We start from the raw sequence: 137,462 nt of genomic DNA on the forward strand, positions 1-137,462 counted from the left end.
GGGCATGGTGGATCTAATTGTGGAGTCTGCTCTGCCGTTCGTGAAATCATGGGAGGATAGAATCCAAAGTGAGGGAGGTGTCGCGGATATTAAAATTGATGAGGACATGGAAAAATTATCCGCTGATGCGATCTCAAGAGCTTGTTTTGGGAGCACTTATGCTCAAGGTGAAACGATATTTTTGAAGTTGCTAGAACTTCATCGATTGATTGTTTCTAGTGGTTTCACCACTGAGATTCCAGGATGGAGGTATCGATTTTTTTTTTTCAATTTTAAGTTTCTGATGATATCTGTTAGGTAAATGGTGTCTCCCCTTTGCTTTTTTGTGTAGCCCTAAATGGAAGTCAGTTGCTCATCTTCGGCTATTGCCTTACCTTTAAGTTAAGCTTATTATCTTAGATCATTTTCCATATTTTTTAGCTATCTCCCAACCAAGAGGAACATAGGCATCTGGAGGCTAGAGAAAGAGATTGAGTCACTGATAAAGAAGGTAGTTGAGGACCGTAGAAAGCATCCAATGCCAGAAACAGACTTCTTGCAAAGCGTTCTTGATGCAGCAAGTGATTTCCATAGTGAACTGAAGCCAAGAACTAGTTTTATTGTGGACAGCTGCAAAACCATCTACCTTGCAGGTCACTACACAGCCATGGTTGTCACCAAATGGACCTTGTTTTTGTTGGCCTTGAACCAAGATTGGCAAGCTCGATGTCGTGCAGAGGTCTTAGAAGTTTACGGTGGTCGTTATCCTGATGCTAATTCAATCAACAAGTTGAAAACGGTATGATTTGTTGTATTTGGAGTTAATATAAGTGTTGAAGCCTAAGTATCTTATACTCTCAATTTGCCCATGCAGTTGACAATGGTGATCCATGAGACCTTCAGGCTATATAGTCCCTCCACACACCTTGTGAGGGAGGCTGTTGACGATCTAAATTTGGCAGGTTTCTTTATACCAAAGGGTCTCACCATCTTGATTCCAATTCTAATGTTGCACCTTGACCCTAATATTTGGGGACCAGATGCTGACGAGTTCAAGCCAGAGAGGTTTACAAATGGGGTCATGGCTGCCTGTAAGTACCCACATGCATTCCTGCCCTTCGGTTTGGGATCACGAGTATGTGTGGGTCAGCACTTTGCCATGGCTGAATTGAAGGTTATCCTTTCACTCTTTCTCTCCAAGTTCTCCATGACGGTTTCTCCAACCTACCGACATTCAGTGAAAACTCGATACTGGATGTTGATTCCAGAGCATGGTATGAATATCGTGATGAAGAGATTGTAACTATAGCCTATTGATGCACCATGGCAGATGTTTTTTGAAGTTTTTTTGCTTGGGGTCTTATGCTTTTAGTCGTATGTTATGTTGATATTGTTGCTTGGTATTAGCCAAGCTACTAGATAACTTGTTATTTTAGGTTCTTTATGTATGGACAAAGACAAACACTGCAATAATGTTTGTAAAGAAGTGTAAAATTTGTATATGCTACTTCATGCCATGAGATCTAGTATTGACAAAGGTGGCCTACCATACTTGACTTGAATCCCTTTGATTGAGGGTTTAAATCCTCTCTTAAAGTGATGGAATTATTGCAAAATGAAAAAAATCCACCAATAGAATAAAATAATTTGTTATGTTTCGATCAACGTGATCATATTATACAATTATTGATTTATTTATAAAAAAATCAATTTTTATGATGTTTATTAATTTTAAAAGGTTATTAGGTTTTTTTGAAATGCTATGGAATGGTGTCTATGTGGCAAGAAGTTTTTCCATCGTAAAATTGGGACAATATAATGTGACCATCGATGTATTTTTTCAAATGCTATATGTGTTATTGTGTATAATGTCTATTTTTAAAGATGTTTTTAATGTTTACATTTATGTAAATTTTGAATTGATGATTTTTTTGAAAAAAAAAAATGTTACCCTTCAAACTTCATGCACCTATACGCCTCAAAAAAATGGTATCGTTGAACGTAAGACTAGAAACCTATAAGACGTGGCATGAGCTCTTTTATTTTCATGAATGTTCCCCACTATTACTGGCCCTATGCAGTACTCACAACCTATTTTCTAATCAATCGTATGCCTTCTTCAGTTTTGATAACACATCCCCTTTCTCTAAACTTTTTCCCAGTTTGGATCATTTTACACTTCCTCTAAAAAATTTAGATGTGTTTTTTTTGTTCATGCTTCTTCAGTTTATTGATCGCAACAAACTTGATCCCAAAGTATTAAAAAAAAATATCCTTTGATATTCGAAAAGTTAGAAAAGTCATGTATGTTATCATTCAAGCCTACATCAAACTTTTGTCTCTATAGATGTCACTTTTTTTAAGATCAACCATTCTATCCTTGGACTAGTAGCTCTCCTCTAGGATTCACTCCATTTGTAGCATGGCCAACCAGTCACCTGAACTAATTCTAGTTCACTTTAAAATCAAGTCATTAATGACTATTTTGAAAAACTTTTTGTGCTATTGGGTTTCTTTGTGTGTTGAAAAAACAAATCCCAAATTTACATTGGGCCTATATTTTTTAATCAAGTCATTAATGACTATTTTGAGCTGCCTACATTTTCGAATAAAGTCATTAAGAACTACAATGAGTTGTCTATATTTCAAATCAATTCATTAAGGACTATTTTTAGTTATTTATTACATTGAGTAGGTACTTAGGATTGTTGTACTTATTTCTTTGAGCTTGGATTGTTAAATCAACCTATTGTGAGCAAGTAATCATTCCAATTTGGGCCAAGCTTTGAGTAGGTAAGATCGTCCTTACCCCATTGTTTGAGAGAAATTGTTGTGGTTGAGGCGTAGAAATTGATAAGTTGTTTTCTATGTTGCATGAGCCATAAGACCTTATGTAGGCAGGTGGTATTGAAAATCTCTTTGTGGACCTAGTCTGGTGTTTCTATTGAGCTACTGAAAATCTCTTTTCTGAGTCTACTTGTGTAGTAGAAAATTCCTTCATGAGTCTAGGGTATAGTTCCTAGTAAGCTATTGTAAATCTAAGTGAGGGTGTGATATTGGAAGTTGACTTATATGGTCAATTGAGTGGAGCAAGTCTTTGTGTAATGGCCTAGAGGTGATTTGTTGTAGATGGTGTGGGACAACCCAAGCTTAGTGGAGTCTCAAGGTGCTAAAACATCTTGAGGAGGGGGAAGTGAACTCACAATCCATAATAGTATTGTGAACTAACTAAAAATCTTATGTGTGTCTTGTATGTAATTGCTTATGGTTTACCTTGATCACTATGCATGAGCATAAACTATAAAATTGATCTTGCACTTTGAATTAATTAAAATGACTAATACACACATAAAGTAAAAGGAGTTAAAATTAAAAAAACTATTCACACTCCTCTAGGTTTGTTCCCCATGGAACCTAATAGAGAACCTCAAATTTTTTTGTTTAGGAACTTGAATCCCCTTGATACACTTTGGCCCTAAGGATCCCAAAGGTGATTGGCAACTCCTCTAAGAATCCCAGAACCACTTCACAAAGCTCTAAGGTACAACCTAACGGTGCAAAAAGTTCTGGGACAAAATAAGGATTGCTCTTAGGAAGATGCTTTGATGATTTTACAATCTAGTTCAAAGTGTAAGGCACTCAAATGATAAAGGGAACAAAAAATTAGCTCGGATGAATATGAAAGCGGAATTTATAAAACTAGCACAAATGCATTTAGTACAAAAAGGCCGAGTATAAATGAGATTAATAGACTAGAACAATGTACTTGATGATTTTTTAAACCATAGGAGAATGAGCCTTTAAATCTCTATGAAAATTGCCAAGATTGATTTGACAAGCTTTGGGCACTTCGAAATTATCAAAAGCTTCTTTAGTGATTGTATTATTACAATGGCTGAAATCCCTAATAGACAAAATAACAGTGTTAAAAATTAGTCGTTGACAGTAAAAGGAACCTTTGTGTACTCTTATGTAAACTTATAAAATTGTGCATGAGAAAATGAAATATATACTTCAAATTTGTGGCTTGAGCTCCTTAATACAATGGCAGGTTACTTAGAAGATTTCTTGACCTCTGGATTTTGATTTGAAGCTCAAAAGATCTCCTCCACATGTTTTAGGTTTGAGTTGAATGATCAGCCTGAACATGATCGATCAAGATCATCTTGTTAGATCAACCATCTTACAGTAGATCTATGCCACTTCAACTTGGTTAACTAATCTTCAACTTGGTCGATCATGGTGATTTCAGTACCTTCCATACTTATTCTTATGTTGCAAATTGATTGATCATTTTTTTGTCTTGATTGATCAACGTGAATACAATAGCTTTAGGAGTTTCTTTTTTTCTTCCTTTCGCAGTTTGATTGATCATCATTTACATTGGTTGATCAATATGGCTTAGGTATGATATGCTAAATTGAACCACACCTTTGCATTGATTAAGGGTGTTATTTATACAATTTAGAATAGAAAGGATAAAAATAGTCATGAGTTTTTTTTTTTTTCGATTCTCTGCTTGCTTCTTCTTATGGGGAAAGGGAAGCAAGCAAGGCAAAATTGGGGAGAAGGTTGTTGATGTGAAGACACGAGCTACCGAGCAAGAGGTTACTGAAGCGCATGTGCACGACTCACACGAAGCATAGCCGGTGGTTCCACTTGAATTGTTGGAGGGCATTGCAGATAGGGAGTGCCGGGCGGAGAGGATTTTGAAGAAAAAAAATTGAAAGACGATAAATGCAGAGGATTAATCGATCTACTCTTATACCATATGATATGTTGAACTGAACCACGCCTTTGAATTGATTAAGGTTGGTATTTATACTATTTAAGATAGAAAAGATAAATACAATCATGTAGATCTTATCTCCTGAACCAAAGGGAAGATAATCCCTTATCATTAGGACCATATTTCTAGTCTAAATTTACAACATGTCTTGTTAGACCAACCTTTCTTAAGCTTTTGTTCTACCAAATTCTTTGATTGATCAACTGCATTTGTTCAATTAATGCTTGAGGACCATTTTTATAAATTTAACACTCTTTACTGAAGTGCTTGGTTAACATTCTTTTGTTTATTATCATTAAAGATAAAATGAAGTATAAATCACAATCCGACTTGGCAGATATTTGCATTTCCACTCTGGTTCTATCAATGTTAGTAGTTAAAAACCTAATTTCTTCAATGGGGTTGCTATATTCAGAAAATTAATCTATTCTCTTACCTGTCCTTGGACCCATTATAAAGGGGATCTGAAACTGTTGGAAGCTCCAAATCAATGAGACGTAGCAAATGACTTCAGAGTTAGTTTACCCATCTTTTCTAATTAGACTATTAGTCTTTTATATAACTACTTGCAACATATTAGTTTTCAATTGCAAACCCTGGAGTATTTTATTCATTATTCTATTAACAGGCAACTCATCTACAAGGAAGAAATGTGATTAATTAACTCAATAATCTCTGTCTCTGTCATATCGGTTGACTTCAGATTGGGTCTCTATATGTATAAATTTATTAAAATTAAAATGTGTCACTCCTGTGAACCTTGTGATTTTCCTGCAATTTTTCTTTGTCATTTGACAAATGCCCGAAGCCAAACAGTTTAATCAACACCTGTATCTTTTTCTGCTTGTTGCTAGTCTCCTATAAGAACTGATCAAATCCATCAGACCCAAATCCGAGAGAGAGCAATCCAAAACACTGAGAAGAGAATGGAAGCTTTAGTGGAGATCTGCTTGTCCTTCTTCCTGTTGCTCACTTGTAGCTTTGCTTTCATTTTCTACAATGTGATGATTTTAAAGCCACAAAGGATGAGAGAGAAGCTGAGGAGACAAGGAATAAAAGGGCCCCAACCCTCATTCTTCTATGGGAACTTGTTGGTAGTAAAAGGACTGTCAAGAAAAAGAGACAAAGCTGCAAAGAAAGATGGAGAGATATCACACAATCGTCTTTATGATATTTACCCTGGCATTGCAACCTGGACAAAGCGATATGGTATGTTTTCACATCCAAAGTGAGTGAGTTTGCTTTAGTGTTTCCATGAAAAGAAAAAACAATCATCTCTATTCAGTTGATCTGCATAATAAACTAGTTGTTTCGACAGGTAAAATTTTTACATACACGTTAGGGAAGATGGTGGTAGTAAACGTAGCCCATCCTGATCTACTCAAGGCGATGAACACACACACAGGGCTAGACCTTGGCAAGTCTGAACAACAGAGAAAAGAATGGAAAGCACTACTTGGTGATAGTCTTGTTTGGACAAATGGATCGGCTTGGCATTATCAAAGAAAAATCATCCAACCAACCCTTGCACCTGAAAAAGTCAAGGTAGTTCTTGTCACCCTTTATTTCTTTGTTTCTAAATTAACTTTTCCTTTTTGTTTTCTCTCTCTTAATTAATCTTGCCCTTTAAAATAATAAAAAAAAAATTGCTTCTTCCTCTGGTTGAATGGAGATGATAAAGAATCTTCACCTCTGTGAAGGAGGTAGTTGGAGGGGAGGGCCTTCCTGCAACTGGGGGTCAGTGATGGGAAGATGACACGAGGAGGGCCCAAGTGCCAAAAGGGATTTTTGTTGGGAGATGTGAAGAGGCAGGCAGAAGGGCCATCCCTTGACCCTTCCTTTAATTCAATTGAATGTTAACGACTTTAATACATTATTTGTATTGCATATTTTCAGGGCATGGTGGATCTAATTGTCGAGTCTACTCTCCCATTTCTGAAATCATGGGAGGATAGAATCCAAAGTGAGGGAGGTGTTGCTGATATAAAAATTGATGAGGATTTGGAAAATTTAACAGCTGATGTGATCTCAAGGGCATGTTTTGGGAGCACTTATGCTCAAGGTGAAAAAATATTTTTGAAGTTAAAAGAACTTCATAAGTTGATTTATTCTAGGGGTCTCACCACTGGGGTTCCAGGATCAAGGTACCCTTAATATCTTTTACTTATTTATTGATTTTATGTTTAAGTTTTTTATTTTTTTTCTTAAATGGAATTCGTTTTTGCATCATTTATATTCATTTTAAAGTTATTTATTTATAAGCATCACTAAAACTACTTATTTATCATAGAATTTCTTACAAGAAAATGCATGAAAAATTACTATAATGGTTCTTATCATATGTTGAAGATACTGTTAAAGATATGTCGCCTTCAATCGATGTGTTGTTGTTTCCTTTCTTCTCCCATTAGGACTTGGAAGAACCGAGGGGAAGGGTGGTGACCCTGGTCTGCCTCCCCGTCTTTATTTTTATGTAAAATTAAAGAAATGCCCTTTTTTATTTAAAATCAAATAGGACCCCCTTTGTATTTTTATATAAAATCAAATATGAATGTCCCTCCCCCCTTTTCCTTGGAGCAATGGGGTGGGGAACCCCTATCCCAGCCCCTCCCCCATCATTTTGAAACACAAGAGAGAGAGGGGACCCCTCTTCCCATCTTTTCATTGGTAGGGAAATTATTGACCCTTACCTTCCAACTAGAAGGTGAGATGGGAGTGGTAGCACTACACTCCCCTCCTTCCTTTAGGTAAGGGTAGAAGCTCTCCTTCAATTTCTAAAGTTTTTAATTTTTATTTTTTTTAAAAATAATAATGTCATTATGAAGCTATTACATCTCAACTGACAGCTAAAACCTGCTTGTGTTGCATTCAACTAGAAGTGGCCACTTCACTAGGTTGGAATTTATAACATGATTGATATTCACATAGCCCAAAATTAGCTCTTAGGGTGTGTTTGTGCTAAAAAAGAGTGGAAAATTCCCATTATACTAAAAATTTTAGGTGTTTTGTGTCAGCTTGAGGAGATGGAAAATTTTCAATTCCCATTTCTTTTATCCCTCAAAATGTTAAAGGGGATAAAATAAATAAATTTATTGAGTTTTCACATAAGCAAGTAAATTGGTGGAAGAAATTCTATTTCCTATCCTTTTATTCTTTTTTCTTGTCCTTTTTTTAAAGCTATCTCCCAACCAAGAGAAATTTAGGTATCTGGAGGCTGGAGAAAGAGATTGAGTCATTGATACTGAAGGTAGTTGAGGACCGCAAAAAGCATCCAAGTCAAGAAAAAGACTTCTTGCAGAGCGTTGTTGATGCAACAAGTGTTTCTCAGACTGAATTGAAGTCAAGCCCTGGTTTCATTGTGGACAACTGCAAGACCATCTACCTTGCTGGCCATTCCACAACAATGGTTGCCACCAGATGGACCTTGTTGCTGTTGGCCATGAACCAAGATTGGCAAGCTAGATGTCGCAGGGAAGTGTTAGAAGTTCATGGTGGTTGCTATCCTGATGCTAATTCAATCAACAAGTTGAAAACGGTATCATTTGTTGTATTTCATTTGATTTTGTGAAAGATAGAAAAAAAGTAACTTTCAAAATCAATCCAAAAGTGTCTTATACTCTCAAATTTTCCAATGCAGTTGACAATGGTGATCAATGAGAGCTTAAGGCTATACCCTCCCCCAACACACGTCGTGAGGGAGGCTATTGATGATCTGAACTTGGCAGGTATTTTTCTTCCAAAGGGTCTCACCATGTTGATTCCAGTGTCAATGGTGCACCATGACCCTGACATCTGGGGACCTGATGCCGACGAATTCAAGCCAGAAAGGTTTGAAAATGGGGTGATGGCTGCATGCAAGTACCCACACGCATTCCTGCCCTTTGGTTTGGGACCTCGAGTATGTGTGGGTCAACACTTAGCCATGGCTGAATTGAAGGTTATCCTTTCACTCTTTCTCTCCAAGTTCTCCGTGATGGTTTCACCAAAATACCGTCATTCGCCAAAAACTCGGTATTGGATGTTGGTTCCGGAGTATGGTATGAATATTCTGATGAAGAGATTGTAACAAGGGTTGATTGAACAATGAGCCTTACTTGGAGATGGCTCTCTTGCTTTTATTTGATGTTTAGTGAAGCAATTGGTAACTTGTGCTTTTGAGTTATTTATGTATGAGTAAAGACATAAACATGACAATAATGTTTGTAATGAAGTGACACACGTTGCCTACCATACAGGAATCGGATCCCTTTGGTTGAGGGTTTGAATCCTTTCTCAAAGTGATAAAACTTACATTACAAACAAGACAAAACCCATGAAAAAAATAAAACATACCTTCTTTGTTCATATAGAATTGATTGAAGGTGATGATCCTTTCAGCTGAATAAGGCCAACCAAAGACATGAATTAGCATCTGGTACTGAATGGAGGAAGAAAGGGTTGGCTAGTAATCAGTTTCGAGGATTGTAGTAAGAGAGGGTTGAATAGACGGTCTGCCAAATTGTGAGACCAATGAGGAGAGTCGCTGCAAACAATGAGAGCACAGTCCAAGGGCTCCTGAAGTATGAGTGCTTGAGGTTCAAGCTCCATTCCCGGATTCGTCTCTTCCATTTCTTTGTGCTTCTAGTGTGGTAATTGTTCAGCTCCATTATCACATAAAGATTATCACCACGCACTCGGAAGTCGATGCAGTTATAGAGTGACTTGAACAGTTCTACAATCTCCTGACTTTCGCCGAAGGTTGTGACGCTGATCAACCCAGTCGAGTGGAGTATTTCAACGTCGTCAGTTGACCGGAGGAGGCGGGCCATGATACAGATGTAGGTGGTTATGTCTTGCGTTAAGCCAGAATGAAGGCACTCGAAAGCCCAGACATTGAACCAGATGATTTCAGAGAATGTACAGAGCTCAAACACTGGGAGGCGAAGGATGTTGTCGTGAAGCTTCATGTCACTCAGGAAATTGGTTTTACTTGGTGCAAACACAATTCCTGCCTTTCTGTATTCGGTTGCACTTTCAATCCCAATCGTATCAATTTCTGGCAAATCCCTCTTACGGAGCTTTCCAATGATTCTGCTCCTGATAAAGTCTACTATATGCAGCTTGGAGACTGCTGGATTGTCTTCGGTGCAGATGTCCTCTCCAACAACTGACAGAAGCCTGTTTAAGTATTTGCCCTGCTTGTCATTATAAAAGATGCTCAAGTTTTTCACAAAATCGTCATTATAAAAGGAATTTGACTGTTCTACTACTTAAACCTGCTGTGTCATTATAAAAGATGCTCAAATTTTTCGAGAAAGGCTTACCGAATCCATGTTTATCTTATTTTCAACAGCAAGCAGTTTCTCAAACACCAAGAAAGGTAGCTGGTTTTCCAACATTAGGGTTTCCTGCACCAAAATGTTAATGATTGTGGATGTCCCACGATCACCAAAGATGGGATCGTTCCGAGTGTAACCAAGGGACTTGTCAAAGGTGAAGACTCTCAGTATCTCCAGCACAAAGCAGCCATCAAGTATCATCAGCTCCAAGAATTTATCCTCATTCATCCATTCTTCATCCAACTTCTCATATGATTCCATCAGCTGATGCACACAGTCCTTCATCGACACCTTGAAGTCATCCAATGTTTTCTTTGATCTCTTCAGGAACTGGCTTAGTGCTCTGTACTTGTGCTCTTCCATGGGGTTCAAGTATGCTTCCCCATGGTGATATGGGCCAATTGAGACCAGCTTTGGCTTGTAAGCCTTCTCATTTCGCTGGAGAAGATGGGAAGGTACTCTGTATATTGAGCATTTATCCCATCTGTTTGCATCCTCACTCGTATCCAGCAATCTTTGCAGTTGATCAATGTCGATGAAGACGGAGTTGGGGTCCGTCGGTGTTGCTGCAGCAGTCTGATGGCTGTTTTCTAGGGGCATGCTGGCTTTCAAGATTGAAGAGGAAGCAGAATATGGTATGTTCTTGTTTCTTCTTCATCTTCTCCTTCTATGATCTCCATATATATCGAGCTTTCAAGGAGGAAGGTTACTCGGGCCGGCAAATGATGTGGGAACATTGCTGTGATATTCTGTTTCTACTAAGGCGGCACGGAGAGTTCAAGATAAGGGTGAGTTTCAAAGAGCTTTCCTGGTTTGTCATACCTGGAGTCAGTCCCAGAACAAGACACATCATTCAGACAAATTTAGCATTACTTCAGTTTTGTTTAGACGTGGGTATGAAATGACCTCGAAATTTACATGCATAATTTTACAATATTGAGGCTATGGAAGTGCCCTTAGTTGGTGTGCATTCACAAGAAAACACGAACATATGTTTCTAACATATCTTTTTGTTGATATCGTATTGATACAAACTTATTTTTTCCTACAATTAATTAGTACAATTTGTAATAAAATAATACAAATATTATAATGTGTATCACTAAGTTGATTTGGATTTGGACTTGGTTGGTACATATTACATGACCGACTTAGTTAGGCCACATATTGTGCAAAAGAGAGCTCAACTCGATGATTCGAGCACACTTGATCTTACTCAATCGTACCATGTCGTGTTTCTGGCTCATTAAAATGGTAAGGAAAAGTCTCTCCCTCTACACTTTTGATGAATGCAATGGAGAAAGGGGAAGGAGGCCTTTTTTCGCGGCTTCTCTATTGCCCAAAGAAAGGGAAGCAAAGAATAGCCTCCTCCCTTTCCCCTTGACCTCCATTTATGATTGGAAATGGAAGCTAGGAGGAGGCTCTTTCCACCACCTATCTTTCTTGGAGCAACCAAGAGGCCTAGGCCCAAAATCGATCAAGAATAAGGGTGTCAATTTTACCTATTCACCTTATTTTTATTTTTATTTATTAAAATGAACAAAAAATAAAAATTCTTACCAATGTAGGTATTTTGGTATATATTACTCAGTCACCCATTTAGCATATATTAACCCAAACGAAAATGCATAAAGATTACTGTTAGAAAGAATTATCCTACATGAAAAATTGAATAGAAATATCTTAGGATTTTTATGTGGAAAAGAGGATTTATAACTTGATTAGTCATTTTGAGATAGACCTTGGACCTAACTTCTAACATGGTATCAGAGCAGATTCTTAGGCATAGGCTTCCCCCAAATTGTCCACGTGTAATAGGAGCCAAAAAAAGGGCTCACACATAAGGGTGAGTGTTGAAAAAATTTGTCCTACTTGAAAAAATAAGTAAAAAGATCTTGGGTTTATTATTGAAAAATAGTATTATTCCTTACCCAATTACCCAATAACCTACTTATACATAATGACAATCAGTAATTTTTATTTAATATATGAATGTTTGAGATATTTAAGCTTCTTGTCACTTGTTAAGAATTTTAATTTTTTAATGATTCTTTTATAAATTAGGGCATCATTTTTCTAGGTTTTTGCTTATATGATCGAGTGAATTTTTATCTCTTATAATTTCACATATTTTAATATTAAATTTTGTTATTATCCATTTATTGTTCAATAAGTAAGTAAATACACATTATACATAATAAGGTATGAATAATTAGATAAAATAGTAAATAGAATAAGTTGTGCATAATCGAAACAATATACGTACGGAATAGTTAATCATGTTCCATTATGTAATGTTTACAACCCGAATTGGTAACGGAATTTGGAGGTGTTGATGAGAACTTCCCCACCCCTTTGATTCTTATTATGTTTAGTATTATTTTATTAGTACGATTATTAGTAAATATCAAAAGATGAAAACACATTTCAATTAATGGTTTCGAATAAATTTAAGAGGGAATCTTCTTATCTTATATGTTCCATAAATGATGACACCAAGCTGACTTATAGAGCCACCAAAAAGGGGATTGGGATAGGGAAAATAATAGACGCTATGATCAAAAGAATAGTTTGAAAATAAAATATTGTACATATGGTAGTCATGAAGTGTTTAAAGCCAGGAGTGGGGCTCTATCTTTCATACCATATGGTAGTGGGATGACAACCCCCATTTAAATTTATGGATAGGATGTGGGGTCGACATTTGAATGACCATTTTTTGTGGGAATGGGCATGTAGGAAAGTGAACCTCCTTCCACTCTCTCTACAATAAGCAAAGAGTTCCTACTAAGCAAAGCGAGGTAGGAAAGGGAAGGGATGACTTAGCATATGTGTTCACATAAGGGGAGTTCTCCATCTGCCTGTTTTGCTCTCCTCTATTTGCTTGTTCCAATTAGGGTTTTATGGCTTGGACTCTGGACCCAATTAGTTTCAGCTTCTTGTTTATTGTCTTTTGCTAATTCTTGTGACTTGTGTGTAGATTGCCTTTTCTTCCTAGTAGTAGAGATGTTAAACGTCCCCTAGAAATAATTCTTGGTGCTGTGTGGCTTCCGAATGAATATTCTTGATATACATGGCTATATCCCTTAGAAAAATCTGATGTCTATCCTGCATTTATGCCCTTTAAAAATATGGTAGAACTTCAAGCAATTTAGTTTTAAGGTTAAAACTTCACAGTGTGATAATGGAGAGGAGTTTATATCTCATGTAGAGTGGCATTGAATCCGAATAGGTTGAGCTCAGATCGGAGCCAGCTCGGTCCGATTTGAGATCAGGTTTCTGATTCGTTTAAGTAAATGAGCTGAACTCGAATGAGCGATGGTTCGGTTCGCAAGCTCACGAGTCAGATCTCTGAAATATGCCAATACAAACGTCGTGTTTCGAACCTAGGACTTGAGCTAAGACTTGAGAATCTATCATCATAGTCTCAGACTAAAGATTAACGATTAGAAGAACTCTTATTCTTCTAAGCTAGCTTCACCAACTTGGTTTGAACAAGTATATTTTTTTATGTATACATTTGGTTTCAAGCTAACAATAGATCCATCTTTATTCACTGGCTACTCTATTTGCTTGTTTGTGTGGATGATATAATATTTGCATTCATGAAAAAACGGCCTGTCATCCACACAAACAAGCAAATAGAGTAGCCAGTGAATAAAGATGGATCTATTGTTAGCTTGAAAACCAAATGTATACATAAAAAAATATACTTGTTCAAACCAAGTTGGTGAAGCTAGCTTAAGACCATAGAGAGGCTTTCATGAAGAGATCCATAGAAAAAACGGCCTACCATCACCACAACAGCTTGAAGACGTGTTTACTAAACCTCTTCCTCAAAAATGGTTTTTGGATTTATGATTCAAGTTTGATCTTCAATCTCTATCTTAGCTCAGTTAAGATAACCATGATTCAAGGGAATTCACAATCTCTCTATAAAACTGCCCCAAACACTTCTCTTTCTAATCTTGTCATATTTCCTTTACAAGATTCGGTTCCTTAGTTTTGCCCGAACTTGTAGATCATTTATTTACCTCTTTTTGTAAACTGAATCTTCTCTTTTCACAAAGAGATCAATCAAGATTGGAATTCATTCGATGGATCTTCAACCTTTTAATTATATCGATAAGTCAAAAAGAGTGATGAGCGCCAGACACTATGCCAAATAGGGAAGAATCATCAAATCATGGCACGAGACTCGATTGGATTGGTTTCTTCCAAAAAAAAAAAGCTATTGTGGGTTGGGTGGATTTGATTATTACTAATTTAGTTGTTCTGAACTGCTGATGGCGAAGATCAGTGGCTTCCACCTGTTTCGGAATCACATCATTGAGGCGAAGCTAGCCCTATCTCGTCCTAAGAAAGGGCTCTCGCCGGATATTGCTACCTTGTCTACTCCGGCTGTCAAGATCGAACAGGCGAGATTAAAAAAATTTACTCTTCAACTACAACCCGAGATCTCCCCGTGTTCAGATGGTGCTTATATTTGCAGCAGATCATCAAACAGAATATAATATCGGGAGAGCAGTGGGATCTAAGAGATATTCAAATATTTAACCTTACCTGACGAAGCTCCTCCTGCTCCTTCTCTCCTCCTCAGTTCTTACCTGACGAAGCTCCGTCGTCTGTTACCTCCTGCTCCTTCTAAACGCCGTTCCTTGGTTCATCCCAATATTCTTGACCATCTCTTGTACAGATACGTCATTTCTTTTACAAGTCCGCGCACTTAGGTAGATCACTGCTATCCACAGAAAGCAGAAGTGGTGGGTCTTCTCTTTGCCGTGCGAAAAGAAAAGAAGCCTTTCATTATTACCTGCTCGTGACAAATTTAGGACGGCGGAGGCTAATTGGACACCACTCATTATTGGCTGCTCCTTAACGAATTTAGTGCGGCAGCGAATTGGATCACTCTCACACTCAATCACCATTCGAGTCGGACAAACCACTGTCATTTCAAGATAGAGACATGTCTAAAAAGCATTTTTGAAATTCAACTAGTGGATCTTCCTCTGTTGTCAGTGGAAAGATTTATTTTTAACTCACCGTCCTCCTGCATTTTACTTCCTCAACTTGGATCTACGACAGGGAGAGAGGAGTGCAACAGTTTGCGCATTTGTTCTGCTTATGATGAGACCAGGAGAATGGGAAAGCAAAGATCAACCCTGTGTAACAAAAGTTGTCTACGACTTCGCCATTCACGTGGGTAGGAGAGCAAGTTCTTGAAATGAATAAGGGAATGTTATTTGATAATACTCAGCACGTGGGATTCAAATGGAACGTGAATGAAAGATGAATTACGTTTCGAATCTGATAAATAGGATGCTCCCATGATAAGTTTGCGAAAGTGAGCTCGCTAGAAGCAGTGGAAGATGGAACTTTCTCTGAAAATGTGGCTTTCGTTTCTGGTGATGGGTTTCTGCAGCCTGTGCTTGTTTCTCTACAATGATTTCTGGTTGAAGCCTCAGAGGATCCGGAGGAAGCAAGAGAAGCAGGGGATCTATGGTCCTCGGCCTTCCTTCTTCCTGGGAAACATCCCCGACATCAAGAAAATTCAAGCCAAGACTGTTCGAGCTCGGCCGGAGCCTGGTGGTCAGTTGTCCCACGACTACTATAGAACCATGTTTCCTCACTTGGAAGAGTGGAAGAGAATTTACGGTGAGCATCCCTGACTGCCATTTGATGAAGGGAAATGTCATCGAATTGATTACTGTGTTTTTGTATTTAACTCGTTGGATATATCCTGCTTCCAGGTCCTGTATTTACATTCTCAATCGGTGTCGTTCCTATACTGCACATTGCGGACACTGAACTGGCAAAAGATTTGATTCAGATGAAAACAATCGATCTGGGGAAGACTCCTTACCTAAGGAAGAACAGAGGAGCCATGTTGGGCAATGGTGTCATGGCATCGAGTGGTGATATCTGGCTGCACCAGCGGAAAATTATTGCTCCGGAGTTCTTTATGGATAAGATCAAGGTAGCTCCATCCGCTGCTACCCATTTGCCATTGTGTGCCTCATCTCCAAATTCGTTTGTGTAAAATACTGAACCGATGATCGTTTTTGTCAGGGAATGACAGACATGATGTTGGAGAGTCTGAAGACCTTGACAGACGGTTGGGAGAAGAGAGTGGACTCGGCTAGTGGAGTTGTAGACATGAACGTAGATTCAGATTTGAGAACCTACACTGCAGATGTAATCTCAAAAGCCTGTTTTGGGAGCTCCTTCAACGAAGGCAAAGAGATTTTCTCACAGCTGAAGACTCTTCAAATTGCCCTGAGCAAGCAGACTGGAGATATCGGTATCCCTGGATTGAGGTAAGTTTTTTAATTCTTTGTTGCTGTTATTTGATCGGTTCTCAGAGGCAGTAAGCGTACACGGAATCACGCCGCAGGTACATCCCCAACAAGAGCAACAGGGAAGCATGGAGACTGGACAGGGAGATCAGATTATCGATCATGAAGGTAATAAAGGAGAGGGAAAAGCGTAAGGTGGCTGTGGCTAGGGACCTTCTGCAAATCATCCTTAACAGTGTCCGAGACGGACACATCTCCAAGAGGATAGCCAGAAGCTTCATCATCGACAACTGCAAGACTGTCTACTTCGCCGGTCATGAAACCAGCGCCACCACCGTCGCCTGGGTCCTCCTCCTCCTCGCCAAGCACCCCGAGTGGCAAGACCGCGTCCGCGCCGAGATTCGAGAAGTCTGCAAGGGCCTGGCACCCGATGCAGACATGATCTCCAAGCTGAAAGTGGTAAGCTTATCTGTATTTTGGTAAATTGTCCCTATCTGTTATTTAAGTGTTTCTTCTAATGGCAGATTCTTGAATAAAGGGAAAGGCAGTAGCTCTTCAAAAATAAAAAAATTTAAAAATTAAAAAGGAAAAGGTCTCGGCGACAGAGTAGGGGCAGGGGGGCCTTCCCTCCTCCCCTTTTGTCACCAGAAGGGACCCCCCATTGTTCTCCGGCGGCAGAAGATTCCTTTACGTACAGAGAAGAGGGGTCCCATTTCCATCCGCATGGCTTCTACAGCAAGGTGGGAGCTCCTACATAAAGGAGGGGGGACCCTCCCTTTTTCTGTTCGCATGGGACCGAAACTCCTTGTCCTAGAAAAAAGAGAAGGCTTTCAGCTCACGATGGTTAATTCTGGTTCTTTCAGCTCACGATGATACTCCAGGAGACGATGCGGCTGTACCCAGTAGCGCTCCTAACACAGAGGGAAGCCCGCCGCGACATGAAAGTCGGCAACCTGGAGATTCCGAAAGGCCTGAACATCTGGATCCCCACCATGGATCTGCATCAGAACCCGAAGCTCTGGGGACCAGACGCCCTGGAATTCAATCCGGAGAGGTTCGCCAACGGCGTTTCCGGCGCATGCAAGCTCCCCCTTGCCTACATTCCTTTCGGCGTCGGCCCTCGCATATGCCTCGGCCAGCACTTCGCCATGGTTCAACTAAAGATCGTCCTCTCCGTCGTCCTCTCCAAGTTCGCCTTCTACCCGTCGCCGACCTACCGCCACGCGGTCGCTTACAGGTTGGTTCTAGGACCCGAAGACACGGTTAATCTCATCGTGAAGAGGATTTGATCTGTAACTCTCACCTGGGGCATGCGAATCTTTGACTATTATGTTAGTTTCTCGTGTTGGGATGCCAAAGGATTGTCATGTTGGCTCTGCCATTACTACACGTACGTAGGAAAGCAGAGAAAAAAAATAAAAAATTCTGGGTTTTCAGTTATGACTGATCAGATTATTTAAACTCGATAAAGAGGAGGGAATCGAGGCAGTAGATGCAGTCAGGACGTTTGCTGCAAAGTTTTAGTTTGATGTTCACGTGCAATTTTATCCTTACAAGAATCCAATCTCTTCGATGACAACGAATTCTGATTTTCTTTATTGTAAAGCTGATCTAGTTCTTCTCGGGGGAAGAAGAGGTCAAGCAAAAAACCCATAATAAACAGTACTGAAAGTTGACGGAAGCTATCCACTGAAATAGTGGAAGATTGGACCCACTCAATAATGCTTCAATTTCGAGTTTTCTAATTTTGGAGAGGGGGAGAGGCTTACCCCATCCCCTTTCTTCCCGGAAGTGGAGGAGGAGCCTCCACCCTCCCCGCCCATGTGTGGAGCACCGCATGACTGTAACGACGGGCTAGTCGGATACCTGCGGGACATTGGAAGATGGTAGATGCCAATCCTATTAAAATTTCTGTATTGATAATAAAATACAAATCAGATTTACATATTTATAAAGGAGTTTATTCCATTTAAATTCAAATTACCTCTGTTCCGTCACTTCTGTCGGCCAGGAAGAAATAGGAGAGGAAAAACGAAGAATAAGAAGACGAAATTGAATAAAAAACCAAAACTTACCTCAAGGAGCATATTACATTCTGATTTCTTCCGATCTTTTTGGACCCCAAATCCTCATTTCCTCTCGCTGTCAAATCCCGACTAATCCAAAGAATGAAACACAAAGAGTTGAAGAAGCATAACTCGTCGCTCGGGCCCTCATTAAGTTAACGAGCCAGCTCGCGAGCTTCTGAACTGAACCATGGTTTGCTCGAGCTTATCTTGTTAATTTAAATGATTGAGATCGAGATAAACCGAGCCACTCGTGAACTGGCTTGGTTCGATGCCAACCCTATACACAAGCCTGGCTTTCCTATAAGAGGATGACAAGACATCTTTGCATGATGAATGAGAGGTATTAAACTAATAAATAATGAGAATAGATTAACATAACAACTCTTTCATGAAAGATATGTAATCTAAAATTAATAAAAGAATCTTATCATGGTCTCAAATTGGAATCAAGTAACAGGACCAAGTATGGATTTACATCATGAAGTATGTGAACGTAATCTGAGAGGGAAACTTTCTAAATGTCACATAGTTGTTGGCTAGCGAATGGGAATCGTTTGGACAGGAAAAGAGAGCAAACATCTCTGAGCTAGAAACAAAACACATAAAATTATAGACAGAAATGGTGGGGGTGGGGGGGTTACCAAAAGACTGTTGGAAGGGAAGTCACAATCCACTGCAATTTTTAGCAGCAAGAGAAAACTTATAAATGAGCAAACAACTCTCAACAGCGAGGCATCAGGAGAAGATAATGGAGCTTCTCTTCAAGATGCTGTTTTCCTTGTTTTTGGTGAGCTTCCTAAGTTCAGTTTTCTACTTTTACTTTCTGCTATGGCTGAGGCCTGAGAGGATGAGAGAGAAACTGAGAAGACAAGGAATTACGGGCCCCCAACCTGCTTTCTTCTACGGAAATGCTCTTGACGTGAAAAGAATCCTTGCAATGGCTGCCAAGCAAGACAGAGTCGAAGGATGCAGCCCGCATGACATAGAATATTACGTCTTTCCTCACCTGCATACTTGGACAGACAAATATGGTAATCGCCCCATACGATTTTTATTTCTCATACACCCTGCATCGGATCTGGTAAAAATACATCTCTAAGGACCATTAGTGTCTGATGTTTCTTGGAAACTCTTTTTTAGTTGAAAATTTTTCATTACCAGAAAAATTTGGTGATAAAGATATTTTTGTTAAAACAAATTATTTTCTAAAACTATAAGGCCTTGTTAGTACCTTTTTTCAGGAAATGTTGGAAAAATATTTCTGGTAAAAACAAGTCTCGAGGGACCATTAGTGCCTCATCTTTCTTGGAAACAAGTTTTTATCTGAAAATTCTTACCAGGAAAATTTTGTAATAAGGTAATTTTTGCAGAAACAAATTAGTTTCTACAATTATTTCCAAATATGGTAACAGACTAATTCACTGCTTGTGTTACCTTGTGATGGCCACAGGTCCTGTATTCTTGTACTCAAGAGGTAACATGTCTGTGCTGGAAGTGGCTAAGCCTGAACTGGCTAGGGATATACTACTTCACCAATCACTGGATATAGGAAGACCTAATTACATCAGAACATACAGAGGGGCTTTGCTAGGAAGAAGTATCATTACTGCCAATGGTGAGGAGTGGGTGCAGCATAGAAAGATCATCGGTCCACAATTCTATGCTGAAAAAGTTAAGGTAAATTCAACTCCCAAAGGTTTCAGAAAAGAAATTTTAGAGATTTTCACCCGTTTCTCTTCTGAACAGTTTTTCATCTTAGTGTTCTCACTGACACAATAGTTGAGTTCACCCATCCACAGAGCATGGTTGACCTGATGGAGGAGTCTGTTCTGCCATTATTGAAATCATGGGAATCCAGAGTTGAAAGTGGAGGCAGTGCGAATATAAGAGTTGATCAAGAGTTCAAAGACATGTCTGCAGATATAATAAGCAGAGTGTCCTTTGGGAGCTGCTTTGCAGAAGGAAAAGACATTTTCTCAAAACTGAAACTTCTTCACAAGTTCATTTCTCAGCAAATGATACTATCTGGAATACCTGGAGTCAGGTATGCATCGAAACTTAACAAAAAGAAAAAAAATCATGCCAATTAAGAGCTGATAGGCCGGTGTATATCTGGGTTTGTAGACATCTTCCTACACGGAGTAACAGAGAGGTCTGGAGACTTGACGAAGAAATAAAGACAATGATTGTGAAAGTGGTAGAAAAACGCAAAGGAATGATGGCAGGGAATGAGATAGACCTTCTACAAGCTCTCCTTGATAGCGTCACAAGGGGTGATATTTCGCCAGACATGACCCACAAAATCCTGGTCGAGAACAGCAAAGCTATATACTTCGCTGGACATGAAACTGTCTCCACTTCTGCTTCGTGGGCAATGCTGCTTCTTGCTCTGTACCCAGAATGGCAGATACGGGTTCGTAACGAGGTTGAAGAAATCTTCAAGTCCCGGTTACCCACAGCAGAAATGCTGGAGAAGATGAAAGTGGTATGCTTACTTGATCATACTGTACATGTTGACGAAGTTTTGTTTGATCACGTTGAACATTTTGACTAAGTTGATCTCTGAGTAATGAAACAAACATTTGATGCTTATCATGCAGGTGAAAATGGTGATTCTGGAGACATTACGTCTCTATCCTACTACTTCTTTCATAGAAAGGGAGCCCTTCAAGGATATGAAATTTGGAGATTTTTCACTTCCAAAGGGAATCATCATTTCAATTCCAGTATATAGCCTTCATCGAAGTGTAGAACTTTGGGGACCAGATGCCCTTGAATTCAATCCAGAAAGGTTTGCCAATGGCATCCGAGATGCTTGCAAGTTTCCAGAACTGTTCATGCCCTTCGGGCTCGGGCCTCGGATGTGCCTGGGACAGAACTTCGCTATAACTGAACTAAAGATAGTCATCTCCCTTATCCTGTCAAGATTTAAGCTGTCTCTCCCTCCTAACTATGTCCATTCAGCGGCTTACAGAATGATTCTAGAGCCTGAAAATGAAGTCATAGTCAACATGAAGACTGTTTGATCTCCAAATGATGTAGGTAGGAACAGGGAGGTTTTGAAATTTGCCCAATGTTGTGCATCAAGCTCTGGAAGATTATGCAAGGCTATTGGTGATAGAGAACACGTATCCTACTATAATACCAATGCTCAAGGATAACTCTTATCCTCACTGTAATGTTTATCTTCTCTTCCGTTTCATCTCTCTGTAATCTATAAATTGAACTTGTTTCCATCAATGTAAATATGAAAAAAAAAACTTCTCTATATAGTATTGGAGCAGGCACGGGACGTCAGCGACATCCTCATCTTCTCCCTCTGATCGATCCTTTCTCCATACTCTAATTGCCGACAATTCCTCTTCTCGTCGATGAAGACCAAGAGCCGCAACCTCCTCTTGTCTGTTCTTCATCTGACACACTCTCTAATTGGTGCTCCTCTGTGTCATTCCTTTCAGTTTTTGGCACATCAACCACAACTTCGACCCATGCGACCTCTACAAGTTGCGTACAAGACATCCCACCTAATCCCTCTCCACTACCTCACGACCACCACACTCCAACACCTCCCTCATTGACTGACCCACACCTACCTTCCCTACCTACTTCCAACGCCTCTCCTTCCTCTCCTTGTGTTATTGTTACAAGATCCAAAAATAATATTTACAAACCCCTCAACAAATTAAACCTTAGAACTCAGCTCTCTCCATTTGCCAACCGTGAACCCATAATTGTGACTTAAGCTCTCACCAATCCCAAGTGGCGTCAGGCTATGTCTGATAAGTTTGAGGCTCTTGTTTGGAACGGGACATGGGAACTTGTTCCCTTAGATACCTCTCAAAATCTGGTTGGTTGCAAATGGATTCTTTGTACTAAATATCTATTTGATCGATCTATTGATAAGTACAAGACTCACTTAGTTGCCAAGGGGTTTCATCAGCGCCCTGGGGTTGATTATCATGACACATTTAGTCTAGTTATCATTCTTACCATTATTCGCATTGTTATTAACCTTGTTGTAAGTCATGGTTGCTCACTTTGGCAACTTGATGTAAATAATATGTTTCTCTAAGGTACCCTGTCTGAGGATGTTTTTATGGTACAACCACCAAGTTTCATTGATCATGATCATCCCCACCATGTCTGCAAACTTCGCATGGCTATTTATGATCTCAAGCAAGCTCTGCATGCTTAGTAGTATGAGTTACGCTAGTTTTTTATTACCTCTAGCTTCACCAACTCTCATGCAAACTCCTCTCTATTTATCTCTCACACAATTACTTTTCTATTGTATATTCTGGTCTATGTGGATGACATCACTATCATAGGAGACAATGATCAAGTTATTGTCTCCACAGGTGCATGTTTTGTTTACCTAGGTCGCAATCCTATCTCTTGGAGTTCTAAGAAGCAAAAAACTATGGCTCGCTCCTCTACTGAGGTGAAATATCTCTCTGTTACAACCACTACAGTTGGGATCCATTGGTGTTTTATTATGACAATGTTGGTGCTATAAATTTGTGTTCCAATCCAGTATTGCACTATTGCGTAAAACATATTGCTTTGGATTACCACTTCATTCACGAACAAGTTCAAAGTGGCGTTCTTTGGGTTACTCATGTCTCTTATGTTGATCAGTTTGTTGATGCTCTCACCAAACCACTTCCGCGAACATGCTTCCTCTTCTTGAAGACCAAGATTGGACTCTCCTCTTGGAGCTCCATCTTGAGGGGGCATGCTAGAGATAAAAGATAGAATGTAACCTTAAAGCATATGTATCCTACTATAATACCAATGCTCAAGGATAACTCTTATCCTCACTCTAATGTTTATCTTCTCTTCGGTTTAATCTCTCTGTAATCTGTAAATTGAGCTTGTCTCCATCAATGTAAATATGAAAAGATTTTCTTCTCTATAATGGATGCTTGAATAGGTACCTGATTCAAAGTATGAAGTTTGGTCCAAGGCCCATCCAAAAATAATTAGCCAAGTTAAGAATTTCATTTCCCAACTAAGAAATCCAACATCTTTGTACTTATTCATGCATGTAAGGACTATTCTTTAACACTCTCTCTCACATGTACGCCCTCTTTTGTGGTTTGTACACATGGACAATTTTGGTGGAGGCCCACATATGAGTACCTATTCTGATACTATATGAAATTAGATCTCTTAACTTACAAATTCAAGATTTATATACTATTTAATCCATATGAGACTATTCTTTAACCCAATGTAGGCCTAAAGAATTAAGCTGACCAACTTAAAGTTAGTATGCAAATGATGCAAGTCTACTTGGTTATTAGGAATTTTTTATTGAAACCACATCACTATGTAAGCTTAGACTAGAAAAATGAAATTAATAGAATCATGCATATTGTCAAATAAATAACTATAGAATTAACCTTAAGTATATTTGAAAAATGGGTTAATTGAGTACAGAAAAAAAAAAAAGGTAACTATTCTTGTTCTATTTAATAATGATGAATGGATAATTGGGTAAAATTACATGAATACTTATTTTGACAAAGATTGTTTTCCTATTTTCATTTTATTTAATTATTAGTAAATGGAAAATCATATAAATAGGTTTCATTTCCATACATGATTTGGATATGCATGATCCTATAACATGTTTTCGCCAAGCTATGCCACTGTATTTTATGTATGTAGGCAAGATATATAATTAAATATACCATGTTGTGCTAAATAATCATGAAATAAAGAGGACATATACTCCTCTCCACCATTAGAATGAAATATTTTTTTCTTACAAGAAAATTGAGTTTCTACCATATTTCAAAATTTAAGAAAAAAAAAAAACCAAAAGACTTCTTTTTATATTATAAAGGATAGAGCCAAACAGATCTGTTGTAATCATCCACTAAAATTATATCATAACAAAAACCAAATTTAGAAAGTACAGGAGTTGGTCCCCATAAATCAGAGTAAAATATTTTTGTAGCCTAGATACCTAATAAACTACTCAATCAAAAAGAAGTTTAGATTGTTTAGCAACATAGAAACTAAAACGAGTGTCTAGACATGAAATCCTAAAATGTGGAAGCAAACGATGATAAACTAGAGTAGAGAGTGTGGAAAACTTCTTTTTTAAATGCTTCATATAAACCATTAGACATGATCCCGCTAGCTCGAGTTACTATACTCTGATTGTCCAAGACAGAAGCCATTATGGTGAAATTCCATAAAACAGCTATTATCTTTTAAAAATCTTTAGACTGAAAGAAGGTCCTTGATTTGAGGAACTAGTAAAGCTTTGTTAAGATAAAAAGAATATGTAGAAGATGGTAACTTAAGATGTCCTTTGGCTGCAATACCTGGATCGCTGGTCATGTGAGCAGTAGCGCCTATATGTAGAAACCATTGGAGATCTTTTTTCTATTCAAAAAATGGAGAGAACAACTAAAGAAGTGGAAGTATTTTTTTACTAGTAGTTATGGTTAAATCAGTGTCAACACTAAACTTGACTATTGTCTCTTGTGACCAAATGGAGGTGTGGTGGACACACTTTGAGTGTTTTGATTGAAATTCAATCTTTTAGAAGAGAACATATCCAAAAATAGAGAAAGTAAGTAATCAACCATTGCACTTAGAATTTTTTTAAGTGGTTCACAATCAATTTTCAGCCTGGGCCCCTTGATCTGGAATTAAAGTTTCCACTATGATTAGCCAAACAACATCTACATCGAGGAGCCTCAAGAGACTCAATTACAGCACCTACCCAAATACTTTGAATCTTATGGTCAACAACTCTTACGTACATACACCTAGACTTAATTAAGGAATTTTTCACAACCTCCAACCAGTTTATACGAGTCTTGATTGGTTTACATACAAGGGGGGATTGCTTTTCTAATTGAAGTACAAATGAGCCTCTTGTTAAGCAAATATGACAATCAAGATTATGAAAATGATTATACTAAATCCTAAAGTGAATCTACCAGCAATTCAATAGCTCCACAAATTTAAATTTTAAAATGCCATAGAGAACTTTGCTCAAGCTGGCTATATGTGAAGTTTTTCAAATTTGATAATTGATGTAAAAAATCCTATAAATATGTGAAAATTTAAGACCAAACTTCCGTAATCTAGAAACCAAGTATCATAAACTGATTATAATATCAATGCTCATAAATACAAATTTGAATAGGAAACTTTTCCAAAAGTGCTTCTCTTAATCTCTTAATGGCTAGCACTTCAGTTTGGGTCTAATTTGATATATATAACATATTTCCCAGCATTCTTAAAATTAGTTGTTATGATCATTAGATAAGGTTATTTTTGTTATTTTGTAAAAAAAAAGGTGAAAAAAGGCTCCAAAAATTATGAGAAAATAGTTAATAATCCTATTTTTGTTTTTTAACATGTTGGTAGGTTACTTATAATATTTGAAGACTTATAGCCTCTGAAAAGTTGAATTTATATTGATCTAGGTTCAAGTCCTATTTCTTGCTTCCAACAGCTCTTTCTATGGTCGAATTCTTGTCTATACTCGACTCCACTAGCTTCTACTCCTTATAAAAGTCAACTCCTTATTTTATTCCAAAACTTATTGTTAGCTAGATTTGACTTCATTGTGTTGCTTTCTTCTTAGATGGGGTCAACTTCTTCCTTTGTAGTCGACACTTAATACGCACTCTTCCCCATAGGGATTCACTACTTATTTTAATCTACAACTTATTATTAGTAGGATTCAACTCTCTTTTTTTTTTCTTTTTACTTGTCTATAGGCGTCGACTTCTTTATGTGATCAACTCCTATTGCAACTTCAGTATAGGGTTGACTATTCCCTTATGTATTCAACTCATTCTTTTTTTTTTTTTGCAAGATTTTGATACCTTTTTCTTCATAGAAGTGGTCTTTTGCATAGAAGTCGTCTTCTCTTTCTGTATAGTAGTTGGTGTCTTCACACTCTTACGTTTGGCTTCTAATTGAGTTATATGCAGGTCGGAACCCCCTATGTCGTGTTGTTGTCAAAATAAACTTTGAATAGGTCAAATTCAAATTCAAATTTGAACCCCTTTGAAAAAAGGATGAACATGTTCAAATGACCAAAAACGAGTTCATATTAGTCTAATCTAGGCCTATTGTCAAGTTTACTCATGTTGTTGTAGCTGCCATTGGTCATGGCATGGAAAATAAACAATTGAATTTTTGCCCCTTTTTCATTATTCACTCAGTTCATAGCTCCCTACATTGAATATTCATCTTCAACATGAAGAACAAAAAAATCGAAAAAAATGAAGAGTTATTTTAGGAACAAATCTACTAATGATGGATCACTTCCTTGTTTTTAGACCTAAGAGAGAGGAAAAAAGTATTTGGCCTAGTCTCAAATGAGATCACTTGAGTGTGGTCCATGTTCAATCATGCAGGGCCTACACCAATGAATGGTTCTTATGGCTGGACCCGTTTTACATCTTGCCATTGTCACAAAAAATCTCTCTATGTAAGTGATAATTTGGGGAAATGGTGGCTTTGAAGATACTTTAGCTCTATTGTTTGTCAAATTCAATGATCCAAGCTTTGTATTTGGGAAAGTAATCTAAAATCTTAAACCTAATATGTGGCACACTTGGATGATGCAAAATTGATGAACAAAAGGTGATGCCTTAGGCTACTAGAATTTTTTATGATATTTAATTGTAGCATCCGTTTAGAAGTGGATGTAGAAAGAAAATTTTACTTGTATAAGGGATAGTCATAGTCTCTAGTATAAAGGTTTTTACATAGTTATTATTTGGACAAAACTACTTCTAACCTTCTTAGATGTGCATCTCAGAAGAAATTCTTTAGGCCGTAAATGAAACAATGATATGTAACTCTTCACATATTTAGTACATGATGAGAACATATGCAAACACTACAAGAAAATCTACCTTTGGTGATGTATTCTTTTGAGAGGAAACAACATATGTCACTAAATGGTACATATAAAGAGGAACAAATAGTCGATCATTAAATATCAAAATTCTTCGACACTAAAAAGAGTGATAATTTGCAAGTGAATTTATATATAGTCACTAAAATATTCCTCTTCCCGCTAAAATATATATATATATATATATATATAGGTGTTATGGCTCGAAGGCTCATTAAATGAATTAAAGATGAAAGTCCATGTATTGTTGCTAAAAAATATCATTAGTCACATAATGTGCTTTATGTTGCTAAAATGTTCCACCTAAAGAGTTTCTAACTACAAATTTGCAATTTATGTTGCTAAAATTATAAGTGTTTAGTTATGACTTCTTATTTTTTGTGAGTATAATTTAAAATTTAAAATATAAAATTATGAAGTAAATGATTAAGAATTTATTTTCTCTAAATCAAATTTTAACCATGAAAACATTGTTCTTAAATATTTCAACCATCATTGAAAATTTTTTAACAACAAAATGGTTCATCGCTAAATGTCCATTTTTAATAACAAAATTGCTCTTTGTAAAAGTCATCTTTAAAGACAAAAGCCAGTTTTCATTGTTAAATATATTTTTAAAGAGTAAGCTAACTTTGATCTTTGGGAGGGACTTTTAGTGACGAACATTGAGGCTCTGTTTGGAACACAGAAAGTGGAGAAAAAGGAGAAAAGAAAAGAAAAGAAAATTGTTTTTTTCTCTTGTTTTGAAGTCTATGGAAAATGAGAGAGAAAAATGTAGTTTTTCTTGTTTGGATACATCTGGAAAATAAAAAATAAAAGAAAATTAGTAATATTTTAAATTTTTTATGATTAAAAATTTCTCTCAAATTTCTATTTCTTTTCTTTTCTCCCCAAATTCCATCATTTTGTGAGAGAGAAATTATTAACTATGAGATAAAGTGATTTTTTCTCTTGTTTTCTTTTCTCTCAATGATCCTCTGCTACCAAACAACAAAAAATAACTTTCTCTCCCCTTTTATTTTCTCGTAGGTTCTAAACACACCCTAAGACGGAAATTCAATAACGCCTTTTGATGATCAAAATGTTTGTCGTTTTTATTAAATTTTTACAATGATCAGGTCACCAATTATCCATGAAAGTGTGGATAACTCGAGTTTTAAAATTTTCTCTAAAAAATCCACGAAACTGTCCACCTTTCATCTTCAGGGAGAAAACTATTTTAACCCTAAGATTTATTGTTGCTTTGATACCATATTAACAATAAGCAAAGACGCGAACAAGAAACTAAATTACACACAAATGAGTACTCAGACCAACCCTAGTTCACCTGTGTACATAACCTCCAAATGACCTTTTACAATGAGCAATGGCTGCACTAACAGAGCTATCTCTCTCATCAACACTCGTTTTTCCTCTAATGGACAATGCTTTACATGCAGTTGAGCTGCTCTTAGCACCCAAAATCCTGTGATTACCGCGTAATTTTCTACCACCTAAACCTCCTTTACTACTATCGTCTGTAATCGCCTTCGCCTTCACATTCTCCCTGCCCGTTGGATCGTCGATGTCGTCGAGATAAGTTGAGTTCATTAGTGCAAACCATTTCTGAAATGGGTTTGATAATCGCGGGTGTTTCCAAATTGTTTCCTGGTTTTTCTGTGTTTTTCCTCTGAAGAATTGGCGTGGGAGGATGTTGTCGGGTTTTAGCACTGACATGAGAGTAGAGATGAACTTCCCTGAACGGAATTTTATAAGAAATTTCATCATTCCATCGTTGAACGTCGCTGTAATCTTGAATGGTCTCCTGAAACATCGTAATAGAAGAAACAGTACAATTGGTTTCACGATTTTCTCTTAACCAAGAGCAACAAGCATTACTTGACCTTCCTCCCTGCAATTGGAAGTGACAAGCTCTAATGCCAGTGGGTTGTTTGATTTTACCTGCTTGCCAGCAGTTGTGGCCTGTTTCCTTCTTCCACGAGCTGCCGATTCTCGACTGGACTGTCGCTGTCGCCGCCGGTATTGGGTGACTCCATCACTGGAGAGATTTTGACTTTGCCCTTGAGCGCCGAGAGCTTACCCTTCACAATTTTCAGGCCAGTTGGATTGATGGGCTTTGAGCGTTCCGTCAACTCCTCGAGCGTGGAGGCCTCGAGAGCTGTTGCAGAGACTGTGGGTATGCCAGAAGAGGAGCTACCCATCGTCGGAAATTCGAAACTCTGAACGACAAAGCTTTGATCTTCCGCCCGGTGATCCTCTCCAAGAACGGAGAACTCAGAACCGGGAAGGGAGGAGAAGGAGATCCTGAACTCGAACCCATCTGTTCCCTGGGTAGAGTCGAGATCGATCTCGAAGAATGTTTCTTCTTCTTCTTCATCTGAGAAGAAGTGGAGGGACGAGTCAACGTTGCGGAAGCTGAAAGAAAAGCTTTCGCCGAGATTAATGGATTTGACGAAATCCATAACGAGAGAGAAAGAGAGAGATAAACGCGCGAAACAAAACACCCAGTTGCAGGAAGAAACTCAAACGATGAAAAGAAAGAAAAACCGAGAGAATCAGTTTCTTTCAATCAATTTAAAATTGGAAGGAAGACAAAGATGATTTACATGACATTCAACCCGCTGAATTGACTGCAATGTGAAAGGAATACCAAGACGAAGCGGATCAAACAGCGGCCACCATTGAATCCAAATCATGGAACAGAAGCACCGATAAGCAAAGGCCAGAAGAACATAGCTTCCAGGAAGCAAGAAAGAACGGCCAAGAAAAGCTGATAGTGAAACGAAGGTCGAAGCATTGAATAAAAGCAAAGGAAACGATGTTAAGAGACGAGACTCCCAACCAGATCAAATTTATTCATTACCAGAAAACAAGCTTCCTCTGAAACCGAAACCGAAACCTCAACAACTGAAAACATGGAAGAGGAGAAGCGGAAGATGATTGAAGAACAAGTGACAATGAACCCATTTTGAAGGGCAGTTGCTTTGTAGTTTAAATTTGACTGGATTTTAGGGCTTCAAATTTGTCTGCACATATCCGTCCATTTCGTATCCTTCCACCAGCTTCTTCCTTAAACAAATATCTAATCTCCATTAAATAAATTACTGATCATCATCCTGCACTAATCACAGTAACTCTAGTCATCAACAAACTCTATTGTGATCATATAATCATTATTGATGAGATTGGTGATGGATAATTCTTCCATTCAAGATTCGAAAGATCATGTGTTTATTACATGAAAAAATGTCAGTCGATTAATCATTTTACTATGAACCTGAATACAAAATGTTTTTACAACTATATGAGTACAAACTCTTATGATTATCAAGCTCACTAATGAAATTATTCATGGCTTTTAGGGTCTGTTTGGAACCCCTAGAAAAGAATTTGACCATTATTATTCCTAATAATAGCTAGTGAAAATGAGATAAATGATCAAATTCTCGTTTTTACTAACTATTTTTTGGAATAATAATGGTCAAATTCTCATTTTTTTTCTTTTCTTTTCCATTGGGTTTCAAACAGACCCTTAAGAAGACTAGATCGATCTCTATTTTCGTTTCTGGTGAATGGTCTTGATCAAAGATGTATACATATTCATATCATGGAAGATTATAATAAGTCTTGTTGTTATTATAATGGAAATCTTGTATGATATGGTTATATTTAAGTGTTCCAAAGTATGTGAGGACAAACAAAAGTCCACCATTCATTTTAAAAATGACGAGGTATACCTAATTGTGTATCCTTGTGAAAGCATCAAACCAGCTCCATATGGGGCATTTGCAGATCATCTAACCTAGTCACTTAAGTGAAAATTAAGCAGAATCAAATATTCTGATCAATCACCTATTGGTTATGATAAATAAGCAACAATTCATATTCGAGATTGGTTCTTTTAGTGCAAATACTGTAGAAGGTCAAATGGAGGATAGAGAAGATGGTAGTTTTCTTTTGTAGAAACTCAAGGAAAAGGGTCCAATTTTGCTTTAGTTGTGAGTCTTTTATTAGAGTGACAATTCAATGAGGAATATGACAAGGGCCTAATCGTACTTTTTATGAAATTTAGGTCCAAAGTCGATACCAAAAAGGCTAGTTAAATTAATTAAAAAGTCTATTATTCAACTAATAAACTTAAGATCGTTCAATTCATTTGTCCATGTGGGATTATTCTCTAATACTCTTCTTCTAGGTAAAAATGACTGGCAAATTATTTTTCATTTAAGAAAAACAATTCATATTTGTGCCAATTTTTTGGATGGAAAAATTATTCAATTCATTCGTCTAAAAATGTGAAAGAGAATTAAGAAAATGAGTTTTCTATTTCTCCGATATAAAATTATAATTAAAATAAACCAAAAAGTACTAAAGTGATTTCCAATCATCCACCTCTTCCTTTAACTATATATTGATTATTTATAAAATTATTTATTTCCTTTCTATAGTAAACACAAATATTATAATTATTTTCTTATTATTTACTATGGCGGCACAAATACAAGAAAAATTTCTATCAAAGGGAATTATTTCAAGGAAAAAAATTCTAATCAGGAAATTAATCAAAAGAAAAAAAAATCGACATTCAATCTTGTCGAAGCACAAACAATTCATTGAAGTTTGGTTTGTTTATACATACATATATATACAAAAAAAAATAATACTTATGGACTCACCTAGTGAGGAGATTCCGATAAAAACAAAAAAAAGTATACACATCCAACAACCGCTCCAAGACAGGGCACCATGGGGTTACAAGATAGGGTTGGTTTTCTTCTAACCCATCATAATATAATGTAATGTCTAGTATAGTGGGCACGTTTTCTTGAACCATACTAATTAGTTTCATTTAATTAGTTTTTAAATAAAATTTTAAGGATATATATAATATATAGATATATTATTTTATTTTTCTGAGTTGACCCGATTTTCCTGGAGGCTGACCTCTGACCAGATTCCACGTTCCAAACACTACGAATGGAAAAGTATTCGAGTCATAATGCGCGTCTCACGCGTCTTCTTCGCGACAAAATCAAAGGCGATCTTCTTCAAAAAAACGCTACTTAACAACTAATCACCGCCTTCATCAGTTGCCCTGCTCAGAACAGAATCCCGTCATCGAGCCGGATGGGTGCCCAACCGATTCCGTTACAGCCCCCGAGCCCTTCCTCCTCCTTCTGCCTCCGCCGCATCTTCGACCTCTTCGACCACAACCATGACGGGGTCATCACCTTCCCGGAGCTCTCCCAGGCGCTGGAGCGGCTGGGCCTGGAGCCGGACGCGTCTCAGCTGGAGGTGACGGTGCAGTCGTATATGAAACCCGGGAACGAGGGCCTGCAGTACGACGACTTCGAGGCGCTGTACCAGTCACTGGGGGACGCCTGCGGGGAGGAGGACGACGAGAGCGTTAGCGATCGCGACGAGTCGGATTTGTCCGAGGCGTTCAAGGTGTTCGACGAGGACGGAGATGGGTACATCTCGGCTAGCGAACTGCAGGCTGCGCTCAACAAGCTGGGGTTGGCAGAGTGGGGAGAGATCGATCGGGTGCACCAGATGATCTGCTCTGTAGATCAGAATCGAGATGGGCAGGTAGATTTCCTCGAGTTCAAGCACATGATGCAGAGTGTAACAGTTCGATCATCGTAAAAAACCGAAGAAGAAAAAATTCTCCACCGTGTGGATTTTTGTTATTCCGGTGGGATTTTGGGTTTATTTTCCGGTGTTCATAACAACATATATACTTGCAATGAAATCACTATTTGGAACTACCAGAAAACAAAGATTATTTCTCATTATGATTGATACAAATACTCCATTAATAAGATTACAACTTTCTCATTGAAAAAGGACAAATGATGTTACAAACTTTCTTCACTTTTTCAATAAATAAATAAATAACTTACCAACTTGTTACATCCTGATTATCATCAGCACTAAGAAATCTACAGTTAAAACCTAAAAAAATGGTGTGAGATTTGTGTTAATGGTGAGGGAACTTCAGAGCCTCCATCTGGATCTTCCAAGACTTGATTACTGCCCACTAGTCACTGTAAATTGTCCGAAATCCTGCATGATTCCTGAAGGAGACACACAAACGCATCCAACATGAAAAAACGAAACGTTAAAATGTCATGTGTTTTCCTCCATTTGAGGCTCAAACATTGCAGGATGAACATGTAACAGAATAATGGATCAAGCCTGAAGAACTTCCAGTGGCAGAAAGCTTTTGGATAACCTGAAGCCAGACTTAAAACTCGAGTTTTCGGTATAAACTGGTATATGTAAAAACCCTTGATCTCGAAAGAGGCTTTACTGTTGCTCCAGGGCAAGTATCAGCAAAACCTGTTGACCGACGCAAATGTCTGGGTGTCTGGAACCCATTTGACAAACTACATTCCAATGTCAAATTCTTTGCTGAAATCTCAGTCACCTGCTTTGAGAGAAAAAAATCCAAAATAAATTCATAAATGACTTCCAAGAGTGACTCTTCAGAAATCTCAGTCACCTAGAATCGCAATCTGAATCAAATGTTAATCTCCGTGCTACACGTGAACATGACTCTCCCAGAGGCTTCTTATGAGGAGCAAGGATCAGCTCTTCACGTCCAGGAGCAAAGGGATCGAAGACATGGCTCTTTGGAGTACTAACATCTGGACTTGAACCTGTGAACTCAGTTCCATCACTATTTGATGAAGTCAATCTTAACGATGTTGAAGAGGGTGAGATGGAAGTAAGGGGTGTTTCACTTCCAGCAACTGCAATCTCATTTCTTCTATCTGGAAGAGGAATGGAGGGTCCTAAATGGTTACAGTCAAACACATTGCAATGATTGGCATCTTTAATTTGTGCAATTTTGGTTGCCTCCAAGCAACAGGATTCTGGAGAAGAACAGGGTATTCCTGACTCCATTTGGTCTGTCCTAATCTGAGACGCCATATCATGGATGCAATAGAAGAAGAAAAACATGCAAAATTAACACAGATATACAAGCAGAGAAGTAGAGGAAAACTAAGAGAGGAGAACTCGGTTTCTGTGCTAAATCATCTCTTATCCTGCCAGCTCTCCAAACTAAAGAAAGATTCCAATGAATTTCTTTGGCAGAACCATATATGACATTGTAATCGAAAACTTAATCTCTGCAAGAAAACTTAATCAACAGGGAGAACATCGTTCAGAATTTCAGACACAATGAGAACTAAAAAAGCCAAATACATTTCATTAGCTTCTGAAAAAAAAAAAGATTAGAGAAATTAACGTCAATTAACCGATTCAAAGCAACAAGCAAAACAACCTCTCCCCAAACCAACCGCTCTCAAAAAAAAAAAAAAAAAACGGGGCTGCCCTTACAAGTAAAAATTCCTTGATTACCCAATTTCAATTTTCTACCAACAAACTGAAAACAAGAAAATACCCTAAACCCTAATGCCTTCAATTTACCACATTCGTGTGTAAAAATCTAAATCAATAGACCAGATAGCCGTTCCAGTTAAGAAAATCAAGCAGTGGGTATAAGAACTCCCATATGGAATGTAACAGGACAACAAAAACCCAGCATATCTTCAACATACGGAATGAGAAAAGCAGCACCAAGAATTTTCCAAATTCATAACAATCAGTCAACATCTTGCTAGCCAAACAAAGGCAGTAAACGCAAAAGAGGGTTCAAAATTACCTGAAGATTTATGATACTTTTGGTGCAGAAAATGGAGGGAAAGAACAGGGAAGGGAAACGGAAAGAGGAATCAGTTCTTTACTCCTCTCAAGAAGCGCCCAGGATGAGGGCTTCAGGCGATCCGAGTATGGCTCTTCCGGCCAATCGAAGGATGCCACGACCGCCATTGTAGCTGGAATCTCTTGGGACTGGCAGTGGCATTGATAATAGATAAATAATGAAAAGCCAGTTTATGGCTTCTCGGCGAGGAATTCGGCTGGAAAAATGAACATCTGTGTTTTTTATCCAAGTAAAATCACAGACAGGCAGTTTCCATGGATTATACAATTGCAGAAAAAAAAATTAACAAATAATTCTTTTTATTTCCAAAATTTTCATCTAAATTAAAATTATGGTGAAAAATGTCCTTATCATTATGATTTTAATATTTTAATTTCAATTATTTAAAACTTTATATTTTTATTCAATATAATTTTGATAAATAAATGAAGACAAATGATATTGAGAAGCGGCAACTTCCTTCCATTATCTTCCCTTCAGTGGAAAAAACAGCTTTCACTTTCCAATTTGATGGATTGATTCCCTCACTTGGCATTTGGCAAGCCATGCGGAAGGGATGTTGTGGGAAATTTCTTTTTCGACGTCCGATTTTAATCCCTTTATTGCCTTCCCTCTCTTTCAGGCCCTTGGCTTTCCCTCCAGTTTCTGCACAGGACTGTTTCTCCATTCTCCAGTCTTGACAGGCTTCAGTCGTCTTATGCATCTACTCCCATAGCTCCTCGGACGTTGAAGAGTGTTCAGGTATTTCGAATTACGGTCTTTAATGGTTGCGAATTTGTGCATTTCTCGTTCTTCGTCTCTGATTGCGTGAGCAATGCAGATTTTATTGCGTTTCTGTGATTTTACTGTAGTGGGTTATTCATATTCTTGGACGGTGATTGTTTGCAGCGTGGTAGTCAGGGGTTTTGGGTCGGTTTCCATTTTCCGTGTATGTGAATTTTGGGTTTTGTTTGTTTGAGTTATATTACAGCAATAATGCAGTTTCTTATGGAGATTTAAGGTTTTAGTAGTATGATTCGTTGGTAGAGATTCCGTTTTATCGTTATCTTGGCATGAGTCCCACTGCGTTTCTCAAGATCATTGTGTTTTCCTGGAATTTTTGGTCCGCTTCATTAGTGAAGATTTCGTTACGGTTGTCTGGTTTATCTCTTTCTTGGCATGAGTCTGCTACATTTCGATCGCTTTAGCGTTTCATTGACTGTCATCTAATTTTTTGTTTTTTTGCGATTTCAATTAGGGAACCGATTTTCTGGGGACATGTTGCTCTGCATTTTGCGGTTTTACTATTGAACCTAAATCGAACTTTTGCTCTTCTCCTGTTCATTATCTTCTTTTAGATATTGCAATGCAGCCATGAAAGAGTCAAATCGTGTCTCTGTGTTAATTCTCTCCTTTCTTTATCGTTTACATTAATTTTTTCCAGGGTATGGGTTCGGAGATTAGGATTGAGAAGCTGGAATCCGCAATACCTTGTTCTACCTGTGAATCTTCTTACTTGGACGGAATCGGGATTACAGAAAATAAAGATGCCAACACTATGGGGCCTAGGACTCCTGCAGACAGAGGAAATGAGATTGCAGTGGTGGGTAGTGACTCTCCCCTTACTTCAAGCTCAGCTTCTTCAACACCATTAAGAGAAAAAGTCTCCGATTCTGATGCAACTGAATGGACTGGTCCAACTCCTGATATTTGCACTCCCAGAAGTCATGTTTTCAACTCCTTCGCTCCTGGACCTGAGGAACTGGCCCTTGCACCTCGTAAGAAGCCTCTTGGAGAATCAAGCTCACGAGTAGCACGAAAGTTAAAATTTGACTCAGATAGCAGGTCCTTGGAGAAGGGTGTAGGTGGCGATGAATCCAGAGAGAGTATCTTGGAAGCCATGGTGGATGAGATATCATCAAAGAATTTGCCTCCGGAAAATGGTCCATTTGTTCAGTTTGAGACACCTAAACATTTGCCCAGATTAACTGGTATTGCTGAAACCTGTCCAGAAGCACCCATGAAACCTCTTGGGAGGTCAAAGGCTTTAACTGATACAAGTTTATGTCGAAAGCTGGAGTTTTGAATCAGGCTGGAGCTCATTGCAGCCTAGTAATGGTTCTTTAGAAACTTTTTGTGTTCAAATTAAGGCATTCGATTTCTGTTTTGTTACCATTAAAGCATACTGATGATGCTGAGCAAACTGTATCAGTTGGCTACGATGCCTGCAATGGCGACAATCGATGCATTGCTTTATTTCCAAAGGGGATAAATGACCTTCAGATGCTGGTTGGGTTGTCATTTCTGGTGAGGAAGATGGAGGTGAGTCGGATGACACAGCTGAGGAAGAAGAAGAACGTATTGGAGTACGTGTTTGCGTTTCACTCAAGAGAGAAAAAAATTAGCTATTTGGGTAAGGATTAGGGCGTGGCAGCCAAAATTGATAATTTTCTCTACTGTTTTTGCAATTATTTAAAAAAAATTATTTTTATTTTTAGTACTATTTTCCAAAACAGTTTAAAAATGGGTTATGTATATCAATTAAATTGACTTCTATTATAAAAAAAAAATACCTAGACCACAACTGATCTAATACGAAATGATTATATCTCAACCGTTCAATCATGATTGTATAGTTGAGATAGTAGTTGATGAAACGATTATCTCAACCTTTCGATCACTATTGGATGATTGAGATAGTCGTTGATCATAATTGGATGACTGAGATAGTGTTTCATTATCGAATGTTTCTAATAATCTCGTTTTTAGTTTTATTTTACAAAATTATTTTGATATACGTGAAACGACGAAACCACCCTTGATGGAAGCCCTTTCCTTCACTCATGGACATGTAATTTATTGACAGGAGGGTGAACGCTAACGTAAATTCATGTATGCCTTCTCAAATGACATTGTCGTGCCACGTGGAATCCCGTGATTTCTCGATAGAATGATGACGTGGATAATTCCTGCCCGTCTATTTCCATGCTGAAAGAAAGGACGCGTTATGCTCTCGCTGCGTCGTTCTGCCTTCGTTGGGTTTTGAGAGGAGGTAAGAAACAGAGAGAACAGGGGAGGAGAATCAGAATTCTGATCGCGGATATCTTTCAAGGTATCGTTTTCTGGATCTTCGTTTTCGTTTGGCACGGCTATTGTGTTAATGCTGTCAATGCGGTTCTGTTTTCTGTTCTGCTCAGTTTTTGCTTCATAGCTTCAGGTGATTTCACGTGAAATGATCGTTCGACATGGATTTTCCGGATTTGTTTCCTTCGTCGTATTGATAAGCTGATTGATGAATCGAAGGACGGAAGTTCCAGTTCTGCGAATGTCTTTGCTATTTCATTGTTTTTTTTTTTCTGTTTCCAAAATTCATCTCAACCTCGTGATCTCATCAACGTCAAATGAATAGGTTTTCTTGTTTGTTTCAGATTTCTTTTCGCTCCCTCTTCTCATCTGTTGTCCTATTTGGAAACAATTGATATGATTCCAAATGATCTTGTTGAGCTTCATCTTTGCTAGAGTTGTAGAGGAGGATGTCTGGACCCATTGAAGAAACTGGTTCAGAGTCGCTCATGGATAACATCAAATTGAAGCTTCATCACCATGACGAGTCCACTTCGTCGTCTGATTCCGATAATGATAGGTCCTCACTCTCATCGAAGAAGTTCCGGTTGTTTGGAAGGAAGAAGCCTGTTCATTCGGCCCTCGGGGGAGGGAAATGTAATCTACTTTTCCCCTAATTTTTATTGAAGCTTTCTCCTTTCCTAGTTTTGTCTGTTCAAGACATATTTCAATGCCCCAGTTTCTTCAATGGGATCATCCTGTTTCTGACGAATCAATTTTTCCTTTTTTTTTTTCCCATCTTGTCAGCTGCTGATATTATTTTGTGGAGAAACAAGCAGATTTCAGCGGCCATACTTGTTGGAGCAACTGTTCTGTGGCTTCTCTTTGAGTGGCTTGGTTATCACTTGCTCACTTTTGTCTGCCATGCTCTAATTCTTTCCCTAGGACTATTGTTCAGCTGGTCAAATGTATCTTGTGCCTTTAATCGGTAATATTTTTTCACTGATTAGTGTCTAGTGTAACTGGTCATATGTTTTCTTGGCTTACGGGTAATAAATCTAAGCACTTTATAGACCCAGATAATGCATATGAAGTCAGAGGGTATCCTTCACAGTTTATTCTATTTGATTTCTCTTGAAGGCTGCTATCCTCCAGTTGCTTTATTTCTAAATATGAAAATCACAATGAAAGATTACTGAGCATTATGAAACAATATAAGAGTCAGAAGGCTGTTTTAGATTCATTTTCAGCTTTTCGAAAGAATTTAATCTGTTGGTCAGGTTCTACCTTGAAACATATCTTGGGTGCTTATAAAATTAAGAATTTCAGTCACCCTCTTACCTCCATGTTTATAGCCAACAGGGAAAGATATATCCTAAAGTTGACAGCTATTGCTAGCATTCCTTAAAGCTACTGTAAATTCTAACAAAAAATCTCTTGGTTTTCTATCTATGTTACTAAGGAAAAGCTGAATGTTGTATGTTTGCTTTATCCACCTGTCTTCAAAACCAGATCTATGCCCACATTTCCTGAAGTTGTTTTACCTGAAGACCTGTTTGTGAGCGTTGCCCTGTCACTGAGATATGAAATGAGTCGAGCTAGCACTACATTTAGAGAGGTTGCCTCTGGTAAAGATTTGAAGAAGTTTCTCATGGTAACATTTCTATGCATAACATGGCCTTTAGCTTTTCAGTTGCTTCATGTATGTCTTTGTCTTAAAGAAGTGGACTCCATTGTCTTTGTAGGTGATTGCTTCTTTGTGGGTACTGTCTGTGGTTGGCAGGTGGTTCAGTTTCTTGACCCTCATCTATATGGGTGAGTTGTTATCCTATGTTTCTGCTTTGTTTCCATCCTTTGATGAACTGCAACATTTTATGCAGTTACTGGACCTGCACTAGTGAAAAAGCATCGGTAATGACGTTGGGGAGCTAGATATCAGATCATGTTTTTCCAGCTGATTCTCAGTCAGCTTTTCATATTCTTTGATCATTTCTTACATTTTTGTGAACCCAATATAGAGATGAACCATCTTGAGGCACATCTTTTACGTGAGACTATAATCTAATCCATTCATTCATGTATGTCTCATGTAAATAAACACTTCTGATTGCCTCTCATGCTGAGACAATGTCTAGATATCCAGGAGTCTTTAAATGCCACAATTACACTTAATTCAGTGTTGTGTGTGAATTTTCTGATACTGACTATGAAGAAAATTTTGACTCCCTGAGTACAAACAAACCACAGCTTCATTATCAGCTTTATCTTCCTAAACCAGATGAACAATACTTGGATTCTAGTTTTTCATTTTTCATCTGCTTATTCCCTCTAATAAACTGGTTTCCTACATTTTCGGTTAACTGATCTATTTAGCTGCCTCTTTCTCTGCGTCTTGAAGTTTTTGTGATACTGCACACCGTGCCATTTTTGTACGAACAGCATGAGGACATTGTGGATAATTATGCTGAGAAGGGATGGATAGAAATCCAAAAACAATACAAAGTGTTGGATGAAAAGCTGCTCCAGAAGATGCCCAGATGCCCCTTCAAGGACAAGAAGCTCTGAGGAACGAAGCTCTTCTTTCCCCTTTATTTGGTTGTTATGTTTCTCAGGGTAGCGTGTACCATGATACTATTGAAATTTAGCTGCTGATGCTTGTTTGTTCAATTTCTTATCTATGTTTCTCATATTAACCTCTGAGAAAATCAAGACTTGTGGATCGTTGCTGTTCAGTTGCCAATTTTTTATGAGTTCGTTTTTTTACTTGTTTAAAGGCAAGGATGCTCATTTGCAAACCAGTAACTCTGCGACAAATTCAATCTGATAATTATAATCTAAAACTACTACCAAAAACAAAAAACAAAACAAAAAAAAAGGAAGAATTAGAAGAAAAACACCTCTATTCATGCTTGCACCTTCCCGGCTCCTGGTGGCAAAAATTTCTCCCACCACCCATACTCGTATTTGGGGTACGGCGCCACCCATTTCTCCGGCTCCTCGAACTTCAATTCGGTTGGATTGGAAGCCAGAGCCTCTTCAAGACTATCTGCCTCGAAGTTCTCTGCCAGCACCCGATCCAGTCTCAGCTTCATAAACCTGTTGCAGTAATGGGCGAACGAACAATGAGAAAAGAACTAGATTGCTTGATTTGATTGAATTGGATGAATGTTGGAATAGTCCCATATCATTCCAAGATTAGAAAAAATCCTGGCATTATAGCTTGGGAGACAATGGCTTACGTGATCCAAGGGCCATTGGTTGAGACGAGGGCAACGGCGGGTCTCTTCAACCTTTTGGTGATTGCGGGGAATTTGTCTAAGAACTTAGGTTCGATTAGGAGCCAGAAATCCTGCTCCTTGTTGCGCTCCTCGAAGTTCCTCAGCCGCTCGAACATGAGCTCCTGGAAATGCTCTTCTTCGTCAAGCATGAACTTCGCATTCGCCACTACGAAATAGTATTTCTTGGGTTTCTCCTACAGAAGAAAACATTCCGAAAGAGCGTGATTTCAGAATCTTCGTTTTTGAACAATTTAAACACCACGAATCCTTCGTTTTCTTCAGTCATAAATAATGCAATGAAATTAAACGAAATTCTGGATTTGAATTTTAAGCCATTCGAGTGACCCTGTGGGAAACATTCACTGAGTTTTGAGAGAAAGGAATTGTCCTAATTCTAGAGATTTCTTAGAGAAATCGAGCCGCAAGGAGAGAGAAATTCCAACCTGTTCAGCAGGATCAGAGGATCCGAGCTGGTTGGAATCAACGGCGATGGCTTTCGTGACGGCTGCAGACCGTGAGAAGCTTCTCTTGTCCGCGAGAAACAGACCTTTGATCCGACCTGCAAACGGTCCGGAAATGAACTTAGGTGGGAAGGAGATGGACGGGAAAGCTCTCTCGCTCTGAATCGCCGGGAAGCCGGCGCAAGAGCCGAGAGATAGAGCTGCCATTTTCCGATGATAAAGCGACTTCGGGAGCTGATAGAGTGAGCTCTGGAATTTGGAGAACTTGCAGAGGGATCTTATCTACACGTATCAGAAGGAATTCCTTTTCCGCTTTTACCCTTAAAAAGTCACAGGTCCGAAGTATGGGCAGACTCGGAATCGGAATCCGACTCAGGCCTGAAATTAAGAAATGTTAGAGAGAACAAACTGGAACGATTAGCTCCAAATAGCAGACTCTGCTCCCAGCCTGAAATTATCTAACAGCACCGATCACCATTCCTAAACCATTAATTAGAACTGGTTTAACAACTTAAATCACCCTATTCTTAGAAATCAAACAAACCAAAACCCAAATCCGCATCAACTGTAAGCACCTGTAGCCTCTCTGCATCATTCGTTTCCCAGAGCAATGGCTCCATATTATATATAAACCCTCCGACCCCACTTCCAGACTCCCGGCAGCAATGGCAGAAATCAACATACAAGAGATAATCGGCCTGGCGCGAGCCCTCCCGCCGGGCATCACCGACGAGGACGTCCGCATGGCGTTCCCTGACCTTTGTCCGGCCATCGGGGTGGAGCTGACGGTGGAGGAGTTCGAGCAGCTGTGCCGCAGGTGGGCGGAGAAGGATGCCGGGGAGGAGGAGGAGGAGGAGGAGGAGGAGGAGGTGCTAGAGGCGTTCCGGGTGTTCGACGCCGACGGGGACGGGAGGATCAGCAAGGAGGAGCTTGGGGAGGCATTGAAGAAGATGGGGCACGCGCAAGAGGGGGAGGACGAGGAGCTGTGCGGGAGGATGATTAGCGCGGTGGACGGGAACGGCGACGGGTACGTGGATTTTGAGGAGTTCAAGCTCCTGCTGGCGGCCAAGGCGGCGAGTGAAGGGCTTTGAACTGCGGAAATGTTTCGGGTTTCTTCGAAGATGTAATTTCGGTTTGCTGTTAATCCAATGCCACGTAATTGTCTAATTTCGGATTAATGAGAAATGGTTAAGGCCTAAGGGCAAAGGCTGATTCCAAGGATTCCCAGGAGACTTGTAGCGAGGAAAAGAAATTCCAGTCAAAGTAAACGAAACTACTGTTCTATCCTTTACAAGCTGATGACGCTCTCGGATTAAATGTATTGAATTGACAGCTTTTTAGTCATTTTTTAGCTGATTAAACTACGCACCAGTGGCGCACTTTCGTGTCCTCATGGCGACCATGAGCCCATAGTAGGCTCAGAGGGTCGAGAGCTCAACGTGCCGGAAAATCTGTCGCTGATAATCTCCGGCACCGGCTCCAACGCCACCAGCATCGGTTCCGGTTTGTTGGGAACGGTGACCTCCGCTAGAACCTTCCTCAACACCCCCAGCACCTCCCCCGTCTCCGGCCGCTCATGCCTGAAGGATCGCACACACCGGCAAGCCAAGTTGAACACCTCCCTGATCGAACCCGGTTCTGTCTCTTTTCCGAGCCGCGGGTCCATGATCTTCTCCATCTCCGGTTCTCCGCCACCTTCTATTGTCTCCACTACCTCTCTTGCGCACTGCACGATCGACTCCGCCCCTCCGGAGGCGGTAGCCTGCACCGCCCTCCGCCCAGTCACCAGCTCCAGCAGCACGATCCCGAAGCTGTACACGTCGCTCGCCTCCGATACCTGTCCCGCCGGGAAACAGTCCGGGTCGAGGTACCCTAACGTTCCCTTCACCTCCGTCGAGACGTGCGTCATCTCCGACGGCACCACCTTCGACACGCCCAAGTCCGACAGCTTCGCCTCCCCGTTCTCCGTCAGTAGCACGTTTCCCGGCTTGACGTCTCGGTGCACCACCCTGGTGGAATGCAGGTAAGCAAGCCCCTCCGCCACGTCTACTGCGATCCTCACCCGGTGATCCCACGAAAGCTCTCCGTGGCGGAGAGCAGAGGCGAGGGTGCCCCCAGCCATGTACTCGTAGACCAAGATGTGCTCCCTCCGCTGCACGCAGTACCCTACCAGAGTCGCCAGGCTCCGGTGGCAGAGTTTCGCCAGGATCTCCAACTCCTGGTAGAACTCGTCTACTTTCCGCTTTAGATATATCTTCTTGATGGCGACACACTGACCGGAGGGAAGGGTTCCGAGGTAAACCCTTCCGGCGCCGCCCTGCCCCAAGAGGAGTTTCCGGTCGAAGCCGTTCGTCGCGGCCCTGAGCTCCTTCTTCGTGAAAATGTATAGACCGTCAGTAGGAAGCGGAGATTTTATCGTAGCTGTCGAGTATCCGTCTTTGAACTCTCTCCGTTTACGAACGGCGAGAAACGCGAGAACGAGACCTAGGACTATAAACACGACCGCCCCCGCCGCTATGCCGGCGGCTATTTTTGCGGTGGAGTTCTTCTTCTTACTCGACTGAGAGGTCTTGCTTGAAGAGGATGGAGGAGAAGGGATAAGGTCGCTGGTGCCGAGATCGGGGACACTGTCTAGGACTTGAACCATGCAGAGGACATAAGACTGGAAATGCCGCCTTTCAGGCCACGAGGCCCAGATTCCGATCGTTGTCGCCATGCCGCAAGAAACGAATTCTTTGCTTTTGGTCACATCGAGGAGAGCAAACGTGGCTGCGATGACCGCGTTCTGGCAGGTGGTGCAGCTCGCCTGGTTCGACAGATCTGTCATCAAATTCAAACACCGATGAGCCTCATTACAATCTCCCAGAACCCCCTCCCCAATCAATTTCTTGGCTTAAACTCGATCATGTATGTAATCGTAGAAGAAACTGAGAAGGCAGATTCAATGATTCCAATAATTCGAATGATCGATTACCTTTCCCCTTGGTACAAGTACGAATCGGGTCGGAAAGATTAACAGTAGAGCGAATATGGGCGACGGTGCCGTACAGGCACGGCCGAGTTCCAACACCGCCAGTAGCATTAATGTTGCAGCGGTCACCAGATAGAACAAGCGATGACCGGACGAGTCCATTTCTTACGATAAAGGAGGTAAACCTATCAGAGCAGGCTGACGCGTTCGTTTGAGGAAGAAAAGCCTGACCGGAGATGTTAGAATACTGGACGCCGGCAAACAAGTAAGCCGCAGACACGTACCAGCAGCAGTTCCCGGGGTTGACGCCCGTGTAGTTAGCGTGGCAGAATGACGGAATCAGGCCGGATGCCGCCGGGAGATCGTAAGGGCACGTGGCCGCCTCCACGGCGGTGAAGAAGAAGACGACGAGGATGATAGCCGCCAGGAGCGGCAGGGGCTGTGGGTGACGACGGCGCATTTTATTGCATCGTCGGGGATCAGAGCTTAGAAGTTGTCTTTTATGGAGTAGAGACCAGAGAGTGTTTGGTGAAATTTCTGGGGGTTGACTTTGGCTTTGTGAAATTTCAGTCTTCGCATATGATTACGGAAATTTCTGGGGGTTGACTTTGGCTTTGTGAAATTTCAGTCTTCGCATATGATTACGGAAAAATATTTAACTTTGACCGATTTACTTACAGTCAAAATGACTCTGATTACGTGTCGCCACGTCAATAATACAAAGTAGATGAATACATATTAAAGTCAACGATTAGTAGCTTAATCACGGTTTATTGAGCAGAGAGGTTTGGACAAACAGACGTGGGGCTCTGGACTTTTTGGCCGGTTTAGATTTGTTTTATATAGGTGGGCCCGGTTTTGTCGGCAGAAAAATTTTCTGTTGATGATTACCAATTGACCGCTGAGGTTAGACTTTTCAAAGCTTTGACTTATTGACTTTGACTAGTTGGGCCTTTCAGTCTTTCACACTGCAGTTTTGATTTTTATTTGAGTGCCGTTATTCCTTTATGGTTTGATAATATTGGTATGACATTTATAAACAACTAACTTTTTTAAAATTAAAATAAAATAGCAAGGCATCAAATAAATAATATATGACACTAAAAAATTATAAAAATATAAATTATTAAAACACTCGAAATGCATTTCTAGTAGAAATATATTTCCAATAACCATTAGTGCCTCATATTTCCTGAAAATATTTTTCTATCTAGAAATTCTTACAAGAAAAACTATATAATTTTCTAGGTAAGATTTTCAACTAAGATAGGTTGGAAAACTATATGGAATTTTTTTGAATAAGTAAATTGATGTTGTAATACTTTCAGCACACGGCAATTTTTTTATTTGATATTTTATTTTACTGAAAATTTACCATATAAGTATCGTAATGTATAAGATTGATTATTAATTTCTATTTATTTTCCTTTAAAAAGTACGTCTATTAAATTTTTCTTGAAATTTTCTAAAAAAATTCATGTAATTTTCTAGTGAAGCAGTAATATGATTTTATTTGAATTTTTCTTGGAAATGTATATCCTAGGAAAAGTATTTCTAGTTTTTCTAAGCCTTCCTTGGAATTTTACCTCATGATATTGCTATAGGGTCAATATTATTTTTCTCAAGACGTATCTCACGGAAGTCGCCCCGATTATCGACTCACATTGAAACACATCTAAAAAAATGTCAAATTGAAGGTAACACTAGATGAACAACACATCAAATTAAAGTGGCAAACAATACCCTAAACCTTAAAAGAGAAGGTTGACGGTGCCCCCCCCCTCAAAAAAAAAAAAAAAAATAGAACTTTCCTACAGGGGGACTTTTGCATCATTATATTGCTATAGGGCGAGTATTATTTTTCTTTAGACGTATCTAAATATAACACGGAAGTCACCCCGACTATCAACTCACATCTAAACACATCTCAAAAATTCTCATAGTGAAGGTAACAATGGATGAACAACAACACATCAAATTAACTCGCAAACAATACCCTAAACCCTAATAGAGAAGGTCGATGGTGAAGTGCACCCTTCTCCCACAAAAAAAAAAAAAAAGAACTTCCCTTAGGGGGGGCGACTTTTGCATCATGATATTGCTATAGGGCGAGTATTATTTTTCTTAAAGACGTATCTGAATATAACACGGAAGTCGCCCCGACTACCGACTCACATCGAAACACGTCTAAAAAAATCTCAAAGTGAAGGTAACACTAGATGAAAAATTAAAGTCGCAAACAATGCCCCAAACCCTAAGAGAGAAGGTCAATGGTGAAGTGCACCCCTCCCCACAAAAAAAAAAAGAAAAAAGAACTTCCCTATGGGGGAACTTTTGCATCATGATATTTATTTTTCTTAAGATGTATCTGAATATAGCACAGAAGTCGCCCCGACTATCGACTTACATTGAAACACGTCTCAAAAAATCTCAAAGTGAAGGTAACACTAGATGAACAACACATCAAATTAAAGTCTCAAACAATGCCCCAAACCCTAAGAGAGAAGGTCGATGGTGAAGTGCACCCATCCCCCACAAAAAAAAAAAAAAAGCTTCCCTATGGGGGAGACTTTTACACCGTGATATGGTTAAGCGCGAGTATTATTTTTTTTAAGACGTAGCTGAATATAACACGGAAGTCGCCCTAACTATCGACTCACATCGAAACACGTCTCAAAAAATCTCATTAATCTTTAGTTATTTCCAAATAGGTAAGAGGTTGCTTTTGCTCCATCATCTCTAACCTAAGGAACCTCTTCTGTATATGTTTTTCAAGTCAGGATGGTAAGCTACACCTTTCAACTTCTCTCTGATTATGAACTCATAACTCATTTTCCAGCAATAAGTTTGCTTTTGCAAACTTCAGCCATCTAAATGGTCGTGATTTCTGCAATTTTTTTATCTGGTTGATTCTTAGAAGTCTTATTGAATTGAAACGTGAATGAGTAACGTGAAGGCAACTTCATACGTGCATGGGACTCGGCTAGCCTCTTACTTGCTTTGAAACATGAATGAAGAAACATAAAATTAATTAGGAAAATTTATGAGACAGAAAAACGATTGTTCATCGATGTGGGTCTCACATGAATGGATGGCTTTGATTCTATCTCATCTCACAGTTACGAATAATAATAATAATAATAATAATAATAATAATAAATAAATAAATAAATAAATAAATAATAACCATATTATAATAAACATAATTAAATATTTTTATTTAAAATTTTTAAATATAAATAAAAAATAACCAATTATATCATGATGAGTTACAATTAGTCCCACATCGGTTAACAAGGGTGATCGTGGGTATTATTTATATAGGTTTGTAAATTTTCCCTCTTGAACTAACTTTTGGGGCGGATTTAGGCAGGTTCATATCATCTGGTGTCAAAACCGTACCTTGACTGGTCAGGTGGCCTAGTCGATGGGCCCATACATCGGTTCCCTGCACGAGGACCTGCAGTTTAAAGGGGTAAGGTATGTGATAAGTCCCGATTAGACTGACATCGGTTAACAAAGGTGGTCTTGAGTGTTATTTATATGAGTTTGTAAACCTCCCCTCTTGAGCTAGTTTTGGGGCCGAGTCACGCATGTTCATATCGTATCACATTAGAATCATAATACTAGTAAAAAACTCTACTATAATCAATAACTCATATTTACATGAAGTTAAAGAAAAAAACCCAAAGCATAATCAGATAATAAAATATAAAATTATAAAAATTCTACATAATAAAATAAAGAGAAAAATAATCAAACTATTCGGGTTCACAACTTAGTATGGTGCCTGCACTCCTGTTTTCGGACCCTGAGATCCGGAATCCCGATCCCGTACTGGCACTCCGAAATCGCAACTACGTGTCGCTTGAAAATCCCCAGCACGTTGACACGACCGGGCACCCTCGTGTTCGCATCCACGTCGATCTCCCCAGCCATGATGTCGGCGATCAGCCTGCTCATGTCCGGCAGGAACTTGTCGGCCTCCACTGTCAAATCCACTCCGATGTTCTCCGACCCCCGGGAGGGGATGCTCCCGGGTACGATGTCGGCTTCTCCGACCGGAGTCCCGCGGTAGAGGACGACGCTTTTGCCGGGGTGGTGCTTGAAGCTGACGCGGTTAGGGTTGTAGACGTGTAAGCGGAGGTGGAGGGAGACGTTGAGGTTGATGGAGACAGCGGGGAGAGATAGGCGGGGAGCGACGCCGTCGACGGTGGCGGAGAGGACGGTCACCTGAGGGTCGCGGCGCTTGAAGACGGTGAAGGCAAGGATGAGGACGATGAGGAGGAAAGCGAGGAGGAGGAGGGAGAAGGCGAAGCAACAGGTGCAGAAGCGGCGGCGGCGGCGGCGGCTGCGGGGGTGGGGAGCCTTGGGGGCGGAGGGCTCGCCAGTTTCGGTCATGGCCGTGAAGGGGAGGAAGAGATGGGAAAGAAAGATGTGGTGGAGATTATAAAGGGAGTGCAATTAATGGGGGCGACCGACCAGCTGAATTGTCGAAGCAGAGAGAGAGAGAGAGAGATTAATAAATGGAGTTTATTTTTGAGTGTGGGAGTTGGATCGAATGGGAAGCTGGTAACTACTTTCTCTTTAAAGTGGGATCGAGTTGTTTGAGTAAGAATAAAGAGAAGAATTATTTCTTTTTCTTTTAGAAAAAAGAAAATACAAGGGATAATTTTTTTGGAATTAATTTTAAGGTTTCTAGGGTTTTATGAAGGGAAAAACCCTAATTTTATTTTGAGACATGGGTTAAAATATTTTTTTTTATCTCATGTTGGGGTGTGACTTATCCATGCATTCAAGAGAAGAGTTTTTTTTTTAATATTTTTATTATTTTTTGAAGAAAATATGTAATTTTAATATTTTTTTAATGCAGTAAGGTGAGCATGCACCTTCAAAGGGTAGACCCACCTTACTCTTTCTAGGGTACTTCCCCATAGTGTGAAAGTACCTTTGCTTTCATATCATATATTTCTACTTATTAATGATGAACAACTTAGATAAATGTTTTGCAAGATACTCTTATTGATAAGAATTGACTAAAGACCATGGTGATGTTGAGGTTGAGTAGGCCATGCAGTTGCCATCAACCATTAAGGAACAAGCTTTTGTAACAACTACCTGTCCTCGCACAGCTTTAAATGGCCCCCTTCCCCCTCCCCTAGTGTGCTCAAAGACAAAACCCTTTCCTACATGAGTTCAAAAGTGGAGGAAATTTTTTAATATTTATTCAATAGATAGAATGCACAGGACTCCAACAAGAAAAGGCACATGATTCCTCCTTTTGTCATTGGGTATATGACGAATAGAGGAGAGGGGAGGAGGCTGGTTTTGAGGTAGAGAAGGGGAGGGATACTGATAGGTCACGTGTAATGAGAATTTAAATACATACGAAAATATCCTCTTCGGGTGAGGATGTACCATAATTTAACTTAACAACAAAGGAACATCCTAAGGCCACTACCTGTAACCGACGCCTAACAAATGAAAGAATGGAAATGGACTCCTACCAGTAACCGACGCCTAACAAATGAAAGAATGGAAATGGACTCCTACCGAAATAAAATGTAACAAAAGGATAACATCAAACTTAAATTACTCCAACTGCTAAGACCCAGTCCCTGCACGCATGCATGCCACTACGTCGTTACGTTCTTTGCGTCTCCCGTCAACCTCCTCCCAAATATTTGGGATTTGGTTGGAAACTTCTAGCTGAACATCGTGGCTTATCAATACTACCCCCACCGGGTGGACACTTGTCCGCAAGGTCCACATCTGAAAATTGCTCAAGCAATGTCTGGTGCGTCTCCCATGTGGCCTCTTCTGCTGGCAGGTGTTTCCAAAAACCAAGTGTTCGTCTTCAAACTTCTTGCTTTTTTCTAACCCAGCGAGTATCCGGAATTTGCTGGGGCACAAGTACGACTGCTCCTTCATCAGTTATGGGCGGCAAGTCAGTAGAGGACTGTCAACGGCTAGCCAATACACCCAAAAGACCAATTTGTTAGGTGCGGAAAGCTACCGCATACAAGAGTGGATGAAACCACTCTGACACCCACCCCGCCTCTCACGGGATTCGAACGCGGGACATGGCGTGCCCAGCTCTGATACCATGACAGCGCCTAGCCAATACACCCAAAAGACCGATCTGTTAGGTGCGGAAAGCTACCGCCTACAAGAGTAGACAAAACCACTCTGACAAGGACAATGTACGTTCGCCAATAAATTTCTTTAAGAGAGAAATGTGGAAAACTAGGTGAATGTGAGCTCCCATTGGCAAATGTAGTTTGTATGCAACGACTCCAATTTTTTGTATCACAGGATATGACCCAAAAAATCGACTGGCAAGCTTTTGATGGGCACATTTAAAAACTGATTGTTGCCGATAAGGATGCAATCTGAGAAACACCATCTCACCTACTTCGAACGTGACATCTCTTCTCTTCTCATCAGCAGTTTGCTTCATGCGATTGCTGGAGGCTTCCAGATTGGCTTTGAGTTGTCGTAGTATTGCATCTCTAGTTATCAATTGCTCATCCACTTTGTTGACGGAAGAGAAACCGTTATTGTAAGGTGGGAATGAGGGGGGCCGATGCCCGGAATGGAGCATTCCCGTTGAAGCATGGTACGTCGTATTATACCATAACTAGGCCCAAGCAAGATAGGCACTCCACTTGCATGGCCATTGATGCACAAAGCACCGAAGATACTGCTCCACACAGCAGTTGACCACTTCCGTTTGGCCGTCGGTTTGCGGATACACTTGAAAAAATTCTTGCCAACATCTATCCACTACCACCAAGATTGTGTCCTTGCAGTTGGAAGTGGCAGTCCTTCTCTGGAGTCGAGTGTGATATCATCCCATACTTGGCACATAATGGGCAACGGTTGGAGAAGACCGGCAGGTGAGAGTGTTTCAGATTTCATTTTTTGGCATACTTCTCAGCGCTGGACGTATTCGTGGACTTCTTGATACATTTTAGGCCAATAAAACTGTTGAGCCAACCGTTTGAACGTTCGCAACACTCCTGAATGCCCCCCGATTTTTTGTGTTGTGAGCCTCATGTAGCAACTTTTTCCGTATCTCCCCTTGGGAAGGAATGAACACCCTGCCTTTGAAGTAGAATAACCCCTGTCGTTGTGTATATGGCCCTTCGGTTGGAGTCTTGGCCAACTGGGTGACTGACTGAATGTATGGATCTCCTGTGTATGCCTTCCGAACGTCATCCCACATGGTTACGGTAGGTACATGGAGGTGATGAAGGACTTGACTGTTGGGCTTGCGTGAGAGGGGGTTCGCTGCTAGATTTTCACGGCCTAGGCGATAAGTGATCTCGTAATCGTAGCCTAGCAATTTGGCTACCCATTTTTGCTGCTTTGGTGTTACCGAACGTTGTTCCAAAAAATATTTTAAGTTGCGTTGATCAGTTTGGATGAAGAACTTTTGTCCCAATAAATATGGTCGCCATACATGTATAGCCTCCACAATTGCAAGTATTTCTTTTGCATAAGTTGACCACGATTTTTTTGTAATTCCCAGTGCACGGCTCATAAAAGCGACGGGCTTGCCTTGTTGAGTTAAGACTGTGCCTATTCCTTCCCCGGCAACGTCTGTTTCTATGGTGAAGGACTCAATGAAATTGGGCATCTCCAAAACAGGTGTAGTGGTCATAGCTTGCTTAAGAGTCACAAAGGCTACTCCAGCTTCTTCGTTCCATCCGAACTGCCCTTTTCTTGAGGAGGTTGGTAAGGGGTAGAGCGATGATGCCATAATTCCGAACAAATTTCCTATAATATTCTGTCAAACCTAAAAAACCACATAATTGAGAAATATTAGTCGGTTGGAGCCACGCCACCATGGCTATAATTTTGTGATTATCGACCTTCACTCCTTGAGGCGTAACATTGTGTCCCAAATATTCTAACTCTCGTTGGCCGAATGCACACTTGTTGGCCTTGGCAAAAAATTGATGCTGCCTCAAAATCTCCAAGGTTTGTTTAACATGCACCACATGCCTATCCCAAGTAGAACTATATACGAGAATATCATCGAAGAAAACCAAAATAAACTTTCTAAGATAAGGTCAAAATATAGAGTTCATGATGGCTTGGAATGTAGAGGGTGCATCATAAAGGCCAAACGGCATCACTAAATATTCGTAATGACCATTGTGAGTATGGAAAGCAGTTTTGAGTATGTTGGAAGGATTTACTCTTATTTCCAGCCTTAGATCGAGCTTTGTAAAGTAGGATGAGCAGTGTAATTCGTCCAACATGTCGTCGACTGTCGGAATGGGAAACCGGTCCTTGATGGTGACGGTATTGAGTGCACGGTAGTCTGTGCAAAATCGCCAACTTCCGTCCTTTTTCTTCATCAATAATACTGGTGATGAAAACGAACTGGTGCTCAGACGAATGAGTCCAGGATTCAACATCTCATGAACTTGTTTTTCGATTTCTTCCTTCTGGAAATGGGCATATCGATACGTGCGTATATTAATTGGCTCGGTCCCCTCCTTGAGCGTAATGCAATGTTCTACTTCACGCACATGTGGTAGACTTGAGGCTCCTGGAACACATCCGCATATTCTTTCAGCAACCTCTGCATATCTTTCCGTTTATCATCAAGTGGTGAACCATGTGCCCAAGGCTGGTTGAACGTATACTGCAAACAATGCATGACCTTGGCGAAGCTCCTTCGTGAATTTGTTGGGTGAAGCAACCCGAATTGCTTGAACATCCACACCTTGTAGCCTTCGGTTTTGATTGTCCCAAATAAAATCCATGGTCAATTGTTTCCAGTTACAGACCACGGAACCAAGCATTTCAAGCCATTGCACACCAAGTACAAGAGACATGTTAGAGGCAGAAAAAAGGGTGAGGTAAAACTCGATGCCCTATAACTCCACTCGTACCTTATCGTAACGCCCTTGACACTTTAGTTTCTCTCCATTGGCCACTCGAACAGAAAATGCTTCCGTAGGAATGACTAGCAACTTGAGTAAGTTTGCTAAACGATCACTGATGAAATTGTGTGTCGACCCGTGGTCAACCAAAACCACCACTTCGTTAGGGCCCATTCTTGCTGTTATGTGCATGGTTTTTGGACCAATTCATCCCATTAATGCATGCAACGTGATTTCGGGTTCCATTTTAGGTTCCTATACTTCCCCTATATCTCTACCATGGTCTTCTTCCAACGTCTGCTGGTTAGTAATTTCTTCGCATACCACGTTACCTGCATGCCCCTCCAAGAGTAATAGTTGTGGCTTTTGACACCTATGCCCAGCTGTGAAGCGTTCATTGCAGTTGAAACAAAGACCTTGAGCCCTTCTCTTTTGCATTTATTCCCATGTTAAGCATCTGATTGGAACAGAAAGGGGCAACACGCGTGGTGTGTGGAAAAACTAGAGGAGTTCTTGTGGGTGGAATTCGTGTGAACCGTTGTTGCCGTGAAAGTTGCTCGTCTCGCATTCGTGCTAAATTAATAGCGTCCTTGAGGGATTGCAGCTTAAACATCCATATCCCATCCGAAATCTCAACTTTCAAACCTCCCATGAACGTCCCTACCAACGCCCTTTGCGTCCATCCACGCACCTCGTTGATGAGCTTCTCGAATTCACGTTGATAGTCTCTCAACATTTTGAGTTGCCTAATCCGTGAGAGAGCTTCATCAAAATCTTCACATCCCGATGGTCCGAAGCGAGCCCATAATTCCACTTCAAATTTTTCCCAAGAGATCACAAGTCCTTCTTCTTATAACGTCATGTGAAGCCATTGCCACCATTGGTTGGCTTCCCCTTCAAGGTGGTAAGCAGCCATGGGAACCTTTTGGTTCTCTGTAGTGCCCTGGTATTCAAAGAATTGTCCCACCCAATTGAACAATTCAGTTGGGTCATCCCTGAAAATCGTGGGAATTCCAACTTCGTCGTTTTGGTGGAGATGATCTGTCGACCCCAATCGTAGCCTTCTCAGTGATGGTTGTCGTGGTTGGGATTCTCTTGATTTGCGATCAACATACTCGAAAGTCGATTGATAGTTTCTTCCCTTCGCTGCAGTCCTTTCTGAACTACACCAAGTCTAGATTCCAATTGCTCGATACACTGCTTGTTAGTTCCCATTAGAAACTTGCTCTAATACCAATGATAGGTCCCGTGTAATGAGAATTTACATACTCACGAAAATATCCTCTTCAGTGAGGATGTACCACAGTTTAACTGAAATAATTTTTTTTTCTTCATTGATAATCCACGATTGCTTAAATAGCAGACCATATGCATGAAATTGAAAAACAGAGTAAGCCGAAAACAGAGGAAGATCCTAAGGCCACTACCAGTAACCGACGCCTAACAAATGAAATAATGGAAATGGACTCCACGTACTACCGAAATAACATGCAACAAAAGGATAACATCAAGCTTAAATTACTCCAACTGCTACGACCCAGTCCATGCACGTTGCTAAGACCCGGTCCCTGAACGCATGCATGCCATTACGTCGTTACGTTCTTTGCGTCTCCCGTCAACCTCCTCCCAAATATTTGGGATTTGGTTGGAAACTTCTAGCTGAACGTCGTGGCTTATCAAATAGGTTGATGCTCCTCTCCTCCCCCTTTTTGCACCAAGGGAGGATCCCTGGTCCTCCCCATTGTCAATGACAAGGTCAAGAAGCTCCTCTTGTCAACAGTTCCAAATGAGAGGGTATCTTCCCCCACCTATACAAGAGAGACATGCCTCCATAATACCCAACTTGATGTACACCACCCAGTGCCTTTGTTCTAATGCCTGAGACACAGTGCCTTCGACAAATAATCAGAAGACTGCTTCACCGAGCCAATCAAAGATATTACAAACTACCAAGGTCATTTCACTAGATCAATGCTTCAGTCATGACAAACCATAATGAGCAAAAGCTAATCAAAACTCAGAACTTGAACACCAGCTTGGTGAAGATCACAATAATGGTCATTGGAGTTCAGTAGGCACATTTTCTGCTGAACGTAACTGGGTTTTGTACAACATGAAACATACAAGAGAATCAAAGCCACAAAAAATGATGTCGAGCATGCTCGTGGCCGAATTTAAAACAATAGGATCACATAATTCTGATATGAACTTCACTCAAAGATCACAAACAATATGCTTCTCAGAACAGTTTGAAAGTCATTATCAGAATCCACTAAAAAAAATGTTTCCACGAACAGTTTGATGTGATTCTCAGAGTTCCAAAGAGAATGCAGCAATAGATTCAACTGACTGTTTCAACAACCAACCAAAATATATTTATTTGATTGACAGGTTCTATAATATGCAGCTCAGGTTCTGGAAATGATAACTACTCCCAATTTAGAGCAAACAACATTTCTCCTTTAATACATGACTGAGCCTTCTCATGAAACCTCCTGAACATTTTTCAAGCTCCTATTCTTCATAAGCAAGTCCAGGAATTACTGTACTCAAGATTATCTCAAGTGTGCAAATTTAGTGCACTGATCATCAAAGATAATCATACCTATTATGGAGCAGAGTATGTTTACTTTTGACGCATTTATTTCAAGAGTGTTGAACAATATAATAAGGAAATGGGACTTCAAAAGCCAACAGAATATATTCAAATTTGACAACAGACATGAAAGTAGAGACAAACTCAAGATCATACATCCCTGGACACCAAAATTTAGTAATAAATTACAATATTAAAGTATAAACGAGCCAAGCATATGTGGCTAATTCCATTCCCTTACTCTCCAGAACAAAATTTCATACTCACTTACAGCTTAGTCCTATATCTACATTCCATATTTGCAACAGTCTGATTCCAAACATCTAACAACAGATCACAATAACTATATGACACCATATGATGCTTAATGATTTTCATCACAGTTACCTTCCCTGAAATTCTTGTACTAGTTTGGACTTGCACCTGACCAGAGGTAACATCAGAATATGCATCAGAATTTGAGAGCAACCTGTCAGCCAACACTGTCAAGGTAACATTCATTTCCAGCGTCTCCTCTGAAAAAATCTCCCCTGCAGGAATCTCAGCCTCACCTATCTGCATTCCCCTGTAATATAGCAAAGCAACACTGTTTGTGTACTTGAAACTAGCAGGGTTAGGATTCTTTACAAGAATGTCCAAGTCAAGGGTCACATTTAAATCTAAACCCATGTTTGGGACATTCAAGGCAGCTTTCATGCTCTGTAGTTTCACAGATTTAATAGTGGTGATTGCATGTCTCGGCTTAAACACCGTTAATGCCAGAACTAAGATGATGAGAACAAAAATAAGAAAGACGGATACCCCAATCAAGACCTTTCTTCGCTTCCTTATCTTTGCTAAGTAGCTGCTACGGTCCTTAGTAGATGTGTAATCCATCAGGGAGTAAAAACTAAGCTCCTAATCCCACGAGAAGCAACTCATGATGATTCTCAAACACTCCAGAACCATAAGAAATAAGCTGAAACAAGGGAGTATTTTTTAATTTCGGAGAAGGTGAAGAAGAGATGACAGCCTCGTCTATAATAATGTTCCAAACTGCAAGCTTAAACCAGAGCTCAAAGCCTCAATCCAATACCACAAGAGAGTTGAGACGAACGCCAGATAAAAAACCAGACAGAGTAGGAAAAATCAGGATCTTGGAAGGCTGAGATATTAAAGATTCAAAAACTGGCACCTGCAAAATGAAGATCACAACCTCAAATCCTCCACAGCTGAACAAAAAACAGAAACCGAAAGGACTACAAAATCCTACATCGGGTGTCTGAAATAAATCGGTGGAAGTGGTGACAACTCTACAAAAGCTGTATAGACCCAGGAAAAAGCATCCATTTTGCAACTGCTCAGCCCACGAAATTTCTAAACGGACAGAGAGAAGAGAAAAGAAGACAAGGGGAGTTAAAGGGTAGGTCGATCGAGTTCCCAAATCAGAAATTCTCACCAACTCTTGACCGAAAAACGTACTTCTCTCTTCTTTATTGGCTTGATCTGAAGACTGAACGATGCCAGATGCTGCACGCTCGCGCTTAGAATAGAAAAAACACAACGCATAGATCACTTTCATGGTTTCATCCCGGAAAATAACAAAACTATAATCATCTCCTTGAAAAATCAATAATAGTATTCACCTCCTTGTTTCAATTTTTATTATAATTTACACTCTTTTCTTCTTGACCCCACTTCCTATTTTCTAATTGCGGTGGTCCCCGCATAACTTCGCTATCATACGCTCTGGAGCTCATCCTTAAACCGGCGTGCCCCCTCTGACGTCAGTATCATCTCGTCCCACGTTGCCCATGCCCCAGTGACAGCGAAAGAGTTACGCCAGTTCACGAGCGAGACAGAGTGGGGCCCATCGCGCTCAATGTAATCTGGGCCGTTTGATCGTATAAAAAATCTGACCGGTCTGGGTTATGCTGACCCCAAAAAATAAAAGCCATAGACAATAATGTTTCTTTTAAAAAAAGGCAACCGGACGTATCATAAATTTCTCCACTTTTATGTATTATTAATTATGTAGTTAAATAACATTTTTAATATAAATAAAAAGTCCATTAAATAAATTTTTTTATTTTTACTATGTATACATGTGGACCAACTTATGCAATTATACATACAATTATAATAAATACGATTAAATCTAATGTTTCATGTATTGTCTGTCGTCTATAAAGCTATATTTTTTACATTTTTATTCCACCCATGTATTATACGGCCTAGAATTTTAGGGCTCTCGATATGATGAACAATGTCGATATAAGCACAAATATAATAGCAAAGTTTATTTATTTGTTGCCTATATAGTGATGTGAGTCACATAAAATTACTTTTATGCATACTTATAAAAGAATTGCAATTTGATTCATGTCGAGGTTGTTTTATCGTCGGTAAAGTTTTAAGGAAGAATTGATTGATTTATTCAGTGATAATTTTAATTGGTAATTTTGAAGATATAATGACAAATATGTAATCACCATTAGAGTTCAATTATTCTATATTCAAGGAAGGGAAATAGATTAAAAAAATAATAAAAAATACGATAAAATATTTAATAAGAATTATTATAACCATTTAATATACAAAAATACATGCACTTAAATAATTAAGTGGTTATTTGGGTACATAATAAGCGCTATACGGGTTTTTTCCACTTCATAAATGGTAAAATGTAATTAGGTAAAATAATCTGAATATATATAATCAGATGAGAATTTTAATTTTATTATTTTATGTAATTATTTAAAAAATTAAAATTGGGTAGTCAGGTAGGATTAGAAAATCCTAATTCAAAGGTTAAAGTAAGTAATTAAACTAAAAAATAGAAAAGGATGACCGTTTCAAAGTTTGACCCGGCTTTAAATTGAAGAAAAACAGCCAAACCGAACCGGGTCGAGAATGAAACCGCTTTGACTCCGCTGTCGTCGTTCACATTAGCAGCTTTTTCCCACAGAATTTGTGGTGCCTACGATAGCCCCTTTCAAGCAGAGTGCACCGCAGTCCATTGCACACGTTAGCCTCGTCGTATTTCGATCTATAGCGCCCCTCGAGCTGGAACCTGCGGCTCTCGTCAGCCGTCTCTGCACGGGACAGCAGATGGATTTCGAGGATAGGGTGCTGGAGACGGTGAAATGGTGCGAGGAACGGCGGGAGCCGCCGCTGCTGTGGGCGATGGAGGTGACCAAATACGTGAGGCAGAACGGAAAGGAGTTGCCGAATCTCGAGGTAGGGCAGCTCTTGGTGTCGAAGCTGTGTTTTAGTTGGAACAATCCAACTTTGTGGAAGTTGCTAGAGCAAGGGGTGTGCTCTCGGTTGCTGTCGCCGCTCCATGTCCTCGCGCTTTTGACCGCCAAGTGAGTGGTCTTTGTTTTTGTTGTGCAGTGTTTACGCTTTTTACCTAGTGGTCAGTAACTTTAGGATATGATTAGCTTATGGTCTGTGTTTTTTTTTTTTTTTTTTATACGAGTGTGGAGCGGAGTGTTCGGGTTTTTATTTTTACGGAGAAGTGGTAAAAGCGTTGGAAGGGAGTTTATGACTTGAACGAAATCATTTACTGTTTTCTCGGATTATTTATTTCAATTTTTGGATTTCCAGTACTATTTCCTTGCTTAATTATGTTGAAACGGAGATTTGGAGTTTGCTAGGTAGTTAGAACTTAGAAGTCGTGGCTGATCTTTTCAGTACTACTTACTTTTGTGTTTGTCTATACTAATCTGGCAATCCTGAAGTGCTCAATGTGTCGACATATGCGCACATTGTACTCTGCAAGGTAGTTATAATTTAACTTTTTTACGTTCGTTAACCAGTTCGGTCTGATGAGAGTGGAAAGATGTCGGGTAAGTAACTGAGCTGTTCCTCTTAACTTCATAAATTTGTGCTTTTGGTGAGTCTGTTCTTTTCCTTTTCTGTGCTGGCGTTTTTTATCGTGTTGGTGATACCTTGTCATTGTTATTCTAAATTTTTTCCTTTTTCTGCCTTTGAAATTTTTTAGCGTATCTTAGATGTTATTGATTCATTGTGGGCTACACTAAATTATGTCTCCGTGCATATATTCCTTGATCTTTTTTCCCCCATATTTCCATACGATTCTTTTTTACTATTGTCATCAATAGGGAGAAAATATAGAGAAATAAAAAGCACATATTTTTGTTTTAAAATTTCTAGCACTGTTTAAACCACTACTTTTCAAATGTTCCAATTTTATTATATAATGCAGCTTTACTTTCTTTAGCATTATGCAATTTAATTTGAGTAAATATTTTCAGTTTCTCAACTTAGTGAATCTAATGTTAATTGTAATAAAGATATAGTAATCTCTAAAATGATTTTCAGGGTGCTTTCTCATCGGCGGAGCCAGCCAGAGGCCTATAGACTTTACCTTGAGCTTTTAAGCCGATATGCCCTTTCGTCTGCTTCGATGGGAGGTGATTCTTGTGAAGAAAAGTAAGTCCTTGCATCCAAATTTTTTCTTCTGTGTTGGCTTAATGTGGTAGGAACAAATCAAAGCTCTAGTTATGATGTTGGTTTTATTAAGGTGTTTTTGTCAATAATTTGTCTCTGATAAGTATACCTGGTTAGAAAGAGTGTGTAGAGCTCTTTTGAAAAAAAAGAGAAAAAGAGTGTGTATAGCTCTTTCAAAAAAAAAAGAGTGAGTAAAGCTCCTAAGTTGTTCACTATAAGCGATTTCTTTCATGCTAATGCAATGTAGCTAATGATAGCTTCCATGTACTTAAGGCAGTCAGTTTGATAACCTCCTTCTGTGAATAGTTTCAAACTAGAGTGATACAATAAAAAAGCAAAACATGGTTCTATCTAACTACTAATCAATCACTTAGCTAGTGACATTGATGGCTTGAATTACCAAGACATTGAGGGGGACATCATGTAATTTTGCTCACTGTTTCACTGCAAGTTGCTTATTTGCCGCCAGCCTAGGAGTTTATTCATAAAACCAGATTGCTTATCTTCTCTGAAAGTTTTATTAGTATGACTCATACTGGTCAATGTTGGTCTAACTATTTGCACTTGTTTACATCTATTGCAGGATTGTAAAAACTGTTGATGATGTTTTACAGATTTCTCATAGATATGGTGTCAATGTAACTGAAGTTGGACACGTAGCTATATTGTTTCTTTTTAGTGTGATTGTCAGTTTGATTGATAGTACATTAGAAGATTGGGGGTTGCAGTTCCCATCTGCCGACAAGTCTATAAGCTTGCATACAACTACTGGCCTCCTGGACATGGACGTAGACATGGGAGGCAATGCCATTGATAAAAGAAATGAACTCCGTGAACACTTAAGAAGAACAAATGCTTTTATGGCTATTGAGTTAGTGGGCAAACTTATGGAGAACAGAAAGGCCATGGTTTTACTTCGCCTTATTCATTTGAATATGTGAGAATTCCATCCCTGTTGCTTTTGTTCTTTCCATATAAATCTTCTTTCATCCCCTGCTGTACATTTACACAGATAAACGCACACAAAAACCTCATTCATAATCTGTTTTAGATGTGATTATATTAAAATTTTGTAGATTTTTAGTTGTGTTTATTTTTTTATTGATTAATTTTATTTTAGCCTAGGATCTTACAATCTTGTTATTCTCTAAATATACTTAGCAAATGTGATCCATATGATGTAGTTGGTCTTTTACATTGTGACCAGCTGTCATTGTTGGTTGTGATCAGACATTTTGTAGCATTTTAATCTGTCCCAGTGAATCAGAAGTACATTGATAGTTTTTTATTTTTATTTTTATTTTTATTTTTATATTGCCAATTGGGCAGTATTTCATCAGCTTCTATCATCTGCTTACCAACTTTTCCAGTAGATGGTATAACTGCATTTGGATTTAGAGGAAGAAGCTGATAATACTGTATTATGATGTACATTATCTTGTATAGGATAACAATCTAAATCTTAATATTATGATGTGCATTATCTTGTATAGGATAACAATCTAAAATTTGTATGTATTATATTGATTTTCCATATCAATAATTCCTTCTTTTTTGTAGTCTAGGTCTGTTTAAAATTGCTCTTGTATACCATATTCAGAACAACACCATTCATAGTTAATGTCTCTCTGTTACTGTTGGTGGCTAACTCATTGAAATTAGGCACTTTATTTGTTTTCTAAGTACAATTTCTGTTTTAAGTTTATCTATATTTTCCTTATCTTATATATTTGATAGGGTTTCTGATATAGGGATTCTTTTTAATCATTAGGCCTGAAAAGTTTAAGAGTCTGCTGGTCAGACTGCAGTTTCTAGATGCCCATAAACTAACTTCCCCAAATCTAAATTCTGCAAGTCAGCTTTTGGTAAGATTATCTTCAAATGTACAGAAAGCTTTGGCTTGGGAATATCAGTTGAACAAACGTGAGATGGTTGGCCTGCTGATTGATATTGGATCATGTAGCCTGGGAAATTTTAATAACTTTGGAGCTGATCGGACTACTTCATGGATCATGCTTGACATGTACATGGAAAGTACAATGGATGGGAAACAGTTACCTGCTTCATCTGCTATTGAAATACTTACAGGTCCGTTTTTTTAATTCCTTCTTTTGAATGTTGAGTACATATGCACTTATCCCCTCGTCCCCTTATCCCCCGGTGAAACTTGAACCCAAGGTCTCACACTAGAAAACCCCCATGTGATCATTGAGCCAAAGATCTGTTCTTTTAATTCTTATGTCTAATGTCAATGTCACCTATTCCTTAATTTTTTTTTTTTTTTTTTGCAATATGAAACAGAAAACTTCAACTTCACATCTTGATTCAAGTTGCATGAAAATAGGGACTTCTAAATGTTGAACTAGCATTGTTCTATTTTCTGATGCTGATGTTCTTATAACCACCCTACTTGGATTCTGGAGTTCCTTTTTGAAGATGTTACAAAACTATTCCCAAAACATTAACTGAAGCACAGAAAGTTCACATTGGAAATTTAAAAAGCAAGTTTATCTAGAAATCGTGTTTGTGGTTGAATCTTTCAGCATAACTTGTTTTGGAACAGAACGGAAAGGACCAATCATTTTGAGGAAAGTGAATTTGGTTTAAGTATTTTTTCTCATTTTGAATTCAATTTTTGTCTACTTGTCAAGTCATTGTTTCTTCTGTATTCATTCTGAGCTTTCTGAGTAATAAAAGCCTTCCACTATTTCGAAAATAAAACATTTTGATAGACACGAAGATTGCGAAGAACATTTGTATTTCAGGAAGGAGGTAGAAGTAACAGATGGCGCATGAGGCTACCTATTTTTGAATGAACTATTATTATTTATTTACTCACAGGGTTCATGGACGTTTTTTTTTTTTTTTTTTTTGGAGAACTGTAAGAATGGGGAATTCATTAAGAAGCTCTGAAGGGGAAAGAATTACAAAGATGGAAAGAGCAAGAGAAAAACAAAGAGAGCCTAATCAACCAAAACAAACTCTACAAAGGGCAAAGAAAGAAGACATGAAGTGCTTTACAGAGAATTGCTTATTCAAAAAGATATGATCTTTGTTATAAAAGAAATGAATTTCCATTTTTTGTGTTGAAGATTCTGGTGATTTCAATGAAGGTAAGAAAAAGTTCTAATTGTCATAATTTTTTTTTTTTTGAATGTTGAGTACATATGCTCTCTACACCCTGTAAACCTGGTGAGATTTGAACTTAAGACCTCATAATAAAAATCTCCCCAGTGGGCTTTGAGCCAAAGGCCTTAGTTAATGGCTCTGAAGGATTACATCAGCAAATGTGAATAACTGATAATTTCAAGCTTGTGTAGACTATAGTTGTAATGCCGAATTAGCAGTATATTTTTAGAAAGAAAAGGTTTACTATGGGCAAGTTTGCTGTACCGAAGTTTTGAGTTCTACTTTTACCAATTCTTAGAGGTTGGACATCTTAATTCATTAGGTTTAGTTATTTTTTCTTGATTTGTAACACTGGTGGCATATTTATGTCAACTGGCTATTTATCATTGATACATGGTGAAGACTATGTAGATTGTTTGCTTTTTGGAGCCTTAATGTCTGGGATAGATGAGATGTTTACGAGAGTATAGCATACTGCGTGTATATTGTGTATATGGTTTGAGTCTTTGAGGGTTCCATTTTATTTTAAAAACTATATGAGTATCCTTATTAAGAGTCATTTTTGCATACCTAGCAGGTCATATTTTTATATGAAGAAATTGTGCGTGTTCTCTAATATTTAATATTATAGTTGATACAACTATAATAAAATTAAAAGCATCGTTGTTGTTCTTTACAACTCACTTGTTGCTTATGTCAGTGTTTTTGTAATTTTTCTTTGTGCTGTTTATTTCTTTCTCAAATTATACAGTGTACCTTCCTTTTCATCTGTGGTTTTATCCACTTCAAGTTTGATAGATATTGTTGCCTAGTATTTTATATTACTAGTTCTAACTGCGGATAATTTCACAACAGTACTAACAAAAACCCTCAAAGTATTAAATCGGGCAACCTGGCAAGAGACCTTTCAAGCACTATGGATTTCAGCACTTCGGCTTGTACAACGAGTTGAGAACAAACCTGCATTATCCACTTAAATTTTATTGAACTTATCTTCTCTTTGGTGATCAATATTTCTTAATCTCTTCTATGCCATATCGCAGGAGAGAGAACCTCTGGAAGGACCAGTTCCACATCTTGATGCACGATTATGTGTTCTATTGTCAATTACTCCTTTGACTATTGCTCGTGTTGTGGAGGAAGATGATAATGATCTGGAGTATGATGCTAAAAGACGTGGACTGATATCTTCTCTTCAGGTTTTAGGACAGTTCTCTGGGCTTTTGCTGCCCCCTGCTTCTGTAGTTATTGCTGCTAATAATGCTGCATTAAAAGCTGCAAGCTTTGTTTCTAATTCCAAGAGTGGGGGTGATGGTTTGGGTGGTGTAAGTCACAGCAATTCTTCTGTTAAAACAGGTGTTCTATGTCAAGCTATCTTATATTCATTGTGTCTCTTCACTTAGTCTTATTTATTGGTTTTTGTACATTATTAATTTTCAATACAATATCTTTCATCTGACAGCTGGGACTATGCAACATCTCATAGTGGAAGCTTGCATTGCCAGAAAATTGATTGATACATCGGCATATTTTTGGCCGGGTTATGTCTCCCCATTTACAGTCTCCCAGACAGATCCATTGCCAGTTCCAGGATCTCCATGGTCAACATTTATGGAAGGAGCTCCATTAAATGGGCCCCTTAAAATTGCTTTAATAGCCACTCCTGCTTCAAGGTACTTCAGTTGTCTTTAGATCACATCTTGGTGGAGATTCGAGCACCACATATCTGTTAATTGTTATCTGTTTTTTACTGTGTTTGTCTAAGCTTGGCAGAGATTGAGAAATTATATCAGATTGCACTAAGTGCTTCAGATGAAGAAAAGACGGCTGCTGCTCAAGTTCTATGTGGTTCATCTCTCAGTCGTGGATGGAATATCCAGGTAGAAAAATACAGTTCTCTCTCCCAGGTTCTCATGGTCTGTTTAACATTTCTGTCTATTTAGATGTATCAATTTCTCTAGTCAGTTGCTGAATCATTAAGCCTTATTCTATGGGCTCAAGTCTATGCAAGCATATGAGACAATGTTTAAAGCCCAACCCAACCACAGATGCAGTGTGGGAACTGTGCCATGTCAAGTGGGTGCAGTACCTATGACCTTGAAGAAATTAGAGTAGAAAATCCTTTGTTTTGTCCTGAATTTTGTCTCACTGATTTTAGGACTAAAAGGAATTTTACATGTGTCAGTCACTGCAATAGAGTTTGGAATCATTCACCATTTATTTTATCTCTCTTTTCCCTGTCATGATTCATTTCATTTGCAGGAACATGCAGTTAAATATGCAGTCAAGCTTCTTTCTCCTCCTGTTCCCCCTGGTTTTTCTGGTCCTGCGAGTCATTTGGTTGCTTATATGTCCATGCTACGTGCTATATTACTGGGTTTATCTTCTTTTGATACTGTCCATATCCTCTCCTTATATGGTGTGGTAAGTGATTTGCCTCTTTGCATGCATCTGCTCTTCTTTGTGAACCTTCTTTCTTAATGTTTATCTTAATTAATCTACTCTGCCAGGTACCTGAAGTAGCAGCTTTATTGCTGCCACTTTGTGAGGGTTTGGGCTCCTTGGTCCCTACATCAAGTTATAAATCAAATATTGGTGATGAAACATCACCCTACAGTGTCTTCTCATGTGCTTTTCTCTTTCTTTTGCGCCTATGGAAGTTTTACAAACCTCATCATGAACATTACGTATCGGGCCAGGGTGGGGCAATGGAGTCTCTTCTTACTTTGGAGTATCTTCTATTGTTAAGGAATAGTCGTGTCTCTCCCCGCTTCAGTGTTTCAAGTGTCAAATCTCCAGATCAACCTGATACATCATCATTTCAGCCTATTTACATTGAATCATTTCCCAAGTTACGGGCGTGGTATAGTCAAAATCAGGCTTGCTTGGCTTCAACTCTTTCAGGTCTATCTAGTGGAAACCCTGTCCATCAAGTTGCAAATAAGATATTGGGTATGATTTATTGGAAAATGATGAAGGGTGGGACCGTGACAATTAATCCTCCAACATCTTCTGGTAGCAGTAAAAGTGGGTCCCCTATAAATGCGGGAGATGAATCTTACCAGAGGCCAATGCTTCCTGCCTGGGAGATTTTGGAAGCCATTCCATTTGTTCTCGAGGCAGTTTTAGCTGCCTATACCCATGGGGGGCTATCATCTCGTGACGTTACAACAGGTACCTTTCTCCATTTTTCCTTTTTAAAGTTTAAAACAAATACCTAAGGCCGTTTGGTCTAGTGGTATTCTCTTCACATCAGGTGCGTCAGGTTGCGAGTTCGAATCGCGCCACACCCCTCTCAAAAACAAAAACAAAACAAAAAAGTTTAAAATAAACATCTAGAGGGCTGTTTGCATTATGTTCTTGGCAAATACCATATTATTAGATTTTATTGAAATTAATTTGCAGGTTCATGTTTAACTTTTGATTAAATTTTTTTTGTTCTCTTGAGTTTTGCACAGGCTTAAGGGACCTTGTGGACTTCCTGCCTGCTTCGCTCGCAACTATTATAAGCTACTTTTCTGCAGAAGTAACTCGAGGTATTTGGAAACATGTCCAAATGAATGGTTCGGATTGGCCAAGCCCTGCTGTAAACCTTCTCTCTATTGAATCCGAAGTGAAAGAAATACTTGCTTCTGCTGGTGTTAACGTCTCTAGCCGATATGCAGGTTTGACTTTCAGGAATTTTTAAATCAAATTAGAAACCATTGATTAAATATTGTAAAGGCTTTAAATCTCTAATGAGTGTGAATCACAATTTTGTTGTGTTACAGGTGTTGTTCTGCCTGCAACACTTCCGTTGCCAATGGCTGCTCTAGTCAGTTTAACTATTACATTCAAACTTGATAAGAGCTTGGAGTACATCCATGGTGTCTCTGGACCTGCTTTGGAAAGTTGTTCATCAAGCTGTCCCTGGCCAAGTATGCTCATCGTTGGGTCTTTGTGGGCGCAAAAGGTGCGCCGTTGGCATGACTTTATAGTGGTATCATGTTGCCGTTCCTTCTTTAAAATGGACCATGAAGCGGTGGTTCAACTCCTCAGAAACTGCTTTGCCTCTTTTCTTGGGCCTCAGACTCTATCTAACACCTCCTCATTAGGCATAACAGGACTATTAGGATCCTCTGTCTTTGCCCGTGAGAAATGTGTTAGTGTGGCTCCAGGTCTCCTGTATATTCGCTCATGCAGGATGATTCACAACGTCCATTCTGTGAACAACGTGATACTGGAGCTGGTAGTTGAGCGGTCTCGGGAGTTGGCGTGTGGGTGGACCTGCTCTGGGCCTTTCCGTTTGAGAGCAAGTCATCCCTCACTAGCCTCTGCAGCTGCCCATGTAAAGGAGGTAGCATATATTGGCGCAAGTATGTTATGTTCTGCAGGTGGGATGCGGCTTGTGCACTTGCTATACCAAGAAACGATGCCCACATGGCTCCTGTCAGCAAGGGCAAAGTCAGGATCGACAGCCAGTGGACCAATTTCATGTATCCTTGAGGGTTATTCTATGGCATACTTGTTAGTTCTGTCTGGTTCTTTAGTATGGGGACTCGAGCGAACTACAGGTATTACCAGTGTATTCTCAAGGCGAGCTCGGGTGCTTGGGGCTCACATGGATTTCATTGCAGCGGCCATTGAAGGGAACATAATGCTAGGGTGTGACCCAGTTACCTGGAAGGCCTATGTCTCATGCTTTGTTGGCCTGGTAGTTACTTTTGCTCCGGCATGGATACCTGAGGTGAAACCGGAGACTCTGAAAAATGTCGCCAATGGACTGAGGGGGTGGCATGAGTGCGAGTTGGCTCTCTCCCTCCTTGAGCGAGGGGGCGAATCTGCCATTGGCTCTGTCGCGGAATTATTTATGTGAGTCCCATGTTTATGAGGTCTTCCATTGTATCTATAGTGTAGATATCTTAATGAGGTTTCTCTAGTAGGCAATTATTCAAGAACTGGTCCTTCGGCCTTGATTCAGCGGCCTTGTCTGCTGTGTCACCCACACCAGGTCGTTGGTCAAGTCTGACCAGTAATGGAGCTAATAAATTATAAAACGTTTACAATTTTGGTGACTAGTTAGAAGGCAAAACCAAATTGAAGTCATAAAGTTTTATACCTCTGATCTGGTTTTAAGCATCCTGTGAGATGTAACAAGTCTGTTGTAAATAGCAAATAGCAAATAGCAAATGGGTCAGAAATGAATATTTTGTGAGCAACTTTGCTGCACACAACAGGGGTGCCTGTATTAGAATTGAGTAGCTTTTTGCAAACGAAAGCAGTGTTTCTAGAATTCTTCTTCAAATAAGATTACTCCTGTGAGAACTCTCAATATCAAAGATCCTTTTTTTTTTTTTTAAATATTATTAATGAAATGATGAAGAATTAATCCAAGTCTAAGTATGGGGCTTCTTCAATTTCTTCTGAGGGGATTTATTCCAGATTTTTATTAGAGTTTATTATTTTAAATATTCAGTTTTTAGGTTTATATTTACATAAATACCCCTATTGTATCATAAAAATGCCTTACGTACCCTTGTCAATAAACTACTCGTAACTGTTCTCGGTTTCTTAGTAATTCTGAAACAGGAATATTAAAAAATAGTAATTCAAGCCTGCACTTGACGAGGAGAAGAACACAGAGAGTGGGTCCCCCACATGACGCCGTAAATGTGAGCGCGCCGTCGCCTGGATCAATTTCGGATTTTGAATCCTGGAAGATTGAAGAACAGATCGGACCCCAACTCCACTTCAAATCCGATTTATACCCATCGCCACTGCGAGCGCTTTTTGGAACCAGTTGTCGGTAGTCTGTATATCTCCACTCGCATCCTCTCTCTCTTCTCCTCCAGTCTGCAAATCAGTCACGAAATGACCTAGGTTTGGAGGAATCTAGGGTTTATCGTCAATCGTCCCTTCCCGTTCTGGTCTTTACTCTTCTTTCTCCATCAAGGGTTTGGAGAAAAGAGTGAAAATTGCCATCTTGGTTCATTTAAAAAAAAAAAAAAAAGCCTTCTTGGTTGGAGGGGTTGATGGGTTTAATCGGATATGATTTTTTGTTCGTGGGTTTGGATTAGCTGTAGTGTTTAGGCTATGGAGGGGAAGAGGATTTCCGTTAGCCCTCGGCCTTGCTGTGGTCGGCGGATCCTCGCCAAGAAGCGTCCGCGGGTTGATGGGTTTGTGAACAGCGTCAAGAAGCTTCAGAGGCGGGAAATATGCTCGAAGCGGGACCGGGCTTTTAGTATGAGCAATGCCCAGGAGAGATTCAAAAATATACAGCTCCAGGTTGGTTCGTTTGACGTTTCATTGAGTTTCGCTGTTACTGATTGGCTGTTTTCTTTCAAGTTTTTTCCTGCGAGATTTAGTTTGTTTTGTCGGGTTTTACTTTTGGGCTGAGATATGAAACTCTCAAACAGTTGGAATATGTAGAAGTTTAAAATGATTTCTTGAGGTTTTGACTAGCGCCTGCGCGCAGTGTTGTTCTTTTGAATTTGTCAGAGGGGAGAGCTATACTTTTCTGTTAGGTAGCAATATTTAAGCTTTATATGGGAAGAATTCTACTTGAACTCGAGCGTCTAAGATTATATTTGTGATGCGTGGAAAAAATGGTTGTTTTATAATGGGAGGTTAAACTTGATATAAACGAACATCAGTGCGATAAAGACAGATATGCTCATACTTTTATTGTTGTTAGCATGATAAGTGAGCGATCAATGAATTCATCTTCGTAGTCGCTTTTTTTACTGGACGTTTTAAGTCAAAGAAAAGTAAGTCACATGACTAAAATTCCACGTCTAACTACATCTTTTTATATGGTAATTGCTGAATTCAAACTTCCTGCTGAAGAGGAGGGGGGAATTTGATGTGATAGATAAATTTAGGTTCTTGTTTCTTTTAGTAATACTCACAAAACTGTGGGGATAGGAGCATTCTCTTATTATTGGTGTGGAGTATGAGTAACACAATTGTTTGATATTCTTTTGACCATTATAAGTAGGGAAATTCTACTGAGAGAATGTGCTTTTGTATATCTGGATCAATCCTAGAAACTCTTAATGTAGGCCATTTTACTCGTTGCTAAACTTTCTAGGTATTTTACTTGTTGCTAAACTTTCTAGCTATTTTACATTGTTGCTAAGCTTTCTAGGTATTTTACTTTCTTGCTAAACTTTTTATCTATTATGGGAAAAAGGTTTCTTGAAAATTCCTTCATCAAATAAGTTTCATGCTTCATGCAGTGTATGCTTTATCTTTTGATGTCTGGAATTTGCTTCAGGGACTCCTAGAATTCCATTTTCCTTGATGTGTATGATAACTTGTATCTGTGCCTTCAGGAGGAATATGATACACATGATCCGAAAGGGCACTGTTTCTTGCAGCTGCCTTTTCTTAAGAAGAGATCAAAGATTATAGAAATTGTAGCAGCACGTGATATTGTATTTGCGCTGGCACAATCTGGCGTTTGTGCTGCATTTAGCCGAGGTGAGGTAGTAGTAATCTTTTGCACTGCAGCATGTACTAATATGTCTGAACGCATGTTGTTTGATTTTCTGGAGTTTTTAATTTGCAGAGACAAACCAAAGAATATGCTTTTTGAATGTGAGCCCAGATGAGGTCATCCGCAGCTTGTTCTACAATAAGAACAATGACTCTCTCATCACGGTTTCTGTTTATGCTTCAGACAACTTCAGTTCTCTAAAATGCAGAACAACTAGGATAGAGTGAGTGCAACTTATTCTTTATTTTTCCTAATCTCTCTCTCTCTATCTATCTATCTATCTATCTATCTCTGTCTCTCTCTTTTTGCATGCTCGCGTTGTGGTTTGACAGCCATTCTATTACTATGCTGAATATTTTTTTTGAAAATGATGTATATATTAACAAAAAGAATTACAAAGAAACAAGGAACAAATCCCTAACCACAAGAGATTGAAAGGTTGCTCCTGACTTGGCAAACACATCTGCCACCGAGTTAACAGATCTCGGAATGTGAGACCTAATATACTGTGCTGAATGATTTTAACTTCTCAAATTGATTTAGGTACATACGAAGAGGTAAACCAGATGCAGGATTTGCTCTTTTCGAATCAGAGTCATTGAAGTGGCCTGGTTTTGTAGAGTTTGATGATGTAAATGGAAAAGTTCTCACATATTCAGCACAAGACAGGTAGATATTAATCCGTTTGCATGATATTTGATGACCTTAGAGTTAGAATCTGACTTCCTTTTCTTGTCTTCTTCTGTGTAGCATATACAAGGTGTTTGACCTGAAAAACTATACAATGCTGTACTCTATATCAGATAAACACGTCCAGGAAATAAAAATCAGGTATTTTTCTCTCTCCTGTTGTCTCCTTCTGTGTTCTAGGTTTTTACTGTTTCCTTAGTTTATAGGTTGGATTGTGATACTCAAAACTCTATTTTATCAAGGTAACTGGGTGTATCAATGCTACGCTATTAAATTGTTATTTTGAAACGTTTTTGCTGCTCTCATGGACACCCACAAGCAGGCAGACAACATGGTCTGAGGATCATATTTTTGGGTTTCTTGCTTAAATTGCTTACTTGCATGGAAAACATGTAGATCCTTTTGTAAGTGGCATTTTTAGGTATCTACATATGTCTGTCATGCATTGAATAATCCACCTGTGATCGTAGGAAGGTTCAAAAGAAGTTATGATGAATTGATGTTTCCAGGTCATTGATTGGGATATGTTGTTAGTTGACACCTTTTTGCATAAGTTGTATCAGACGTTCTCATAAAATAATTTCAGTTGATTAAGGAAGTCCTGTGAGTAAGAGTGTGCCATTTTCTCATGGTGTTTGGTCCTTTTTAATTGTTGTGAGTCTTATGTAGCTCTGATTTCCTTGTGGGGGGGGGGGGGGGGGGGGGGGGTGTTAGTCAATGTTGAAGTTGAAGTAAGACTTCAAATTCAAGGCAATGATTTGATTCAACTTCAACTCATTCGTGGGTGTTAGTTTAGACGAGTTCAAGTGCACTGGAAAACAGATTCTAGTGTTAGTGCCCCAAAATGAAAAATATGATATAAACAAGAGAATGAGTAATTGTTAGTGCCCCTTGGTGGGTGAGTTTCTTACGAGTCTCAACTACAAAACCAGATCCACATGTTACTCATTTCCTTAAAAACTACATGCAAAAGTTACATAAAACATGCACAACCAAAGTTTCTGGTATCAAGAAATAGGTAGAATTCTGCATTTGACATCTATTTTAAATATCATTATTCATACAATATCTCTTTGGCCTCACTACAAGATTTTGTCATCTTCATGCCTGTTATTTGAATCTACATAAATCATTTGTTATTTGATCCAATCAAGAAGAAATACATAATGCATGGCATCCTTGCAAAGAATCAAATTGCAACCCACACAAAATTTTGCAGGTTTCCAGGTATGGTGTGGATGGAACTTCTTGTGGCAACTGGTTTGTTGTTGTGTGATGAATGATCTTAAAATTTGTGGAATGAGGATAAGCTTTTCTATCTTCCTCTCTGCCCACCTCATTCTGTGCATGGAAACTGCAGCTTCCCAACCTGGATGAATTTGTATTGTACTGTTCCGGGGTTTCGAAAGAAATTTCTGTGTACCAGCTTTGGTTAGAAAGAGCTTTTCTCGTTGTTCTGTCCAAGCCAGAGGCTGCATATAAAGAGATCTGAAGAGAGCCTTCTTTCAACTTTTCTTGAAATCTTCTTTTTCACATATACAACCTGGCAAAGGATTTGCATAGAGACACTCTCCTCCAGCTTAGGAAATTCTCCAGGCTCTCTATAATATGGAACCCCAACTCGGTCTTTATGCAGTTTTTTTTACTTTTGAACTAAATTTCTTCCAGGAGATTTTTCTCCATCTAAATCATCAACAAGTCTCAAAAAATTCATCCTATAAAAAAAAAATTAAAAATCAGCAACTTGATAAGCAATATTCTCTCAAACCTAGATCAGTAATATATTAGATGCAAACTAAAATATTTTAGAAATGCATACATGATTTCACAAAAGCTATTAATTTTACACCTTTTTTTATTTAAAAAGTAGATATTTTAGACCATATTGCAAGGGTGTATTCATCAGGAACGAATCATAAAATGCTTAATATCTAAAGGATTCATCACACAGAACTAATTTCCAATTTAGATAGTGATGGGAAAGAAAAACATAAGAAAATTTGGTTGCAAAAGTGGATTCAGAACCAGAAAGTGAGAGGTATACATTGATGCGGGGGAAAAGTTGCACAAATTGAATTATAATCTCTCATTGTCCAGAAATAAAGAAGACAAAACTGCAGATAAAACATGCTTGGAAGCTAAACCTAACAAGGTCATCATCATCCATTGAACCTAGTAGCATAACACCTAAAAAACATATACCCTAACCCTATATCACGAAATTATGCAGAAACTAAACAATAAATACAAATACCGCACACATAAATTAAGATTAAATCAAATACAACAGTAAATTAATAGTAAAAAATTAGGGTTTAGGCTTACCTTCTGAAATTTGGGGGAAACTGAAACCCAATGTCGAAATCGAAGGAAATCAAAACCGAAATGGGTCAAGTCGAAGGAAATTGGGAGGATTTTTAGGGGAAATAAAAAGAGGGAGAGGGAGGCCGAGAGTGAGAAAAGAGCGGGAGACGAGAGAGGGAGAGGAGATGTGAAGACGATGAAGGGAGAAGAGATGTGAAGACGATGAAAAGGGAGAAGAAGACGAGAGCAGAATAAAAGGGAGAATAAAGCATAAAAGAGGGAAAAAAATTTGTCGGGGGAGGCAAAAATGCGTCCCGAGCTATGGTTTAAGTAAATGATTAAAAAAATTGGGCTGAATCCCAATTCCACCGTTTTAGCCTGAGTAGATTACCTGCTGTTTTCAAATGATGCTGGCGCTCATTCACCACTAACGGCTTAATTGAATGAACTACGTAATGCACGTGAACTTCATTGTTAACTAACCCCCCTCCCCCCCCTAAATGCATTTTTAAAAATTGTCTAAATGCAATTATATAACCTTGTTCAGTTGCACTTAAAGCAAATACATTCATATTCATAGGGTCATGTACATCTTTTATGTCCTTATCAAAAGACTTCTCAATATAGTGAAAGTCTAGGTGTGTTGATGGGCTTCTTCTAAGAGTGTAGTTTCAGGTCTTTGGGTTTCTTTTTCCATGCCTTTAAAAGATTTGACATCTGTTTAGTCAATCTCAACACTTGAGAATTTCTGGAGTTTTTTTCTCTTAAATGCATTGTCATCGTGGAGGTTGACCATGTTGTGTGTTCTCTGGTTGCTCATTTAATGATTGTTGCCCTCTACTGTTTCTGATGATTTGATTGTATTCTCATATGTTGAAAAGAGGCACTTCAATAAGCTTTGTGTGGGTCATTCTTTTTTATGGTTGTTGATGTATTTATATCTTTATACTCAAATGTCGGAATGCTGCATATGAATTAACATATCATATACTTGTGGAAATTGGAATAATATAGTTTCAATGCTTTCTTAGCCTTGAGCATTTAATGTGAGACAACAGCAATCTTTAGTGGTTTCAATGCGACCGTGTCAAGGAAGTTTTTAGCTTACAGCGTTGACGCAATTGTGAAAATTGCATTTATAGAGATTGGGCACTATTTGAAAGGTCTGTTGTTTGTTGGTGTTTTCTATTTTGCAAAGAAGCTTATTGGTGTAGGGTCGTTTATCATTGAGACCAGTCTCGATTGACTGGTTAGCTGCAGCTAGTACTTGAAAACATTTTAGTCCCTCTTACAATGAAATGTTTGTAGTGTCACAGTCATGCATCATAAGATAAAACAGCTGTTTTCATTGAATGGAATAACCTGATATTGCATGTGGTGGAATTTTAACTCTAATTTCCAAGAATGAGAGCTGCAATTTAAAATGAATTTAGGCAATTTTTATTTTATTTTATTTTATTGATTGACAGCTCCCTTCCTCTTCCTGTGGCAGTCCGGGCATCATGTTATTGATATTTACCAGAGCCAGCAGTCATGTACCTCTCAAGATTCTATCTATTGAAGATGGTACTGTACTAAAAGCCTTCAACCATCTGCTCCATCGAAATAAAAAGGTGGATTTCATTGAGCAGTTTAATGAAAAGCTTCTTGTCAAGCAGGAAAATGAGAATCTCCAGATTCTTGATGTAAGCATCTCCTGTTCATTTTTATTGGAGTGTGCAGCTGATGGTCAAACATACGAGGTTGCCTGCCATTTCTGGAGACAGATGATAAGTATTCATTTAGTCAAATTTGGTGCCTGATTCTGTATAGTGACATTTTCTGTAGGTTCGAAATGCAGAGCTTACTGAAGTTAGCAGAACAGAATTTATGACTCCCTCTGCATTCATATTTTTGTATGAAAATCAACTGTTCTTGACATTTCGAAATCGGACAGTGGCTGTGTGGAATTTCCGTGGAGAACTTGTGACATCATTTGAGGATCACCTGTTGTGGCATCCAGACTGTAACACCAACAATATTTATATTACCAGTGATCAAGACCTTATAATTTCTTACTGTAAGGCGGACTCTGATGATTCGGCCATAGAAGGAAATGGTACGCTTATATTTATTTTTGTATTTGATTTTCGAGCCTAGCCTTAGGAAACTTTGGTTATTGTGATTAAGACCCTAAAAACTATGACTAGGAGATGTTAGTATTCATCTTCATGTGAGAGGAGAGCAGTGACTGTTGTTTAGGAACTACAACAGGTGTGTGAGAACAGAACAATTGCATGGGTAATATTTGTCATGTGCTAGATATCCTCAAGGAAATTCTCATTGAAATTTTGATTTGGATAGCTTCCTCTGGGGTTTTCAGAGTCTTTTCAAGAAGTGTCTTCATCTCTAAGAGTGTGATTAATCACAAGGTCTGTCAGGGTGTTGATGTACTGGTGTGTTGTTACCTTTGAAACGAGTTTGTGGAATGGATGATAATTAAGAAAGTAATTTGAGCATCGTGACTCCTAATCTGGTAGATTACACCTGGGGCAGGCTATCATCTTCAACAGTTTACCATCTGATCCTTTTGATATTGTACATTTTTTGCTATGGACTGCATACTGATTAAACATTACTTCTTTTGGCCAGTTGATATTTTTGCTATATAACTGGCATTGTTGTGGATTAGTTTCTTTGATTGGAAACTTTTCTATATATTACTAAATCCTGAATGGAGCAGTACTTGGTATTTGGAAGCTCTTGTTATGTAGTTCTCATTCTGCTACTTATTGGTGCAGCTGGGTCAATCAATATCAGTAACATTTTGACTGGAAAATGCCTGGCGAAGATCCGTGCTGGTAGCAGCAGTCTCAAGGATGATGGGAAGTGCAGGCGGACAAATCGGCCTAGGAAGCAAAGAATCAGAACCGCGGTTGTAGAAGCCCTGGAGGATATAACTGCTCTTTTCTATGATGAGGAGCGGAATGAGATCTACACAGGGAACCAACAGGGACTTGTTCATGTATGGTCCAACTGACCAATCACTGACTGGAGCATGCCACATTGCCATAGGAGCCTTGTTTACTCGTGGGCTGGATTGAGACTATCCTGTCATCGGTGATGACTGGAACTGTATCATGATATGCTTCTGTTTTAGGACCTTCATTCTTTGTTCTTTCCCTCTCCCTCTTCATTTGTCATTCATTACATGTTCTGCCCTGGAAATTACTAAGATGAAGAGACGGCAAAACCAGTTCAGGTGCTGGAAAATTGATGTGCTTGGTGTCTTAGGCCCAGGTTGTGGATTGTATAGGGGGGACATGTTTTGATGAAAATCATGTAAGACAGGGTCGGGTCTGGGATAATAGCCGTCTTGCTTTCTGAATATGGGTCTGAATTGCATCCAGATCAGAAGTGTACCATTTCAATTAAGCTATTTGATGTACTGACCTCAACCCTCTTCATCTTTTACTGATTTCTCAAATACCCTTATATTCAACCTATTTGCTTGTTTCTCTTTTACTTTGGTGTTGGATGTTAACTCAAGTCTGAACTCTTCGCCTCTCCTTTTCATGAATGGAATTGCAATACAGTGCATATCCAGGGTTTATTTATAAAATATATTTATTAATATTTTAGAGAAGTCTAACATGGCGGCCGTTGCGGCTCCACGTTTGGCCCAAAGTCAACCTTGCGACGAGAACAAGATCCTCATTTGCATGCCACTCGATAATCCCACGTGCCAAAAGATTACCCCTTAAGCTACATAAAACTACGTAAATACCACGTTTGAGGATGAATGCGTCATTGTAAAAACGGTTCAAGGGTGTTTCGGGTATCTCTTAAAGGTCACTTCGGTTGCGCGTCTTCTCTTGTAAGAGAAGCATGTGCGTAACCGACAGTCGTTGTGGTGGGAGAAAAAAAGGAACCCTTGCCGTGGACAGTACTTTCCCCACCGATCTGCGAAGAATGAACGGTCTCGATGACGAGACAACTTTGGTGGGAGGGACCACGAGTCGCTTTCGGTTGCTTCCAGTACACGCGTCTAGCTCTTCCCAGTGGGCCCCACCGAGTCCGAAACTTAAAAGCTTTACTAAACTGCCCTTCTGTTTTCCTTTTTTATTTTTAAACCATAATACATAATAATTAATTTAAAACTTTTTAATGGGTGACCCCTATTAATCCAATAAGAACATGAAAAAAAAAATCCACGGGTTAGAACCGAACCGGTCCAGCAGAAAAATTACAGAAAATAAAATTTATTCAAATATTTTTGTTGTGCATATTTATTTTTTAATTCTAATTTTACTTGGTTATTATTTAATATATATTTATTAAATCTCGCCTATCCCGATCCATGCCAGGATAATACAACCAACAGTGTTTAGCTTTACCTAAAGAGAACCGGGTCCAATTGTTTGAACCGGTCTGGTCCGAATTTTGGCCACGTTGACGCAGCCACGTTTACTATTTATCTAGGACGATGAATGAACGAAATTACCCCTAATAGATCCGTTTCCAACTAGCAAATCAAGGGGCTCGTAGTCATTTCGCTTGATTCCGCAAAGGACAATAATTGTCAGCGCCTTTTCGGTAACAGTACAGTAGGGCCCATTTTCCAACGGATTCGACAGCGAAAATACAATCTTACCCCGCCAATAATACTAATTAAGCCAAACTTTATCCGTTTAATCATTTGATTAGGACCAACGAATGATTATCAAAGACGAAACAACATGATTATAAACACTTATCTCTTAATAAATTACAGAACTATGGACCCACTTGTTTGGGGTTATTGTGGTAAAATGTTTTAGGCGAAATTACGACGATGACGACAAAACGGGCGATGCACGTGTGCGAAAAGCCCTGTGACACTGTCACGTGTCAGTAAAAATCTGGTGGCACCGGCCTGCGCCGGTGGGTTTTAATTGCATCCGGCTCTTTTTGGGGTTTCATCGGCTTCATCATTCTGGTCGCATGGGGAAGTGGGGATATTTACCTGTGTTAAATTACAAAAATACCTATTGTTATTTTTTTATACTTAAGCCATAGAGATTAGAGAATGGCCTTCCCGTAATTACTCAGGCACCCAAGGTTCGATTTAATTACATTTAAAACTCCCGTCGTTGTCCACGGGAATCTCCTCGCTGTAATTCTTAATCACCTGATTTCGTCGACCAAGAGTTAATGCATTCGTAGATTCTCGAAATCCAGGGCTAAAGTAGTAAATTCTCTTCAATTCAAGGGCCGTTTGCTGGACAGCTGTTGTAGTACTCTCTACAAAGTCACTATGAGTAGTAGCTAAGTTCTCTGTGCCTCCACCGTCCGTTCTCTCTCTCTCTCTCTCTCTCTCTTTCTTTTTCTGCCACCAGAAACAAGAAAAAAGCCTGCAAATCCGAGCTTAGCGTTCGCGAGGAATTTTAAGAGGATCTGGTCGCTAAATGCAGGTGGAGGCGTCTTAATTAGGTAATTTTTCGCATCATTTTTGTGCTTTGGTTGGTGATGCTGCATTTTTTCCTAGTTTGATGAGATTGTTGTGGTTCTTGGTTTGAATCTCGCTGTTTTGGTTTGGTGAGAGAATGTAGTTCAGGTGGGGAAGTTTTGTGACGTTTGTGTTGTGTTTGAGCTGTTTTTTTTATGAGTTGTGCTTTGGATGGTGTTGGAAACGAGCTGCTTTTGGAGAAGGATTGTGGAAAGAGCGTGGAGTGCGGTTTGTTGGATAGTTTTGTTGTGAGAGAGTGGCTGATGAGTAGGTTGAACTAGCGTGGCTTTCATTCGGGAGTTTGGGTAAAAAATCAAGCTTTTGGTGCATTTGGAGTGAAAAAGCGTACGAAAAATGGTAGATTTGACGGCGATGCGGCTTGATTTGAGTTCTAGTAGCTTGATCTGAGTTTTTTTAGGTTCGGTGTGGAGCGTCAAGTTGTGGTTTCGTTATGAAGACGGCATAATTCTTCATTTAGGAAGTGAGACGAACGAAGGTTTCTTTGCCCACTCATCGTTTGTCGGAGTTGGAGAAACCTCTTCCTTCTGCTCGAGTGCGACTACTAGAGAAAGTTTCTCAGAAAACAAAGCATTTCTTTGAGGTTTCAAGACACTGGCTGCAGCTGATTTATTACGGCATTTAGTCAAAAGTGCTACTCTCCGTCATGTAAAACGTGTTCTGAGAAATCCGAAACTTTTTTTTAGTACTTCGTCTTGCCACTCAACTTGAGCAGTACTGTTCTGCAGGTAACTTTGTTTTGCATTTGGGTTTCTAGGAAGTAGGATTTTCTGGTTAACCTTGAAGCCAACTATAGATTAATATACACCGGAAGTTAGCTCATTCTGAGTTGGAATTTTGAATTATTTAGTTGTTGTTGAGGACACACATTTTTTTTCAAGTATGACCTTCTATCAGATTCATTCAATCACAGTTGAAGCAGTTCCATTTTTCTATTAGTTGAATTAAATTGCATGTCTTCATGATTATGTTCTTTTAAGATAAATATTTATATATAGTATCTTAATTTTTATTAAACCTGATTAGCTTATTCTGGCATGGTCAAACATCTTTGGAGCTACGTGTTGATTTTTGCATTCATTTACAGTTTTCTTTGTCAATTAAATTTTCTCGTTTTGGTATTTTGTTCTATGCTACAATTTGCTGGTTACACCCCTTTTCTGGAATGTTTTCCACTGGCTTGACTTATTCTTTTTCCTCTTCAATTTATTTAGTTTTCATATTGTATTATTTCATACCTTATTTGCTTACTTATTTAGTTATGCATTTTTGGCTGTGCATGTGTGTGTTGTTTATGGTCTGCATATTGGCATGATATTATTCAGATCTACTAGCATTTTGTTTTCAATAAAGTTCTAAGAAGTCCCATTTCAAAAAGAAGTTTTGCAAAGTTGATGCTTGTGACTCTTTTCTGTTCAACATGAAAAAAAAAAATCCCAATTTGAGGCATAAAAAGAAGAGTTTGCTGACTTTGTTTTTCTTGTCTTGTCTAGTGTTAAGTTGCTTGTGACATTGCTGATCACCATGGACGGAAGAATAAATTCAGATGAACTTCTGGATTATGCAACCTTTCAGATTTCTCCTGTTCAAAACAGGTAGCTCCTGTGCCTCTGATATGTATGTGATATGGCTAATTCTGACTTGAACTGAAACAAGTGGCACATGAACTAATAAGCTTCAATTCTTGACTTTTTAAAGTATTTTGAATTGTCTACATTTATCCTCTGCAGATATGAGGCATTTATATGCTCCAAGGGCGAAATTGAAAGACTAGATTCTGGGATCTTAGAACAGTTAGTGGTGCATTTACGTGCTGTAAATTTTGAGGGGTTAGGAAACAGCTTTAAACTTGAGCTACCTCAAGGCATCAGAGGTGCATCATGGTTCAACAAGTCCACTCTTTCCAGGTCATTGTTTCTAATGTCATTCATCAATCAGCCGAGTAAAAAAAAGCATAAGATTGGCTGTTGGCTTGTTCTGCTAGAAATGGAATAAAAAATGTATTGTCTATCTTGACAGGTTTTTGCACATTGTTGGTGCTCCACAGTTGTGGAAGAACATGAATGTGGTATTGGATGAGGTGTCTCAGTTGGAAGAAGCCAGACAATTTCATCTTGCACTGTATACTCAGGTACTACCATCCTTTAAGCCATCCTTGCTTCTCTGTAATTTTAATTTGACTAATTTATGTATTTTTCGTGAATGTAAGTTGCTATGATCTCTGACATTCACATATTATCTCCTATATCAGGGTCCACGGAGTCATCCACAAAATGGGGTTACAGGTATGCAGCATAAATCTCTGCTAAAATTAGTGATGAGATACATAAGGCTCATATTATTGCTGAAAATTTTCATTTTCCTTTCCTGATAATCTTTGCTATTTATTGTTGGTATGTGAATTTTTCATATTCTCATGATCAAACTTTTTGCAAGTAGTATTGCTCCAGATGAGCTTCTAGAAAAGATCAAGTTTGGACCTTATGTATTGGTTTGTGAAGGAATAACTTCTCTAGGTAGTATTAAAGAATAGTTCCACATAGATTAGTGATAACAAAGATTTTAGGTTTATAAGTTGGGAAAAAGTCTTTCTAACTTAGCTAGTCCTTTTGTGATGGGCCTTGGACCCAACTTCACAGGTAGATAGATGTATTTTGAAAAAAACATGTAAAGGGATAATGCAAATTCTAAAATTTGTTTGTTCTGTTTATTTTTTAAGTTGTTAGCATGTTAGCAGTAGCATATGAGAAAAAAAAAACGTGTATATGAGAACTGGTGTTCAGTCCTTCATACGATTCACATAGAATTGACATAGTTCCTGTTTCTGCTTTTTTCTTTTGGTTAATTATGTGGCCTTTGTTGGCGGTCAAATGGTAGAATATTTTTATAGATATTTTCTATATTCTGTTTATGTTTGTGCCAAGATTGTCGGCTAAGAGCTGTCTGGAGTTACAAGTTGGAGGTCTGTCAGGCAATCTTGAACAACACTGAATTGTAGTGATTGTCTATCAGTTATGACTGCAAAGTCTTCAAAGAATGTCTTGCCATATGTAGGAAAATAAGTTTTTGAACTTCATTGAAATGCTTAATTTATGTGCATCTTTTACAGGTTAAGCTTTCCAATTTGTATACCTGCTCTCTAGCTTGATTTTCTTCATGTGTGGCCCACGTGAGAGCAATTTGGACTGCTAGAAGCAAAGTACACCCTATCCTCTTCCTGTCCGTGGAGTCTAATGAAAATTTTAATCTGTAAGATGAACCTAGCTTGCTGGTTGGTGTTGTTCCTTTCTGCCATATGGTTTTATGACAGGTTCCTCAGTTGTAGCCCTTGAACAAGCTTCTTTGGCTTTATCCTCCTCGTCCACCCCATGCCAAGTCATGTTGAGTCTATTGCAGCTTCTCTAAAGTCCAGTGAAGTATAAACCGTCTCAGCTGGCATGCTTAAACAAGCAAATTGTTCGTAATGCTAAAAAATCCTTCGAGTTCTCCTGTTAGCATGGTTTAATATTACTACTAGAGCATTGTTAATCTCTTCTTTCCAGTACTCTCAAGCACCTAGAAGCATTGGTTCTTTCTTTATCATGATGTCAAACATTTTGACTAAGACAACTGACTTATTGATCTGACTGAAATTGTTAGATATAGTTCAGTTGATGCACACTCCATATTTAGATAATTTTCCATGGAATACCCAAAAATTAATGTTATCCTGATATGTTGTTTTTTCTCATGTTATACCAAAAATTAGAGTCATACTAATTTGTTGGTTTCTCTTGTTCATTGTAAATGTGATAATATGTGGGAGTTGTCTTGGATGTCTCTTCTGTGTTCTCTTTCTTGTATGATATTAGTTGGTTCTTTCAGACTTGCTCAAGTTACTGTGTGATGTCTGCCTTTTTTGCAGATAACAACTACAGGAAAGAGAGGGAACAATCGCTGAATGTAAATTTGTCCCCCTACAATTTTATCTTGGTCGTGTTTTGTTCTTTATTTTAATCACATAGTAAAAACTTACATCTGATTCTTGATGCCTTGAACAGTCTGGTGTCTGCACAATGTCATCTGATGCAACGAAGTAAGTTCTGCCTGTCATTGTTTGTTATATAAATAGGATCTCTTTTCCTATCTTATTGAGATCTTTTACCTGCAGGAATGAGCTTTTGCAAGCAATGGACCTAAGACTAGCAGCATCAAGAACAGAGTTAATTGCTGCACTGGAGCAGGCTGCAGGTGCCACTTGCTCCATTGAACAAATTACCTTGTTAGATGAATTTGCTAGGCATTTTGGAGCAGCAGATATAAGGTGGCTTCCATTGATTCTGCTGTCTTTGCAATTAGAGTTGTTTGTTTTTAGATGGCATGAGCTCTTAGATTAAATGGTATTATAACTCCCATTGGCTTGCATGGTAAATCTTATAGCTGTGTTATGACTATCTATAGTGCCTGTTCTCTCCTTTCAGAAATTCTATATCCAAGTACTTAGCACTGGGCTTCAAGAAGCAACCTACTGAACCTGTTAACAATGGCTTCATATTTCCACATCATTTGCATGGCAATACAACAGAGGGAACACCTCCAATAGATTTGCAAGTAGACAAACCTGAATCTGGGAAAGCCTTTCTTTCGCCTGCAAAAGTGGCTGAAGTGGAGTGCCGGAGCTTAACAGAGAGTGAAGAGTCTTCTGGCTCAAGCGAAGATGACAAGTCCCCTGTGGAAAGGAGCAGATCCCTTGTGAGATCAGCATCACCCAAAAGATCTGCATCCCCAATGAGACGAGTCCAAATTGGGAGATCTGGGTCTCGCAGGGCTACTGCAATTGCAATTAAGAGCCTTGGTTTTATTCCAGCCAGGGAGAAGCTGTTATCTAATAGGAATGCTCTTGGCAACAGCAGTGAAGATGAAGATACTGACCAGCCTGCAAAGAAACCTGAGAGCACTGTGAGGAGGATGAGCGTTCAGGATGCAATCAATCTGTTTGAAAATAAACAGAGAGATCAGAAGTCTGAAATTCAGAAGTTGAGATCTTCTGCAGAGATTAGTAGCACTAACAAGTTGGTGCTGAGAAGATGGAGTTCAGGCATGGGTGATTCTTCAACTCAGTCTGGGGCAGATATTGCTCAAGGAGCCGGTGTCCCTGGTACTGATGATAATTCAAAAATTGAATCACCACAGAGTAGTGATTTGGCAGAAACAAATGCAATATCTGATATTATTGAGACTGCTGATGTAGTGGATTCCACGGCAGCAGATGAAAAGGCCTCCTTCAATAATCAGGATTTGGTTGTTGCTGGGTCTGAAGACGTACAAAATAAGGTTCCAGATTCTGTAGAGTGGACACGACAGAAGGAAGCTGAACTAAATCAAATGCTGATGAAAATGATGGAGAGTAAGCCCAATAGGTATGGAGTGGCAAAAACAGGGAATGAGAAAGCAGCAATTGTGGGCGAGAGAAGGGGAACTTGTTATGATCATTATCGGGAGAAGAGAGATGAGAAACTTCGAGGAGAGAATGCTGGAAAGCGTGTCCAGAAGGAGGCCCAGTTCAAAGCCATACATCACACGCTTGACCAAAGAAAAGCAGAGATGGTCTCAAAGAATGGGACTGGTGCAAGAAAACAAGATTCTCCTAGTGTTTCTCGAAATGCACGTAGAACATCATCTCCATCACTGGGGCAAAAAAAGGAACTGTCTCCTAAACCAACTGGTGTGAAGAAAGCTGCGAAAAAATCATCCACTTCACTTCCTGCTACACGCAACTCATGGCCGTCAACCCCCTCACCGAGATCCATTGCACCGTCACCAACAAAAGCTTCAGGGCCGGTCTCCTCTGCTGGACCTGTATCAAACCACAGGAAATCCCAGGGCACACCATCTCTGACTCATCTGGCCACTAAAGTGGAAAGAACCAAACCAGAAGATAGGAGCTCAAAGGTAGACCGAACTGGAATGAAACCGAGGTTAAAAAATCAAGATGGAAAAAAACCACAATTAGTAACTAAAAACAGCAAACCTACTAAACCAAAAAACATGACAGCTTCTGCAGATGATTCAGTCACAACCCCTGCCAAGCCTAGTTTCTACAACAAGGTAACTAAGAAGGGTAGTGTGGTTCCACTGGAGACAAAACCATTCTTGCGGAAAGGCACTGGTATGGGTCCTATTATTGGTGGAAAGGCAAAAACCTCCCAATCTGATGAATCTTCCAAAAATAGTGGAAATCTGGTGCAGGATTTGGGGAAGGATGTGGTGGTGCTCAATGGAGCAGCTGAGTTAGAAGCTGAGACAACAAATCAGTTATCTGCAGAAAACCCTGTTGCAGCAGAAGATGATGAGATTAATTTACAAGTTCCTGTAAATAATGAGCAGACATGTGAAAACAAAATAACTTCTGAAGCATCTACCGTTGAGTCTGCTGATACCCTTGTAAAAACAGAAGAATTTCCTGTTGAGATCCAACCTGATGAGGACTTGGGTATCTCTGCCTCTGCGTGGGTGGAAGTAGATCCCCCTGAACTGCTTGAGTTGCATGATGATGGACATACTCCTCCAAAGATTGTGACTCCAGCAGTTGTGGGCCCTGTAACAATATCAAGTCCACGTGTGCGTCACTCCTTGTCACAGATGTTGCAAGCTGAGAATGGGGAATCAGAGAGCATAGAATGGGGAAATGCTGAAAATCCTCCAGCCTTAGTATATCAGAAAGAGTCACCCAAAGGACTGAAGAGGCTACTGAAGTTTGCTAGAAAAAGTAAAGGTGAGGCAAATTCAACTGGAACTGGATGGGCAAGCCCATCCGTATTTTCGGAAGGCGAAGATGATGCAGAGGAAGCCAAAGGCATTAGTAAAAAGCATGCAGATGCACTTCTCAGAAAGGCTGCTTTACAAGCAAAAGGCTGTGGGCAGCACAAGTCCATGTCTAGTGGCAGCTATGATGACAGAAGTTCAAACCGGACAATGGGCATGGCTTCTCATGATATTGAAGGAGGTATTCAAACTGCTGCTGCCCTTTAATTCTGATCCTTAATATTTATACACACACACACACACACACACACACATATACAGTCACTTTGAAATGAAAGGATACTAGTTGATGGATGAATCGTAATTATTCTTAGAATGAACAAGGTTATCTTTTGTTTCTTCTGAATGAGTAATTATAGAGAAGTCTGCCTTATGTTCTTCTTTAAATTTTGGTTTTAATGTACTGCATTTTGTTTGTTTACAGCTGAAATGAACATCACCAATCTTCCCTTTCCAGGCTCTAATAGAAGAGGGCAAACCTCAACAACTAATACCTCAAGCAAAGGTAGACGACCTTAATTTACAAAGTCTCGTCTTTTTTTGTGTAGTTATTGTCTCATGTAATATATGATTTCACTTCCTTTGTTAAAGGGCACCTTGGCTTTTTTGTGTTTTAGGAACACGGTCGTTCTTCTCCCTCTCAACATTCAGAAGCAATAAAAGTGAGACAAAGCTTCGATAGTGCCAACTACATATTCAAAGTAAACGACAAAATCTGTATACAGATGGATAATATGACTGCCTCTTACTGGCGTCAGTAGTTGATGTTTGCCCAAGGTGCCTGTTTTCTAAAATGGCTTTCTCCTTTTCCCTCTAGTATTTGTTTTCATTTGGTTTTGTCATATTCCTTGAAGTTCCCCGCATAATATGTTGAAGTTCATCTGTAAATACAGTACATTCAAAATTTTCATATTGACAGTTAATTACAGTTCGAAAATCAGAAACCATTCCGTGTGATTAGATTGTTAAAAAAAAAAAAAAAAAAAAAAAAAAAAAATCTAACTGGGAACTGACCTCTTAGGCCATTTACATTTGATTGTGAAGTTTCATCATGGATAACATTCAGTCCTCTTTTGTTTTCCTGCATTTGTACCGCAAAAAAGGTACTGCAGCTGGCTATTACTCTCCGAATCAGAAATTTCAGCTGCAGTCCACAACATAATACTGGTAGATTGAAATTTCATCCTCTACCAAGTTAGTTTCTCTATGGACCTATAGTTATCAACCCTCTGTGGCCCCTGGCTTTCCTCTCCATGGCTTAATGATCTGGAACGAACACAGCAAACTCTCATCTACATTCATCAGTGCCCCTGCATTATTGAATTCTCCGCAATAATTTGGTGCCGAGAAGATCGTAACCAGCTGCCTCTCTGCGAAGAACTCGTAACCATCTTCCACTACCTGCAAGTAAGGTAAATTTCACAGCTTGTAAGGTTTTCTTCATTTCTACCTGAATAAGGAAGATCATTTTGCATCCAACCATCCATTTCCTTTCATGGAACTTTTGGATTTTTGTTAGGAGTCACTGTTGTTCAATCTTTGGAGAACCAGTTATCTGATGTCATATCAAAACCTTAAATTTGATAAATATTGTAAGCGAGACGAACACTTATGTATTCAAATTTTTGATGCAATGAAGTGTCAGCGTGAATCGAAGAAAGCGTACCTGATGAGCTCGGCAGACGAGATCAAGATCATGTTTCTTCAAGAACTCCTCCACCTTGTCTGCTCCAAACGTGAACGAGACCCCTCTGTCGTTCTCCCCCCACCCTTTAATATCCCTATCAGGATCAGCCCACAAGAGGTCGCAGAGCAGCCCCTGGTCCGGCACGTCCACCGGCCTCTCGATCGCCCGTATCAAGTCCAGGCTCTCCAGCTCCGGCGATAGCCCCCCGTGCATGCATAGTATCTTGTCGTCGATCACCGCCGCCACTGGCAGGCAGTTGAAGCAGTCGGTGAAGATTCTCCACAGCCGGACGCTGAACCTCCGCTTGCATTCGTCGTAAAACCCGTAGATTCTGTTGATCGAGGCGCACTCGTGGTTCCCCCTCAATAGAAAGAAATTGTCCGGGAATTTGATCTTGTAGGCGAGGAGCAGGCAGATGGTTTCGATGCTCTGTTTCCCTCTATCGACGTAGTCACCGAGGAAGAGGTAATTCGATTCCGGTGGAAACCCGCCGCACTCGAACAGGCGGAGGAGGTCGGAGTATTGGCCGTGGATGTCACCTGTTCGTCCAAAACAACCGCCATGTTCAGACACACAGATAGAAAAAAAAAAAAAAAAAGTTCATCTGAAAATTAGGAATGGATTGGGATTTAAAATTTACGTACCACAGACGTTAATGGGTGCCTCTAATTCCAGCAAATTGGGCTGACTGAGGAAAATCTCCTTGGCGACTAGACAGAGATTCCTAATCTCCAATTCAGTAAGCTGGATCCGTTTTCCGATTCTTCCCTTTCTGCCTTCCAGAAGCCTCCCTATCAGATCATCCATTATATTTGCATCCATCTGCTGCTCCTCGAGAAAACGGGAACTAAATTTCTACTGAGGCAATTAAACAAATAGAAGAAGGAGAAGGAGATTGCAGTACCGAAATTGGAAATAGTTTTGGATTTCTTCATTTGTTGCTTAGCGATGTCCGGCTACGGTGGAGATGGATGGAGACCCGCAAGCCCCTTCTTCCCGTTTTGTTCGCCTTTATTATCTACGACCCATATCGAATAGGAAAAACCTCCTCAGTGCAATTGAATTTCCACAACCACCCCATGATTATACAGTTAACAATAGAAAGCTACGATCAGTCTGTGTCTTAGAGACTTCACATAAAATTATTTTAACTTTTCTCTAGTAGCATACATGGCTCAGCCTGAAACATTATTGAAAGTTGTCTACATATGAAGGTCTCATGTAAATGGAAACGACGGTTATAATTTCATGATAAGAGGTGCCTTAGATGGTATTGAGTTTTTTTTAAATTTTTTTTATATAGAACTGTTTTCTTCAAAGTGGAAATTGATACAAGGAAACCCATTGAAGTTTTCTCTCATAAAATAGTTACTAGAGATGTGACTCCTCGTGAAACCGTAATGAGGAATCATCTATATATGTGGGTCCCATATAAATAGAAAGGCATGCTTGTTATTAGGGGTGGCATTGACCCGAGTTAAGCTCGAACTTGCTTATATTCGAGCTGAACTTGATTTAAATATTTCGAACTCGAGCTCGAGTCGAGCCCAGTCTGGAGCTTAAAATTGTTATCAAACTCGACCTCAATAATTTTAACCTAGTTTGAGTTCGAGCTCGAGCCGAGTTCGTACTTCCACCTATATTTAAAACTTTGCATAAAATACATGTCTAATAAATTGTATATAAAATTATCTATATGTTTTTGCATAAAATTATTCATAAAAATTGCATAATTATGCATAAATTTTATTCAAAAAAATAATTCATCTGTAAAAATGAGTAATTTTGCATTTCCTTTCTCTCTCTCTCTGACAATTATTGACATTCAAAATTCCCAAGTCCATTATTCAACTAAAAAAAAAAGGTGATTATTCATCTGGGTTTAATAAGGTACAAAATATTTTCATAGAAGATGATGTAACAAATCAAAAAACACAAATATTTACGTTTTTGCTTAGGAGATCCAGTAAGAATACGAAATGGTAGTATTTACCTAATTAAATTGGTCAATATTTGACAAATCCTTAGCACATCACCAACAACCTAAGACAAAAAGTTGAAGAACAATCAGCATATAGAAAATTAAATAGTAAACTTATGCGGGCCATAATTTAGAAGAGAAAAAATTAGATTTGGCATCAAAATATTTTTTGAATCAGTATCTATTAGGCTATGCTATTATTGTTACTTAAAACCCTAGATGGGTTTCTCTGTGCTCCTCTCCTGCCGAAACGAAGGAGACGGCACCGGACCAGGCAGAGGTGTCGGCTTGACCCAAAGCCTCAGACAAAACAGCATGAGATCAACCGAAGATGACAACGTAGCCACAAAACACAAGTTTGTGCTTTACCGATGGAAAACACAAAGGGGCAGATTTTAGGCCTCAAACAGCTGTGCTAAACAAGTTAGAAAGAGCAATAACGAAATGAACAAAAAAATCATGTTCAAAAGGGCATACAAGAGAAGCATTGAAAGAGGAAAAAATGGACGCAATTGAAAACTCTCTAAAACCGATAGAGCTCAATTGAAGGATGAAGTTTATGACAGAGAAACTTAAAAAGCGGAACAAAAACCAACCCATAGCATCTTAAGAAAAAAAAAAAGAGTCGTAAGATGTTAAATTGGAGAGGGAAGAAAATTATTGGGGACATCGATCACGATCGCCGGTTTTTGGTGACACAAGTTGGTGACGAGCGATCAAAAATCGGAGAAAAGAAAAGAAAGAAGCATGAGATTAGGTTACTTGAAAGGCTGAAAGAGAGAAAAGGAGTAGAAGGTGTTATCGATCTCGATTCTCTTCTTTTTGCTGCGTTCCGTTGGCGTTGGAGGGAAGCCGGGAAGATTGAAGAACCTACCTAGTGCCAAAACTAACCTAACAGAGCAGATTGAAGTCGACTTCCTTCCCCATTTTTTTCTCAAACTCTGCTGCCGAATCTGGGATCCCGACTTTCCTTATTCTCCACCCCCCCCCCCCCTCCTGGTTCCAACTTCCGAAAAAGAAAACCCTCACTCGGGCCCTATTAAAGTTAACGAGCCGACTCGTGAGCTTTCGAACGGAACCATGGTTCATTCAAGCTCGACTTGTTAACTCAAATAAGCTTTATGTGGATATCGAACTCGGTTCGAGATCCAGATAAATAGAATCGAACCAAGCTCGAGCCGCTTGCGAACTGGCTCGGTTCAATGCCACCCCTACTTGTTATCTCAAATTGAGACCCATCTCAAGAATTCCTAGTTTTTTTTTTCATCTAAGTTACTAGAGACATGTCTCCTCATTTAAGTTATTCTAGTAGAGTTAGTTACTAGAGACATGTCTCCTCATGAAACGGTAATGAGGAGTTGTCTACATATGTGGGTCGTTGTAAATGGAAAAGTCTAGTTATTATCTCATATTGAGACACTCCTCAAGAAATCCCGACGGTTTTCTTCATATAGAACCATTTATTTCAAGGTGGAGATTGATAAAAAGAAAGCCATTTAAGTTTTCTCTAGTAGAGTAGTTACTAGAGATGCGTCTCCTCATGAAACCATTATGAGGAGCCATCTACATGTGTGGGTTCCATGTAAATGAAAATGCCTGATTATTATCTCATGTAAATGGGAAAACCTGATTCGTGTATATGACCCCTTTTCCTCATTAGAATTTAGTAATTTATGCACTAAATGGACTTGTTAAAATAAACCCATATACGAGCTTCCATATCTAAACATATCATTAACCAATATCTCTATTCAACTTTACCTAATGGAGTTTATTTGACAAGAGTGTTATGCTATGAAGTAGCTACCATGCTCATGAACTACATATAAAAAGAGGCATAAATCAAATCCTTAGATAAAAATTGTTCGTAAAAATTTGGAAGGAATTTAGTTAAAATGAATCAATTTATTAGTGAAACTATAAAACATTATCCTAGATGATTTTTGAGACATGAAACATTTATTTCCTCGGAAATTTTATAAGGTTATTTATGATATTTTAACATTAAATAATTATTTTGTACCTAGAAAGTGCATATCCATATTTGCACAATTTTCTATGGATCAAGTCAATATGCTAAATGGTTAATTATAAATTTGGTTTAGAAAGTTTTAACATATAAGATCAATTTTGAACTCAACTTGTACAAGTTTAAAGGTAGATTTGAATGTGTTTTTAGCAATTTACTAATGGTATTGGATTTCCACGAAACAACGTTATGTGAAATTCTTTTTTTTTTTTTAAAAAAAAGTTATCGATTAATTTAGTTCCCTAATTTTGTTTCCATCACGTACACCAAAACTATAAGCTAAAAAATTTGGCCTTCCATTTATTAAAGGATCTCTCCTTATTATTCTCTTATTCATCTCTTGAAATGGTAATGCTTTGGAAATCCTAAATCCTAATATTTTATTCCTTTGATTTCTTATAGTTCCATTAATGTCAAATGTAGGCAATGCATGAGAGACATTTAAGACAAATATAAATCGAAGATTTTTAACTCTATGTGGGACAATTCCTTCAAACACTCCCCCCCACGTGTAAACCCATTTTTTTTAGCTCCTATACATGGAGAATCTAGGGTGGAAGTCCGTGCTTGAGTACTTGCTCTGATACCATTTTAGAACTTGGGTCCAAAACTCTTCCCAAAACGACTAGCTAAGTTAGAAATTTTTTTCCTAACAAATAAATTCAAGATCTTTATACTGATGTTTCCATGGAATAAATTATTTCAAATACTTCCCCTCAAGTGTGAAACCTTTTTTTTTTTTTTTTTTGCTCCTACTACACATAAATAATTTAGGGTAGAAGCCTACACTTGACACTTGACACTTGACACTTGACACTTGAGTTTGATACCATGTTAGAAGTTGGGTTTAAGGTTTATCCCAAAAAGACTCATAAAAGTTAGAAACCCACTTTCCTAACTAATAAACCAAATATCTTTTTATTCCTTTTCCATGTGGGACATATCTTTCAAACACTCTCCCTCACGTTTCAACTCTTTTATTTTTCTAGCTCCTACTACACTTGGATGATCCTGTTAGAAGTTGGGTCTAAGGTCCATCCCAAAATGATTAACCAAATTACGAACCCTTTTGCCCAAGTTATAAACCCAAAATCTTTTTAGTTAATTTTATGTGGGGTTATTCTTTGAACACTCCCCCTCATGTGTGAGCCCATTTTTTTGCTCCTACTACACGTGAACAATCTAGGGTGGAAGCCCAAACCTGACCACCTGCTCTAATACTATGTTGGAGCTGGGTCTAAAACCCATCCCAAAACAACTAGACAAGTTAGAAACCTTTCCCTAACTAATAAATCCAAAATCTTTTAACTCATTTTTCCATGTGAGACAATTTTTTCCAAATACTCCCCCTCACGCGTGAGCCCTTTTTTTCCGACTCCTTCTACACATGGATAATGTGAGGTGGAAGTCCATGACCCTGCACTTGTTTAGATACCAAGTTAGAAGTTAGGTCCAAAGCCTATCCCAAAATAACTAGCTAAGTTAGAAACCCTCTTTCCTAACTAAAAAGACCAAATATCTTTTTACTTATTTGTCCATGTTGGAGAATTTTTTCCTAACTAAAAAGACCCAATATCTTTTTACTTATTTGTCAGTCAAGAAAAAACTTCGTCGACTACCTCTGACCAGCCCAACCCAGATCACCATGCTTCTCATCCTCCACTCTATAAGATCTTACCATTGCTACCAAACTCTTCGTCGTTATCCGAGATCCATTCGCTGTTTCTTAACAAACCGTCAGAAGAACAGACGAGCACCAGATTTCTTTGAGCTAATATGGGACAAATATGGCAGGCTATTAATGGTGCCACCCTCCATGTGCATAAATAATACTGTGAAAAAACCGGTTACAAAATGCACCCAAGGAGATTCCAAACAAAAAATCCGGGTGTGTAACCAAATGCCTACAAACTTCTGACGTTGGCGTCTCCAAGTTTCTTATAAAAACGCTATTTTTCTTTTGCTCCTTCTCAAAGTACTGATTCTTCGTTAGTTTCTTCACTGTCAAGGATGGAAGAAGGCCGGATAACTCCTCGGAGAGCCTCCAATTCTCCCCCCGTGCCGTCTGGGATTCGAGTACTGGTTGTTGATGATGATTCAGTTAGCCTTTTAACGGTGAAGAAGATGCTGATCTCATGTAAATATAGAGGTGATCCAATTTTTCTTTTACCCTCTTGGTAGTTTAGCTTATTAAGAATTTCATACAAAACTGAGTCATAAACAATGTCCATTTTCTGCTTTAAACTGTTCTTGTTTTGTTTGATTGCTTTCATAGAATAGACGGATTATTTCAGACTGATTTTTTCCTACAATAAAACACAAGCATTGGCCTACATAGCCCATGAACATCATCAATGACTGGATCATTTTTCTACTAGAGTAGTTTCTATCTACATGAGTAGATAGATTTTTCTTCCACCTGCTCAGGATATCTTGGGTTTTTCTTCACATAGAATCATTTTAAGTTTTCTTTAGTAGAGCATCATCTACTGGAGACGCGTCTCAGCATGAAACGATATTGAAAAGTTATTACTTCACGTTGAGACGCGACTCTCGAGCCTTTCTCTTAATACAGAACCATAGTGGAAATTGATACAAGGAATCCCCCATTTAAGTTTTCTCTAGTAGAGTGCTTACTAGAGATGTGTCTCGTCATGAAACCGTAATGAGGAGTTGTCTCCATATAAAGGCCTTGTTATTATCTGACATTGAGACACGCTGCAGGAAATCCCAGATGGTTTCTCCATATAGAACCATTTTTCTCAAAGTGGAAACTGATACAAAGGAAACTCATTTAAGTTTTCTCTAGTAGACTTTGGTTACCAGAGACGTGTCTCCTCATGAAACGGTAATGAGGAGTTGTCTACGTAAATGGAAAGGCCTAGTTGGGATGCTCCTCAGGAAATCCCGTGGGTTTTCTTCATTTCCATCAAAATGGAAATTGATACAAGGAAACCCATTTTAGTTTTCTCAAATAGGGGGCAGTTACTAGAGATACATCTCCTCATGAAACCGAAATAAGTCCTCTACTTATGTAGGTTGAATGGAAAGCCCTGGTTATTTATCTCTCACTGATATCCCCCAATCTCAAGGGCTCTTCTTCATATAGAACGAAATTGATACAAGGAAAACCCATTTAAGTTCTCTTAGTAGAGTAGTTATTAGATACGCGTGAAACGGTAATCAGGAGTTGCAAACATTGGGGGACCCATATGCTTTACTGGAACGATCTTGGTTACTTTCTCGCACTATAACGCGCCTCAGGAAATCCCGGTTTTCTTCAAAGTTGAAGTTCATGCAAGGAAACCCATTTAAGTTTTCGACTGCTACTTAGGTGGAAGGAGAGTAAAGTAGGAATTTTTTTTGAGATACTTCAGTTATTTGTTCTCATGAACTGTGACTGATGAAATGATGCAGCATGCATTGAAGGACATTTCTTTGTTTGAAGAACTGAGATTACTCTTAATTTCTTAATTACATGTTCAAATCACATGTGGAAAGGAATCACAAATAGAGAGAGAAAAATAAACCAAATGGTAGTCTATGAATATGAATAAATGAAACAAAATTACCCTTAAATCCTTCATATTTTTTCTTCTTCTAACAATCTTGATGAATTCATTAGTTTTTGGAATTTAATACGAAGAACTGCGCCCAAATCTCTCCACATTCTTGCGGCCTGCTAATGATCACTCTTCACCTTCTCAGTGTGTGGTTGCAACTCAGCAGCAATTGCACTGAAAATGCTCCAAGAACTACCTCATGCATATGACATAGTTCTCACTGATATCCACATGCCTAAAATGGATGGGTTTCGACTTCTGGGGCGAATCGGCAAAGAATCCGACCTGCCCGTCATCAGTGAGTCCCCCTTCTGCTTCTTCCTTAATGCATTTTAATTCAAAATTTTCTAATTGTGTAACAGTTTCCTCTCCTTGATTACACAGTGTTGTCAGTCGACAAACAGCCAAACATTGCAGCAAGAGGACTGGCAGACGGAGCTTCACTTTTCCTCACAAAGCCCGCTTCGATGGATGATCTCAGGAACATCTGGCAATATGTGATGCGTAGGAGAAGGAACAAAGAAATGGTTGTTGGTGAACAATCAGGAAGGATTCTTGACAAGGGAGAAGAAGAACAGGTTCTCAGAGAAGAATCGGAGGAAGAGAATGAGTCACTGGATGAGGATAACAGGAGAAAAGCTTGCAAGAGGAAGATGGATGAAAAAGAGGTTGAATCTGTGGAGGAAAAGTTCAGGAAGGAAAAGAAGCCTCGTGTTGTTTGGACTCCTGCCCTCCATGCTGAGTTTCTGAAAGCAATTCAACAACTGGGTTACCACAGTAAGGCCATTTATTTGCATTTTAAAAGCTTTAATCTAGGTTACGATTTTGATTTCTTATAGTACTTCACCGTATTTTTTCTTCTGTTTGAGGCGTTTCTTTGTTGAATGCAGAGGCTGTTCCAAATACCATTCTGGATGTCATGAATATTCCTGGATTAACTAGAGACAATGTGGCTAGTCATCTGCAGGTTCGGTTTCAACTTTTCAAAATGAAGGATATATTTCCGCTCATGAATGGATTCTGTATTTGTCTGTTTTCCTTTATATACATTGTGATTGATGCCAGTAGAAAGAATCTCCCATCAGTTAATGTCGTTTGTTCATTTCCTATCCTGTCTTTTTTTTTTTTTTTTTTTAACAAAGCTTCCGAACTGTTATTTGTTCGTACCGATGGCAATAGGGTTGTTCCAATGAGGAATCCGCTAACCAACCCGTTTCAGGTGAGGATAGTTTGCTTACTTTACCTTGAAGGAACAGGATGAGTTTCCCTTGAAAAAACTCGTGCTGGGTGAGGTTGGAGACAGGGTTAATTGGCCCTTAAAATCCAATGTGAACTAGGATAAGGGTGTACCTGTTGAGGTTTTCTGGACGTAGGGAGGGGATGATCTTGAATTGAATTTCGCGGGGCAAATGTTGAGTTTCCCTCCAACTCGATCCCGACCTGTTGTCATCCCTACTTGTTCGTTGAATGTTTTTTAGTTCTTAAAGATTTTTCCAAATGCATTCCCAGTTTCTGTTTCCATCTTTACTTCTGGCTTTTGTTCAAATTCAGGTAACTATTCCATTAAGCAACCACGTTAAGATAATGTCACAAATTTAAATCTGTAAAAGAAGGTTTCTCACTTGATGCATGCAGAAATTTCGTCAACACTTGCGTCGCGTGAGCAGGGGCGAGGACCAGAACGATCATTCAAGCTCCCTCCATCTGGATTCTGCAAGTTCAGGTTTCAAATCCAACTCACTCTTTTAAGTTTCTTCATCCCCTGCTCCAGTTTCTTTTCACGATACTCAGGGTTTCCAATGTTTTCAGGTTCTCTCCCTTTTGACAAGCCAACGACTCCTATGAATTTCTTCCCTCAACAGCTCCACAACACCAGAAACTTGAATCTGTTGAAGCAATACCGCAGACCATCATCACCAATTCACCGACCAATTGCCGATATTCCCATTGGGAATACTGGCTACTCTTTGCCTGCCAACAAATTCACCAGTCAACCATATCCTTATTTCAATTTTTCATCCATGGGAGGAAACACCGGAACACCACAATGCCAAAACCTACTCTCTACGGTAGGAGCCTCAAAACTGAATATTGATCCAAATAATACTGAAAATCTGAATCTGGAAGTTAGGATGCGTCTTCCTCCAACTCCACCTTTTGGGTTGTTCAACTTAGGTGTTGGGGGTAATAGGATGGGTTCTTCTGGTAGGGGTACTAGCTACCAGAGCAGTTACAATGGCTTCCGTAACAGCTGCAATGGCTTCCATCTACAAGACCATGACCGTGTTGGAAGGGTTAGAGGTGAAGCTTCCAACTCTACCTCTCAGGCAGCTAGAATTCCAGCTTGGCTCAACGGTGACCAGAACAATGGAAAGGGGGTTTAGGTTTACTAAGTGATCTTGGATGAATAATTTAATTTGCAGTAGGTTATGACATAGTTTTTGAGACTATTTTAAGCTTAATACCATAGGGTTTTAGACTATATAATCATGTTTTGATGTTACTCTATATTTAAATTTGTAATCAGATTTTGTTAGTAAGACCTTTCTTAGTAGTTGTTATTATTCTCTTTGGAACTGGTTGCTTCTTTTTTCTTGCAGTTATCAATCCAAGTCATTCATGGAAATGAATTTATGTTATATCTATCTTGAATGTTCTTATGCATTGCCTTCATTTGAGAGTAATGAAAAGTCAAAAGAGTACAATATTAGGATTTAGGGCTTCCAAAGTTCTCTGTCTAAGAGGTCCTTTAGTAAATAGAAAGCCAAACTTTTGAACATAAGGTTTTGGTGTAAGTGTTGGAAACACAATTAGGGCACCAAGTTAATCCCTCGATTTTTCTAGAGAGAGAGAGAAGAATTTCACTGTAGATTTTTTTTCTATCTAAAAAACATGTGGACTTGTATTCATTTTGTTGACTATTACACTTTTTTGAGAAAATCTAATGCCATAAACTTGTATAAGTCGAGTTGGAAGTTGATCTTAATGTTAAAAGTTTCTAAACCAAATTTTTATTTAAGCACTTAGCTGATTGACTCGATTGATAGCAGATTGTGCAAATATGGATATGCACTAATATCAAGGTACAAAATAAATATTCAATGTTAAAATACCATAAACTACCTTATAAAAGTTTCTAGAAAAGAAATGTTTCATGTCTCAAAAATCTACTAGGATATATTTTTACAGTTTCACTAATAAATTTATTCATTTCAACCAATTCCTTCCAAATTTTTACTAACAATTTTTTAGCTATTGGTTTGATTTATGCCCCTTGTTGTATGTAGTTCATGAGCATGGTAGCTAGGGTTTAGGGTTTAGGGTAAAGTTAAATAACACTCTTGTCAAATGAACTCCATTAGGTGGAGCTGGATAATGATATTGCTTAATGATGTGTTTGGATATGGAAGTTTGCATATGGGTTCCTTTTTTCCAAAGCCAATTGGTACATAAATGACTAAATTCTAATAAGGAAGGGGGTAACATAGATAAATATTTAATCTAATGAACCTGAAAGAAATGAGAATTGGTTAACTAGTTCTATTCAATATGAAATATTTTTGGTTGAGAATAGATATTTATCCATTTTTTATAAAAAATCATAGTGAGAGAGTTATAGAGTTATATCCATTATCGATTATAGAGTTTATCTATTTTTTTCTTAGTAAGAAAGGATATAGAGCTATAAAGTTACATTCGTGTCTCTACTCCTCTTACGAGCTAGAAACTATTTTCTACAAGAAATAATTTTTCTAGAAAATAATCAAGTCTACACTCTATGTTACAATTTCTACACACTGTACTCAAGTTGGATTATATAGCTTCAACTTATTATAGAACGTGTCTCATAGCTCTCCATTTTAAGCATACAAAAAAATACCATAAAATTGGTCTTCTAAATATGCAATTTGTCATTGACTTGCAGCCTTTATGGACTCTTCACCTTCTTTATGACTCAATTCTTTAGATTGTAGATGCGGACTGGTTTTTGGACTTAACTTTAGAATACTCGGTTATGGTCAATAACTCGACTTGATCAATCACTAGAACACCACTCCCGGAAATTCGTGAATATGCTTCAATGTAAGCCAACACCATGCTCACCATCCTTGTCTAGTTTGAGAGAGATTCCCTCGCTAGTGAAGAAAAAAGAGATGGAGGTTGCAACCCCTTGCCAGTGTGTTGATTATGTGAAAGAAAAATGTGAGCTAAAGTTGATCTATGTTGTTGAAAACAAAAAAACCTCTTACTAGTGTGTTGCTTATGTGTTTCTTTGACTAAGTGAAATAACATTGAATTTTGAATTTGCACAAATATTTATGAAAGTGTGGCATTTAAATAAATATTATTGGAAGACATCTCGAACTGGCATCAATGTAAATACTTCTCCCACATCAAAGAGATGACAAATGAGGTAATTAAAAGGACTTCTCATAAGGATGACACAAGGGTGTAAGTAAGGAAGATGATGTATGTCTACTTAGGTATTTTATTTTCAAAACTTATAGCCCTAAGTGTATTATAGTCATCGTGAACCTCCTTACACAACTATAAATAGAGGTTTAAGGCATGGGGTAGATCATTAAGTCTCTCCTCTTTCTCTCAAATCCGTCCCTAGTTTTCTATCTTCTCCCAAGTTCTCTCTCTCCATCTCTCTAGTCGTCTCTTCCCTTTAACGCTCTTCTTCTTTCTTCCTCTTCTTATTCCTCTCCTCTCTCGCCACCTTGGTCGAGGACCTTGTTATGGGAGCCAAAATTCAACATGTTATCAGAGCAGTGAATTTATGATCCCAATATTATGTTGGTGATTAAGATTATCAAGTTTCATGTAAAGTTATTTTGAAGAAGCAAGGATTAAGCTGCACAAAGATAAGTTTTTCATCCTTGTTATCTTTTTTCTCCAATATTATTAGCAACAAGGCTTTGATCTCTAAAAGCTGAGCAGGGATGATGATTCACGTTTAATCTAGATAGAAAGCTTGAAAGTTACATCTCTTGCTTCAGTGGTTGCTCTTTCATGGCTTTTTTATACTTAGTTACCGAAAAAAATACAAATGGTTTGGTTAGATAATGCCAAAGATTACATATTTGGTGAATTTCAATTCTTTTGTCAAGATAATGGGATTATCCATCTGACTTCCTGTACCTATAGCCCTCAAAAAAATGGTGCAGCTGAAAGAAAAAATTGGCATGCCCTTTAGGTAGCCTGTGGCATGCTCTACTCTATGAAGGTGCCCTATTTTTACTGGCATCATGCCACTCTTACAACTTGTTTCCTTATTAATAAGCTACTATCTTCAAAACTTAGCCATAAATTCCCATACTCATTGTTATTTTTCGATGAAGGCCCCTTCTTCCTAACCTTGAAGATCTTTGGTTGCACATATTTTATTCATGTCACATCCCCTCAGAAGAGTAAGTTTGACCATAAGTCTCTTAAGTGTATCTTTTTGGGTTACTCTGTACCCAAAAAAGTTATGTCTATTATAATCATTCTCTTTAAAAGTTAATTCTTTTTAGGGATATTACCTTGTTTTAGGACATAATTTTTTATTCCTCAAAAGATGCTCCTCTTGGTCTTTCATCAATTCAGGCGGCTCCGAAGCCCGTTGTGTCACTTGATGCCGCATCTACTTTTGTCCCTTGAAGCATCATCCAACACCACACTTGTGTAGTTTACGGATCCCTTTGAGGTAGACCCATCCTCCCCTGTTGTATTTGGACCACAATTTGATTCTCGGCCCATAACTAAGTGAAAGGAGCCTATGACTTTCACTAGGCCCTCCACTTCTCATCCTATATCTAATTTTGTTTCTCACCATCACTTGTCTACTTCATGTTGTCAATTTCTTACGTCTATTTCTTCCATCTCTGTTCCATAGTAATATCAAGAGGCTTGGAAACATCCAGGATGGAAGGCGGCAATGGGAGAAGAAATGCATACATTATATGAGAATCAGACTTAGGCTCTAGTTCTTTTTCCTCTTGGTAGGAAACTCGTGGGTTGTAAATGGGTTTTCATTATCAAGCACAATCTAGATGGTTCTGTTGCTCGCCTCCAAGCTTGACTCATTGCAATGGGGCACACTCAGTATTATGGAGTGGATTATGAGGAAACATTCTCCCAAGTGGCAAAATTAAACTTGTATGCATCTTATTATCTCTTGCCGCTAATTCTTATTGGGTGGTATATCAATTGGATGTAAAAAATATCTTTTAGAATGAGGACATTAAAGAAGAGATATGTATGCATCAACCACCTGGTTTTGTGGTTGAAGGGGAGTTGGTATGCAAATTGAGGAAGTCATTATATGGGCTTAAACAGTCTCTTTGGGTTTGGTTAGTTAATGTTGCGGTTTGGATTCAACTAGTGTGCTCAATAGATTATTATGTATTTGTCAAAAATACCTTCAAGGGAAAAATATTATTAGCAGTTATGTGGATGATATCGTCTTAACTGGCAGTAATACAGTCAACATAAAATAAGTAAAAAAAAAAAGATATGCAAAGAATTTAAAATGAAGAATCTTGAACTTCTAAAATATTTTTTTGCGTATTGAGGTATTCTAGTCAAAGCATGAGATTGTATTATCTCAGAGGAAGTATATTTTGGATCTACTTGAGGAAACATGGATAATGGGGTGTTGACCAGTGGACACTCCTATGGATGCCAATACAAAACTACTCTGGAGAAGATGTTGATATAGGTAAATTGTTATGGACTCAATAAGAATGAGTCATCTACTTTACTTTTATTATTTATGTTGCTTTTAATTTTGAATTTTATTGATTTGTAATAAGACTTAAAGGTAGGGGTAAAATTGGGTTTAATAACCCTAACCTATGTTGATGTTAATTACCCTGTTTAAGGGGTAAGGATGGAGAAATAAAGCAAGTTCGAAATTAGTATAATCTAAGGTAATTTAGGTTCCTTCTAGGCTCTCTATTCTAGGGTTCTTGGTGTGAACTCTCTTGGGGGTTTGCTGCATCCATTGGGGAGTCTTTGAGGAGATCTTGGAAGGAAAAGGAAGAGGAATTACCTTTCTCTTTCGAGCTACAAGAGAGGTCATCTCTATCACAAAAATTCTGGTTGCTGGATTGGTGTTGACGTCAAGAGGTATTTGGAGAAGGGTTGGCGTGAGCTAACCAGGAAGGAGGATGAATTCTGGTTGCTGGATTGGTGTTGATGTCAAGAGGTATTTGCTAATCTTATTCCAAGCATTAAGATTAGATTTATGTTTCTCTTTTACGTAAGGAACCAGTGCTGCATAAAATTGGAAACCCTACCTTGACGTGAGCCATAAGAAAGGGGGTTCCACGTTGGGGCCTCAAGGAGCTTCCTTGACTAGCTGGGTTCATTCATAATTAAGAAAAGGAAACTCCTTTTCAAGGGGAATGAATTCAGTAAAGGGAAATGGGTTGTTCTTGAGTCATTACAGCAAGTAAAACCCTCTTGTCTTGAATCATAAAAGAGGGGTTTCATATCTGAGTGCTTAAACAGTCCTTTAACTTGCTTGTTGCATCTATAATTGAGAAAAGGAAAATCCTTTTCAATCCTAACGTGAAAGGAGAAGTATAAGAGAGTTCTTTTCACAAAAACGTGATAAGAAACCCTCAAACAGTGCTGGATTCATATTCAACTCGCCAAGTTACTAGATCCATGGCTAGGGACCATAACAACTTGGTATCAGAGCAGGGTAACCCGGTAGAGAGAAGCACCAATGAATACTTTGAATTGCTTAAAAGAAAATTTGATATTGTCCTAGAAAGGTTCTCAAAAATTGATATCGATATGGAGACCTTGAAGGGAAGGATGGATAGCATGGAGAATGGTCTAACTACTGGCAAGAAATTTGCTGCATTGGAGGAGAAGTTCACTCTCAGTTTGGAAACTTTGAAAGGAAGGATGGATAGCATGGAGACTGGTCTGAGCACTGGCAAGAACCCAATTCCGGGAGACCATTCGCAGATCAGAGGGGGAGATGAGTTTACTAGACACACGAGTTTCTCGGGTCAGCAAGGACCCTTCATTCCGGGGGGACACCTCAACCATGGGGGAGGGACTGTACCCCTCATTCCAGATCAGAGAGGAGGGGACCATTCATATAACAGAGGGGGAGATGAATTTTCGAGGCGCACGAGTTTCTCAGGACAGCAAGGACCCCTCATTCCGGGGGGACACTTCTACCAGGGGGGAGGCATTGTTCCGATGTATACTAAAATGGAATTCCCTACTTATAATGGGTCAGAAGACCCGTTGATATGGTTGTATCGATGTGAAAAAAAATTTAGCCAACAGCGAGTCCCAACCTATGACCGAGTCAACGTAGCTGTTTTCCACTTACTAGGGGAAACACAACTTTGGTACCAGCTAGTTAAGGTTGATAGCGAGGTGGTAGATTGGGATGAATTTAAGCGACTGTGTTCTCTCCGTTTTGGTCCTCCGGCTTACAGTAACCCTTTGGGAGATTTGGTTTTACTACGCCAAACTGGGGCCGTGGAGCAATATCAAAAATTATTCCAGGAAAAATTAGCACGAGCTAGCAGTATGGTACAAGTGGATCAGCAAGTTGCGCTATTTACAGCAGGACTGACGAAGGCCTTAAAGCTTGAGGTGGAGCTCTATGCACCTGTTGACTTATCCAGCGCTATGAATATAGCTCGTGCTTTAGAATTGCGACAACAGGCACAACACAGACGACCTCCAGGGTCAGGGGAGCGCATTCCTCCGAGAAACAACCCGGGTATTACTTTGACAGGGGATCTGAGATCTAGTCATCCTACAACTCCTTATATAAAAAAATTGACAAGTGCTGAGATGGCAGAACGGCTGCCTAAGAATCTATGTTACAACTGTGATGAACCATATCGGGTTGGGCATCAGTGCAAAAGATTGTTTTTGATCGATAAGGTTGAAGATGAGGATATCGAGGTGACAGAGGATATAATTGAGGAAGAACCACCGGACATCTCCCTGCATGCCATTACTGGGCAGCAATCGGCCACAACTACGCAAAATGGGAGCGGCTCGACAACTTTCACCAGGTCTACCCAGCTTCCTGCTTGAGGTCAAGCTCGATCTCCAAGGGGGGGCAGATGTTATGGACTCAATAAGAATGAGTCATCTACTTTACTTTTATTATTTATGTTACTTTTAATTTCGAATTTTATTGATTTGTAATAAGACTTAAAGGTAGGGGTAGAATTGGGTTTAATAACCCTAACCTATGTTGACGTTAATTACCCTATTTAAGGGGTAAGGATGGAGAAATAAAGCAAGTTCGGAATTAGCATAATCTAGGGTAATTTAGGTTCCTTCTAGGCTCTCTATTCTAGGGTTCTTGGTGTGAACTCTCTTGGCGGTTTGCTGCATTCATTGGGGAGTCTTTGAGGAGATCTTGGAAGGAAAAGGAAGAGGAATTACCTTTCTCTTTCGAGCTACAAGAGAGGTCATCTCTTTCACGAAAATTCTGGTTGCTGGATTGGTGTTGACGTCAAGAGGTATTTGGAGAAGGGTTGGCGTGAGCTAACCAGGAAGGAGGACGAATTCTGGTTGCTGGATTGGTGTTGATGTCAAGAGGTATTTGCTAATCTTATTCCAAGCATTAAGATTAGATTTATGTTTCTCTTTTACGTAAGGAACCAGTGCTGCATAAAATTGGAAACCCTACCTTGACGTGAGCCATAAGAAAGGGGGTTCCACGTTGGGGCCTCAAGGAGCTTCCTTGACTAGCTGGGTTCATTCATAATTAAGAAAAGGAAACTCCTTTTCAAGGGGAATGAATTCAGTAAAGGGAAATGGGTTGTTCTTGAGTCATTACAGCAAGTAAAACCCTCTTGTCTTGAATCATAAAAGAGGGGTTTCATATCTAAGTGCTTAAACAGTCCTTTAACTTGCTTGTTGCATCTATAATTGAGAAAAGGAAAATCCTTTTCAATCCTAACTTGAAAGGAGAAGTATAAGAGAGTTCTTTTCACAAAAACGTGATAAGAAACCCTCAAACAGTGCTAGATTCATATTCAACTCGCTGAGTTACTAGATCCATGGCTAGGGACCATAACATAAATATCAGAGGCCTGTGGGAAAACTTCTTTACCTCACAGTGACAACCAGACCAGGTATATCGTATACAGTAAGTGTGGTGAGTTAGTATATGAAAAAACCACTTAGCCATTGGCAAGCCTTGGAGATGATATTTAAATATTTAAAAGGGGTTCCAAGGAAAGGGCTTCTCTATAAAAATCATGGCCACTTTAGCATAGAATATTTTTCGGATGCAGATTGGGCTAGATCACTTGATGACAAGAAGTCCACTTCTGGGTATTGTACCTTAGTTGGATGTAACCTAGTTATACGGAAAAGCAAAAAGCAGAATGTTGTTGTGAGATCTAGTGCAAAAGAAGAGTACAGAGATATGACCCACATACTTAGTAAGCTTCTATGGATCAAATCCTTTCTTACTAAATTGGGTTTCTATAAAGAAGCTTCTATGGAATTATATTACGACAACCAAGTGGTTATTCATATCACTTCAAATCTAGTCATCCACAAGAAGACCAAACACATTGAGGTAAACTACCACTTTATACGGGAGAAATTTCAAGCTAGTATATTATCTCTCAGACATGTTTCATCACAAGGTCAGGTGGTAGACATTCTCTTATGAAACCAGTCACATTCACAATTTTAACCACTGTATACAAGTTGTGTGTTTATGATATTTTCTCTCCTAGCTTGAGGAGGATTGATGGAAGACATCTTGAAGTGACATCAATGTAAATATCTCTCCCATGTCAAAGATATGGCAAATAAAGTAATTAAAAGGAGTTCTCATAAGGATGACACAAGGTTGTAATTAAGAAAGATAATGTATGTCTACTTATGTCTTTTTTTTTAAAGCTTGTATCCCTAACGGCACTGTAGTCATTGTGAACCTCCTTACACAACTATAAATATAGGCTCAAAGCATGGGGGTAGATCATTAAGTCTCTCCCCTTTCTCCCAAATTCGTCCCTAACTTTCTCTCTTCTTACAAAATATATAAGCAAAAAGAAAGAAAAAGAATGAAATAAGACAAGGAAGAAGGAAAATGGAGCACATCGGCTTTGCCTAACTCTAAAAAGATTAGAGAGGAAAAAAAACAAGAAACGAAAGAAGAGAGAAAAGGCATGAGACATTGGTTAATTAAACAAGCACACGTAGCTATGGGAATTTTCAGATACTGAGAGAGAGAGAGAGAGAGAGATTCTTAGAATCTTGGACTTCGAAGAAATGGGTTCATCAGATTTTAAAAACCCATTCAAAATCCAACCCAGCCTTGTTCACCTCCGACCCGACCCAGATTTTTATCCATCCGAGACCAGGTCACAATACCCAAAGAGCAAAAGACTCGCCGACAAGCTTCCCTTCCCGATAGTTCCAAAATTGCTGAATGCTGGCAGCACTTGGCCTTCTACAATTTCTCCGATGCTCCTCTCTTTTCAATTTATTTCCACCGCGGTCGTCTCCGTTTCTGTCCTGTTCCGTCGTCTTCTCCGGCCACCGGGTGCGCTCGCTATCATAATCAAGTATGAATCTTACCTTTCTTATCTTTGACACTGTGGTTTCTCTTCTCTTTCTGATTTTTCTCTTGGTACGGTGCACGCTCTGATTGATTAATTCAAGAGTGGAAAGAGAAACATGTTCTTGAGGCTTTGAAATCAATTTATTTAAAAAAGACCTTGTCGTACCTCCTCCCCATGGCCTCATAGACACAGGGAGCAACAACATCTGATCGCCCTTCTAACTCGACTCACTACCATGGTTTTTCGATTCGCTGAGTCAATCTACGCCTTAGATCTGGGAATAGTTTATACAAGGCGAGTTACCCTAACTTTCGACTCGCGCAACTAAACTCGGATTTTCAAGAACCTGAGTAAGATCCCGATACCCGGTCAAAAAACATGACTCATTGCATAATGGTTCTTTGGAGACCAAAATTAGTTTTTCAATTCATTTATATACAACATATAATATTATTAATATAAAGAATAAATTATTTTATATTGTCAAACACCTAACCAATACAACTCAATAGACGGGTCTGTTAAGTACAGAAAGCTAAGTACCAAACCCATAAGTGGACCAGGGGTGGATAGAACCTAACCCAAGTAGATCGAAACCACCTAACTTTAACACCCACCGTCTCTATCGGGATTCGAATACAAAACGTAGTACCCAACTTTGATACCATTTCAAACGCATAACCTAAAAAACGCTATTTAGCTAATGGTAGAATGGGTAATTAGATAAATAAATGAAATAATAAAAAAGCCAACTTAATATTTTATAAAACAATAAAAGGTATAAAAATTCACATTATCATATATAAAATTTTCAAAACAATTCTTATATATAATTGGATAATCAATCAGTCAGTCAGGTACAGAATAACCATTTTTTTTTTTTGTTCTATTTAATAAATGGTGAAGTAGTAATAGGGTAAAATTACCCAAATGCCTAATATTAGATTAGTATCAGCTGGTGCAGCTGTTTGAAGTTTAAAGCATTACTTGGTTCTTCCATAATAACTATAACACGATCTCTAGTTATCTAACTCTCTTTCTTCACAATAGAATATCAAGTAGAAACAAGCATTAGAAAAGTATCAGACATTAGAAGAAAAGCCAGAAAATATATATCAAACACCTACAATAACCAACAGGTCACTCTTGGTGTATTTCAACAGTAATGGCAACCTAGGTTACCCAAGGACATGACACCATATACCCACATTGCCATTTCCTCTGATCATCAAAAGAACTTCAAAACTGAGCCTTGTCAAGGCTGTCAAAGTAAGGATGATCCAGTGCCTCCTTTGCAGAAATCCTGTTTGCAGGGTCATACTGCAGCATCTTCTGCTCAATGTACAGATGAAGTCCAGAAGAGACTATTGTCAATAATGATCAGTTGAACTAACAGGAAAAGACTAAACATAGAAAAAGATCCAGTCACAACTTGTGGGCATGCACATAGCATGGCATAAACATAGACAAAGGTCCAGTCACTTGTGGGCATGCACATAGCATGGCATAAACATAGTTAAATTACTACAGAATCAGCACAGTAGGAGCCATTCTAGATCAAGAACCAATAAAATTTGTCACCAAGAGTGGAGGAGAATGAAGTTTAGTTACCGAAAGGAGCTCAACCCCCTCAGGCTCTAATGAGGGTACGATCCGTGATAAGTTCTGTGGCTTCCACAGTGGATACTCGTGCCAATCCCTAAAGGAAGTCACTCCAGGCCACTGCTCTTCAGTTGGAGTTCCTAATAATCTTTAATAGCAGTATTTACCAAACCCCACAAAGATAGAAGACTACATTAACAACTTGCAAGAAGAAGAAGAAAACATCGAAACTAGAAATTTTTATAGCAAGAAACTGTTGGGATTGAGCGTAATTTTTATGCACAGTTCTCAGAAAACAAACACTGGTAAGTCCCATTTTTTCAATTTTTACTCAAAATTGCACTGATTTCCATGCAACTTGGCCGATTGTTGGATTTTAACTGGCAAGAACCATAACTAAACATCTTTTCAAAAAAGAACCATAACTAAAACTATTCAACACAACAACCTTGTAAATCAACTTCATTCAGTAAGAGTATGCACATAACTCTACGCATATCTATTGAAGTATGAAGTTTAAATTATATGTTTTTTTCTGATTTTATGGCCAAATACATCAGAACACATGGAAAACCTAAAGACACTGGTTTAGAAGAAATTTCAAGTGGTGTACCAATTACCTGAAAATATGAAGCAGCTGCTGCAACTCTGAATCACCTGGAAATAGGGCTTGTCTTCGTACCATTTCAGCTACACTCAAGAAATCCATTAACTATTAGAGAACTGAGATCCAAGGAGACAACACATCCAAAACCCATGTATTCAGTTTATTGGGAACTAGTCTAAATGCAAGAATGACTTGACAAGTTGCACTTTTGGATTTTTTTTAAAAATACCAAAGAATTGCCAATCCACTCTTTAGTGGATAAATGCAACTGCAATTTATTATTAGGGAGTGGATCATTTTTGGGTCACCACAAACCATGTAGATACATGTAGAGCAAGATTCTCTCAATTATCCCACCAATCTGCTGAGTGCAAGTAATGAATCAAACAGGGAAACTGGTGTTGCACATCTATGAACATTCCGTGCATAAAAAAGATGAAGCAAATTCTAAAGATTAGTGCAAACCTAACTGCATTCTATAGAAGGTCCTACTAAGTTGCAAAATAGATGCCATATGCTTGCAAATCTGATATAACAAATTAAGAAAATATTAGAAAAATTGCAGTTCCAGTCAACATACCAAATATGCATCCAACCGACCACATGTCCACCCCTGTTGAGTAGTGGGTTGATCCAAGTAAGACCTCTGGAGCTCTGTACCAGAGAGTAACAATCTGCAAGAATAAAATAGTTACAGTAATGGAATCACCCAAGATACTGATGCCCACACAATATATTTCGCTCTGATTGCAATAGTTTGCTTCATTAGTAGTGCTAGATTTAGTGACCTCATGGGTGTAACTTTTCAGAGGGATGGTGAAGGCTCTTCCAAGACCCAGATCTGCAATCTTCAGCATGCCTCTCTCCTTGTCTACCAAGAGATTTTGGGGCTTCAAGTCTCTGTTTAATGCATGTTAGAATTAAGGTTAACGATGTGACAAGGATACACAATTAAATGCATAACATTTCCCAAAAATGTGGAAACAATATTTCCAGAAGGAGACAGAAGGAAGCACAAAACAAAGTAACCTGTGCAGTACTCCATGACTATGACAGTGAGCAACTCCTTTTAACAATTGATACAAGAAGCTCTGCAAAGAGCAGCACAGAACCATTTAGTCTCTCTAAGAGCATGTGAGAGGGCCAAGCATCATTCATTTTTGAGTAAATATGGCTAAGGCATTCAAAAATTAGTGATGTTCTTAAGCTTGTCAAATGATTCACCAGGGAAAACGAATCTAGTCCTCAATAAACAAACCTAACCTGAATGAGAGCAGGTGGAAGCGGTCTCGGATTGGGACCCTTGCGATGTGAATCAATGTACTTCTTCAGATCAGTGTCGAGATACTCGAAAACCAAGTACAGAAGGGGCTTCCCATTCTTTTCGATATGCTCAACGCAGAGCAATCTGCAAACTCAGCAATCAAGAAAAATAAAATTCAAACGAAACGAAAAAAAGAAGGACGAACAAAAAAAGGGAAAGTCAAGAAATATGTATGTAGGATAACAGACTTACCGGACGACGTTAACGCTCTGTGAAAGCATCTGCAAAAGGGAAACCTCCCTCAGAGCAGTCGGGGGAACACCTTCCTCGTCCATTTCAAGGCGAGTTTTCTTAAGAGCCACGAGTTGTCCGGTGATCTTGTCCCGGGCCTTGTACACCTTCCCGTACGTCCCTTCCCCCACCTTCTCCAGCTTCTCGTACTTCTCCATGATCGAATTGATCAACCGTCCGATCGAAAAGCAGAAAGAGGAGTAAAAGAAGAAAGCACAGAGAGCCTGGCTTTTGTTAGTAAAACCTTAACAAGATCGTCGGAGAGAAACTGATAGATGTGACATGGGGGTGGGAGTGTGGAGGTCTGAGTTTCCTAATTGCGGAATTTCAAAATGTCGGGAGGGAGGGAAGAGCAGGAGCGACGGGACCCACAAATGTGCATCCTCTTGTTTTGAAATTTGAAAGGAAGCACATGCGGGGTGCTCACACCGTCACACGATGAGAGAGAAGACAGGTACAGTCACTCACCGGATCGACCCGGATTGAGAGGGGATGACCAATGAGTCAGACTGAGGGTGGACTCGCCCCTCCTCTTGTAAGCGTCAAGGACTTTTAATGAAAATCGTTCAAGAGGAAAAATTCATCAAATCCCCATGCCGAGATTTTGTGAAATTGGAATTTTTGTTGACAAAGTAACCATTTATCGAGAACTCTAGAACCCAAAAATTTCTCCTCCTAAAATTCCAATTTCAGTTCTCTAACATGTGAAATCTCAGTGTGCATGAAGATGAGGCGAGACCAGTAAAACATTTTTTATTATTTTTTAATGTACTGAATTTTCTGATCTCTCTCTCTCTCTTCTTAAGAGTCGTCAGATTCATTCAACATAATCTATCTTATTCAGAGAAAATTTATAAATACTTCCAAAAATTTTCAATACAATGACCAAAAATTGGAACAAAACTAAGGAAGAAGAAGAAGAGCAGAAGAAGAAGCAGAAGAAGAAGAAAATCTTGGTCATGCCCTGGAGGCAGAGCTCTCAATTGCTGTCCCAACATGCTGGATGACAAACCCATAAATCTTTCGTTTCAGCTTTTCAATCATCACGATCACGGACTTCTCCTGTGGTTTGGATCCAACCCTGTCAAGCCACTCATTAACCCGTTTCAACTGTGACAGAACCACTGCTACCTGAGTATTACTATCCTGATTGAATAATTCCCAGCTATCCGTCGAATACTCCCCAATCACTTGGAACCCAGCATCTAAAGCCTCCTCCACAAACTTCGGAAACCAGACCTGCATTTCTTGACACAGATTCCTGGCGAGTTCTGCTGTTTCTCTGACTCCGAGCCCCCGAGCCCACACAGAATCCGATGTTGAAGATGATGACGACCGTGGGGGCGATGCGGCCCTTGCAGTGTGCTTCTTGGAGGCTGGAGTGCCATGGGAATGCTTTTTTGAGACGCTTGTTCTTGAAGGTGAGGCACTGGGCTTGTCAGGACTCGGGATTTTCGGAGGATTATCTGGGCGATTGCTCAAGAGGGAGACGACTTCGAGGTCAGTGGCTAGAGCAGCTTCAACCCAGAGAGAGATAGACTTTGATCGTTGAGTCGAGAGAGGATCAGAGGGCTCCCCGAAATTATAATCGGAGCAGCGACCCTCCATGAGGGACTCAGCTACTGCAGTGGACTTCACGGCTTCTTGATAGAGGGAGAGGAAGCGGTCGATCGTGGGGAGAGGATTTCCGGATTTGGATGAGGAACAGAGATCCGAGAACTTGCTGAAGGAGACAGAAATTTACTGATGAGAACCCCAAACAGCTTGTTTCAGTTATTGACCGGAGTGATTTACGAGATTCACCTGAGGACCCTCACAACTGATTCTGTTGCAGATGCTTCTTCAAGGGCTTCAGCTGCAGCTGTACATGCAAGTATTCGCCTCTGTATAGCATCCTGCAGAACGGAAACATTAAAGCCAGACGATAACTCTGATCAAATTCAAAGAATTGTTGATAAAACATGATATGGATTCTAACCTTCCCCAGCTTAGCAAGGTTTGGGGAGACAGCAGCCATGGAGACACTCCCGTCTGTCCATTTTCGGTCATGAATGGTGATTTTGGGCTGTGGTGCAGAGTTTGGCTTCTCTTCGCGAGGGATAGTCTCAACCATGGGACTGGACTTTGGCTTCTCTGTGGCGGAGATATCTTCTAGATTTGGTTGTCCATCATTCTTGTCGCTCAATCGCCTTGAGTTTGAAACCTGGAATGCGTGAGAAAAATTATATGATTTAGGAATGACCAGAAGGACGAAATTTGAGATGATCACCAACAGAATGCAAAGAATTGAAAATGGGTGGGTAAAGATTTACAGCAGAAAATTCCGGTGAGAGCGAAAGATGAACTGAATATAAAGATGATTCATATAACTACAAGAATTGAAATTTGAGAAAGAAATAGATCATTTAACTCATAAAGGATTGAAATTTGAGAAAGAGGTAAACAGAAACACAGAAACTTGAGTTGGTAAACTTTAGATTTCTGAGTTATAATCAGATAAAAAATACCAGTAGATTCTCCAGGAAACATTTTCACCAAACGTGGAAGCTATTGTTAAACGGAAACAACGAGATTCTGCCTTAAAATTACACGTAAATTGCAGGATACCTGATTCCGCAAAATAGCTGGCAACTCCGATTTGATCTTCGATGCTGCTTTGTCTTTCTGATCAACATAAGCGGCTGCCATGGCAGGGTCATCCCAGCTCTTCCTCATAGATTTTGCTGAACCTAGCAAAGCGTCGGAAACTTTTGAAATCCCAGCAACAATAGTTGCCATCTTCTTTTTATTAGAAGAATCTGTAACAGCGGGCGAGACCTTCAAACCTCCCGAAAGCCTCCTTGCCGGAGAAAGAGACACCCTTCTCCCGTTCGGAGAAGCCTGTCTCCTCCCACTGGGCGACGGGTTCCGATACCTCGAAGGCACAATAATGGCCGGCTCCCTCGAAGCCCTCCGACCACTATTACTCTCCTCTCTTGCTTGCACCAAGCCCGGAACCTCACATTTAGAAGGCACAGGTGACGAAGGCCTGGAAACCACCTTCCTCGCCGGCGAATTTTCGGGCCCGCCTCTCCTCCCGGCGAATGACGACCTTCTTTCCTTCATCGCCGGCGAAGTAAATCTTTGCTTCTCCGCAGTGGATCCCTGAGATTTCTTCTCTTTGTCGACTTGCACATTCTCTTTAGCAGCAAAAACCGGTCTTGGCCCACCATTACTCACCAAATTCCCGTCCTCTGGCTTGTTCTTCTGCACATAAGCCGAAATGGCATCTAATAAATGAGCTCCATCAGGAACAGGCTGTATTACAAAACCGCGCTTAGAGGGAGAAATCTTGGCAACGAGAGGCTCGGGGGTCCCGATGAAGGGATGCCGGCCCGCAATCGTACGGAGACCGGAGACTCTAGGAACCGGTGGCGAGTCAAAGTAGAGGCGATCGACGTAAGCGAACTGGCCGAGTTGGAGACGATTAGCTAGAATAAGGTCATTATCGGCGTCGGATAGGGAGACGTAGGTCGAGTGGGATGAGTCTGAGAGCTGGACAAAGAAACCATGGTTGGGCCAAAGATCTGGCCCGGCGAGAGCCGGCACGATGTTGATGACTTGCAAGAGCACGGAGCGGTGCTCGCCGGCGACCTTGGCATCGGAGTTCATGGACTGGAGGAGTTTAAGAAGGATTCCCGGCGTGAGGGACGCCATTGTTGGGGAGAATGGGGAATTAGGGAAGAACAAAAGACCCTCTCGTCGTGGACGACGGAGAGGATAAAAATCTGGTCAAAATGGCTCGAATTTCTGAGTTTTGTTTCAAAGGGAGTGAGGAAAGGAGCCGGCGGAGGAAGGGCAGTGACCGTTACGGATTTCCTAATTTCAAATTTTGAACGCCCGCCTTTGCCTCTCTCTCTCTCTCTCGGGGAATTTGAATTTGTGGACGTTACAGGACGGATTCGCCTGCCGTGTACGGAAACTACAAGAATGGCCTTAACAAGGAATCCTTATCCACCTTAGTTAAGAAAGAGAACGCAGCTGACCAAACAATCTATGACGAAGTTCGATTTCTTAAAGAAAGATTCTTCGAATGATCACATCAATAAAGAGAAAGACAATAACAATAAAATTTTTCCTTCCAATTGACTATCAAATGGCTAATAACAGATTTCATGTCATGTGAAAGAAACTTCAGAAATATATCACTTCAATAAAAGAATTAAAAAACTTACATTTTCATACAGCAAAAAAATACATGGTCTGATACACATGTTGCTCAGTAGCATTTTATTTGACAGCAATTACTGGGAGGGTTAGCCAGTGAGCACCCAGGAACCCAAGAGCTTGTCCAAAGGAGCTATGTGAGCTCTTCCAATTTTCAGAACACTTCAGGTGTGGAACCTTTGAGAAGAAGTAATAAAAAAATTAGTAGATGAATATGAAAAATCTGCTATCGGAACCTCGCTAGATTTGTTTACGTCCTGCAGTCGGATTAACTAGTGCCAGTTCCTGGAGTCTGACCACTGAAGTTAGAAGCTGCATTACTGTTTGTCATGAAGGATTCTCCACAACCACAGTGCCCTTTAGAGTTTGGGTTTATAAATACGAACTCAGACCTGCAAGGGGAATGCACTAAATGAATATATACAAAATAGCGTTGGAAACAAGATTTGCTGAAATTAATCGTGCAAAAGGATGGGTTGTAAAAACCCATGAAAGACAGTTGCCTACCTCAGTCTGTTGTCTACAAAGTCCATCTTGGTTCCTATAACATGCATGAGTGCCTTGGGATCGATCAATATCTTGACATCTTTGTCCTCAATCAGCTCGTCAAATTTCCCTTTTTCATCTGCAGAGTTATGAGCATCAGAAGATTTTTGGTTTTTAGAAAGAGCATCAGAAAAATTTTGGCCTTTAGAAAGAGCATCAGAAGATTTTTGGCCTTTAGAAAGAGCATCAGAAGAATTTGTCCATCCATATCCCATAGAACAAAAAAAGAAAAAAGAATTTCAGTTTCTTTGGGGATGGGAAAAGTAATTATAGATAGAAATTAATACCACTAAGATTTAAAAGCTCAAATAAAAAAACCTCCCCAGTTATGTATTAATAGCTAACAGCATATGGGTTGTCAGGATTGGAGAATTACAGACAAAAAGCACATATGCCTTCCTCAAAGTAACCATCATGAAGTAGTATCTAGCACTCAGACCATATCTATAGGCAGGTTAACATCAAAATACTTAATGCACAAATAATTAAAGAAATATGTTTTGAAAACGAATAGCCACAATAGGCTCCATATTAACATTGATAAGCCCTTGCTGTCCTTTAACAGCCTGTCATCCTGTCATTTACAGAGTTCGCTTTTCTTCAAAATCAGACAATCCCCTTCACTGCATCAGCAACCACTCGCTGCCACTAGGAGTGGGTGTATCAGCATCTCTGATTTGAAGGTTAAAGTGTAACGGATGCTACATAACACATAACATCCACAACCTTTTGGATTTTGGGCAGCCCACACAGATGCCAGAAACACTACAGCGAGCCTTGACAGCCGCTTTCTCGAATTCTTAAATGATCAAATAAGAAGCATCCGATAATCCATTATCGGATATCAACATGTAGCAGTGGATAATGATTAAACTCTCTTTGTTAATATTATTTGCATATCTGATGCAGGATCCTAGAGCAAGGCCGCAAAAACAGTCTTCCTGAATCCGATGGCCTTACAAGAAATGCATGACAAACCTAAGTGTAAGTTGGCTAATGGAGGCTAACTTCTTGAAGTCAGCTTTAACCTATACAACAAAGACTCCTTGATGGCCTCACCAAGCATCTGTTTGGCGGGCTGCTGTCACCAACTGTAGAATCAATTGACATAAGTTTGAAGTAACATGTCAAGCTTCAACTAATTCTGGCATCAACAAGCAGCAACATGAATTAATTACAGATCCAAGTTATACTGGCCCCCTTGCTTTTACTGACCAGCCCACACCCAGTATGGTTCATCAAGTCCAACCCAAAACTCAAATTTTAGGGGCCCATAACGTACACAACTGAATTGAAACAGTGACAGATACATATTAGATCAAGGATTGAACTTAAGAAGATGATAGTGCTCCAGTTCAAGGCAAAAATCGGCCATCTAGGATAGAAATTCAAAGACCTAATCAGCTATTTTTGAGTTGGCAAAAGTCCACAACCATGATACACAGGAAATGATTGAAGTCCCATCCATATGCAGAATCCAAGTGTTACAACTTCAAAATAACCACTTCCAACCACAAATAAAACCCCAGCATCCCATGTATCTCCCTAACATGCTCCTGCAAGCTAAATAGATAAGTAAAATGTGGCCTTTCACAAAGGGTTCAATATATCTGCATCAGGCACTTGAAAATCTTTGTACACATAAGGACTGGTAGAGCTGCAATATACCCCCTTCAGCCTCACCAAAACCCAATATCACACGAACAGGCCCTGAAGTTCAGTTGGAGTTCTACTTCTTGCATTTGTAAGATTGCTCCATATTATAAATCATAGGTAAAGGAACAGGCCCTTTTTCGTACTAACATTAATAAATTGTAAAAGAATAATGGTGTGACAGGTTATGAAGTATGAAACAATTATACATCAATATTTCTTGTTCTCTGAGTATCTCTCAGGAAACCTGAGTGGTAGTGATGGCATAACTTTTCCAACTGTATTGCGGATGTTCTCATAAAAGTGTCTCGCACTATTATTTGATTTAAGACTCACTTAAGATCAGGGAGTGAGTGCCTAATTCCAGAATTACTGGTGTGTTAGCCTTGCAGATGTGCCAGTTACCTCTCTGAACTATACCTTCTGGTGCTGAGAACAGAAGGTGCCAAAGAAGTGATAGTCTAAGGTCTGACATGGTGCAAGGGCTACAAGTGCTAATACATGCAGCATTGTCTCAAGAATAGGTCACCTACAGGATCCTGCTACTATTTATAAAGCTCCATACTGCCTCCAATCAGGTGTCAGCCTCCCATCAAACTCATCATTGTTTAACAATAAAGAGTCGTGAGTTGCCACCCATATTGTGCAATTAAGTTCCCAAGGAGCTAGCAATCTCATGCATACACAAAGAGGGGATCCCTATTCTTAAAATCTCTGAGATTGGACTGATTCCTAAACCCACAGACAAAAGTATGAACTGATCGTTTTTTGAATTTATACATGTCAATAAAATTGATCTTGAAGCTGTATTTATCGTCCTTGACAATTTTGCACAACTGAACTGAAGGACAAGCTAAAAATGGAACTAGCCAATGCTAAAGCAGAATAAAAGGCCAGAGCTCCTTTAGCCAACTCAAACATTAGTTGGTATAAGGTTCTGCCTAAGATGATTTTAAGAACCTTTGCCTTCCTCCATTTTTTTTATTTTTTTGTTGCAGACATAATCATTGTTTTGCCTCTATGGATCTTCCAGTTTAGAACTATATGAAACCCTAATGCTGGAATATAACCACTATCCCAGCTCCCCAACCTCAGAAATGACAATCCTAAGCAGTATTTCTAATGTTAAAAATAAAGCATGACCCAGGAACTTCAGTACTTCTCCATAAAAACTATAACCAGCTTCCCAGACCGAAACAGTTAATGCACAAAAAACCAAATTCCAACGTTTCTTATCCAATATTCATCTCTCAAGCAATCATGTACCAACAAAGAGATACCGCAAAAACTTAACAAAGACATGAGGAGAGAGAGAGAGAGGAACCAGCATAATTGAGGGTGTAGGACAATCCGTTGCAACCACGAGCTTTTACTCCAAGCCTCAGATATGGACGTTGCCGCAGCTGAAGGAGGTGGCGTATTCTAGCAGCTGCCGAATCCGTTAAAGTAAGAGGCTGACGCCGAGCCTGTTGGCCGACCCTCTTTGCAGCTGCTGCAAGTACTGAAGCCATATTATCGCCAAAAAGATAGACCCAGTCTAGCACCGCTGAAAATTGACATATCTACAGAAGCGTGCACAAAAAAGAAAGAAAACATGATATTCAGACATCAGGTAATTAGCGAAACAAAAATACACCCAGGAAAGAGAAAGCAAAAACATCATAATCCAAGATTGAAAGACTAGCAAACAACGCCAAATCGAGGTAGTATCTAAAGGTTCCAGCATGTAGGTCAGTTGGGTGTCTAAAATTGTGAAGATGGTCAATCAACCACGCGCGGCTGAGCTGCCTTCGCATGAAATTGTTTCGAACAGAAATCACTGCTACCATGATTAAAAAAAAAAAAAAGGGGGTTGAATTTCGCCGACCCATTACACCCCTGCAGACCTAGTACTCACCTCGTCCTCTTGCCGTCCCTGCAATCGAGCATAATCGCCAAAACCAAGGCCAACTGTCGACAGAGAGGAGGAACAACACGGCTCGGAGGCGCTGAAGGGAAAATTATAGACGGTTTTCTAGTTACCTCTCCAAAGTCCAAATCGACCGAAGGCACGGCACTTTCCTACCAAGTCACCGACTTTTATCTCTGTCCGTTCAATCCCTCAAACGAAACAGATGCAGAGTCGAAATTCGAGTTTGGCTCGTGTTGTTTCTCGCATTTTTAGTAAAGCCATAGTAAGGGCGGCCACCAACCCATGTAAATTATTTACCATTAAAAATAATTAATTTTAATTAATTTTAATAACATATTTATATTTAAATAATATGGCTATACAATATTTTAAATTTTTATTTATTTTATTTACCTGATTATTTTATAGTATTTTAAAAAAGTAAAAGAAAAGGTTTATTTTCCTACCATTCCTATTTTATTTAAATAGGAGGGTATTATCGTTATATCATTTTTTCATTTCATGGAGAATACCTTTAATCCGAAGAAATAACCACCTCCAGAAGTTGTCTTCACCAAACAAAATCTTTTCTATTCTCTGGCCACCGGCAGATCTCACAAAATTTATTTATGCCTACAAAAGATATCCGGATTGCCTCCCTGAGTTTTAAATAGAGTTCTACTAAGTCTAGCCTTGTACTAATAAAATTTGGAATTAAACCTTGCTGCTGCAACTCGATCAGAATCAGTTGTCCACAACTTCGATTAGGGTTGGCTCGTAATCAGAGGGTGCCTCCAAACCATGAAGGTTCATCACTGTTGCAGCAACATTCGCGAGTCCACCGCTGGGGACATCTTTACGGAATTTCACGCCCGGTGCCAAGCCAGGTCCACCAATGGCAATAGGAACCTGAAACAGATGAGAATAGTTCCATAGCCAAGACATAAAAAGGTAGGCACCAAGTGAAAGGTTATTGCCATCATTCAAAAGAACAAAACAGTGACTTCACTCGAACAATCTTCAAATATATGAGGTAAGTATTTGAAGTTAAAACATCATTTTTCACCTACTCAATATCGGAAGCTTTTTTTGGTGTTTCTAAAAATGATCCAGGAAAATGGAGCAGTGATAAAAGGGGATCTAGTTCACTTACAGGCTGAAGAGTGTGGGAAGTCAGAATTTGAATTTTCCCTTCTTTATCAAGCTGGGGTTCACCCTTCTTGTTCCTCTTTACCATGTCTTCCGCATTTCCATGATCTGCAGTCACTAAATAGATCCCACCAACTTGCTCTATTGCATCAAGGATCAGCTGCAAGACAAATCACATTACGTCTAATTAATCTGTAGACACAGATTAGGGATCAGAGTCAAAATATCTTGTTCTTAAAGCCAAGAACTTCATGGTGCGAAAGATATCAGAGGTCCCTTTATGTTCTTGTAACTACATTACAGACACTTCCTTTCTTTGCTAAAGGAAGAGGTAAGATACTTTTCCAAGTATTTACAGTTTCCTGAAGTCACCCGTGTGCAATGAAGTTTCTGACCGATAAATGCACTTTGAGGTAAATTGACATGAACATCAATGGCAGGTGGACATATACATGTCATCCAGTGTGTCAAAGGTGGAAATAGTAGTTAAATCAAATCTAAATATTATCTATGGCCATGCTTTACCAAGCAACACATCATAAATTCTTTTGAGTCTTAAAGAATCTTAACAACAAATCATAACTGGAGCCTAAAATCGTCCTGGAACTCAGAAACTAGGCTTTCATAAGTAGAGATGAAAATCTACTACCTTAACAGCTTCATCAGCAGCCTTGCAAGCAACAACTGTGGCCTCTATATCGCCTGTATGTCCAACCATGTCACTATTGGGCAAGTTGACACGAACCTACAGATATAAGAAAAGACAAAACTCAATGTCATTCACATGCCTGTGCATATAAATGGCAATAAAATTGAACTTGGAGCAAACACTCATAAGGACAGTTTTGAAGAAACACAGGAACTCAACTGAGCCCATAAAATTCGATTTCAAAGGATAATGTAGAGCCACATTTAAATTCTAAACCTAGATGTTTTTTCTTGTTAATCTCTGTCGGTGGATAAATAAAATTCATCAGTCTATAGTTGTACATGAATCCACGTCTCATGCTAAGTGTCTGAGACTGAGTTGTGTATGGGAGACTAGTCCCACATCCGTCTGGGCTTGAATAGATACTATGCTTATTAGTAGGAAAAACACCTCCTAACTTTGGCTAGCCATTTTGCAAAGAACCGGCCCAAATTGAAGAGCCTCTAACTCAATACTCACATAAAGGATTTCATAATGCAAGTCTTGAGTTCTAGTCTCAAAGGTGTCTATGTGTGCCTTTACTATGAAATTAATATCGTAAACTATACAATACAGTAGAAATGTCATTATAAAAACAAGGAGAAAGATCATACCTGATGGAATTTGCCACTAAGGATGGCATCCCTTGCCCTTTCAGCAATTTCCAAGGCTTTCATTTTTGGTTGAACATTAAATGTAATTCCACTATCACTAGGAATTTCAACATATTCCTCCATGTCTGGGTTAAAATAACCAGAGCGGTTTCCATTCCAAAAGAATGTGACATGACCAAACTTCACCGTCTCGCTGGCAAAAGAAAAAACATTAGTATTACAGAAAATAAAAAGGTAATATAAGTGAAAGAGTACATACAAATTTTCATAAAATGGATTTCTTGAACCAACATTCTTCTTATTCAATAAAAATTTAAGACATCCAACTCAGAGATGAATTAGTTGCAACATTTTTCTTGCTCCCTTAATGAGATGACATTTCATGTATCTTTAGCTGCACAAAGCTGAGAACAGCAAAAATTAAATCATATAACCAATAAGACACAAGGCCTCACTATTTTTATAGGAAATTGTAAGCAACAGTTCTTCCTTAGAAGTCAAACAGCAGCATGCACTTAGATCTGCCAATAGTATCGTAGATAGTCTAGCAAAAGGTGTCTCAAAGAACGATATAATCATTGAGGACTCTTTTCCCCTCACACCCCTTTGTATTGTTTCATTCCTTTGCAATAATTTTTTTATTCACAGATTTAAAAAATCAATAATAATAAAAAAATCAAGCATCACATGCCTGAGCTATAGTTGTGTAAAATGCCCTCTTTATTAAAATATCTTTTATTCATCCATCCAATTCTTATCTAGCATGAATTCCTTTAAAATACTTGGGACTTTCAGTTTATTTCAATACTACTGACAATATGGTGTGATCAGATATTTCATTAGAAAAGTCCTCTAATTTTTTCTTGAAATGTTCAGTAAAAGTCTGACACCAAAGAAGCAAGGAGAAGGAAGAATAAAAATCTTCAAGAGAGAACAACCTTGCTGTTCACACTTTGGTGTTGGTCAATCTCCTTCCTTTTATCAGATCATTTAAGATGTTACTACAGAAAATCTAAAAAGCTACTTGAGCCAATAATCAAAAGTCATAGCAAGAAATGGTAGAACAAACTTGCCCCTGCTACTTAGCACTCACAGAACTGAACATGTTTCACATTGAATTCACAGAAGGCTCAGTGCATGCTTAAAAGGGTCCTGCAATAACTACTGAAGCTTGATATTAACATTGACCAATTCAAGCATGCTTTATTATTAATTTCAATTTCACAAATATTTTTTTTTTTATGATGAATTCATAAAGAAATCAATCTAAGAGAATAAAGGAATATGTAATCTCAGCACTACTTCAAAAAAAAAAAAAAAAGGAATAAGTAATCTTCTACAACTTTACCTGCATGCAAATGTGTGGACTCCATTATGAACTAAATATTCACCAGATGTCCTCTCTATCTCTGGTGGAGAAACAAGATAGTGGCTCGGAAGCTTCAACTCGCCATCATACTGCAACATGCCTGCATAACGAATTTTCGGAACACGGACACGATCAAATTTGTCAAAATCTGCATACTCAAGAGCTTTCGCAATCATAACCATACGATCCGCCCGGAAGTTGAAGGTCACTACAGCATCTCCATCTACTATAGGCCCTACTGCCTTTCCTTCCTCATCGACTATGACAAACGGGGGCAGATATTGGTCATTATACTTAGGGTCTTCCCTCAGTGTTTTTACCGCCTCCACAGCACTTCGGAACTTGTATGGAGCTTCACCAAGAACTTGAGCATCCCATCCACGTTTAACAACTTCCCAGTCGTTCTGTTAAAAAAGCAACGCTTAATTCACCTTTCATAATTATTCGAAACTAACTGCAAAAACATTGAAAACTTTGAAAATCAATTTAGGAATTGAAACAATTAAAAAAGGTTCAAGACTGCCAGCCGGTAAATCACTGCCAGTCTCACTGCAGATAAAATCTGAGTCACTTTTTCACTTTCCAACAATTGGTTGGCACTCCCTTTAATATTCTACAAAATGCTTGTCTGCCTCTCAAGAAGGCAAGTTTATAAATAATTCCCCTTTTTTATTAAAAGCTAATCAACTAGTAACACATCTGAAGGCTATCAATGAGATTCTGAATTAAACTGTACGAAAATAGGAAAATCCAATATCTAACTTGACCAAGAATTCATTTCTAAGCTGAGGCAATGAAGTTTCACCAGTCACAGATGTATTCCTAGGAAATTTAGAACAAGAGCCACTAATAACTTGAAGCCCATAGATATACACATTTACCTCATAACGGTCCATTGTAACATACATGCGCCCCCCTCCAGATGCAATTTGAGCATCAACTCCTTCTGCTCTCAAGTCTGCAAGGTCCTTCTCAATTGCCTCCACAAAGCCCACACTGGAGCCATCCAAAACATCACGACCATCAGTTAGAATATGTAGACGGATCCTTTTGGCCCCATTCTCACTCGCTCCTTTCAGTAGCAACTGAATGCAAGAGAAGAAGATAATAACTACTTAACTTATATGACAAACTAATGAACATAAAACCAACAGATAAATTGCTTTTCTTGAGCACAATTACCTGCAACTGATCAATTCGTGAGTGGACCCCACCATCACTCAATAACCCAATGAGATGCAAAGTGTTAGTATCAAAAAATTCTTTAACGTACTTGAATCCTTCTCCTTCGTAGATTTTTCCAGATGCAAGTGCATGATCCACTAGTTTAGCCCTGCATGAAGTGCAACATCAACCACCAACTCAAGAAGAAAACCAGGGTAATTGGAGTTTTTCCTGTTTTTCTACTGGACAAGCCAACATGACACAGCAAAAACAGATGACAAACAATTATGAAAGTGAAATCCAAATCAACTTCCAAATAAGTTTGTAAACCATGAAGCCATTTCTCTGATTCCAATTTCCTCCAAACTACAGACACGGACACTATGTCATTCTCCAAATATGTCTCAAGAACAGCTGATTACCAATGAACCAAGAACAGAAGGGTTAAGATTACTTGCATGGCCTAATCTAAAACCTGGAGCTTTCAAATGCACATCCATGTATATGCCAAGTCCAGAGAAATGTTATTCAATATCCTTAGGAAAACAGCATATAATACATTCTAAAACAAAATCTTAATTTGGCCACTATGAAGCCTAAAATAAGGAATTTATATTGGATAGCAGTTTACCCCTGAGAATAGATTCGGCCAGCCCCCAATGCATTGTGACCAACTTCACTGTTACCCATATCATCTTCAGTTGGAAGACCAACTGCAGTCCCATGGGCCCTTACCAATCTCCATCTGTCCGGCGCACCCTTCATAATAAGAAGTACAAAAGAGTATCAAGCTAAATTAGTAGTAAGAAAGGGGACAAATTCCTCTGATCATGAGACAAGGTAGACAAATATGAGATATACTTGTGCTCAACTCAACTCAAAATGTTATTAAGCTAGGTGTACTCAGACAGGCAGATGCAGTAAGTTCCTTTATTTTGGGTACAAAAGGAACCTTCCCACAGGTACATAAGATTTTAATCTTACATAAGTTTACAGAATTTTTTCTTAAGTACTGTGTTTACCTTCTTAAGAGAATCCATAACCGGCGTTTCAGCAGTATGTATACAGTTGTATTTGTCAGGATTGGCCTCGCCCCATCCATCCAAAACTACAACGGCAATAGTTTTACCCTTCGGGAGCTTCGGGTGATCGGCCAGTTTCCATGAGAAGTCAGAGCTACCCATCTCCTAGATCCAGACAAAATTCAAACTATGAAAAGATTAGCCAGATACAAAAGAGGCGCTTAAGGAGCAAGCCCTCTTCAGAACCATAAACTAAATCAGACGCCTTGACATAAATAAGCATAGAAGTCTCAAAATTTTATCCGATCCACTCTCTATTTATATAACAACCGAATGGATAGAAAAAACACCAACTTCTAAGTCCAACTAAGATATAGAATACAGCTCGAGAAAAGTAATCATATAAAAAAAATTAAAAATACAGAAAATTTAAGAAAATAATCGTAACAGATCTTCCAATACGACTACAGCTTCCATCCCCATGAAAGAAAACAAAGATCAGATCTATACCTAACTGAAATTAAAAAGAAATGCAAATCATTTACATACAGAGTAGAGAACACCATACAGTTAATTTTTTTCTCTTTTACCTCGGTGCGATTACAAAAAGGGTTTTCGCGATTCCGAAGAACTGGTCTCTGCGCAACAGATAACACAAAAAATGAAGGCCGAAGCCGGGTGTATAAAGGTTAGAGAAGAGACGAGAAGAACGCGATGTTCTGGCGCCAAGGAGGCCGCTTTAATATCATGATTTTTATTATATTAATTTTTTAAATTAATTTAAAATTATATTATATAAATATTGGAAATCACTATTGATCCAAACATAAGATTATATTAATATAAAAAATATTATAAATTTATTGGACTTAAATTGATAATGTATAAAATTTTAAAAATAGGCATTTTGAGGTATTTCGAAAATAATAAATTAAAAGTAATTTAAATAACTACCCAATGATGATATTACAAAAAAAATTTAGAGTATTTTTACAAGATAAAAAGGTAAAAAATAATGAAAATAAAATATTATTCCTAAAAAGAAAATATTTTTTAAAATTATTTAATTGAAAACCAAAGAAAGTAAAATTTCAACTTTTGGTGATACTTCACGAGATTCCCATATGGATTTACCAAAAATAGTCGAATCATGAAAGGGATATTCCATTTTCATGATGTCAGCTGCCTCAATCAAATAAAAAGTTGGGGGCCCATGGATCTCAGTATCTAGGAATAGATGGGCTGAAGAAGTTTTTTACTTCATGGGTCCATAGATTGAAAATAATGGGATATATAAAGGCTGCCCATTTGTGTGAGATCCACATGAATGAATGATCTGAACTCATCTCTTGCTTACACGTGGCTTAGAGAAGCTTGAGTCTCTTTCATAGACTTGCAATCACAAAATTCTGAACACCAGAGGCTGATCATGAACTTAAACAAATAGTAGTAGCAGCAGCAACAGCAGAAGCAGAAAATTAAATCAATCATCAAAAAGCTCAGAGAAGCCTCTTACTTCCCAGTTTCCTTCAGGTTATCTGAAACATAGATTATCAAACGGAATTAGAATAGTTCATTTAAGATCAAAACATTCAACAAGAAGCCTTTGGAGAAGTGCACGAGCATCTCATCAACATCTGGCTTTGAATTCATCTCAGATATAGATTCATGAACTGGAATCTAGACGAGCTCACTTCTTCAAACAAGAATGGCATTACATGTCATCAGATTCCAAAAAGCTTACATTTCCGTTCAGAGAAGAATGCTTCATTGAAGAACTAACAGCATCAGCAGCTACAGAAGCCTGAATCGTTCATCAAAGCTCAGAGCAACCTTTAGTTATTCCACCACCCTTTTCAGAACCCACTTTGTTCAACTACTTTAAACTCTGCCGCTTGGCAGCTTCTTGATCTCAGAAGCCAAATTCTGATTCAACCCAAGATGGCCAGATGTATATAAAATAAGAAGCTTTGACAGGGAAGGTGAAGGAGTATCTTATCAACCTCAACCCTTCTTCATCTTCTGACATGAAAAGTTCATTAATTCCCTCATTAGAGCATCTCAAATTCCATTTTCAGAACCCAGATTCATTTATTCCTACGAAACCAAAAAAACTTAAGATGACCAGACTTCATTGGGCATATTTCATACAGAAAGAGTACTTCAAATGTTCCTGTTTACACTTCAGGTTGCTATGTCAATCATGGATTGATTCCATTGAATTTCGTCTGTGAAACAACTTGCCCTCTTCACATCACCTGCCAGAATTCTTCTATAATCTTCCTAGATTTCTTTATCAAATCAATAAATTAACTGTTCAATCCACTACAGAGAAAAAATAAAGTTTTAGAGAGTAGGTTAAGAGTCAATTAGTTCTTTGTTTGCTTCTATTTGAATTTGAAATGAACACTTAAAAAATCTCTTTACAATCAAGTTTATGAATCTGTTGACAATCTTTCCGAAATCCATGTTTATTTTCCGAAAATGAAGAATCGAAGAAGCTCTTCGATTTTCTGTTCGATACATAGGTATAGAGATTTAAAACAGAAATTACATTAATACCCTTAGAAAATTAATATTTACAATTTTGTCCCTTATATACGATAACATCCCCCCTCAAATTAATGTTGGGAAATCAACCAACAACAATTTGCCAACCAAAAATTGATGCCGCTGCTGAGTCATTGCTTTAGTGAAGACATCAGCCACTTGGAGATCCGAAGAAATGTGAGGAAGAGAAATCACCCAACTATCCAAGCTATCGCGGATAGAATGACAATCAACCTCAATATGCTTGGTGCGTTCATGGAAAACAGGGTTGGTGGCAATCTGAATAGCACTAGTGTTGTCAGCATGAAGAGGGGTAGAAGTAGTCTGAGGGAACTCAAGCTCCGCAAGAAGACCGCGTAGCCATACAATCTCAGAACAAGCAGTAGACATGGCACGGTACTCAGCTTCAGTAGAAGATTTAGAAACATGATCTTGTTTCTTACAACGCCAAGAAATTAAGGCATCACCTAAAAACATACACCAACCCATAGTAGAGTGACGGGTATCCGGACACCCAGCCCAATCAGCATCACTATAACCAATAAGTTGAAGGGAGGAGCCTGTAGGAAAGAATAACCCATGAGTAGGAGAACCTCGAAGATAGCAGATATTACGCCGAACGGCAGCAATATGGAGATGACGAGGAGAGGACATAAACTGACTGACCTGATGAACGACATAGGAGATGTCGGGGCGAGTAGTGGTCAAGTAGATGAGACTCCCAACCAAGCGCCGATAGATAGTAGGGTCATCGAGAAGGTCCCCTTCATCTTTCCTGTACCAGACATTGACCTCCATAGGAGTAGCAACAGAAGAAGTCTCCTCCAAACCAGCCAAGGTAATAATATCTTGAAGATACATATGCTGGTTTAAGAAAATACCAGTGGCCCGATGATGGACTTCCAGGCCTAAGAAATACGTGAGCTGGCCAAGATCTTTCATATGGAAAGTGGAATGTAACACCTGCAGCAGCTTGCGAAGCAGGCCAGAGTCAGTGCCAGTAATAAGGATGTCATCCTCATAAACCAAGAGAATGACCATGCCCGCAGTAGACTTATGATAGAAGAAAGATGAATCATACTGACTCTGTGTAAACCGGTGGAGAATCAGAGTGCCACGAAATTTCTCAAACCAAGCCCGGGAGGCTTGCTTAAGCCCATACAGAGGACGACGAAGTTTGCAAACCTGATCAGGAGAGGAGGTAGGCATACCCAAGGGGAGCTTCATGTATACATCTTCCTGGAGGTCACCGTGGAGAAAGGCATTCTGCACATCCATCTGATGCAGCGGCCAAGACTGAGAGGTTGCAATCGCGAATATAGTACGGATCATGGTCATCTTGGCAACCGGCGCAAATGTCTCTTCATAGTCAATCTCATATTCCTGTTTGTTGCCCAGAGCTACTAGGCGAGCTTTGTACCGATCCAAAGAGCCATCAGAGCGGAGTTTAACCGAGAAAACCCATTTACTGCCAAGAGGCTTAATCGGAGGAGAGCAAGGAACAATATCCCAAGTGTGATTCTCTTCAAGTGCTTGAAGTTCTGTGGCCATGGTATGCTGCCAACACTCATGGACCATAGCCTGTTTGTAAAAAGTGGGAATGGAAATAGAGGAGAAAGGAGTGACAGGAGATACAGTGGAGGAGAAACCATACCAATGAGGAGGTTGAGAAGGGCGAGTAGACCAGCGAAGAGTGGGGGAAGCTGGAGCAGGAGGAGGATCAGGCACCAGGACAAGATCGGGAGGGGGCACAAAGGAAGTAGAACCAAGCTCATGGCCACTATGTCTGCCATACACAAAACCAGGTTTGAACCGTTCCACAACTGGCGGAGAATCATCAAAGCAAGGGAGAAGAGATAAAGAAGCAGACGGCGGCTCAACATGAGATTGAAAAAAAAATTGATTTTCAAAGAAAACCACATTCCGAGAAACACGTAGACAACGAGCAAGTGGATCATAACAAACATAACCCTTTTGAGGGATAGCATAACCAAGAAAAGCACATTTAACTGATTGAGCTGTAAGTTTATGTCGTTCATGAGTAGGAAGATGCACAAAACAAACACAACCAAAAGTCCGAAGAGCAGAATATGAAGGAGTACGGCCAAACAACTTAAAGAAGGGAGAAACATGATGTAATATAGGAGAAGGTAAACGATTGATCAAATGAACCGAAGTAGAAAGCGCTTCACACCAAAAACGAGAAGGAACAGAGGATTCAAGTAAAACGGTGCGAACCACATCAAGAAGATGACGATTTTTCCTCTCAACAACACCATTTTGTTGTGATGTCGAAGGACAGGAGCGCTGAGAGACGATCCCTGTGCATTGAAGAAAGTCTTGAAACGCATGAGACATGTATTCGCCGCCAGAATCAGAGCGTAAGACTTTGATTTTGGCAGAGAATTGAGTATCTAAAAGCGCAAGAAAACGCTGGAATGTTAAAAAAACGTCGGCCTTAGCCCGTAGAAAGTAAACCCAAGTAAACCGACTACAGTCATCAATAAAGGTGACAAAGTACTTGTAATGCGCATGAAAAACAACAGGAGCAATTCCCCAAACATCAGAATGAATAAGATCGAAACATCGTAAAGCATGAGAGGCATTGTGAGGAAAAGGTACAACTTTACTTTTGCCAAGTTTGCATGACGGACATTCAAAAGAAAGATCAAGAGAAGAACACACTTTATGTCCCAAAACACCTGAATTAAATAATTTTCGAAGTACATCAGAGTTGGGGTGGCCTAGACGTTTATGCCACATCTGAGGCCCAAAATTAACAACACGACATGCAAAAGAAAAAAAAAGGAAAACTAGGATAAAGAGGAAAGAGTCGTTCCACTTTAGGCCCCTTCGCGATCATCGTCCCGGACACTTGATCCTGCACAACACAACCAGATCGAGAGAAATGGACATTACAATTATTATCAACCAATTACCAACAAAAATAAGATTTGTGGAGAGGTCAGGAGACACAAAAACATCAGTTAAACAAGAGGAAAGAACACCAACAGCACTGATAGGCAGAGAACTGCCATCAGCGGTGTTAATTTTCTGAGGGCCATCATAATTGCGGACATTGGAAAGAGAAACAACAGTATTGGTCATGTGATTAGAAGCTCCAGAGTCAAAATACCATGGCTTAGAAGAAATGTTAGGATCATCTGTTGTACCATCTCAGGAGTGAGTGTGGTCGGTGGGGCGGAAGTTGTAGGTGCAGCAGGAACAACCGACGAGGCAGCAGACAATGCAAGAGGAACAATCGGCGAGGCAACAGGCAATGTCGTAGAACTAGAGGCACCAACGTAGGCAGGATAAGCAGTATCCGGCCGCCGCGGAGGTTGAATGGAGCAAGTAGTGATGATATGACCGGGTTTCCGACAGTACCTACAAAACTTTCTAGGGCAATCCCGAGAAACATGACCAAAAGCTTTACAACAATAGCACTGAACAGGACGCATGTCTCGTCCCTTATTCCTCGCCTGGGTGGCATAAGCCACAGTGACAGGGGCACTAACGTCAGCCCGATGTTCGATGCCAGCCTGGGTGGCTAGACACTGCTCCTCATGGAGGAGTTCACTGAAACAAGCAGCTAAAGAGGAGACAGGATGACGATTCATCAAATTAGACCGTGCAATGCCAAAATCGGAACGGAGCTTCATCAAGAATTGATCTCTCTTGCTTGTTCCATGCACTGCTTGAATAGCAGAGAGAGCTATAACGGGAACAGTAGAATGAACAATGTCGGTGTAGTCAGCCCAAAGGTTTTGAAAACCGGAAAAATATTCCTCGATGGATAGACTGCCTTGTGTGAAATGAGTCATCTCATACTTCAATTGAAAATGCCGAGCCAAGTTGTCTTGATGATAAACTTGGGCGAGATAACGCCACATGTCAGCCGCAGTTCGATAAGGCCGCAAATTGAGAACAAAGTGAGGCTCAACGGAGTCAAGGATCCAGGTCATGACCCTAGCATCCTTGACTGTCCACTTGGTCAAAGCCTCGGCCTCCCGAGGTGCGGGATCAATCCCATCTATATGACCCCATAACTCCTTTCCCGTGACAAATAAACGAAACTGAAATTCCCAGGCACTGTAATTTTTACCAGTGAAACGGAGAGGGAACTGGTCGACCTTATCAGATGACATGATGCCCCTACGTGAAGATGAGCCACTCTTGAGGGGCTGCAGTGGTAGAAAAGGGTCGCGGCAGACGCTGCGACACGTGTACCAAGCAAAAGAAACGTCGTGGAGTGGGCTCTCGTCGCACACCAAAAAAAATGAAGCCAAAACGAAGCGAATGACCCCGTCGAACACCAAGAACAAACCGTCCAAGACCAAAAACGAAGATACGCGTCGAACACTAGAAAACCAAAATGCCTGAGAGAGGAGCTGCCGAAATTCGCTAAAGTCGAGAGAGGAACCTCCGAAATCCAAAAGAAAAACCCACAAGACCCTCTGAAAAGCCACTACAAATTGAGAACCGAGAAAGAGGGAAAGATAACTCACCTCTTAGAGCACAACACCGAGCCGATTTCTCCACCACCAAACCGAGATCGCCGAAGGCGCCGAAAAAGCTAGGAAAAACAAAAATCAGGACGCAAGCTCTGATACCATGACAATCTTTCCGAAATCCATGTTTATTTTCCGAAAACGAAGAATCGAATAAGCTCTTCAATTTTCTGTTCGATACATAGGTATAGAGATTTAAAACAGAAATTACACTAATACCCTTAGAAAATTAGATATTTACAATTTTGTCCCTTATATACGATAACATCTGTTTCTTTCAATATTCCCAGCTTTCACAATAAGTCTTAGCATCGTTGCTGCAAGTAGATGATTTTTTTTTTCTTTTAGCACGTTATCATTTTCATTATAGTATCAATCCGGCAGCCATGAACAGTACATATTTTCCACTATTGGGGAAGACGACGAAGAACTAATCGAACGATTACAGGCCAATAATTATAATATTGAAGGGGAAAATTCTGTTTGCTCAGCATTTTATAATTTTCCCTCTTCCAATATTAGAGTAAAAGACAACTCTTCTCAGTTAGAATAACCCTTTTGATTTGCTTGAACAGGAAAATAATCTTCATCCCTGACTACCGATGAGAGAGATCCAGTAAACAGAAAACCCTTTTAAATTTGCTTGGACTTGAGAGAGATCTCTCTCCAAATCTACTAACATCTAATAGTAACATTTTTTCATTGAAAAGAGATTATATACACTCTAACATCTGTCTGGGTGACTCTGGTATGTCACAAAAAGAAAAATACAAAGAAAAAACCCAAAAAAAAAAAAAAAAGGTTCCCTCAATACAAAGTTCTCTCTAGAGAGAGACCCCTCTTCCATTGTGACAATTCACTAAAACTCCATTGCCACAGGAAGGTCGAACCAGGAAAAAAACACAGAAACATAAGACAAATTTAGGTGGCTTTCTTTTTTTTTTAATTTTAATTTTCTAAATTCCCTGTAATTTTTTTTTATCAGCGAAGGCTGATTTTCCAGGGAAAGAAAAGATTATTTTCCTGTTGCTTCAATTTTTCTCACGAGGAAGCCCTCCTGGAGCCAAACATCTGCTCGAGGAGGATCACAAGCGCCATGGCGAAGGCGGCGTCGAGCTCCGGCTGCACCACCAGGCGGAACACGTCCTGCCCGAAGGCCACGCCACCCACCGCCTCCTTCCTCCGAATCTCCGCCATGGGCCGCCGCTTGTCGTCGTACACCACGCAAGATCGCTGTGAGTATGACCCCTCGATCGCGTACGCCGGCTGCCGGCTGCTGGACTGCCCTCTCCAGCTTCCGCCGCCGACTGTCAACTGGGCTAGCAACCTCGAATTGAGGAAGTTCACCGGCTTCTTGACGGAGAATAGAGGGTTGACGGACTCCTCGCCGGCGAAGACCAGCCAGTGATCGCCCAGGCTCAGTTTCTGCAACAGAACGACGTGAACACGTTATTATCTACGTACCGCTCAATTAAGCCATAAAATACAACAAAATCACAAACAAGACACTAGGCCCCGGGCCCACCGTTGTCTTAATCAATGATCGCAATGGTTAGGTGAACAAAAACTGAACGCGAGATCTAGAAATTTTTACACATGTGGACCCACCAAATCAACGGCTCCAGTCGTGTCCGTCGGAAAAGCATTTCCGGCCAAACAGGCGAAACGGAATAACAAGCCTCAACGCTGAAAAAAAAAAAATTACCTTTCGCCGGATGGTGAGGAGGGATTTGCCGGCGGCGTCCATGAGGACAACCTCGCCCTTATTGCCGGAGGCGTAGTTATCCACCCGGAAAACCAGGTTACCCTTCTTGTCAAACACCGTGAACCCACTGCAGTTGAAGAGAAGCGACTTCCTCCACACCGTCAGCACCTCCTCCTTCTCCCCGTCGTACCCAGGCCTCGAAGCGTTTGATGCGCCGATGTTTGGGAACACCTTCGTCATGATCTCCGGTCGCCAGAAAACCGTCTCAACCCTTTTCTCTCTCTCTCTCTGTCCGTCCGCTTGGTTGGCTATCGGGTCTGAGGCTCGGGCGGGATATTTATATGGCTCGTGAACGAAAATGCTCCCGAGCGGCTGGCTGAAAAGATAAACACGGAGGAATCGAACGGTTAGAAGTCAGTTTCTTTTAATGGGCGGTGAGAGGCGTGTGAGATTCCTAATCAAGAGCCGCCTATTTTGTTTAAGGCTGTGGATCCAATAGTGTGGAATCAGGTTTCTATTGATGGGTTTTGATAATAATTATTTTTTATGAAATTAATATATTAAATTATTATTATTATTATTATTAAATAATTATTCCTCTGTTATTAATAATAATTAATTAAAATTTGGAATAATCCTATGCTAATTTAAGGTAATTAATTTTTGAAAAAATTGAATAAAGTAATTTTTTTACTACAAATAGCTAGAAAACATGAGACATTAAGATGCGTCTCACGCTTAACAAACTTCTTGCTTAACCACGCGGGTTGATTAATAAATAATGTGAACCGTTTCGTCGCTTAGAAGCTAAGACGGGGACTCGGGGGGGAGTAAAAAGCTTGTGGCGGAGGAGGCCGCACTTGATACGCCTCTCATCATAAATGATTATTTTATTTATATTTTATATTTTATATTTTAAATTTTACCAGAAAAGAAAAAATGAAGCGGACTGGAATTTATGAAAAGGCAGCGGTTTTGTGCGGCTCTCGCCGCACGCAGGGAGCCGTTTCTCAAAGACGGCCATAAAAGCCGTGAAAAAGGAGATACTTCTGACCTTCGTTTTTTCGCATGAAATTCTCGTCTCGTGAAGTATAGTTATTTATCATATCGACTCGTGACTCACCGGGTCCACCCATTGCTCATCAACTCGACTTAGCTTTTGGTAGTCGAGGGTTTGTTGATAATGTGATTCAAGTCATTCAATTGAGTTTGTCGATAAATTTTATTTATTTCGAAAGGAAGTGAGTAGCAATCTTGTGGAGAAGATGCCGAACTCTAAAAAAAATTAAAGGGGAACCGTTATTCCTCGTTGTTATCTAGATTTTGATGCTCATTTGCTCCTTACCTTCGAATACATCATCAACTAAGCTTTTTTAATTAGTGTAAATCGTCGAATAGAAACACTCCAAAAAATGAAAACAACACCTAATCATACATAAGTAAACGAGAAATATTAATTTCAAAACACTTCGAATAGACCGACTGGTTGAAAATTATTTTATTTGACGAATAAAATCTACCAATAAGAATGAGCCAACTTCAAATACCATGGAGTGGAATGCATAAGACAATTAATCTCCTATAAAAATATCTAATCAATGTTACTATCAATCATGAAGAATAACAAATAACAACAAAATTTTTATGTTGAACCTTTGAAGCTGACCTAATTAGGGTTTACAAAATTGTGTTAGCACACTAAATTTTCATTATCTCAAGGCTCAGAAGAGTTCAAGGGCTTAATCACAAATTAAACAATGTCACTATTAGAGACTTGGTCTTGGTCTACATAGCTTGAGTGTCATTACTAGTTTAGGTCTTCCACTCAAAATAGAGGACTAACTTATGTCCAAGTATAGGCAAGCTACTCCAATCAAAATTTTTGGCTTACTTCAAGGTAATTTCCCCATACAATAAAAAAAAGTATTAGATATAAAAAAAATTGTTAAAAAAGTTAGGTCTATTTAAATATATGAATATTTACTTATTAATTTAATTAGGTCTCAATAATAAGACTGATAAAAGCACAAATGGTTCATGGAAATGTCAAGAAAGACTGATAACTTAGCAATCGAAGTAATTTCTTGAGATTTTTATCAAAACAATCAACACCGACTCTTTACGTAGTTCCTTGTAAATAGATAACCCAAATATGCAGAGAAAAAAATGATGATAATAATGAGTTTATTTCTACCGTGGCTAGAAAAATAAATTATTATATAAATATCGATAAGGACTTTAACCTTTTTTTTTGTTGTTGTAATTGGAGAAGATCTCAAGGATAAGTTGCAAGAAGATGAAGCATAGATTCTACTCAAATGTGGATAAAAAAACACAAAGGAAGAGAGAGCAGTCTTTATGACCCAATAGCAAGTGAAAGAAGGAGATGATGGTGTAGGAATTAATACAAAAAAAACACAACCCACAAACATATTCAAAGGGTTTAATCATCTCCATGGTCACCTTTCTTATCTCTCCTAGTGGAAACTACTATTATAACACTTAGAAAACCTTAACTTGCCTTTCCAAGGTCTTCCATTGCTTTTATTTATTTATATATTTCATGTCTCCAATGTCTACCATTGAAATATATTAAAAAACACCATCACATATCCAAAAGGAGGAGAAGGGTAGATGCTTCCACATGGCATCACCTCACTGGCTCTTACCTTATTTGGCCGGCCCAGGTGGCAGCCTTTCATGGGTCAATCTCCAGAGAATATTAAAAACTGAAACATCTAAAGAGAGATAGAGAGAGAGAGAGAGAGAGAGGCTCCAGAGGTCTCAACTAGAATGAAAGAGATGCTATTCCCACTACTAAGCGACAGTCTTCATATTTTTTAGCTGCTTTTGGCTTTTTCTTTCAAGAAACTCAGGAAGAGAAACGAAAAAGAAGAAGAAGATAAACAAGCAACTTTGTTCTGAAAAAGCTCTACCCACCATGGCTGGATTCTCTCACTGAGCTTCACCATCAAACACCTGGTTTTTTATTAAGTTTCTGCACTTTAAATCTCCAGAAACAAGCCATGCACATATGGGTCTTTGACAAAATGCCTTGTTTCTGTCAAAAAAACGAAAAGAAGCTTGTTCAGAATTAGAGAGAAAATGTGTAATTGTCTTTGTTGTGTT

At 39.2% G+C, this 137,462-nt stretch overlaps 21 protein-coding genes across 24 annotated transcripts; 10 read left to right on the forward strand and 11 right to left on the reverse strand.

The window, feature by feature from the left end:
- Positions 1–5,694: 5,694 nt before the first annotated feature.
- Positions 5,695–8,834, forward strand: LOC137939132 (cytochrome P450 714C2-like). The gene is made up of 5 exons (XM_068784337.1): positions 5,695–5,977; positions 6,087–6,313; positions 6,665–6,912; positions 7,946–8,303; positions 8,406–8,834. Exons 1-5 carry the CDS (start codon positions 5,695–5,697, stop codon positions 8,832–8,834), a joined length of 1,545 nt encoding a protein of 514 aa, XP_068640438.1.
- A 382-nt stretch (positions 8,835–9,216) lies between these two features.
- LOC137939141 (UPF0481 protein At3g47200-like) lies at positions 9,217–10,686 on the reverse strand. The gene is made up of 2 exons (XM_068784349.1): positions 10,072–10,686; positions 9,217–9,942 (listed from the first exon to the last, which is right to left on the reverse strand). Exons 1-2 carry the CDS (start codon positions 10,684–10,686, stop codon positions 9,217–9,219), a joined length of 1,341 nt encoding a protein of 446 aa, XP_068640450.1.
- Positions 10,687–15,188: 4,502 nt separating this feature from the next.
- On the forward strand, positions 15,189–17,822 carry LOC137966183 (cytochrome P450 714C2-like). The gene is made up of 5 exons (XM_068812731.1): positions 15,189–15,741; positions 15,837–16,063; positions 16,156–16,403; positions 16,481–16,841; positions 17,246–17,822. Exons 1-5 carry the CDS (start codon positions 15,456–15,458, stop codon positions 17,669–17,671), a joined length of 1,548 nt encoding a protein of 515 aa, XP_068668832.1. The 5' UTR covers positions 15,189–15,455; the 3' UTR covers positions 17,672–17,822.
- A 1,335-nt stretch (positions 17,823–19,157) lies between these two features.
- On the forward strand, positions 19,158–21,477 carry LOC137939149 (cytochrome P450 714C2-like). The gene is made up of 5 exons (XM_068784360.1): positions 19,158–19,482; positions 19,902–20,128; positions 20,251–20,495; positions 20,576–20,936; positions 21,052–21,477. The coding sequence occupies exons 1-5, from the start codon at positions 19,158–19,160 to the stop codon at positions 21,475–21,477; spliced, it is 1,584 nt and encodes a 527-aa protein (XP_068640461.1).
- Positions 21,478–29,854: 8,377 nt separating this feature from the next.
- Positions 29,855–32,999, forward strand: LOC137939160 (calcium-binding protein CML42-like; the record flags this gene model as incomplete). Its single annotated transcript, XM_068784372.1, has 2 exons — positions 29,855–29,921; positions 32,506–32,999. Coding segments are annotated over 2 exons (561 nt in total), but the record flags the coding sequence as incomplete, so codon positions are not given.
- Positions 33,000–35,608: 2,609 nt separating this feature from the next.
- On the forward strand, positions 35,609–37,493 carry LOC137966209 (unknown protein 1-like). The gene is made up of 2 exons (XM_068812767.1): positions 35,609–35,826; positions 36,509–37,493. Exon 2 carries the CDS (start codon positions 36,512–36,514, stop codon positions 37,148–37,150), a length of 639 nt encoding a protein of 212 aa, XP_068668868.1. The 5' UTR covers positions 35,609–35,826; positions 36,509–36,511; the 3' UTR covers positions 37,151–37,493.
- A 616-nt stretch (positions 37,494–38,109) lies between these two features.
- LOC137966192 (reticulon-like protein B5) lies at positions 38,110–40,846 on the forward strand. Its single transcript, XM_068812743.1, has 6 exons — positions 38,110–38,176; positions 38,584–38,784; positions 38,935–39,115; positions 39,640–39,781; positions 39,873–39,942; positions 40,526–40,846. The coding sequence occupies exons 2-6, from the start codon at positions 38,598–38,600 to the stop codon at positions 40,690–40,692; spliced, it is 747 nt and encodes a 248-aa protein (XP_068668844.1). The 5' UTR covers positions 38,110–38,176; positions 38,584–38,597; the 3' UTR covers positions 40,693–40,846.
- Positions 40,847–40,930: 84 nt separating this feature from the next.
- LOC137966200 (protein YCF54, chloroplastic-like) lies at positions 40,931–42,135 on the reverse strand. Its single transcript, XM_068812755.1, has 3 exons — positions 41,849–42,135; positions 41,367–41,599; positions 40,931–41,223 (listed from the first exon to the last, which is right to left on the reverse strand). Exons 1-3 carry the CDS (start codon positions 42,071–42,073, stop codon positions 41,031–41,033), a joined length of 651 nt encoding a protein of 216 aa, XP_068668856.1. The 5' UTR covers positions 42,074–42,135; the 3' UTR covers positions 40,931–41,030.
- Positions 42,136–42,531: 396 nt separating this feature from the next.
- Positions 42,532–42,957, forward strand: LOC137939167 (probable calcium-binding protein CML22). The gene has a single exon (XM_068784384.1). The coding sequence runs from the start codon at positions 42,532–42,534 to the stop codon at positions 42,955–42,957; it is 426 nt and encodes a 141-aa protein (XP_068640485.1).
- Positions 42,958–43,256: 299 nt separating this feature from the next.
- On the reverse strand, positions 43,257–45,297 carry LOC137939177 (proline-rich receptor-like protein kinase PERK3). The gene is made up of 2 exons (XM_068784394.1): positions 44,841–45,297; positions 43,257–44,686 (listed from the first exon to the last, which is right to left on the reverse strand). Exons 1-2 carry the CDS (start codon positions 45,295–45,297, stop codon positions 43,257–43,259), a joined length of 1,887 nt encoding a protein of 628 aa, XP_068640495.1.
- A 3,188-nt stretch (positions 45,298–48,485) lies between these two features.
- On the reverse strand, positions 48,486–49,370 carry LOC137942784 (uncharacterized). The gene has a single exon (XM_068788523.1). It carries the CDS (start codon positions 49,236–49,238, stop codon positions 48,609–48,611), a length of 630 nt encoding a protein of 209 aa, XP_068644624.1. The 5' UTR covers positions 49,239–49,370; the 3' UTR covers positions 48,486–48,608.
- A 5,673-nt stretch (positions 49,371–55,043) lies between these two features.
- Positions 55,044–57,794, reverse strand: LOC137940818 (uncharacterized). Its single transcript, XM_068785945.1, has 2 exons — positions 57,586–57,794; positions 55,044–57,507 (listed from the first exon to the last, which is right to left on the reverse strand). The coding sequence occupies exon 2, from the start codon at positions 57,207–57,209 to the stop codon at positions 56,601–56,603; it is 609 nt and encodes a 202-aa protein (XP_068642046.1). The 5' UTR covers positions 57,210–57,507; positions 57,586–57,794; the 3' UTR covers positions 55,044–56,600.
- Positions 57,795–59,340: 1,546 nt separating this feature from the next.
- LOC137966218 (mediator of RNA polymerase II transcription subunit 33A-like) lies at positions 59,341–69,169 on the forward strand. Its single transcript, XM_068812779.1, has 12 exons — positions 59,341–59,680; positions 60,660–60,770; positions 61,372–61,725; positions 62,560–62,876; positions 64,773–64,864; positions 64,961–65,273; positions 65,380–65,590; positions 65,683–65,797; positions 66,180–66,341; positions 66,428–67,091; positions 67,376–67,582; positions 67,688–69,169. The coding sequence occupies exons 1-12, from the start codon at positions 59,424–59,426 to the stop codon at positions 68,770–68,772; spliced, it is 3,888 nt and encodes a 1,295-aa protein (XP_068668880.1). The 5' UTR covers positions 59,341–59,423; the 3' UTR covers positions 68,773–69,169.
- A 339-nt stretch (positions 69,170–69,508) lies between these two features.
- LOC137966225 (uncharacterized) lies at positions 69,509–77,892 on the forward strand. The gene is made up of 8 exons (XM_068812792.1): positions 69,509–70,181; positions 71,231–71,378; positions 71,467–71,617; positions 71,938–72,063; positions 72,145–72,225; positions 75,881–76,073; positions 76,216–76,486; positions 77,169–77,892. Exons 1-8 carry the CDS (start codon positions 69,990–69,992, stop codon positions 77,405–77,407), a joined length of 1,401 nt encoding a protein of 466 aa, XP_068668893.1. The 5' UTR covers positions 69,509–69,989; the 3' UTR covers positions 77,408–77,892.
- Positions 77,893–79,706: 1,814 nt separating this feature from the next.
- Positions 79,707–87,723, forward strand: LOC137966232 (COP1-interacting protein 7-like). Of its 2 annotated transcripts, none has more exons than XM_068812802.1 (11): positions 79,707–79,839; positions 81,367–81,468; positions 81,604–81,780; positions 81,893–82,004; positions 82,125–82,158; positions 83,778–83,815; positions 83,914–83,948; positions 84,024–84,176; positions 84,334–86,858; positions 87,102–87,182; positions 87,295–87,723. In XM_068812802.1, the coding sequence occupies exons 2-11, from the start codon at positions 81,398–81,400 to the stop codon at positions 87,357–87,359; spliced, it is 3,291 nt and encodes a 1,096-aa protein (XP_068668903.1). In that variant the 5' UTR covers positions 79,707–79,839; positions 81,367–81,397; the 3' UTR covers positions 87,360–87,723. The 2 variants fall into 2 exon arrangements, with proteins under 2 accessions (XP_068668903.1, XP_068668908.1); XM_068812807.1 differs by lacking the exon at positions 79,707–79,839 and adding an exon at positions 79,868–80,601.
- LOC137966247 (serine/threonine-protein phosphatase PP1-like) lies at positions 87,639–89,211 on the reverse strand. The gene is made up of 3 exons (XM_068812817.1): positions 89,009–89,211; positions 88,344–88,903; positions 87,639–88,078 (listed from the first exon to the last, which is right to left on the reverse strand). The coding sequence occupies exons 1-3, from the start codon at positions 89,184–89,186 to the stop codon at positions 87,899–87,901; spliced, it is 918 nt and encodes a 305-aa protein (XP_068668918.1). The 5' UTR covers positions 89,187–89,211; the 3' UTR covers positions 87,639–87,898.
- Positions 89,212–108,572: 19,361 nt separating this feature from the next.
- Positions 108,573–111,568, reverse strand: LOC137939974 (cyclin-dependent kinase B1-1-like). The gene is made up of 8 exons (XM_068784887.1): positions 111,227–111,568; positions 110,974–111,118; positions 110,740–110,801; positions 110,499–110,610; positions 110,291–110,384; positions 109,724–109,793; positions 109,113–109,251; positions 108,573–108,833 (listed from the first exon to the last, which is right to left on the reverse strand). The coding sequence occupies exons 1-8, from the start codon at positions 111,421–111,423 to the stop codon at positions 108,741–108,743; spliced, it is 912 nt and encodes a 303-aa protein (XP_068640988.1). The 5' UTR covers positions 111,424–111,568; the 3' UTR covers positions 108,573–108,740.
- A 520-nt stretch (positions 111,569–112,088) lies between these two features.
- LOC137940000 (uncharacterized) lies at positions 112,089–115,128 on the reverse strand. The gene is made up of 4 exons (XM_068784898.1): positions 113,873–115,128; positions 113,244–113,468; positions 113,069–113,160; positions 112,089–112,988 (listed from the first exon to the last, which is right to left on the reverse strand). Exons 1-4 carry the CDS (start codon positions 114,959–114,961, stop codon positions 112,223–112,225), a joined length of 2,172 nt encoding a protein of 723 aa, XP_068640999.1. The 5' UTR covers positions 114,962–115,128; the 3' UTR covers positions 112,089–112,222.
- Positions 115,129–115,272: 144 nt separating this feature from the next.
- Positions 115,273–119,783, reverse strand: LOC137940576 (iron-sulfur assembly protein IscA-like 1, mitochondrial). Its single transcript, XM_068785724.1, has 4 exons — positions 119,568–119,783; positions 118,995–119,232; positions 115,979–116,096; positions 115,273–115,863 (listed from the first exon to the last, which is right to left on the reverse strand). Exons 2-4 carry the CDS (start codon positions 119,179–119,181, stop codon positions 115,740–115,742), a joined length of 429 nt encoding a protein of 142 aa, XP_068641825.1. The 5' UTR covers positions 119,182–119,232; positions 119,568–119,783; the 3' UTR covers positions 115,273–115,739.
- Positions 119,784–120,126: 343 nt separating this feature from the next.
- On the reverse strand, positions 120,127–126,263 carry LOC137966252 (2,3-bisphosphoglycerate-independent phosphoglycerate mutase-like). Of its 3 annotated transcripts, none has more exons than XM_068812842.1 (10): positions 126,158–126,263; positions 125,568–125,729; positions 125,177–125,304; positions 124,564–124,714; positions 124,263–124,466; positions 123,361–123,785; positions 122,013–122,205; positions 121,360–121,455; positions 120,715–120,870; positions 120,127–120,470 (listed from the first exon to the last, which is right to left on the reverse strand). In XM_068812842.1, exons 2-10 carry the CDS (start codon positions 125,727–125,729, stop codon positions 120,306–120,308), a joined length of 1,680 nt encoding a protein of 559 aa, XP_068668943.1. In that variant the 5' UTR covers positions 126,158–126,263; the 3' UTR covers positions 120,127–120,305. The 3 variants fall into 3 exon arrangements, with proteins under 3 accessions (XP_068668943.1, XP_068668928.1, XP_068668934.1); XM_068812827.1 differs by having other exon boundaries at positions 125,568–125,732; XM_068812833.1 differs by having other exon boundaries at positions 125,568–125,754.
- Positions 126,264–133,304: 7,041 nt separating this feature from the next.
- Positions 133,305–134,620, reverse strand: LOC137942656 (protein LURP-one-related 8-like). The gene is made up of 2 exons (XM_068788383.1): positions 134,334–134,620; positions 133,305–134,053 (listed from the first exon to the last, which is right to left on the reverse strand). The coding sequence occupies exons 1-2, from the start codon at positions 134,571–134,573 to the stop codon at positions 133,670–133,672; spliced, it is 624 nt and encodes a 207-aa protein (XP_068644484.1). The 5' UTR covers positions 134,574–134,620; the 3' UTR covers positions 133,305–133,669.
- Positions 134,621–137,462: the final 2,842 nt, after the last annotated feature.

The sequence above is a fragment of the Aristolochia californica genome, unplaced genomic scaffold, assembly GCF_029961685.1.
Source record: "Aristolochia californica isolate CCGP_79_NKW_82.1479 unplaced genomic scaffold, dmAriCali1.0.hap1 SCAF_10, whole genome shotgun sequence".
Taxonomy (NCBI): domain Eukaryota; kingdom Viridiplantae; phylum Streptophyta; class Magnoliopsida; order Piperales; family Aristolochiaceae; genus Aristolochia; species Aristolochia californica.

Excerpts from the sequence above, each read along its gene's own strand:
- LOC137939132 (XM_068784337.1), top strand. The coding sequence starts at position 5,695 with ATGGAAGCTTTAGTGGAGATCTGCTTGTCCTTCTTCCTGTTGCTCACT. Across the intron at positions 6,314-6,664 it reads TTGCACCTGAAAAAGTCAAG|GGCATGGTGGATCTAATTGT; the intron begins GTAGTTCTTGTC and ends GCATATTTTCAG. Across the intron at positions 8,304-8,405 it reads CAATCAACAAGTTGAAAACG|TTGACAATGGTGATCAATGA; the intron begins GTATCATTTGTT and ends TTTCCAATGCAG.
- LOC137939141 (XM_068784349.1), bottom strand. The coding sequence starts at position 10,686 with ATGCCCCTAGAAAACAGCCATCAGACTGCTGCAGCAACACCGACGGAC. Across the intron at positions 9,943-10,071 it reads ATAAGATAAACATGGATTCG|GGCAAATACTTAAACAGGCT; the intron begins GTAAGCCTTTCT and ends AATGACAAGCAG.
- LOC137966183 (XM_068812731.1), top strand. The coding sequence starts at position 15,456 with ATGGAACTTTCTCTGAAAATGTGGCTTTCGTTTCTGGTGATGGGTTTC. Across the intron at positions 16,064-16,155 it reads TCTTTATGGATAAGATCAAG|GGAATGACAGACATGATGTT; the intron begins GTAGCTCCATCC and ends CGTTTTTGTCAG. Across the intron at positions 16,404-16,480 it reads ATCGGTATCCCTGGATTGAG|GTACATCCCCAACAAGAGCA; the intron begins GTAAGTTTTTTA and ends ATCACGCCGCAG.
- LOC137939149 (XM_068784360.1), top strand. The coding sequence starts at position 19,158 with ATGAGCAAACAACTCTCAACAGCGAGGCATCAGGAGAAGATAATGGAG. Across the intron at positions 19,483-19,901 it reads TACTTGGACAGACAAATATG|GTCCTGTATTCTTGTACTCA; the intron begins GTAATCGCCCCA and ends TGATGGCCACAG. Across the intron at positions 20,937-21,051 it reads TGCTGGAGAAGATGAAAGTG|GTGAAAATGGTGATTCTGGA; the intron begins GTATGCTTACTT and ends CTTATCATGCAG.
- LOC137966209 (XM_068812767.1), top strand. The coding sequence starts at position 36,512 with ATGGGTTCGGAGATTAGGATTGAGAAGCTGGAATCCGCAATACCTTGT.
- LOC137966192 (XM_068812743.1), top strand. The coding sequence starts at position 38,598 with ATGTCTGGACCCATTGAAGAAACTGGTTCAGAGTCGCTCATGGATAAC. Across the intron at positions 39,116-39,639 it reads GTATCTTGTGCCTTTAATCG|ATCTATGCCCACATTTCCTG; the intron begins GTAATATTTTTT and ends CTTCAAAACCAG. Across the intron at positions 39,943-40,525 it reads CTTGACCCTCATCTATATGG|TTTTTGTGATACTGCACACC; the intron begins GTGAGTTGTTAT and ends TGCGTCTTGAAG.
- LOC137966200 (XM_068812755.1), bottom strand. The coding sequence starts at position 42,073 with ATGGCAGCTCTATCTCTCGGCTCTTGCGCCGGCTTCCCGGCGATTCAG. Across the intron at positions 41,600-41,848 it reads CCTCTGATCCTGCTGAACAG|GAGAAACCCAAGAAATACTA; the intron begins GTTGGAATTTCT and ends TTTCTTCTGTAG. Across the intron at positions 41,224-41,366 it reads ACCAATGGCCCTTGGATCAC|GTTTATGAAGCTGAGACTGG; the intron begins GTAAGCCATTGT and ends TTACTGCAACAG.
- LOC137939167 (XM_068784384.1), top strand. The coding sequence starts at position 42,532 with ATGGCAGAAATCAACATACAAGAGATAATCGGCCTGGCGCGAGCCCTC.
- LOC137939177 (XM_068784394.1), bottom strand. The coding sequence starts at position 45,297 with ATGCGCCGTCGTCACCCACAGCCCCTGCCGCTCCTGGCGGCTATCATC. Across the intron at positions 44,687-44,840 it reads TACTTGTACCAAGGGGAAAG|ATCTGTCGAACCAGGCGAGC; the intron begins GTAATCGATCAT and ends ATTTGATGACAG.
- LOC137942784 (XM_068788523.1), bottom strand. The coding sequence starts at position 49,238 with ATGACCGAAACTGGCGAGCCCTCCGCCCCCAAGGCTCCCCACCCCCGC.
- LOC137940818 (XM_068785945.1), bottom strand. The coding sequence starts at position 57,209 with ATGGATTACACATCTACTAAGGACCGTAGCAGCTACTTAGCAAAGATA.
- LOC137966218 (XM_068812779.1), top strand. The coding sequence starts at position 59,424 with ATGGATTTCGAGGATAGGGTGCTGGAGACGGTGAAATGGTGCGAGGAA. Across the intron at positions 59,681-60,659 it reads CTCGCGCTTTTGACCGCCAA|GGTGCTTTCTCATCGGCGGA; the intron begins GTGAGTGGTCTT and ends AATGATTTTCAG. Across the intron at positions 65,798-66,179 it reads GTCGTGGATGGAATATCCAG|GAACATGCAGTTAAATATGC; the intron begins GTAGAAAAATAC and ends TTTCATTTGCAG.
- LOC137966225 (XM_068812792.1), top strand. The coding sequence starts at position 69,990 with ATGGAGGGGAAGAGGATTTCCGTTAGCCCTCGGCCTTGCTGTGGTCGG. Across the intron at positions 72,064-72,144 it reads ACATATTCAGCACAAGACAG|CATATACAAGGTGTTTGACC; the intron begins GTAGATATTAAT and ends TCTTCTGTGTAG. Across the intron at positions 72,226-75,880 it reads GTCCAGGAAATAAAAATCAG|TCCGGGCATCATGTTATTGA; the intron begins GTATTTTTCTCT and ends TTCCTGTGGCAG.
- LOC137966232 (XM_068812802.1), top strand. The coding sequence starts at position 81,398 with ATGGACGGAAGAATAAATTCAGATGAACTTCTGGATTATGCAACCTTT. Across the intron at positions 81,469-81,603 it reads ATTTCTCCTGTTCAAAACAG|ATATGAGGCATTTATATGCT; the intron begins GTAGCTCCTGTG and ends TATCCTCTGCAG. Across the intron at positions 83,816-83,913 it reads AGAGGGAACAATCGCTGAAT|TCTGGTGTCTGCACAATGTC; the intron begins GTAAATTTGTCC and ends TGCCTTGAACAG.
- LOC137966247 (XM_068812817.1), bottom strand. The coding sequence starts at position 89,186 with ATGGATGCAAATATAATGGATGATCTGATAGGGAGGCTTCTGGAAGGC. Across the intron at positions 88,904-89,008 it reads GGCACCCATTAACGTCTGTG|GTGACATCCACGGCCAATAC; the intron begins GTACGTAAATTT and ends TTGGACGAACAG. Across the intron at positions 88,079-88,343 it reads TCGTCTGCCGAGCTCATCAG|GTAGTGGAAGATGGTTACGA; the intron begins GTACGCTTTCTT and ends CCTTACTTGCAG.
- LOC137939974 (XM_068784887.1), bottom strand. The coding sequence starts at position 111,423 with ATGGAGAAGTACGAGAAGCTGGAGAAGGTGGGGGAAGGGACGTACGGG. Across the intron at positions 111,119-111,226 it reads CAGAGCGTTAACGTCGTCCG|ATTGCTCTGCGTTGAGCATA; the intron begins GTAAGTCTGTTA and ends CTGAGTTTGCAG. Across the intron at positions 110,385-110,498 it reads TGAAAAGTTACACCCATGAG|ATTGTTACTCTCTGGTACAG; the intron begins GTCACTAAATCT and ends TTATTCTTGCAG.
- LOC137940000 (XM_068784898.1), bottom strand. The coding sequence starts at position 114,961 with ATGGCGTCCCTCACGCCGGGAATCCTTCTTAAACTCCTCCAGTCCATG. Across the intron at positions 113,469-113,872 it reads CAGCTATTTTGCGGAATCAG|GTTTCAAACTCAAGGCGATT; the intron begins GTATCCTGCAAT and ends CACGCATTCCAG. Across the intron at positions 112,989-113,068 it reads TCAGTTGTGAGGGTCCTCAG|CAAGTTCTCGGATCTCTGTT; the intron begins GTGAATCTCGTA and ends TGTCTCCTTCAG.
- LOC137940576 (XM_068785724.1), bottom strand. The coding sequence starts at position 119,181 with ATGGCTTCAGTACTTGCAGCAGCTGCAAAGAGGGTCGGCCAACAGGCT. Across the intron at positions 116,097-118,994 it reads CTACACCCTCAATTATGCTG|ATGAAAAAGGGAAATTTGAC; the intron begins GTTCCTCTCTCT and ends ATAACTCTGCAG. Across the intron at positions 115,864-115,978 it reads TTTGTAGACAACAGACTGAG|GTCTGAGTTCGTATTTATAA; the intron begins GTAGGCAACTGT and ends TTCCCCTTGCAG.
- LOC137966252 (XM_068812842.1), bottom strand. The coding sequence starts at position 125,729 with ATGGGTAGCTCTGACTTCTCATGGAAACTGGCCGATCACCCGAAGCTC. Across the intron at positions 124,715-125,176 it reads GGCCGAATCTATTCTCAGGG|GGCTAAACTAGTGGATCATG; the intron begins GTAAACTGCTAT and ends CACTTCATGCAG. Across the intron at positions 122,206-123,360 it reads GTCCACACATTTGCATGCAG|CGAGACGGTGAAGTTTGGTC; the intron begins GTAAAGTTGTAG and ends TTCTTTTGCCAG.
- LOC137942656 (XM_068788383.1), bottom strand. The coding sequence starts at position 134,573 with ATGACGAAGGTGTTCCCAAACATCGGCGCATCAAACGCTTCGAGGCCT. Across the intron at positions 134,054-134,333 it reads TCCTCACCATCCGGCGAAAG|AAACTGAGCCTGGGCGATCA; the intron begins GTAATTTTTTTT and ends GTTCTGTTGCAG.